The sequence below is a fragment of the Haliotis rubra genome, unplaced genomic scaffold (genome assembly GCF_003918875.1).
Source record: "Haliotis rubra isolate DU_JTF1 unplaced genomic scaffold, ASM391887v1 Scf10, whole genome shotgun sequence".
Classification (NCBI taxonomy): domain Eukaryota; kingdom Metazoa; phylum Mollusca; class Gastropoda; order Lepetellida; family Haliotidae; genus Haliotis; species Haliotis rubra.
In genome coordinates this window covers 335,389-479,567 of record NW_025764892.1, presented here as the reverse complement: position 1 = coordinate 479,567, position 144,179 = coordinate 335,389, and the positions used below count along the sequence as shown (strand labels likewise).

The following is a 144,179-nucleotide window of genomic DNA, read 5'->3' as shown; positions in this document are numbered from 1 at the left end:
ACGTTTTCTAATGATGATAGTTTCTTTAACAACTTTTTGGTGGAGTCCGGAAAATTTTCAAACGTAAGAAAGCTGCGCCAGTATTAGTAAATGATAAACATGTGTACCATTTATATTTATGTGGCAATTTTGTACCATTGCTAATTTGTGAATTCATCGGTCCGTTTCTGACCTAAACGGACTGTAACCGTTGATCCGATGTCTCGTTTCTGATTCTAACCAAAAATAATACTCCAGACTGTTTCCCTGGTCAGTTTTGGAGAGAACTGCACTAATCCAGTGCCACTGTAGTGGGGACGCTCTGCAACACCACTTCCGGTCTCTGGGTAAATATGGCTGCCAGATAGGGCTGGAAGGGGGAGATCTTGCGACAGGTACATGTCTAACTGAAATAAAGTTTCGATTTCGTCGGGTTTTTCTGTGCTGGAAAGTGCAGATACCCAGCGCAGATCGGAAAAAACCGTGTTGTTAATGTTAAAACAAAGCACAATATATATAACACGATGCCTCGTGTGTATATGTGCGTGGGGCGGTGGGAAGCCTAGTGGTTAAAGCGTTGGGCTCGTCAGCCGCCGAAGACCCGGGTTCGAGTCCTAACACTTGGGTACACAATGTGTGAAGCCCATTTCTGGTGTCCCCCACAGTGATGTTGCTGGAATATTGCTAAAAGCGGCGTAAAACCAAACTCAGTCAGCGTCAGTCAGTATATGTGTACGTGCGTGCTTCATGCCATTCATTCGATGGACAGACAGAGACAAATATTTATTCAGTATAAAGGCCACTGTTCCAAAATGTCATTAATCATATTGACATATATAAAATTCTGCTAGTTGTGTCAAAATCACATTATAAAACCATGAAAATGTAAAAAAATTACTTATTACTACTGTCAATAATTTGTTGGACCTTTTTAATTCTAAGGGAAATCTTCCGAACTGACTGAAGTATTGAGCTGATTATTATTAACAAATGTAGTATCAGAATTACATGTGGATATGCCCAGTATATTATGCCGTAATCCGATGATATTGTTCACAGATTAATAATATAATGTTCTTTCATCTCTCAATGTAATACTTCCCTTGTCTCTAAACAATACTGGCACAACCTATCTCCATACAATGTAGAGGAGTATCTTCCATTATTTACAGTTTATTCTAAAGTAACTACATCTAGAAATCTGGCTAAACAACCTTTAAACTGTAAATGGTAAGGGATGACGTAAGATGTGTTTCAACTTGTAAAAGAGAATTAAACTGTTTGTATAAAACAAAATGACAAAGCATCAACTTCTGTATATGCCATTCTGCTTACAAGCCATCAGCCAATCTCTGACAGAAGGCACAAAATAAACATCTCAACATAACCCACCTTCCCGGAGATACCCATACAAATCCAAATCTATATTTGAAGAGAGTATTCTTAATATGACTCAGCCCAAGTGATCTCTACCTCCCTGCATCTAATGATAATGTAAGCATCCTGTAACACTGATAAGGCAGGACGACGATTTGGTCCATATACAATAATTTACACCAATATTTTGACAGCCCCTATCATATATAAGATAACTGCAGAGGCATCCTGCCACACCTCGCCCAGAGCCATTACATTACAAGTATTCTTTTGTACCTTCAATATCATTTTACTAGTGTTGGGAATTGGTTGAAATATCACAATTGATGATTGCTTCATTACCAACGAAACAACTATCATCGAAAAATTGGTCAAGGTCATTTTCAGATTTTCCTATCCACGTCGCTACTGCATATGTATGTGCATGATGCAACTTGGTTACTTTAAAGTGTTGACTAATATATCATGGAACATAAACTTCCCGGAGTCTTCAAAAATATATTCAGTCATGGTTTTCAGTTGAGAAGTGAGTTTTCTAAGAATTAAACACGGTTTTCAGGCCTCGGATAACTTCTTTCACGATATAGTTCCATTGTCAGTATTTCAGCGACTGGGAAACAGTAGGTTCCAAAATCTGTTTCTGTCTTCATTTATGAGCAAATGTGATCGATTGCTTGGTCGTTTGGTCACTTCGACCAATCTTCGACTATTTCAACTATCGGAACACCACTCACTTTTACACATCTTTAATCTGAACACTTTCAATAGCGTTTTACAAAAAGGAAGTAACCCCATATTTCTGCTCCATTCCACAAAATTGGTTTCATTAACAGTATCAAATACTTTAAAAATATTTGCCATGATAATGAGCCAAAACTTATAATTCGATGGGCGGTTAAAGAATCCAAGGCTTAGTAACCCGCGTTCGAAACTGTATGTACCCGATGTGTTTTTCAGAAAAACAGAGCCGAAGGTAAGTTTATTTGGCTTTTAAGTTCAATTCTAGTGACATAATAAATATTTGAGCTGATAATTATTTGAGGCACAATTATGAAAGCAAATTGTACAAATAAAAATTATCATGATATTAATTTTGTGGGATTTATGCCAGTAAGCTTATTGTTGGGAATTACGGACGCGTTTTGACTCAGACCATAATACTAGTAACGAAAATGACATAATGATAATTTAAAATGTATTTCCAGCCAAGTCTCTACTGCTTCAAGATCCAAGGACGTAATGCGGATGATGTTTCGTGTAGATCAAAAGGGGACGATCTACCGGGATGTTTCTGCCATAGATGAGCATGGGAAACAATTCGTCGACAATTGTACCTGGAACCGATTTTGACTATTCTGGAAGCTGGGCCGTAACGGGGACGCCTGAAGGTGATGCAAGCTGCGAATACGCAGTTCTTCATTCCTGATTGTAGAGGAACCACAGTACAGTATGGGCATACGTCAAGGTCCTTGCATGACATACTAAAATGATGAAATACGTTCTACGTAATAAAATGATTCAAACAATTTACTTCCTTTACACTGTGTCGGAGCAACTATGCAAAGTAGTCATTCTTGATAACACTGCCAAACATGCTCTTTGATCGATCTTTACGATATGTTTTGATTTTGGGACAGATTAATGTTAATCAGACTCTAAACATCTCTTTGAACATTCGCCTAGATTTAGCATTATGTTTTATGACGGGCGCCACCGGTGGGGCGGGATACGCCTCACCTTTCGCGAACACCTGGTAGCATCACCATTTCATACCGATTCATAAACACATGCCTCACCGTCATCGTATCGCATGGTGACAATCACTGGATTGTCTGGTCCAGAATTGATTAAGCTATTAAACAACAATCAAAACAGCTGTAATAACTGGCTTGAAACCAATACATACTCATGATTTATGTCAGAATTATACAATCAATTTTGCTTTAGCAGATACTCTTAGGATGTGGAAAGGGTGTTGTCGCTCTTTTTCAACATTATTATAAAATGTTTCTACAAGCCACATTGTTTAGACCTGTGGTGTTTGGTTAATTGAAGCTATCATCTTTTATAGGGCATTGCGCCACACCTTGGTGCGCTTCTAAGCTGGTATTTTCTAACTGATGTCTTTTTGTTCCGCAGCATGTCAATATTCAGAAACAAATATGACTATTCGCTATTTTGTGTATGAGGATTCCTTTCATTCTTCAATTGATGTAATTTGTGCTGCGGCGAAGCAGATACTAGTTATCATGATAAATCAATTCTTCATTCATGTGGTCAACTACGAATATTCTCGAGGTACTCGTATTTGATCGCATCAGGGCGGATACAGCTTTTGAGAAGTGGGGGTGGGGGTGCACTTTCATTTTCACGAGAGAGCTTTCCAATGGTCATTTAATAAACTTTTAGGACAAAAAGGGGGATGCGCAGCTCTGTGCACGCGCGCAAACACACACGCACACACGCACACACACACGCACGCACACACACACACCTCTGGATCCGCCTACGCGCATCAAGCATCTGAAGTAAGGTATGAGCAAACACAGATTGTCACACATACACAAATAATACATGCGTTTATGTAGCTGTCGAGTGAGGTTCACTCATGGAAGTTCAGATTCAAGGAGTATCCAGGTACTTCATCTGCCTATGAATCCATGTTTGAGGTGAAGTGCGACTTCACTAAAGCCAGAACCTTGGAGAGTGATACCACCTCCAACACTGACAAGTACGTGTATAAGTATGAGATGAAAAGGGCAAAATACGAGGCCATCAAAACGTTTTCAGCCTAAAATACTTCTGATATGTGTGCATGATAAAATAACCGCATGATACTGAAGAAATAGAGATTGATACAGGATCAAGTGTGTGATATGACTTATTCGAAACGAGTGTGAAATTATGTATTGTCCAAGCGAGGGCGAGGGCAAAATGTTACTATAAGTTTGTACGAGTTTCGTGCAAGCTTATGACACACTTGCTCGAGTGTAATAATTTCTTTATTATCCATTTTATTCATGTACATTTGTGCAGTAAACACGGTAAGCAAAATTAATGATTTATCTTCATTGACGTCAGCGTTCAATTGTTTAATGACGTCACAGACGACGAAACACAGAAACAATTGTTCGCTTTTCAAACGTGTGATATGTGCACATGTGATATATATATATATGACACTGGTTATGTTTCGCCACACATGGGTAATAAAGGTTTATATCATTCACACGGGGTACTACTGAACCACGGGGCGTGTCACGCTTAGAAACAGCGTTAGAAAGACATATAGGTATATAGACCCTACCCTAAAACTATATAAAAGGAGGCGTGTCACGCTTAGAAACAGCGTTAGAAAGACATATAGGTATATAGACCTACCCTAATATATATAAAGGAGGCGTGTCACGCTTAGAAACAGCGTTAGAAAGACATATGGCAGGCATATAGACCCTCCTACCCTAGTAGTACTATATAAAAGGAAAGGGATGTAACGACGGAACCACCTTCTCGATCATCAGTTAGATTTCACCACGTAAAATATTTTTAAGGCCCCCGTCAGAGGCCTATACGGATAGAAAAGTTAGATAATTTCCTACAAAATGAGGTATAAATGGTCACAATCGGATCATTATTTCAAACGTTATACGCCACGACTCACCGAAAACAGCTACCTCCGCAATTCCAAGCCAAAATCATGGATCACCCAAGACAGCGAAAACTCACCTTTTAAATTCGTTTATTAATTCCAGCTAATGTTGACAGCACCTATGTGGGGCTAAATTCGATCGACAGGGGGCATTCCACGGGTCTGAAATTTTATTGCAAACATCTACAAATCTATTTCCTCGACAGTAAGCAGGCATTTTCTCCAAAACCATGGGTAATCATACTCACTTGTCGGCCATAGATGGCTCCTTGACATTCAAGTGACCTGAGCAGTAAATTGGTAAGAATAATTTTAGAGATTAAATATGTAAATATAATTTCCTAAATCAATATCGAATGCTTTTGTACAACCTCTAAATTATTCTTAACAATTTACTGTTCCGTACATCATCCAAAATAGAAGGAATATTGCAAAGTTCATATTTCGCGCCCATTAGCAAACAGTCAAAATACTACAGTATATTTTTTCTCCACCAATCGGATGGCCCAATTCAGTTTCTGCGGATCCGCGCAGATCACTCTGAATGTCAAGGCCATCTATGGCCGACAAGTGAGTAATGATTGCCCATGGTTTTGGAGAAAATGCCTGCTTACTGTCGAGGAAATGATTTTTAGATGATGCAATAAAATTTCAGAACTCCGTGGAATGCCCCCTGTCGATCGAATCTAGCCCCACACAGGTGCTGGGTCAACGTGGCTGGAATTAATAAACGAAATTTAAAGCAGTGAGTTTTCGCTGTCTTGGGTGATCACATGATTTTGGCTTGGAATTGCGGAGGTAGCTGTTTCTTTTCGGTGAGTCGGCGTATAACTTTGAAATAATGATCCGATTGTGACCATTTATAGCTCTCATTTTGTAGGGGAAATTATCTTTCTTATCCGGGTAGCCCTCGACGGGGCCTTCAAAAATAGTTTACGTGGTGAAATCCAACTTCTATTGAGTAGGGGATGGTTTCGTCGTTACATCCCTTTGCCTTTATATAGTACCAGGGTAGGGTCTATATTACCTATATGTCTTCTCTAACGCTGTTTCTAAGCGTGGCACGCCTATCGTGACTCGAACTGCTGTCAATCGCTCTTCAATGTGCTTTGCCGGGTGGCCTCCGTTGAGGACCAAGAACTTTATGACTGCTCTATACTCGAGCTAATCCGTTTCTGCCAGTTCCATATATGGGTACATGTGGATCAGATGTCATGTGACTGGAAACTAGTGACATCTGCATGTCAATATTACGTTTATGTAAATGATATAAACCATTCTTGAATATCATACAATTATTTTTTGTCGTGCACATATCAGAAGTATTTTAGTTCTTAGCCAAAAACATTTTGATAGCACCACGCACGCACGCACGCACGCACACACACACACACACACACACCTGGCGTCATTATTAAAGAAGGGTCAAGCTGTTGGTAACACTATTTCTTAAAAGTTGTAAAATCTTTTCGCGTGCAATATATACACCTGGATGTTTTACAAACTTTCTTAGCAGTATGGAAAACACATCAGGCCTTTGAAATGTCCTTATCAGCCGTCTCTTTAACGTCCGATACATTCTGTTACAATGGAACATTTTTTATTCAAATTGTCAATATGGAAATCTACCTGCCACTTAATGTCAACCATTTGCACGTGCAAGTCGCTCTATCCATGGAAAGTGGAGGACAATACACATGCATTGATGCTTTTTCACTGTCGTTCACTGTTCAGTTACCCGTTTGTAATCGCAGCTTAAAATGAGACCTTTTTTTACACTTGCTGACAGGGGTGAGGCTATAGGCCTTTTGGAATCTGGTCAAACTCAGCGGCAGGTTGCTGTCCGCTTTAATGTTAGTCAGAGTGCTATTGGTAGACTGTGGCAGAGATTTCAAGCCAATGGGTCCGTGGAATATGCACGTGGACCAGGTCGCCCCAGAGTCAGAACAGTCAGAGATGATGGGCAGAACATGATTAACAATGCGTTACGAAACAGATTCTTTAACGCAGCAGGTCTTCAGACAGAACACTTTTAGGTTAACAATGTAAGGATATCCAGGAGCACCGTTCGTTCGTTTAAGGGCAGCCGGACTCCGCTGTAGGCAACCTGCACTTCGTAAACCACTAACACCAACGTAAACAAGCAGGCGCGTTTGAGATGGAGAGAAGACATCATGACATCATGACCTGGAATCAACCTTAATGGTCCCGTGCGCTTCACAGATGAAAGCAGATTCAATAATTCCTTCCATGATGGTCGGCAGAGGATTTAATGTCGCAATGGAGAGCGAATCACAGATGCAATAACTGTGGCCACGCATAACCGATTGGTGGTGGGGTGGGGGATCATGGTTTGGGCAGGGATAACTCCTACCGGACGTACTCCACTGCACGTGGTCAACGGTAATCTTACCCGACCTGCGCGTCATCGGGACGAGTTTCTGCTCTACTATAGCAGTACCATTCCTGCAAGCTATGCATGGCTGATATGGTCGACCCTATATGTACTGCAGGACGAAAACGCTAGGCCAGAATTGTTACGCCTGCCGGACCTCAACCCAATTGAGCATGCCTGGGATAACTCGGTCGACGTGTGTATACACGTCACCCAGCACCAGTGGATCTCCCAGGACTCCGCAGAGCTCTAGTAGAGGAATGGAATGTGATTCCGCTAGCATTCTTTATGAACTTGATAAGGAGCATGAGAACAAGGTGCACCTGTGTCTTAGACGCGCGAGGAGGGTACACAAGATATTGACTCACATAGTGCTTCATGTTTGTCATTTTCATTTTGGGGGTTGGTGTACACAAGTGATGTTTGCCAGATTTTGTCTGTATGTAACGATGTCACGTTTGTCAACACATAAAACATTATGATGGCACGCTTAATTCTAGTATTTCTGAGAAACTTTTCGTTACATGTGCTATATATCATTTGACCCTTTATTAATGACGTCTAGTATACATACATTCATACATAATACATACATACATACATACATACATACATACATACATACACACATACATACATACATACATACATACATACATACATACATTCATACATACATACATACATACATACATACATACATACATACATACATACATACATACATACACACATACACACACATACATACATATATACATAGTACATACATACATGCATGCATACATACACACACATACACACACACATACACACACACACACACACACACACACACACACACACACACACACACATACATACATACATACATACATACATACATACATACATACATACATAGTACATACATGCAAATACATACATATACATGTTCTTGCTTTGACCAGGCCTGCCAACAAGTTTGCAACTCTTACTGAGAGCACGTTGTCTGTGAGTCTGGACATCATCGACCCCGCCAATAACCTCCCTGTAACCACAGCAACCTTGGGTCAGCAAGTCCGCCTCCAGCTGAAGCTGAACAACGTGGACGGTATGAACAGACATTCAGAGTTATGCAATTATGACGAAACATAGTAGCGTTAGAGAACGAAGCACTTCTATGTCAGTAATCCTCGCTCACTAAATTGTCACGCACTCCAACAAAGAGAATATGTATTTAATTTAACAGGTCTTGTTCATATTTACAGTATGTCAGTTTCAGTTTAAACCTTGTTGGTTTCAGATTTCGGCGTGAACGCCATCTCCCCATTCAACTGCTCTGTGGGGACACTGGACCATAGACACAACGTCGTCTTCACCGACGAACACGGGTACGTAGACACATGGTACAGCGCAGTGTGTTCACTCTGAATGTCTTTCATCCCTAATGAGTAACGTGAAGCTAAAGTAGAAACTGAGGTTAATAGATGTCAGGGGCGTACCAAAATAAAAAACAGCCCGGGCTTACACATGATTGTTGCTAAAAAGGTTGGGCAAGCCCTCAATACTATCTAAATATGAAGCTTTGTAACCTATTGGGCTTACACGAAAAAAATGGCATAATTTTATAGCATAACTGCACTTTCATAATGCATGTCGTCTATAATCCTAAAGTGCGCAGGCAGTGCGTCAATGGAAATGTATAAGAAGTATGTATTGTTTGTCAAATTTCCAATATTTTCTATATTTATATGTCTTTAATCTATAACTTTATGTTACCTTAGACACGATTCGGATTATCATTAATTGAGAAACATTCTATTAATATACTCTCCCAAAAAAGAAACGCATCATGAAAATAGCAATTTCATGTAGCAATGAATTGAAACGTGATTCATTTTACAAAAGGTTTTGCTCTGTTTATGAGTCCTATGGTGTTTATGTTTTGAAACATCACAACTAAACGCACCATCCGTAAAATACCCGTATTTAACAGCATGATTTTCAATTTCGGCGTGTAGTATCAATAGAATACACAATTCACATGCAATGCACGTGAAAGTTGGGGATCAGATAGTCTCATTATTCTCTTCCCACAGAGATTACTTGTCATATCTTCCTACAAACCTCTGTTCTAATACGGCCATATTTCCCAGTTCTCGTAAAATCCCCTAGCGGCAAAAAATCGCAACACGAATTATCTCCCTTCTGTATATCCAATCAGAACACGTGTAACATCGACTAATACACGCAAATATTAAATACAAATATCCCCTCTGCCGGGGACTTGTGTTGATGTGACACACAAGGCATTTAATGGCTAGCTTATCCGTTGTCAACGAGGGCGAGGGAGACGCCATTGAAGCGCTATTACATGACTTAGTTCTGTCTAGAAGAAACGTTTGCGCATCGCGCAGGGGAAGAGGTTCTAGTTTTCCCGAAGCATACGGAAATTACCGAGACCTTGCGAATGATCACTTTGAAACAACGTCGCTGATTGCACAACCAAATCTGATTGCAACCAATCACGAATCCTGAACACTCGCACCACGAAAGGGTTGCGGTATTAGAACAGAGGTTCGTTGGAAGATATGACAAGTAACCTCTGTGGAAGAGAATGATAGTCTCAATGAAGGGTATAAAAGGTTGATTGCTGTCTGTCGATTATTCACTGTATTTGGAATATTGTTGACGAACTCAAAATGCCACGTCTAAGTGAAGCCAACCGTCATATCGCCATTGGTTTGCTTGAAGCTGGCCAGTCTTAACGTGCAGTTGCCCGACGCATGAATGTTCACCAAAGCACCGTTTCACGGCTCTGGGAGAGATATCGCCGGCAGAATTCGGTAGCAGATGCCCCTCGTAGTGGGCGACCTCGAGCGACCACTGCGGCGCAGGATCGCTACATCCGGGTACATCACCTGCGTCATCGAACAGCTACGGCGACCAGTACCGCTCGAGAAATACCCGCCAGGAACAGGTTGAGAGGCTGGTTTACGTGCCAGAAGACCTTATTTTGGCCCTGTGCTTCGACAACAACAGCGTCGAAATCGAGTTCAATGGTGCACCAACGTTCAGGCCTGGAACCTACCAAACTGGCGTAGAATCTGGTTCAGTGATGAATCACGATTTCTATTGGAACGACTTCGATGGAAGAATGCGGGTGTACAGATGTCGACGTGAACGTTTCGCCGACGCTTGCGTTCCCCAGGTGGACAGATTCGGCTGGGGCAGTGTTATGATGTGGGAGCGATCACCTGCCGTAGGAGAAGTGATTTGATGATGATCCAGGGCAACCTGACAGCTCAACGGTACTGTGACGAAATCCTACGCCCACACCTCCTTCCAATCATTGATCGCCAGAGGGAGTTGTTTCAACAGGACAATGCCAGGCCCCACACAGCACGTCACACTAGAGACTTCCTCCAGAACCACAACATCAATGTGCTCCCCTGGCCCTCAAGATCACCGGACTTAAACCCGATCGAACATCTGTGGGATGCCCTGGACAGACGGGTGCGACGCCGTAACCCTCAGCCCCAGACACTTCAGCAACTCGCACAGGCACTACAGGCAGAGTGGGCTGCGATTGGGAACACGAGATTCTGAGACTTTCTCGTTCGATGCCGAGGCGATGCCGTGCAGTTCTGGATGCCCACCGTGGTCACACGAGGTATTGACTTCAGCGCCACCACACGTCTCCATGTGACACTCAGACTGACTTTCCTCGAGTTGGTGCCAAAGACGGATAAGTCTGCATTCCCAGTGTGCAATTTCGCTATATTTCATTGACTCATAAAGCCTACAAGATGTTTCAAAATAAACATAAAAATACAGTTGAAATTCCTATATGCGTTTCTTTTTTGGGAGAGTACATGTATTAGCACACCGCTAACTTGTAAGGTATATTCCCGCACGAGTTGCCAACGGCAACATACTAACGGCAATACATCTAGAAACGATGATTTGTACGATATTTTCCGAAGGACGTAGATCTAGGGGAAGTAACTCCTCTACAGAGAAACAGATAAAGCGCTGACTGTGGAGATCTTCCGATTCAGATCAAAACATGCAGTAAACTATGTTAAAACGAAACGAAGACGCTTATATCGAACTAAAGTGAATATCGAACTAAAGTGTACATCGATCTAGCTTTTTGGTCCCGATCACTTTTTGCATGTTTTAGTCGAAATGTGTAATAGGAGCTACGTTTATAACGAACTAAATTTACTTGTCCCATTGACTTCGTTATAACCGTAGTTGTATTTTGTATATTCTATAAGATGTCATATTACCTGTGCTATATTCTCGATATTCTGTACAGCTTGTGTACTGCTACATGTACTTATTCTCCTGTATATTGTACGTTATACTTTCCATATCGTGTTTTGTTTCATGAGGCAACCTACTTTAATGGGAACAGGGTTATGCAATTATGACGAAACTTAGTAGCGTTAGAGAACGAAGCACTTTCATGTCAGTAATCTTCGCTCGCTATCTTCCAACAAAAGGAGCCCGTGAAGATCCAGGTTAGAAATGATCTTCAGTAACCCATGCTTGTCGTAAGAGGCGAAAAACGGGATTGGGTGGTCAGGTTCGCTGACTTTGTTGACACATGTCATCGTATCCCCATTGCGGAGATCGATGCTCATGCTGTTGATCACTGGATTGTGTGGTCAAGAATTGATTATTTACAGATCGTCGCCATATAGCTGGAATATTGTTGAGTGCGTCGTAAAACTAAACTCACTCATTACTTTAACGGAAGCTGTTTCGGCGGATAATCGATACTTATTGAACATGTTGTCAACGTTCATTGAAGCTCTACAGCTGTACATTGTCTTTTTGTTTGTACTCTGATTTCTTGTACTCAGTATTTAGACTTTAATGTTCTGATTCATGAGAGGATTTATTGAAACTTTTGAGGGCCGGTGGGGTAGCCTAGTGGTTAAAGCGTTGGCTCGTCACGCCGAAGACCTGGGTTCGAATCCCCACATGGGTGCAATGTGTGAAGCCCATGTCTGGTGTCCCCCGCCGTGATGTTGCTGGAATATTGCTAAAAGCGGCGTAAAACCAAACTCAGTCAGTCAGTCAGTTAAACTTTTGACATGTCGAATCCAGATGTTCTCCTAGAGATGCCCAAATCATCTTCCTGAACAATGACGTCACTACATGGCGCAGCGAGATTTTCGAAACATTCGCCTTTTCCGGTTATAAAAAACTGTACTTCCGGTGCCAGTACCACGTGTGCTTCACAGAGGATCAGGATTACTGCAGGGATGTAAGTACAGCTGATATTTGAACTGAAATACGAGAGATTAATAATCGGGCATAATTAACTATATACGTAAACTTTTTTAATTTTGCATGTGTTTAGTTTAGTTCTTTCTGTCCGTGAAATTCTATCTCTTAATTGCCGTGGGTCATGTCACAAGCTTCCTGGGGCGGTGGGGTAGCCTAGTGGTTAAACCGTTGGCTTGCCACGCCGAAAACCCGGGTTCGGCTCCACACATGGGTACCCATTTTTAGTGTCCCCCGCCGTGATATTCCTGGAATATAGCTAAAAGCGGCGTAAAACCATACTTACTCACTCGCAAGCTACCTTTCAGGTTCGACTGGTTAAAGTAAATTCAGCTTTATAGAATCATATTCGAGCTTACAACAGCTGAGTGGTATTTGTATCTTCAACAGATGTGTCGTCTCTCCACGAGGAACTCGAGACATCTCCACCGGAGAAGTTTGAGTGCCAAGCACGAGGATGAAAAGATACAGGAAATGCTAGCAACTCTGGACATTGAGTCTCCATAATGACAATGGTGAACTTCATCATGACATCATTTCGATGTAATACATAGATGTCAACCAAACTGAAATAAATCAGATAGGTCAGAGCATAGTGTGTTATTTTAAAATCAGCTTTGATATTAGGGTACACCACATAGTTCAATACCGTGAAGTCGTGTCACAAGCTACCTGGGGCGGTGGGGTAGCCTAGTGGTAAAAGCGTTGGCTTGCCACGCCGAAGACCCGGGTTCGACTCCACACATGGGTACCCACTTTTAGTGTCCCCCGATGTGATATTGCTGGAATATAGCTAAAAGCGGCGTAAAACCATACTTACTCACTCGCAAGCTACCTTTCAGGTTCGACTGGTTAAAGTAAATTCAGCTTTATAGAATCATATTCGAGCTTACAACAGCTGAGTGGTATTTGTATCTTCAACAGATGTGTCGTCTCTCCACGAGGAACTCGAGACATCTCCACCGGAGAAGTTTGAGTGCCAAGCACGAGGATGAAAAGATACAGGAAATGCTAGCAACTCTGGACATTGAGTCTCCATAATGACAATGGTGAACCTCATCATGACATCATTTCGATGTAATACATAGATGTCAACCAAACTGAAATAAATCAGATAGGTCACAGCATAATGTGTTCTTTTAAAATCAGCTTTGATATTAGGGTACACCACATAGTTCATTACCGTGAAGTCGACTCCCTAAGGCGCGTAAAAACATAATAGCAAGGGGGCCTTCATGCACCACTGGCTGGTTACAATGGGATTAAAATCACAGGAAGCAGGCAAACCTGTAACTACAAATCAGCAGAAAAATATCTATCTAAACAAATGACATTACGTTTATATATACATGTATACCAGTGAACAGAGAATCGCGTTTAGTGTTTTCAGTTATTGAGTATGGTTGTGGGTAATATTCTGATGAAGTGGTTTTCATATAATTATTGGGGCGGTGGGGTAGCCTTATGGTTAAACCGTTCGCACTTCACGCCGAAGACCCGGTTTCGATTCCCCACATGGGTACAATGTTTGAAGCCCATTCTGGTGTTCCCCGTAGCGATATTGCTGGAATATTACAAAGAGCGGCGTAAAACCATACTCACTCATATTATTATGTGTGCCTTCCGTACTCTAAAGGATACACATTAGCATTGTTTTATATGTTATATTTTGCCACTGATTCTTCAAGCACCCACTTTGATAACCTATAAGCATTTGGTGTCAAACGGTCGATCGATCATTTTGCACGTGCAACGAGCCGAGGCGAGCCGACAGGAAGAGTTCAGAGGTTATGCTCAACCAGTACACCGATTCTTTATACAGAGCGATTTAGCAAGACTTGCATGTTGAAATGACTGATAACAGCAACGTGAGTGAGCGTTTTACTGTATGCCGCTGTGAATAGTACGTGTTGTAGGTATATCACTGCATGTCAGGCTGTCACTGTGACGCCATGATCTTGACGTGTTTGTTGTTGTTGTTGATGTTGTTGTTGATGTTGCCGTATTCAACAATTTGCCAGCCCTATGACGTCGTTCTTAATCGAGTCTGTATATTGGCGTTGTTTGTTTTTGGATTGTGCATGGAGCATACATGTTTGCAAGTTACATCTGCAACGCCAGGCATTGTTCATGAAAATCTTTGATTATGCTTTTCAACAAAACTACAAGCCATTGGATAAATAGAACACTTCTTGTGGCATACAGTTTTACAACAATCTGAAACGAAATTATTGTTTTCAAGAATCTTCACCGATTTTTTAAATCCTACATAGTGTTTCTTCTTCATAACCGAACTGCTGGAATATGTCAGCAATAGAGTGCATCCACTGTGTTGAAAACCCTTCAAAATGGTTTGTCTCTCATTAGCGTCTCTCTCCCTCCCTCTCTCCTCTCTCTCCCTCTCTCTCTCTGTGTCTGTCTCCTCTCTCTCTCTCTCTCTCTCTGTGTCTGTCTCCCTCCTCTCTCTCTCTCTTTCTCTCTCTCTCCTCTCCCTCTCTCTGTGTCTCTCTCTCTCCCTCTCTCCTCTCTCTCTCTCTCTCTCTCTCTCTCTCTCTGTCTCTCTCTCTCTCTCTCTCTCTCTCTCTCTCTCTCTCTCTCTCTCTCTCTCACACACACACACACACACACACACACATTATGTAGCAGTCATCAGGACCAGAAAGAGTCTTTGCCCACACATATAACACGCTGATTCATTGATCAATGTCTAATTAGTTAGAAAGGTAATCAAGATTGCGTTATCAAGAAACTCTAGCTGACATGTTCCGTCTCTGTGACAAGCAGGCTCTGTTTATTCCTACAATTATTCATTCCATTTGTGTCATAATAGAGACCGTCCTCTTGCGTAACAGAAGTACGTCCGGAGACACGGTGGACATGATAATGGCTTGCTGATTCCACCAATCACTGAACAAGGTGCTAATACATTACAATTTAAGTTTGGTAGGAGTCAGTGGAGGTAACATAAACACATTCTTTATAATAGCGGAGTGAAATCTTACAGTTACTGTTGTTTGCCATTTGCTGGCACACTCTATGGTTTTCATTTACGCATCAGATGCCAAGAATAAAAAGAGCCCAATCCTTTACCATACCTTCCAGCCATCTCATAATCTATAACACCGTATTTGTCCAATGGTACAACAAGTTACACTTGATTAACAATCTCATAACATGAACGCATTAAAAAGTGGTATTTCAATAATACCGAGATTTATAACTGCCTGTAGAAAGATTTATAAGCCAAATCACCTTGCTAAGTCATACAGGCGATCACTGAACCAATATTAATGCATTGTGACAGCCCAATCGTAGGCTTCACACGTCTGAAAGGAACCATGTAAAGAGAAAGCAAACATTCTCTTTGTCGACAGATTTGGTCTGTGAACCGAGGAAGCTGGATAGGATTGTTCGTAAAACATAGACAAGGTCAAGACTTTGTATTAACGACGTATATTTGAGTAATGGTATTACAGTGTGATTGACTTGCATGGCTTGTTGAAGGGGTTACATGGGTAACCAAACGTTCCAAACGAGGATGCATCTCCTCAAACCACTTACATTTCCATATTGATCTAAAAATCAATGAATTCGCCCCCAGAATTCGCCCCCACTCTTGTCGAGTACAAGCTTCGGAGAGCTTCACCTTGGCCACCATGGGATTAGTAGTGATACAGAATACGACCAGAGCAGTCATGCGATTAATCCCTGGCCACGATTGACACATATGCGGAAAAGAAAAGAAAAGCTTGGAGTTAGCATTGAGGCTTAGTGCTTAGTGTTGGTGGATTACAGATTATGGTATTAAGATCTAGAACTGGCTGAACGGAGGTGAATGATCACAGAGATAGTCACGAACATATCGACATGCGGTCACGGAGACGATTAATGTTTTAACTGTATGACACGCTCGCTGAAGGAGGGTCGATGGTCTTAAATGTTACTGTGTGGTTGATGGACTGATAAGTTTGTGACTTCTTGGCAGCGTGTGTTCTGGGAGAGACCATTTGCATTGTTGCTAGAGACTGGGATATCTATTGATTACTAAATGGGAGAACAAGGCAAGAACGATCGACATTCCTATAACATTAACAGAAAAGTCATGTTGAAGCAGAGGTCTATTGTCAGCAAACTCAGGATACTTTGGGTGTATGTGTACATGTTTTGAGCCGCAGGTTAAATATGACGAACAATCGGAACCGAGTGGATCATGGTCAGGTGAAACTATCCAACATATTTTCTGACACAAATCATGACGCTCGCTTTGAATCAATGCGAAGGAATACCCGTAGTGCTAGGGTTCTTCGACGCCATGAGGATCTACGAAAACAGTGCGAAAAGGAAGTACGGGCGTACGAACGATGGCAGAAATTGGCAGCCTCAGAGTTACGTCAGTTGCAGACCAGATATCTTGAAAACTCAGGAAATTCAAAAATCTCTCAGCTATCACCCGTCTAGTCAGCCGAAAGGCACAGTACCAATACCAACTCAAAGGGTGGTGTCGTCTGCGAACTCCGTCCCTCATTATGTTCGTTCAAGAGGCTCAATTATACCAGAACACCCTGACAGAGATGACCTGGATGTAGATCATGTGGACTCTCATATGAGTGGAGATCAGATGGACTCTCATCGCTCTCACATGAGAGGGGAACAGCTGGACTCTCACCGTTCTCACACGAGTGGGGATCAGATGGACTCTCATCGCTCTTACATGAGTGGGGAACAGCTCGACTCTCATCGTTCTCACATCAGTGGAGAACAGCTGGACTCTCATCGTTCTCAAGTGGGTATGGAATCAGACAGGCTACAGACTCCAAGAGATGATCTAAAGCTCCCATCTCCACGAATTGGATCCAGATCAGAAGGTATTAACATTGGTGCAATGGAATCGCTAATGATGTCTCTGTCAACAATACCAGACACGCCCAGACTCTCAGATCCGCGGCGACTACCTATTTCCAAACCTGTCACCTTCCCAAGTCCAGGTTCGACACCAAGGAGCGCCAGATCACCTGGTAGACTCTTCCCTAACGTCAGCGACGTAGGACAACGTGGTCGAACCTCTAGGAACAACACCGGAGTGAAAGTGACAGCAGAAATGGTGGAGCTTATAGATCTTCGCGATCCTAAAGGTTTCACGCGAGAGAATGGAACAGAAACGTACTCAAAAGGAAACAAAAAGGCTGTTACGTTCTTTGTCTGACAAAATGTTAGCAGATCTGGTGTGGAGATTCTAGCATTGTGTGTTTCACCTTGACAATTCTGATGTTTGAGTCAACGACAACGCTCTCTGTTGATACAGAAAAATATGGAGATACTGATTTCGCCATTGTGATGTGAGTTTTTGAATGCGAATATGTTCTTCTCTCTCTTCAGGGCCTTTTATCATTCGTATCCACACGTAACATTGTATGTATGGAGAGTTACATACAGTCTAATTGTCTTACCAATATATTTCCAGCTGCGTTTAATATGTTAGATTGAAACCCGATAACCCTGACTGTAGAAATTCTACTGGAATCGCCTGGATTGTCAATATACGTATTGTATAATTTGTCATGAGCACGGAGTAATTTGACTTTGTATGAAGCTAAAACAGTTCACTATGGTTCCAAGGTGAATCACGCACTTCACAATGTTTTCACACTCGACTCTGAACTTCAACTACACCCTAGTGAATAAACTATAAGTTAAAATATATCTGTGCAGTGTAAAAGCTTTGTTAATCGTACAGAATCTTCGTTCGTTATTTATTTGTTATCTCCTGTGACTGAAAGCCAAGAACAAATATGTAATAGTGAGCTGTCCGTCTTGCATTAATCTTAAATTTTCTTTATCCCCTCCAATACGTTTGACTTTGTGCAGTTAAAATTTCAAACATGGCCTATATGGCAGCCATATTAGAAATGTGTTTTGCCCATTTTAACTCATTAGTTTCCAAGAATGGTGGGGCAACCTAATGGTTAAAGCGTTCGCTTGTCAAGACTGTGGTCCTGGTTTATTCCCCACATGGTACAATGTGTTGAGTTCCGTGATCTTGCTGGAATATTGCTAAAAGCGATTTAAAACCATACTCAAGCACTCGCTCATTAATGTCTGATTGTACCTTCATGCATGTAGTATATGTAAGACATTAGGAATAACTTTTTATACGAAATGTTTATACTCGTACTTTGTTGACGTAATTACTTTGTCCTTCACACACTCACCCGCTTAATACATGTTGTGCTTTTTGGAGTTTTATTCCAGCAATATGGCGGTGTGCTGTTTGGATGTCTCTGAGACCAACTAAGATGAGTACACCATGTTTATGGTCCCGGCAATGGAACCTCTAAAGACTCCGAACCGATCTTAAATATGGCTGTCATATCCCAAATCAAATATACCACTATGGTGTGAGTGTGAGTTTTGGTAGTGACTTTGGTTTGACTGAAAGAGACAGTAATTTTACATGAGTGCATGTCATAAACAATGGGTGATGAGCCAACCTCGCTACCCCACCGAAGAACTTTCCGCTCGAGAAGTCACTTGGCTTTTCTGACATTAAGGGGCGGTGGTTAGATTAGTGGTTAAAGCGTTCGCTCGTCACACCAGAGACCCGGGTTCGATTCCCCACATGGGTGCAATGTGTGAATTCCAATTATGATGACGTACCCAAACGTTAAGCATTCACAGAAAATGCAAGCATACGACACAGTACTGTTATTGGTGCATCCATGCACAGCTATGCAACTGATGTTCATGGCGTGGATTCGCTTCATATTTTTCTTACTGTAGTCATTAAGTAGTGACAATGGGTGACAATAGCACAAACAACAAGCATGAGATGGCCTGGATCTCGGGTGGTTGTATCTAATGGGCGGTTAACCGGTTAACCCTGGAAGGAATCAGGTTCAACCCTTGTCGAACTTGCTGGAATTCGCTCGTCAGCGTTCGCTCGTGCCGAAGACCCGGGTTCGATTCCCCACATGGGTACATTATGTGATGCCCATTTTTGGTGTCCTCCGCGTGATATTGCTGGAATATTGCAAAAGGCAGCGTAAAACAATACTCACTCACTTACTCTTCTGACATTAATATTCACTATAATATATTCCAGAAAACGGTCAGACGGGCTACATTGCCTTACAATCTAAACCCAAGATAAAGACACATAATGTTTAGAATAATCCTGGCTATTATTTCTCTCCTGGAAAAGAAATCTTGACATCTAAGTTCAGGTTATATATGAACTCGGTTCGTCGTCTTCAATCAACTATAATTAGGACTAAAGTTTATGGAATACCTCACAACCGATTGATACAATGATGACTGACTGACTGAATTTAGTTTTACACCGCTTTTAGCAATATTCCAGCAACATTACGGCGAGGGACACCAGAAATGGGCTTCACACATTGTACCCATGTGGGGATTCGAACCCGGGTCTTCGGCGTGACGAGCCAACGCTTTAACCACTAGGCTACCCCATCGCTCCGATACAATGATGAGTGATACTTAGAGTAGGAACACCTACCAAATCAGTTTGACATTTTTTTTTACAAAAACGCTACGAATTGGTTTTGGAAAGATCTCCAATCACCCACGAGTCGCAATATTTCATTTGAGCTGGGTTTTACGCCGCTGTTCAAGCAAAATCACGTCAACTTCACCTGAAAAGGACCTTATACAATGTTCTCATGCATATTTGGAATAGAAGCCTTATGCTCGGCGTGAGCAAACACCTTTAACCATTAGGCTACCCAGTCGGCACATCGACCCATATAATTCTATACGCCTTGATTCTGGGTAGGCGATACCCTGTTGGGGTCTGTTTCTTGTTGATCCTGTCAACTGTATCCGAATGGAATTGTAATGTATTAGCACGCTCTCGGTTTTTCACAGACTGGTCGAATCAGCAAGCCATTATCATGTCCACCGTGTCTCCGGACGTACTTCTGTTACGCAGAGAACGGTCTCCATTGCCAGACAAATGGAATGAATAATTGTAGGAATAAACAGGGCCTGCTTGTCACAGAGGTGAAACGTGTCAGCCAGAGTTTCTTGATAACGCAATCTGTTCGACGTTTAGATATCAGTTACCTTTCTCCGAAGTAATTAGGTATTGGTCGTAATTATCGTGTTTTGTGTGGGCATTGACATTTTCTGGTACTTATGGCTGCTACACAATGTGTGTGTGTGTGTGTGTGTGTGTGTGTGTGTGTGTGAGAGAGAGAGAGAGAGAGAGAGAGGGAGAGAGAGAGAGAGAGAAGATGTATAATGTATGCATGTTTTGGAGGTGGATTTCAACACAGTTTATGAAGACAAACCATATTGGAGATGGGTTTCAACACAGTGGATGCACTCTGCTCTGCACATATTCCTGCTCGGTTATGAAGAAGAAACACTGTATTATATATCTATTCATTATATTGCCGGAAAAGTACGGGTTTTTAGGAGTCGCTTAAAGCAATATACCAGCAATATCACGGCTGGGGACCTCAGAAACGGGCTTCACACATTGTACCCATGGAGCTAATGCTTTTACTGACTGACTGACTGAGTATGGTTTTACGCCGTTTTTAGCAATATTCCAGCAATATCACGCCGGGGGACACCAGAAGTGGGCTTCACAAATTGTACCCATGTGGGGAATCGAACCCGGGCCTTCGGCGTGTGGAGCGAACGCTTTAACCACTTGGCTACCCCACCGCCCCGCGAATGCATTTAACTAGTTCTCTCAAGTCTCTCTCTCTGTCTCTCTCTATCTGACCTCTCTCTCCCTCTCTCCAACAATATCACGACAGAGACACCAGGAATTGGCTTCACACATTGTACCCATGTGGGGAATCGAACCCGGGTCTTCGGCGTGACGAGCGAATGCTTTAACCAGTGGCGACGCTATGATCGGGCCTCGGAATTCCAGACAAGTTCGACAAGGGTTGAAACCTGATTGCTACAATCGGGTAACTCTGTTAAAACATTACACGGGAAAAGTACGTTTGAAAGTATTCTGGTGGCAAATGAGCCCAAGTCTGATCTGAAGTATTTGACCAAATAGGTATATCTTCAGCAGTAACACAGTAAAGTACACAAACGACTTATAACTTGCCAGCGCGGTTACCATAAACTTTCAAAGAAAGAGGCTAAATCAGGGCGGGTCAGATCAAATGTAATATCGATCTTTAGGTGATTGCCAATATTGTCAGGTGTGTTTATGGGCAATTGAAAAGGTCACTTGATTTGCTTGAGCGTTCTAAAGCCTTTTGTGAGCAAACCTGTCCACCACCCAGCCCTTTATAAACAGTGTCAAGAGGCCCTTGCTTGAAGATATGTGCAATATGCAACCATCTGGCAGAGAGCGTATAGGGCGCGAGGTGGATGGATATGACTGGGCAATTTCAACACAAGTATACGCTGCTAAATATATGATAGGGGACAGGTGGTGGGACAGGACAACGTCGTCGTCGGAATACGTCAGCAAATGTACATGTAGCTGGTAGATCATATGACAGCTTGAAGACGGTGATAAGTTTTGTATGTACAGTCAGTTGACATGAATACAAGGATACGTAACTAATTGTATAGGTGACTGGCGATGGCATACGGTAACGGGTACGTACCTGTATGTGAAGGTGGCCGGTGATATTGCATGACATCTTGGACAAAGGGATACTAAAATGTACGTATAGTTGACTGGCCGAACCGTGGGGCCTGCGGATATGTCACTATTTCTACATAGGGCTGGTATTATGATTGGGCACCTGCATACGGATACGTATAAACTGTATGTGTGTGAGGAACACAAGGAACCTAACTGCTTATAAAGGTGACTATAGAGAGTGAGTGGGTTTAGTTTTACGCCGCTTTTCGCAAAATTCCAGCAATATCACGGCGATGTACACCAGAAATGAGCTTCACACATTGTACCCATGTGGGGAATCGAACCCGGGTCTTCGGTGTGACGAGCGAACGCTTTAACCACTTAGCTCCCCCATCGCCCCTATACAGGTGACAAACGGAGTGAATGAGTAAGCTTGTACGCCGCTTTTAGCAATAGTCCAGCAACATCACGGCGGGGGAAACCAGAACAACTTGAACATTGGGATATATAAGTATATGTATATATGTACAGATGAGTGGCGGTGGCTCTTAGTTGTATAAACAACGGAGCGTAAAGAAAATTTTCCATAAGTTTAGGCCATTAGTTAGAGACTTGCCTTATTTAGAAATAACCATTCGAATATTCCCGACCTTAATCTGTTCATAAGCCCGGATGTAATCACCTTTTACGTATGTTCACATTCTGTGTAAATGTACAAAAACAATAGCTCTAGTTTTGTTGAACAAAATGCATTTTATGAATCACAGCATATTTCGATCTACGAAACAGCACTTATCTGGAATATCAAAGGTGATAGGTGATTCCTTTTCTTTGTGTCGTATCGCAAATCTACAGACGATAACAGATCGTGTGTTAACTAACTCATAAGCATATATTACCGATCAATTAATTGTTCTGTCCTTTCTTGATTCTAGACCGCTACGAAATCAAATTCACTGCACTTGACAAGATTTCCTGTCGATATGTTCTGACACTTTTCTTTGTCTGTTCGACAACGTAATTAAACAACATCGTCAGGGGTCGATACAACAGTCAAATAGTCAGATCAAACCTCATGTCTTCCGTTTGGCCTTTCCGGTCTCGCCACCCTTAGCCTCCCCGGATTGTCCGAGGGTCGGCATCGTAAGTCTCCTCAATAGCGGTAACATGGCGGTGTTCCCCATACCCTCGGCCACAGTGTTCCTCCGTGTGTACAGCCTTCTGTTGGACCTGGCCACTTGTCCTTGACCTTGCGCTGGTACATCCAAGGGTTTTACTTGTCCTTGACCTTGAGATGGAACTTCCACGGGCTTCCCATCGTCTTTAAGGGATGTCTGTGGAGGCGATGACGACTTGCTCGGATTCACAATCATGATGCACGGCTCGCTGTTTCTTCTACCGGAAGTCCGTCTTACAGCAGGATCCGAGACTCGTCTTTCCTGAATCTGCCGCTGTGCTTCCTGTAGCTTGTTGAGACGATCGACCATGGACGTCTTCTCCCGCGCGAGTTCATATGTCGTGAGGTTCCGGTCTTTCTCAAACTGCTTGACGTCGCGGTCACGCTGCCAGGAGAGCTTCCGGTGGATGCTGTAGAAGTTGGTTCTCTTGGGCATGTTCCTCATCCGCTCAAACGTCACGTCATCCTCCATGGAATTTATCGGCTCTGCGTCAGTCGCCATTGTAGAGTATGTAAACCACAAGTCTTCAATCTTCAACGCCGATGACCAACTTTCAACTTTTCTGAACACAGCCCACACTCATCCCTGAGAAGTCCACTGTAACACGGCGCGGCTCCCAATACAGAACCTTTCAAACAGTACTAACAGCAGTACCTCCAGGTTCGATTAAGACTTTTAGAGCCCGATAGCACCTTCGTGTGTCCAAACTAATTCGACCCTCTCCTTACCCATTTATTCAACAAACACTGAAGTCTTTGTGCGAGATGGTCTGTTTACGCTGAGTACAAGCCACGTCTATACTGTACGGTGACTAGAGGCAAACGTTTGCTGTCATGTCACAAGACCAACACTGTTATTGATGGGCAGCAGACTGGGCAGCTTACCTAGTCCCTCCCCTGGAGTCTAGGCCTGCTCTAATGCTGAAATCTCCGTCTAATAATATGCCCCTTCAATGGATCACCATATCACTTTGACCCTTACCTGCCAGCTTAAAATAACTGAGGAGTTCCGCTGCCTTCCTTATCGCCAAGCCGATACGAGCTTGTCAGACTTGTGTAAGTGCTTATCATTGATTCATTAGCTTTCAATACCTGTATTACACGGAGACAATCATCCCAGCTATGTGTAACCGAATACTGATTAAATGTTGCCATTCCCGCCTGTTTCGGGCACGTCCGCCGAGGGACTTGTGGGATATCATACGGGGAGTTACACGTCATGGAAAGTAATTAGTTGGTGTAAATAACGTGATGGTTCCGAGTGTGTTGGGTCTTACCTTCTTTCAGAGACGTTGCAGTCACGGCATAATCAAAGATGGTGGAAGTGGAATTTGCAGACCGAACGTAGGGATTTGAACATGTGACGAGTGGCGGGTTGGCACATTATCCGCAAAACTACTTTTTTTTATCAATTTTAATTGTTCGGGATTTTAGCTGACAGTGTTAATTCCTTGACGTTGTAAAACAGAATATACACGGAATAAGGAGACATTATGCATGGATACACATGTTGTAATCAACGCGTTAGTTTGAACTAGGAACCATTAGCGTGAGATCCGTAGCACACTGGACTTGTGGCAACACGTTTTGATCAAACCGAACTACGTGTAAACTTTCTAGGTATGGACATCTAGTAGTCTGTTTCACAGTCCCTGAATCACGTTATTTATCCTTAAGCATAAACGTTTCTGCAATGCAAAAAACAGTAGTGAATCAAGTCTTAATTTCCTCAGGTTGAGTGAGATGAGTGTATTTTGACGCCGCTTTTAGCAATATTCCAGCAATATCGCGGCGTGGGACACCAGAAATGGGCTTCACACATTGTACCCATGTGGGGATTCGAGCCCTGGGCCCCGTTAATCAAAGCGATCGTAGCGCTACGACAGTCGTAACTCCCATAGTTTAACATAGACTTACGACTGTCGTAGCGCTACGATCGCTTTGAGGAACGGGTCCCTGGTCTTCAGCACAACGAGCGGAAGTTTTAACCATTTGGCTACCCCACCGCCCCAATCAGGTTGAAGATTTGTTGCCATCCATCGTGAAGATGCGGTATAGGATTGGTCTTCAGCAACTCAAGGTTGTCGTAAGAGGCGACTGATGGGGCCGGGTGGTCAGGCTCGCTTGACTTGGTTCACACATAGTATGCCAATTTGCCAGATCGATGCTCATGATGTTGAACAGTGGATTGTCGACTCGATTATTTACAGACTGCCACCATACAGCAGGAATATTGCTGGGGTGGCGTTAAACAACAAACAACAAACAAATACCCTTTGTTTCCATCACAATTACACATTTTCCGAGACTATAAGGGTTAGTCTAGCATCTCCAGATATTGTGGTATAACGAGTGCGCATTATTACATCCCGTGGCATTCTGTATGCCCATTGTCTACCATGACAATCATATATGGTTTAAATAGCGTGTTTGTGAGTGAGTTTAGTTTTACGCCGCACTCGTCAATATTCCAGCTATATGACAGGGGTCTGTAAATAATCGACTCTGGACCAGACAATTAAGTGATCAACAGCATGAGTATCGACCTACGCAACTGGGAAGCGATGACATGTGTCAACCAAGTCAGCGAGCCTGACCACCCGATCCGGCTAGTCGCCTCTTACGAGAAGAATGGGTTTATGGAGATCAATTCTAACCCGGATCCTCTAATCTAGTGTGTTTGTGATCAAGGAAGTATGGATTTTTGTGCACTCCAATATTTTATGCTATATTTGTAATATACATATTTGATCATTTTTTAAACTTTTTACGACAGATTTGACTTTGATCAGCCTCTTCCAAAACACTTCCGTCTTAAAATATGGATATGTATACTGAGATTGTTATACCATTTACTTAGACGTAAACGTTCATGCCCTAGGTGACCAGTATTGTGTCCAGAGTGAAACGCCCATCAAACGTGGAGTGGCATCGAATCTTACACTCAATAATTCATAAGTGAGATAAAATCCATTTTCAATTTTTCTTCAAATGTTTTGCTATTCAGTATATTTTATGGAATGTTTTTAAACGCATTATGTAAATGTACGTATTCTAGGAACAAAAGCATTAAAAAATACAAAATAATTTCTGACACTTCTAAATAAAGCAGGTTACATGTATAGGAAGAGTCGCCTGTAAAATGCCTCTTCTTCCTCAAAGATAATACAGAGAAAAGAGGTTGCTGGACCTGAGAATATATCAATACAACATGAATAAGTGAGTTTAGTTTTACGCCAGCTATATGGTGGAGGTCTGTAAATAATCGAGTCTGGACGAGACAATCCAGTGATCAACAGCATGAGCATCGATCTGCGCAATTGGGAACCGATGACATGTGTCAACCAATTCAGCGAGCCTGACCACCAGATCCCGTTAGTCGCCTTTTACGACAACCATAGTCGCCTTTTGTGGCAAGCATGGGTTGTTGAAGACCTATTCCATCCCGGATCTTCACGGGTACAACATGAATAAAGAAACACAAGCATCACTAATGGCCTACGCTGAGGTACAATGACAATCAGTCAACTCATGCCCTAAAGTTACCACATCCTCATGAGTCGACTCACTAACTGACTGACTGAGTTTGGTTTACGCCGCTTTTAGCAATATTCCAGCAACATCACGGCGGGGGACACCAGAAATGGCCTTCACACATTGTGCCCATGTGGGGATTCGAACCCGGGTCTTCGGCGTGACGAGCCAACGCTTTAACCACTAGGCTACCCCACCGCCCCCGAGTCGACTCACACGAATATGCATTGGGACAGGCGAAGCTAGTCTTCGCAGAAATCCTAGTGGGGCTTGTGTGACACATTACCCTTGTGATTGTGTAACACTTTGGCTACCAATATAGTCTGTACGATGTCCAAATGCATGGGGCATTCCTCAGATTCAGAGATAAGGAATACAGTTCAGTATTTGTCATATCAGGGCATGCTATCTTATATATGATACGTATAATATTGATAGGCATTGGTCGTAAAATATGCTGAAAGTGACAGCAATGGCGCTAATACATCAAGGATCATCAACCGGACGAATTTTGGATTTGTTCCTAAGCAGATCCTTGTGAAACAAGGGACGCAACTACGGAAGTGAATGACAATGCTTTAGACCCGATTGCCCTCTACACGCCTCAACGAGCAGACCAACACAGGCCTGTCTCTTCACCTCTGAAGAATTAGTCATTTATAAATAATTCCCACAACTCTGCGTCAGATTTTCAGCTATGCTAAATGTGTTTTACAAATTTTCGTTACATAATTACAAATTGTTGTAATATGGTTGAATACTGCCGATTCAATAGACGATTTTATCACACACCTTGCCTGGTTGTTATGTCAGTCCGCTGATAGGAACAGTTTGTGTGTTGTAGCGACCATGTTAAGTCTAAGCTAACAGCTAAGTCTCTGAAATGAACACATCTCACAGATTTAAAAAAAATAAAAATATATAAAATACAATAAAAACGAGCACAGAGACTTTGTTCCTTTTGAGAAATTGAAACTATGGTAATTTAGACTTGCCACATAATCTAGACTTGCATGAGCTGCATTGGGTATATGTGTTTCAGGGTCGGTATGACAGACTATTACCATGTCAGTCTTGATAGTTGAGGTCATCAGGTCTGGCTTGGTGGTAGTGATGTCAGATCTACCTTGATGCTAGTGGTGATCAAGTGCACTATGGTGGCTGTGGTGACTAGGTGTATATTGATGGTAATCGTGACTAGGTACACCTGGAGAGTAGAGGTGACTAGGTACACCTGGAGAGTAGTCACTTTGACTGGTATACTTGGAGCATAGTGACAACTAGGTACACCTGGCAGGTAGCGGTGACTAGGTACACCGGGAGAGTAGTCACTTTGACTGGTATACTTGGAGCATAGTGACAACTAGGTACACCTGGCAGGTAGCGGTGACTAGGTACACCTGGAGAGAAGTCACTTGGACTAATATACCTGGAGCGTAGTGGCAACTAGGTACACCTGGATGGTAGTGGTGACTAGGTACACCTCCAGGGTAGTCGTGACTAGGTAAACCCGGAGGTAGTGGTGACTAGGTACACCTCCAGGGTAGTCGTGACTAGGTAAACCCGGAGGTAGTGGTGACTAGGTACACTTGGATATTAGTGGTGACTAGGCACACCTGGAGAGTAGTGGTGATGAGGTACACCTGGAGTAGAGGTGATTAGGTATACCTGGATGGTGGTGGTGATTAGGTTCACCTGGCAGGTAGTGATGACTAGGTACACCTGGATCGTGGTGGTGACTAGGCACACGTGGCGAGTAGAGGTGATTAGGTATACCTGGATGGTAGTGGTGACCAGGAACACCTGGAAGGCAGTGATGACTAGGTACACCTGGAAGGTAGTGGTGACTAGGCATACGTGGCGAGTAGAAGTGATTAGGTACACCTGGATTGTGGTTATTAGGTACACCTGTGTTGTGGTGGTGACCAGGCCAAGCTACAGACTGTGCGACTACATGGAAGTGAGAACTGAAGAACACTGCTGAGCTTCTGCATGATGGAAAACAAAAGGAAATGCTGAAATGAATGATTCTTTGAAGTATTTATTGTAAAATATTCTATTACCAATAAAATTGTAACAATGGACGGATTTTGATTCTTTAATCATGCACGCTATGTATCCTTGGAATGTCACATGTGGCTTTGTCCACAGAAGCCTGCTTCAAAACACATAATATGATACACGTGGATGTTTACTTTGGTGAAAGACAAGAATGCATATACAATACTGACAGCACATTTGTTTCATAAATATATAGCTGGACACAAAAATATATCTTGCCACAGGCATACCTGTAACTAGTCATATATACAGTCATGTAACATTTCAAATTCAACAAAAACAGTAACAGATATAACAAGGCAGAAATGAAAAGCTTAGATAACGCTATAGATGGTAATAATATGTCACTTGGTGTGGGGCGGCTTTAGGGTAACAGAGATGTCACGCAAAAACTGACCAAGTCAGCAAGTCTGACCATCCCATATATTTAGTCAAGGCTCAGAATAAGATACTGGTGACATATTCCATCCTGGAATCCTCTTAGTGTTCAGTTGTGGGCGTATTTACGATTAATCACAGCGTTTAAAATTCCCGCCTGCCACCGTCCGGAACAAATATTTTTATCTCGGACGGTCAAATTTCAAAAGGAGCCTGTCCGATAGTCTGGTAGATGTTTTTTACCCCTAACAGTAAATATTTCATAATATCAGACAGGTTCTCTTGTCGTCAGTTTGAGGTGTTTAAGGTATTATGATAATTATGTTAAACTATTTACGATTGGACAGTTCATTTTACAATAACCAATCACAACACATGTACTTTCAGTTTACCTAAACTCGGTGCATTGCCTGTTAGTGCTATGTTGTTCTCTGCGATGCCTACAAACAGTAAAGTATTCAGAAACCTGATTTTTTTTTTTTCATTGTTGAAAACCGGACAGGCAAGTTTGTATCTGGACTGGTAATTTTTTAAAGTTACCAGACCGGCTGTCTGGCTTGGAATTTTGGCAGTTTTAAACACTGTTAATCACCAATACATGTAGTTTAGAACAGCCGTCTAAACTGTGTGTAACAATGTATATGACACAACTGTACATCACTTGTGTCACACATATTGTACAACTGACTGACTGACTGAGTTTGGTTTTACGCCGCTTTTAGCAGTATTCCAGCAACATCACGGCGGGGGACACCAGAAATGGGCTTCACACATTGTACCTATGTGGGGATTCGAACCCGGGTCTTCAGCGTGAGGAGCCAACGCTTTAACCATTAGGCTATCCCACCGCCCCCATATTGTACAAACCCCCATGGTGATGGTATTGATTGTACAGAACATAAAACATAGTAATTAACACAATCACAGAAAATGGAGCTTGGTTTTAACACCATTTTGAACATTACTTAAAAAGGTTAGGTACATCGTGGCGTGTTAATTGTGGGGTGAGAGCTTAAGTGATACATGTAATAGAAATGAACCACCTTGTGAAACCCTTGAGCATGGTATTATGCTAAAACACATAACACAATCAGGGCAACCAGAATTCGAACCAATGATCATAGGATGCTGGTGCAACAAAGGGATGCAACTCTGCAGGCCCTTTGAGGACTGGGCCACCTGTGCCCCAGACACAACCACATATCATCTGAGACAGTAAACATTTCACATAACAAGCTTGCCACAAACTCAGTAAGCATGGAAAATATATTTAAAGTAAACCATGTACAAATGGTTTTCCCTTGTGGAACTGACAAAGATGCTTTGTAGAATGCAAATATGTATCTCACAATGACACATGTGTATATTAATAACATAAATTGTATATTAGTGTAAATTCCAAATAAATATATCCTTCATACAAAAATAGTCTCTTTTCTTTCCTTTCATTCAACTGATACACACATCCATTATCTGTCAGGAGAATCAGTACAAGTTTACATGAACCCAGGTGTACAGATTTTCTCAGCAAATAGATTCTGATGCAAAATTATAGGGCGTTTGGCTCAAAAGAGGACCGATGAGGAGTGCAGAGAAAGGGACAGCCAGGTGTTAGAGAAGCATGTGCACAAGTGCCGACAAAGTTATTGATTCATTAACCTGTGCTGTGCCGTCTCCATCCTTTCTCGCACACCCGGCTGTCCCTTTCTGCACTCCTCCCTCGTAACAAATAGTGAACTGTTTCGATATTTTAATGATAGTTTGTTAAACAACTTTTTTATTTTTAGGACATAAATTCTGCAAACACCTCTCAGAGTTGGTCTGACGTTTTCATTATGATCAGTGTTTCATTGAGCATTTTATGTTTATAAGTTTTCGAGTTAGATTGCAATTCATCGGTCCGCTTTTGAGCCAAACGCACTATAGTCGGTTGTATCTGTCTTGATACTCCCTTGTCTATATAAAGGCCATGGAGGTTGTTCAAACCGACATAAGGATGCCTCTTTAATAGTACCGCCTCTTTAATAGTACGCCTGAAAGAATACTCCTATAACATAACGTGATACATATCAAGGTAATTTGTTTACTATACTATTTGTATCACGTGAAAACAGTGTGATATATTTATAATACAATGTTAATTTGTTGTTAAAGGTCACTCTCTGATCCGGAGTCTCGAACCAGATGATCCAGTGATTGACATCATGAGCATTCACCTATGCAATTTGTGTAGGATCACATGCATGAACCAAGTCAGTGAGTCAGTGGTCCTGTTGGTCGCCTCTTATTTTGCCGAAACTATTCCTGCTGAGTCCATCACTACATCAGGGAACAACAGCCAACACATTATACAACTTGTGGAGTTTCTGATCAACAGGCATTAAATATACATTGTGTGTCAATACACTGATATACATATGAATCATATCTTGATTGTACCATTTCAATATTTATCAATGTACACAGGATCATTCTTCTTAGGCTAATCACAGAACTGGGCCTAGATTTTCGAAGCTCTCTTTGTGCTAAGATAGTTGTAAGTGCTATACATTAACATTAACTTATGACTATCTTAGCGCTAAGAGAGCTTCGAAAATCTAGGTCCTGGCTTTGCAGGACATTATGCAGAGATGCCAAAGCCAAAGTGCTGCAAATAGTAGTTTCAAGGATCAAAATTAGTAGTTTGACCATAAAATATGTAGTCAACTAAATACTTAAAATCATGATGTATTCTGATCGAGATAATACGACACTAATCAAGAGTGAAGCTTTAATTTCACATACCTCCAACAGCAGGTTTCTAAATTATCAGCATTACATTTCTTCTTGTCGTCTCTTTTAAGCAAAAATGTATTTAATCTACGAAAAAATATGTTTTTGTCTATTCGAATTTTAATAAATTTTCTTCAAATTTCGTAGAATTTCTAGTGCCATCGTATTGGCATAGTATGAGGCTAAAATTCATAGCAACTACAATAAAATCATAGAAGTTGGCATCTCTGCATTATGTTATTGTGTTACATGACACACTGCTGGGTGTTAACTTTCTTATCTCATCCAACAGGCAGTCAGAAAATAATGTACCAGCAACAGCAAATTACAGATGATTATTTTGTTAGTTACCTAGTTGAACTAGTGAAAATAGCTTTACCTATATCAATACCTTGTGGATAAATACAGTTGATACAATGTAAGACAAGAGTGGAGAACTTGATAATGGCCTCTGAGTAGTCATAACAGTATTGCCAGAATCCTGACTACATTCGTGTCCACTTCAAGAATCTGACATACCAACACTTCGTCACTTTAGCACCTATGTGATAACTGTATCTCTGTGTCGTTGTTTGGAGGGGAAGCATCATTATCACATGATTGAGACTTAGCTTGGCGGCCATTGTCTAAATTAAGCTTGTCTTCAAAACATGACTTATACTTAGTGCACAGATGCATATTCAGAAAGAGATTAGATTCACAAAAAACAAATTTGTCACATCAAAATTTCACGGGTTTTGTACTCACAATGTTCTTCAATCATTAGTAAATACATAGGGTGTGGTAGGTATAACTAACTAATGCATCAAGACAGAGCCTGGTTCGAGTGAGAGAGAAAACAATGAGCACTCAAAGAGTGTTCAGAATCGAGCCTGAACCAGACAATTCAGTGATCTACGCTATTGGGATATGATGAAATGCGTAAACCAAGTCAGGGAGCCTGACCACCTGATCCTGTTAGTCGCCTCTTACGACAAGCATGGATTACTGAAGATAATTCTAACCCGGATCTTCACGGGTTAGTGTCCCAATACCCATGAAGTAATGACAACGAATCTGTAAAGTAGCAATAAGTAAGCACACTGTGCATGTCTGTTTACAACACAAGGACATCCAAATCAGTTCATAGACACTATGTTAAGTGTAGCATCAGTCAATAAATAGTACAACCCTCTCAACCTGCTAAACCTTCTTCAATTTGGCATCAGTCAGCAAACACGATGACCCTCTCAACCTGCTAAACCTTCTTCAATTTGGCATCAGTCAGCAAACACGATGACCCTCTCAACATGCCCAACCTTTTTCAATTTGGCATCAGTCAGCAAACACGATGACCCTTTCGACATGCCCAACCTTCATCAGTGTTGCACCAGTCAACGAACGGTACCTTCAATGTGAACTAAAACTACAACCGTATTCACTATTGTATCAGTGCTCCTCCAAGCATTGAAGCAATTTGGTCAATCTGTTCATCTCTCATGGATGCCTCTCTCCTCTGCCTGCTTGTCAAGTCATCCCCATCCTCATGGTAGGAGCCTGGTCGGTTCGGTGACGGGAGAATGGATTCTCTGTCAGACAAGTCATCTGCTGTTGGAATACTGATCTCCAGTGCCGGTACAGGAGACTTTGGTTCGGGGGAGGCAAGACTTGGTGCTGCCCCACCCTCCTCAGCAACAGAACTCAGCTCCTCCACCATTCTGTTGTTATCAGCACGAGGACTAGTCTGACCATTCAGATACGGTCTCTCTGGGCTTGTGATTCGGTCCTGTTGGGGACCTGGCTGGTGCGTGTAGGCCATGGTGGGACGTTGGGAACCACCAGGAACACGCAGCTGAGATGCAATCTGAATATACTCAGTCTCACCTTGTGTGTTACCAGACTTAATACTTGGGCCTGACCCACCAAGAGGAGATCGCATCAGCCCCTTGGCCACCATGGCCTTGCCAGCAGACTTTCCAGTTCGTGTGTCGCCTGCCTTGTGTTTGACACCAGGGGAGACAATGCTGAGATCTTTGACTGTAGTGCTGGGTGCATGAGACTGGACTGACACTCTCTTCCTCACATGCTCACTGGACTGACTGGCCCTTGACTCACTCCTGCTAGCACTGTGGGGATGTTTAGGCACGGACACGTTGCCGTCATCACTACGTTTACCCTCGATCCTCTTTGATCGATCCTTTTCACCAGAAACCTTCCTGTTGTCATCAGAGGTTTTCTTCTCTACTGCAGTCTGGAGAATTTCATCCACAGATATATTGTTCAACTTCTCATCTTCTTCTTTTGACCTTGGGTCAATGGAAATTACCTTGATGCGACTAAGTCGAGACTCTTTTGTATCCAAGCCATGTATTTGTGGTCGTTGGCGGTACTTCACCTGGTAGCCATCGGTTCGGGGCACCCATGGCCTACCAGAAGGGGAGTCTTCAGGAATCAGCTTTTCAAACACAACCGGTCGCGTTTCACAAAGGTTCTGAAGAAAAAGAGGACCATGATCAAAGACCAATATCAGCATTGTAAGCGCAAAAACATTTCAAATTGTTCTTTAGTCAAATAATATAAGTGATTATAGGTTTGCTGCCTAATTTCACATCACCATAACTAAGCCATTGCATCAACTATTCCATAAACTCAATGATATGATTAAGACAATACATCTTTATACTGGAGAACAGTGCCATCATATTATCACTTGTTTTGGAAGTGTCATCAGCATAATGTTTTGAAGAAACTTCTAAACTTTATTAACACTGGGTAGGCAGTGTATTTTTTAATTAAAAAGTGTTTTTATCTAAATATTCTGTCACATGTAAACAATATTTTGAAAATGATACCTCAATGACTGTATCCAAGAGACTTAAAAGGCATTTTTTGAAAAGGATAAATATGCCAGTCCCTAAGTAAAGAGCTACTGGAACGCCAACGTTCAGAAAGTCTGTACACTTACCGTCCTCTCTCTCTTGAGAGGAGGTGAGCGAGGAGAGAGGATCCTGACCCCATCCTTGTTTATCTGGTCTGTCCAGCTGAGCGGGATGATGGGGAGGGGCTTCTCCTCAGTCTCCTCTATCAGGTCTTCAATATCCTGGGTCATTCTGAAGGTCGAGTGCAACTGGTTATGCACAGTAACTATGAATATTCATTTTCCAGAAGTTTTTATACCAACACTAACCCACAGAATAATAAAATGAGGATTTTGTTTTGTTTATTATGTGATTTTGAACAAATGATCATAGATCATAAATGATGAAGTTATCTTCAAAGCATATGCAGCTGTGCAGAGTTATCTCCCTTCATCTTAAAGTTTGGCCACCACTGTGGTCTAAAGCACTGTCGGAAATAGAAAAAAAGAAGTTTTTAGACTGTTACTCTGTATCCCTAAAATTTACACAACTGCAACTGCAAAAGCATATGTTGAAATAACCCACATCGGCCTAACTGGGCTTTCAGTGGGATGAGTAATAGGATATCCAGAAAAGCATGTTTACTCGGAAAATCGGGCAAAACTTACGAATAAAAATAAAATATGAATAGCTGCTGAAAACAAAAGATCAGACTATAGATGGCAATTAGGTCGCTCAGCCAGGTATGACGACGGACCATTGAGTCACCTGGCATGAAATGCATGTGCTGCCCACAGGCACAAGGGGTCATCTCAAAGATATTTTATGTGTTTTCATGTGTATTTAATGTGTCTCCATTGATGAACACTGAGATTGTAGTTAGGCCGAACTTAGTTTAACAGATATTTCACACTTTCACATATTAACTACCTAAATTGTAGACATAAATGTGAAAAAAACCCAGTACTTTAGTAGATCCAGTATCTGCTCAGGGAGCAAAGGTCGGCTGTTCAGTCCCTGATCATATTATACCAAAAGATGTCAGCAAATGGTACTTCTTGTTCCTCTGCCTGGCAAAGGGATAAGACAAGGACTGGTGGCTCGGAAATCAATGTAATGTGCCTGAGATGGGTATCTGTGGTCCAGCACACTGTACTGCCAGCATCAATTAGGTTCCAACAGATACAAATACCAACATTCATAAAGTATAAAATGTGTACCCCACATCATGGAGAGATCAAAAACCCTATTGGACTTACGTTTGTGATATTTGTCAAGTTTACAAATGTTTAAGTGTATGAAAATTTTAACCATGCTTCAGTAGGCCTAGACTAATGATAGTTTCTGAAAATATAAATCTCTGAGAGAAACAAGTAGCTCCATTAATATTAAAAAGGAGCAAAAGTAGAAAGGGAGATTCAGACCTGAACTTGAACAATATCTAACTGGCTTCATTTAGTGTGTTTGAGTGAGTGAGTTGGGTTTTACGCCGCTTTTAGCAATATTCCAGCAACATCAATGCGGGGGACACCAGAAATGGGCTTCATACATTGTACCCATGCAGGGAATCGAACCCGCACCTTTGGCGTGACGAGCCAACACTTTAACCACTAGGCTACCCCACCACCAGCGCCCCTAGTGAGTTTGAATTATCGACTGTGCTGGCCAAACGGAAATAATATGGTTTAGGGACTGTGAGACAGAATACTGGCTCTCAGCATTTTATGACATCTTGCAAACTCTACCTCACTCATTCACAATTTACTTACATGTCCATGTTGAGATCAGCCATGAAATCAAACTCCTCTTCGTCTTTGACATCCTTTTCTGTATCTTTTTGTTCTTCCATTTTTTCTTTCTCTTTTATCTCTTCCTCTTTCTCTTCCTGCACAGTCTCAACTACTTCTTCCCTGGCCAATGCAGACTTCTTCCGAACCTTCAGGTCATTGGACTGAACCACGCCATTGATTCCGATGCGGAGTTTGTCTCCCCGTTGCAGTTGCTGAGCTACACGACTGCCGATGTTGCCATCTATGTTGTAGTATTCATCCTCACCTCGGTAGCCTGAAGGAGAACACTTTCGTGAGGACAAATTTCATCTTTCTGCAATCTAATACAGTCAAATCCCGATGAGTCGAATCTCTGGGGACCAAGTAATAAATTCGACTTATCGATGTATTCGAGACATAGGTATGTCTATGAGGGTAGAAAAAAAGATGTTCCAGTCCTAATTCCTCCGCTTAAGCATGTGTTTATCTAACGATTTCCCTATCACTAATAGGGGCACCTTATCAGTTCCAGTCTGATTAGCACAGACAGTGATTTCCGTAAAATCACTAATCTGCCTTTTGAACTCACCCGTCAAAGGCGGAAAGGTGAGAGCCGGGCAGGTTTGTTAATTGGATCAGTTTGCTACACCAATCAACTTCTCATTGACTGACTTCGGCTTATGTATACAAGATTGCTGTTGTTTGAATCTCATGGGACCAAAGTTTCTTCTCGAGTCATCGTGTGTTATGAGACGAATTTGTGTAACCGGAAATCAAATGATGACAACTATAACAGGGAATGGTCAGGACCGACAGGTACTTGGAGTTAAGCACAATATTCGAGACACTGGCATTCGACTCATCAGGATTTGACTGTACTTTCCTTGTTCAATATAAACAAACATTATTCATGCTTGTCAATTTAGAAATTGAGAATTTATTCAATATTTCAAAATATGGACATCTAAACACAAATCACAGTGACAAGCTACGTAATTTTAATATGTGTAGCCTTATGATTTACAAGAAGGGCGCACACTAATTTCTTATCTGTAACCAAAACATATTGAAGTCAGTTGTAACACATAAATAGAAATGTCATCTGAATAACTTTAGACATAACTAAACACAATAAACTAGTGACAACAATATGAATCAGCAGAATAATGTAACACAAGCCTACCCAGTCTATTATTAATGAGGAAATAGTAATCTGTTAGTGGGCACTCCCTGATATTTTTGACTGTTCATATAAACATAACTGAAACTTGTTTGCTTGATTAGCTAATAAAATGCCACAAAACCACTTGCAATTATTCCTGCTTATTTCAAATATTCACAAACTTAAAGATATGTTTATCTAATTACTAAATTACAAATAACATTGATTGCAGGAAGTTGAGGGTATCATGCTGTAAGTGCATACATCTGTGCATTTGGGCGACAAAGTCAACTATTGTCACGAATATAAAACTATAAAATATAAAATATAACTATCATCGATGTATGACTATCATCATAAGATGTATACTTATTAACGGTAGATCATTGTTCTTAATTTAATGAGGGGCTGCTTGATAATTTCCATGTGTATATTATAAGTAGTCATTGTATGTGATCTCTCATAGCACTATAAGGAACCAGAGGCAAATGGGTTACCTCCCTTACCCTATCACAATTTCTTATATCCAGAGTCATGGTGCCTCTTCCCTTTCATAGCATGCTAAGGAACCCAAGGCAACTGGATTACCTCCCTTACACTATCACAGTGTCTTACATTTCCCGTGTCATATGGTTGTGAGGGGAGATATAACAGATTCTGTCTTTTCAATTTAGAGGTTTGCAATCATTACTTTGGAACCTCATGCTTCAGTGTCCAGTTTAAAAAACTACAGCCTGGCATCTACATTATTTATGGCGCATATCTGTTCATGATGATGAATTCCTTCCTTCGGTCCCAAACTTAGGGCCAGTTCAAAAGTTTGACGTCAGATACAAATCCTAATTCCTTAAGACTCCTGAAAATTTGGACATCCGACAAAATCAACTTACCTAATTTGTCAATGTTTTATACAGAACCTAAACTTAACTGAGCTTAGTTTCATTCATATGTTGTTAGGGGTTTTACTGTTGCCAGGAACAGTGTTAAGCAGGGCAAAATCCCACTGTACTCACAAAAGAGGCCACTAAACTCCAGAATTCAGCAGCAATAGAGCATATTTTTAAGGGATGTAGCGTCAGGCCTCAAAAATGGGGGAATTCAGTTATTTATCCTACTACTGAACCAGTCCCTCACTTTGCAGGTTTACTTGCCAGTCCGATATCAACTAAGTTTGGACCCAACAATCCAGTGATTGACATCATGCGCAATGACCCACACAACCGCCACTTACTAGCAAAGGCGTCGACTACTCCTTTATCTGAGCCTCCTGGAGCTCCACCGAACGTGAGCCAGGCATCCAGGGAGGTGGGTACAGACTCCGCCTTCTTCTGTCCGCGGATGAACTGACCCTGGTTCAGGTTGTTGTTCTCTGGCAGCCAGTGTTGGTGGATCTGCTCTGTAATCTCGCGCTGTGAGCGACTCGTCTCCAGGAGGTCCCGGGTCTACTTTTACGACCATGTAACAGTCAGTCGCAGGCTTTGCACTTTTGATTTGACCTGAGCAGAAGTGAAATTGATAGATAATGCAGTGAAAATTGTGAAATGAATCTAGATAAAATTTCAAGTCTGGTTCATTGAGGTATCTGAGTTTATTTATCACTCAAAACATTAGTTTTACGCCACTTTTATATAATTTATAATATTCCAGCAACATCACGGCAGGGAACACCAGAAATAGGCTTTCAGAAATGAAAAAGATTAAAAAGTGAAGTCAAATGTTTTCTATAATTCACATAAACAACAAAGAGTGCTAAGAAAACAGGTGTTAAATTATCACATATCTGAGTTGACTATATCATCAAAAGCTGAATGACGGTTTACCAGTTGTCTTTGGACGTTTTGCTGACTTTACAGTTTTCCTCTTTGCTGACTGTGGTTTTGTTGACTGTGACAATGAGCTGACCGGCCTTCCATTGACCTCAACTGTAGCATACAAAAACAGCTGCGATCATTGTCCAAAAAAATAAATATATCTTCACTGAGTTCAAGTCAATATTTAACATAAACCTTAATTTTACTACGGTTTATACTTAATAACTACATTATTTGCAGTGAGTCCTGAACAAAGTGATACAGTAGGTAGTTGTTTACAGCCTTGGAAAGCACCCAAAGTACTGGTAGTACTCATAAGTTTTACTCCAAAATTACATATTTTCCTTATCCTGACTCATGCTCTTTTGCTTGTGGCATCCCTGAATGAACGGAGGTGGGAATATCTAATACTTTGGATTTTTAATAATTAGTGATTTGAACTGTGATGATTGTAATAACCCTATGGGAACTTCATAAAGGCACTGAACTGATGAATTCCTGCTGCTAACTTATCAGCTGCCATATAAAGGTTATTACCATGTAACTATTATGATAAAGTATATATAACATTAATGCAATGCTTAAGACTAATAGACTTAAGCTTGTTAATATGCTTAGTATAAACTCCTTAGAGTTTGTTAGCTAAAATACTTTAAGATATAACATGGTACTAAGCTTAAGATATGATTAAACTTAAGCTAATTATATAATAGCAAACTCTTTAGAGTTTGTTGGTTAATATACTTATATGATATAGATACAATGCTGAGCTTAGATATGAATAAGCTTTAGCTACATATATAATAAGCAAAACTCTGTAGAGTTTGTTAGCTAATATATTTTTATAATATGAGTATAAGTACTTTATTGGCAAGCTATAATTAGCAAGCTACATATATAATAGCCAAACTCTGTAGAGTTTGTTAGCTAATATATTTTATAATATGAGTATAGTACTGTGCTTAAGCTTATAATTAACAAGCTACATATATAATAGCCAAACTCTGTAGAGTTTGTTGGCTAATACTATATTTATATAATATTAGTATAATTACTGAGCTTAAGATATAATTAACTTCAAGCTACATATATATAGCAAAACTCTGTAGGGTTTTTGTTAGCTAATATATTTTTACAATATGAGGTATAGTAGTGTGCTTAAGATATAATTAACTTAAGCTACATATATAATAGCAAAACTCCGTAGAGTTTGTTAGCTAATATATTTTACAATATGAGTATAGTAGTGTGCTTAAGATATAATGAACTTAAGCTACATATATAATTAGCCAAAAACTCTGTAGAGTTTATTAGCTAATATGTTTATAGTGTAACCATAGTACTAAGCTTAAGATAAGATTAGACTTAAGCTAAAGTATATAGCAAAATAAAGCTCCTTAGAGTTTATTAACTAATATACTTTTATGTTAAAAACATGAGTACTGAGCTTAAGTTATGATGAAACTTAAGCTATATATATATAATAACAAAACTCCGTCGAGAGTTTTGTTAGCTAATACTTTATAATGTAAACATACTGCTTAAGATATGATGAAACTTAAGCTAATTGTATGTGAAAACAACCCCTTTAGAGTTTGTTAGCTATGATATAAACCTAGTATTGAGCTTATGAAGGAAAACTTAAGCTACATATATAATAGCAAGAACTCCGTAGGAGTTTGTTAGCTAATACATGTTATAATGTAACCATAAAGCTTAAAATATGATGAAACTTAAAGAAAATATATAATAGCAAAACCCTCTTTTAGAGTTTTGATAGCTAATATACCTATATGATATAAACATAGTACTGCTTTAAGATATGAATAAGCTTAAGTTACATATATAATAGCTAAAACTCTGTAGAGTTTGTTAGCTAATACATGTTATAATATAACCATGTGCTTAGAAATATGATGATACTTAAGCCAAATAGCAAAAACTCTTTAGAGTTTGTTAGCTAATCTACTTATATGATATAAACATAGTACTAAGCTTAAGATATGAATAAGCTTAAGCTACCTATATAATAGCAAAACTCCTTAGAGTTTGTTAGTAAATATATTTTAATAATATGAGTATAGTACTATGCTTAGATTATATAGTAGCTTAAGTTACCTATATAATAGTAAAACTCCGTAGAGTTTGTTAGCTTAATTAACTTAAGCTATGTATAAAATAACCAAAACTCTGTAGAGTTTGTTAGCTAATACATTTATCAATGTAACCATAGTATTACTCTTAAGATATGAATAACTTAAGGTAGGTAATATATATAATAACAAACTCTGTAGAGTTGTTAACTTATATATTGTATGATGTAATAATCATAGTACTGTGATGATAAAAGGAACTTAAGTAAATTATACATGGCATGAAGCTATTTAGTATTGTTATAAGATAAGTAAAATCTGTTAGATTGACTTATCTTCTCCGAGGAACTGTCAGCTGTTGTCTGCGAGGACCATGGGATCGAAGTGGTGTATACCTGAGAGGCGTCCTGGTGGTGATATCTCTCAGATAATGGTTTGCAACCACCATATCGGTTTCAGAAATAAACCCTCCATTATTTCAATCACATTTTGTGTAGAACAATTGTAGAAGTTAGGCTATAATATCATGAGTATTAAAGCTCATGGAGGGTGGAATAGGTCCATCCATGTATGCGTGGTATGACAGTTCTGATCCAAATGGAGATATAGTACATGAGACTTCACTCTGGCGTAAGTTGATGATAGAGGAAATAATCTGTTGCATTTTTTCCTCCTGTTTGGTTTTGGTGGAGATAAATTTACAGTGCTCTTGCTGGCCAACTTGGATAGAATCATCATACGTGTATCATGGGGTCCAAGTATGTCATCCAGGCGTGTTCATAAACCTCACTTGTGAGGTGTTGGAACACTATATTCATATCCCCAGGTTGGGTGAAATTTCCGTTTTATTCTCCAAACAGAAGTTTAGTAGGTTTACTAACCATCTAGTTGTGTTAATGCGGCTGATGAAATTCAGCTGTAGTCTGAAGCGCTGTGGATTTAGATCCCCACTTGTATCTTCGTCTAGGTAATTAGCTCTGCGAAGTCCTTGGACGATGTAGGTGCACAACCAGGTGTGTCTGTCCCTCGTTGAACTTTATGTAAAAATCGCCTGACTGCCGATCCCTCGTCTTAACTTGACAGGGGAGGTCTCTAACTTGAAGAAGGCAGTCTAATCATGAATGTTCAGGTTAACTGGACTGTAATGAGGCTTGCTCGTTCACTGATATATAGTTGTCACTTGTGGCGTAAGTCTTGAACTGTGAATTGAGATCGACCTCTGTGTAGGTCGATTTGTCCCTCTCGGTCCAATCAGAACAAGGCATTTTGATTCTGTATAATACCCGCGGCTGTGATGTCACGGTGTAGCGGGGAAAAAACCCACCTTGAATAAATTCTTGTCGTGCGTTGATATTAGCATAAGCGTTGGGTCTTCACCGTAGCTTCCGAAGTTATCCGAGTGACCACGTGTTTCGAGGGTTAATGGTATTGTCGCTGCGAAACCTCCGGCCTTGAAATATCTGCAGCGCTCTGTAATTTTATGCTGGGTAGGTTATTTTCCTGGTTATTCGTGAAAGTAATTTCAGTTTTGAATATAATTCCGACTTCCATATATATAAGGGTATAAACAACTTGCAAGTTGTGAGCTTGTAGACTGTATACATGAATGTATCGTCATAATTGTAGAATTAACGTTGAACTTGTTGTACATATTTCTTCTCAGAAACTTTGGCGATTAAGAGTTATACTTTCGCTGTAACAAGGCTGCTGTTCAATTTGATATTGAATTGTCTGCAGATATGCGTAATGGTCGCATGTAGATAATCATTATCGTCGTCGGGGATTGTATATTAGCAATTTATCACCGAATAGTTGATTTCTGTGAAGATCTATGAAATGTCGTTGACTAATAATACAGCGGCGTTCTGTGTTGTAAATAGCCTGAGCAATTATCTTGGCGTAGGCTTATAGGCGGCATCTGGCATACAGTTGATAATCAACTTATCGGCGTCTTGAACGAACTGACGAGTAGCTATATATGGCCGAGTGGCTAGTATATGGAAACCTTGGAGGAGACTTCCTCGGTGAGCGCCGGAGACTTCGCGAAGTTCTCGAAGTATCCTTCTAGATCTTCTGGGTGAAGTAGACTTGGAGCCACTTAGCCTTTCAGCGACCATCGCGAAAGGTGTCGAGTCAAAACCCGATTAGTATATATATATATATATAAATATATATATGAGCTTGCTTCGTGAACAGCCTCTGTGTTTAACAGGATGTGGGATCGTGGCGCTTGCCTAAGTAGGGCCGCATGGATCATCTTATCATATTCAGAAGTGGAGTATTCTGAAGTCTGGTGATAAGTGTCTAATTGATCGTTCTAGATCTATTTAGGCCAGCGAACATCACGCCTCGCCATGGATTCAACAGAACCAATATAACGATTGTAGTTCTTATACTTGATATCGATGATCAACTTGTCTATGGGTTGATCTTCGGAGACTTGTGAGGGAAGCGTTGATAGTTTCGTGAAGCTCTTGTATAGTCCCTCGATGTCCTTCTAGATGATGATGATCTGGATTCAGGTGTCCTTCATGCGCATGCCTTAGCGGCTTCCTCTGGCGTCCGGTCGGGGAGGCGGCGATATGACCTTCAGCTTCCGTCGTGATGTCTGATGGTCCGAGTCCACATCTAGGGATGAAACGCATAAGGGTGATGATCTATCCTGCCTCGAAGTCCGCGAAGGCTGTATCTAGGTTCTTTCCGCCTTCGCGAAGGCTGTACATCTAGGTCCTTTCCGCCTTGGCTGAAAGCCTTGAAGGCTGTACATCTAGGTCCTTCGTCAAGGTGGTCCATTGACTTCCTTCAGCGAAGGTGACATCGTCCTGGCTGCTGCTCGTTACGCCGGGGGTGCCTCTGGGGTGCTGTTCACGTTGGAGCCTTAGCGAAAACTTCGGACCCTGCTACCGCAGATATAGTGGTCCTCCATGATGTTCATAATTGTATGGCATCATGTCTTCTGGGATGGTTCTGCGACGAGTCGTCGGTGCTTTATCTGGCGGTGTTAATGGAGGGGTCCACCGGAAAATCGTCCGACATCAGTGTAGAGGCATCAGGCTGCATGGTGATCTCTGCTGATGTCGTTGTAACTAATCACCGGTCGTTTCTTGTGAAATGCGTCGGGGATGATGATCAGCTGATCGCCGTAGAGGTCCAGGTCATCGGCTGGAACAATCTCGGTTGAGAAAGTCCTAGTAGACCGTTGATTTTCCCTCAGAGGTCAGCGCTGCCCTGGGTGTCGCGGCGTCTGCGTTGAGTGTTGGTAATGATGGGACCCTCAGGGCGATCATCAGCATATCTGCGTTGGTACATCAGGCTGCATGCTGATCTGAGCCGACATCGGTCAATCTTTGATGTACATCTGGTATGATGACCCGGCTGATCATCAAACAGGCCCAAACTGCGATAGAGAGCGGTCGGCTGTTGAGATGTGGTAGAAAAACCCTCTAGTCTTCTGCTGCGGCGATGGGATGTCTGGGGAAGCAGGATGCTTCTTGGAGATGGCCGGACTCGTCCCACACCTCTCCACCACTCTAAGCGGAACACCACCACGGGAGGAAGTCGGCCAACAGCAGTAGACTGGCGAGGGGTTCGGTGTATCAGTCATACTAGAGTCTGCATCGCAGCGACCTATCTGCTGTGGCGTGCCAAGCGCCAAAGTAAATATTAATAAAAGGTAGAATTGGATAAATTAGTACGCAACTGCAATGAATATAATAAACATGGCCGTACATCATATTAAAGGCGGATCAGCAGCAGCATAAAAGCGTAATCTGCAATAGTACAGAATTTTCATCAGCGTAATCCACTGAAACAAACCACGGCGTCCCGTGAATAAACTGTAGAAAAGCGACTAAATATCAATATATAATCGTTGAAGGATACTAGCTAAACCTCTATAGATGTCTATCACGAGGGTAACTAACTAAATATATTTCAAAGGATATAGTGTGTCGGGAGACACAGGCGCTCTCACGTCCAGCTCACTGGGCGAAGAAGGAGAGAGTGAGGCACATGGGTAGAGGTGGCGCCCTCGTTCCCGAGCTTGTGGAAAGGAGGTAACTCGTGGTGAATACTAATTAGTGATTTTAAATTGAAGGGAGCTTCAATTAGGGAGATACAAGTGTTCCACTATGTTCGCAAGAAGAAGAAGACAAGCAAAAAGAGCATGAGTCAGGATAAGGAAAAATAATAGGGATCTGAATCCATGATCAGCAGATTCTGACACTACAAAGGTAGACAACTTTTGAGAGAGAATGGAGGCCATCTATATCGTTCAGCCACCTGTGCCCAGTATCATAGGTATAAGCCTAAAAGCAATCTGAGAAATTCTATGAGGATGAATTTTGCAATGTATTTTATACAACTATCGCCAAAAATATTGACAGCTCTTACTATTAATCTTCTGAAGTTTGTGACAGTTTTCATCTGTTGAGTACCGAGATGACTTTGCCTCCTTGGTGGAGCTGAGACGATGTTGCGAGCTTTATTGTACAGGTTGTGTATGTAGCGATGTTGCTCGGTGATGATGTCAGTTGTGGATCTGGCACGGTAGGTGCGAGTGCCAGTCAGGTCGACATCCACGGTCCGACATGACAACACAGGCTGCGCAGGTCGGTATCGGTGTTTACTCTCAATGTCCCCTAGGGGGCGCTTCTGCAAGAGAAGAAGAAAACAAGTTGTAAATGACATTAGTTTCAAGCACCTGCCCTTAAATGTACAATTACCATTTTGTAAATGGAACAATACAAACTTACAATTCGGCAAATAATTCAACAGGTCAGCATTTTTACAATCATTACCATTCTGACTACTAGACTATATCTCTCTTAGTAAAATAATAGCTTTAGATACTATCCTTTCCGACTATGGCATCAAACTTCATTTTCGTAATTTTACTGGGTATGTTTTCACTGAACCAAGGGTAGATGGGGTGAAACATGTGCACAGGTGATTGCTATGTGTGGCTCAGTTTATGAGACAAATACACAAGGTAAATTATCTCTCCATAATACAATGCCTAGAACACACAAAAAATACAACTGAAAAAGTGAAACATCACTTCTAGTGATGGCAAATTTCTAATCCTTACTGACAAAGTCGTTTTTGCTTGTCCATTAACATGAAACAATATGATGTCAATTTTTTACACTCAGAAGAAAGTTTGATGAAAGCGTAACCTTTAAAGAAGTCGACCCCTTTCTACAGAATGCTTTTTCTGGTCCTCAAACTCCAGACTGATCAACAGTTGTAATGTAATAACAATCAATAACTGGGTGGTTAGCAGGATTTCACACATCAATTAAAGATGTAATTTTTTAAGTAAAATTGATATTTTATACTTATCCTGACTCATGATCTTTTGCTTATCTCCCTTTCCCTTTCGAATGGTAGTGGAACACTTGAATCCCTTGAAGTTCCCAAACCAGGGTGTATAAATACACTCACCCACGAGTTACCTCCCTTGCCCTTTCCCGCGCAAACGTGTCTATACTTGTCTCTCCTTATTTCCAGCCCATGCACTTTTATACACATATTTTTACAGAAATGTATACAAAATTGAAATGTCCAAACAGTCCACATATTTTATGAGTGAGTGAGTGAGTTAAGATTTAAAGTCACATCGGCAATATTTCAGCCATATCGTGACTAACATATTTTATGAAACATGCTGAATGTAATATGAGGCATTCACTCATTTTCCTTCCACATATCATTATGACTTGCATATAGCATGTGAGCCAAGTCTCGGGTGTTTCATTCCCGAACTACAACACTGTGTCAGAGCATCGTGAAAATGTTCCCGTACAAATGAGTCAAATTTGCAAGAAAACACTAAATCACAATGCATATATATTTCTTTTGCCTGTTATAACATTGAATGACCTAAGTGGGCAACGTGTAGTTTTTACTGTTGGCCGTGGCCGTAGCAGCTAATCCCACTAAGACAACAGTTTATCTGGCTGGTGAGTTGTCCCGGGACCACTTGACCCTCGTGTCATCCTGTTCAAATCATGACTTCCTGTATCACGGAAGTCTGCTGCATATATACTGCAATGCTACTCCGGTTCAACATTTTTATCACCTCGCACTAATTCCTCCTCCAGTTATATTCGTCTATAAAGTGAGATTCTGATTTTGTCCCTTCTTTTTATCAACTCTGTCAAAGTGCACACTGAAGAAACCAACGACTTTTCCCTGCCGCCGCTTGTTTGAGATTTTTAGACTACAGCGCGAAGAGGCAACAAATGTTATATTTGGGATTACACTTTCTCAGATAAAGTACAGATTCTAGTACTTTTGATGGGTTCAGTCGAATCCCAGATGGGACTCAACCCAACATTGAAAGTACATGCACTAGAAACACCTCACTCACCAATTATCTGGCTATATGATGGCAGTTTGTAAGTAATAGACTGACTGACTGACTGAGTTTTATTTTACGCCGCTTTTAGCAATATTCCAGCAATATCACGGCGGGGGACACCAGAAATGGGCTTCACACGCTGTACCCATGTGGGGATTCGAACCCGGGTCTTCGGCGTGACGAGACAACGCTTTAACCACTAGACTACCCCACCGCCCCGTAAGTAACAGAACCTAAATCAGAAACTCCAGTGACTGACAGCATGAGCATCAATCTACACACTTGGGATACGACGTCCATCAACCAAGTAAGCAAGCCTCATCACCCAATCCTGTTGCTGGCTCTAACAACAAGCATGGGCTGACCTCTACCTTCATGGGTGTACAGTCTTCAACATTATCATTAATCAACATGAAAACATTATTACTGTTGAAAGAAGCTTGCTCCAAATTTGTGATTGTAATAGTCATGAAAATGGATCAAGAGTTTAGTGACGGTTCCCTGAAATGTGATAACTGGAAATATAAAAGTGACATAGTACATGCAGTATGTTCATTTCAACAATTATAGTTGTGTTACACAGGTGTTACAAATAAACATTTTGTGTGAAGCGTGTCAATCATTTTCACACAAGCTGTTTTGGGAGCCAAAAATATTTGAACTCAGCAGACTCTCTCCCTGACAGATATTCTGGAATTGTTGTGAAGACAAAAAACTGACCAAGAGCTAACATAGCACCACATACTTGTGGAAGGTCATAGGCAAGCCTGTCCATGGCCCCACAAATCTCTGAGTGCTGTGCCAGTTAGGCAACACAAAGCTATGATCATGGTTCAAATCCTGGTTGCCCATATTAGGTTTCCAGGTTTTTCAACACCATAACCTTGCTTGTGTTTTTCACCAGTGTGGTAACTTACCTGCGTCAACTCGACCTTCCACCTACGTCAAGATTACATGCACAATCACAATGTAAAGGAAATAATGGTAAAACCAGTACCAGCCAACTCACTCACTCACTCACTCTATAAACTCGGTCATTTGCTAATCTGATACACAGCCACATACCCATCTTCTGCTCATTTTGGGTTCCAAGTCCACGTACGGCAACTACAGTCAACAGTCGGCATTACACGCAATATGCAGTGCCTCAGAAACTGAACCTTACGTTGCCTTTAATTATTAGCTGCCAGGGCTCACGCTTTTTGAATAAAAGTCTTTGTACGTTTTCACTAGAACCCAAGTCAATACTGATTCTACTTGTCCACACTCAATGGCCTGATTCCACAATGGCCTGTATCATTTAGTGACAGCTCACCTCAACACCTCTGCATTCATAATGACACCTATATACATATACGGGCTTAAATCCCCCATGTCTGGCCATGTACAATGATACCTACATCAATGGCAGGTGATCGGGGATTTGAGTAGCCAGGCCTGTTCATGCCAATAAACAGCCTGTAACTTTTGTCCCTGAATGAATGTAGACAATATCAACTGGTGGAAGCTTATCCTTTATGGCTGAATGATCTAAAAATGTAGTGTGGTTCTCACTTTGAAATTCTCTCTAATCTACTAGCCCCAGACTTGTAAACAGTGGCGAGGACAAGTCAGTGATTGTAGTCTTCAATGAACAGCAGGGCGGGGTCTGGGGGTGCACACCCCTCTTTCTCCCGATTTTCTTTTCCCCTGAGGAGCATTTCCCCCCTAATCTTTGGATTTCATGATTTATGCGCACCCACTCCCCCACCCCACCTTCTCCAACATCCTGGATCAGCCCCTGATCAGTAGTTTTTGAGGTCTATAATGCTGAAGCTATTCCCAACACTTCCAATTCTTCTACAAACTGGAACTGAATAAAAATGTCAGAAGTAAACGTATTTGTCCTACTCAAGGATTATTAGCTAACACCTCTGAGGTAATCAGGTTTCTACTAGTCCAGCAGGACTTCTCTTAAAAAAAACTGTAGTACAATATTTGCATGACGTCAAACTGTAATGACGTCACTGCCTTGGTAACCGACGTCAGGATGCATGTCAGTTGTCATCGCCTCGTACAGCCTCCTACAGTAAACTCCATAGCACCCCCGTTTCTTGGTTTGCAGTTGCTTCATTCGGCTAACTTCACTGGTGGAAATATTGCGTTTATGTTTTTCGACGGATATAATGTAACAGTTCGACTCACAATTAAACAGCGACACGGTAACGTTCGCAATGTTTACATTCCCGCAATGCATTTAAGTTGTAGAATGAATGAATTCACGTGTTTGTTATGAATGAAAAAATAGTTACGTCAGTATGTGACCTAATTGAGAGGTCATCGGTTATCCAATCAAATCGTTAGAATCTCAGGTCAAGTCGTTACGACACAGGTCAACGCGATACTACACTCATGTGACAATCCAGTGATCAACATCATGACCATTGATCTACGCAAATTGAGATACAATGACACGTGTCATCCAAGTCTGACCACCCAATCCCATTAGTCGCCTCTTACGGCAAGCTGGGGTTGCAGTAGACCACTGTTCTTACCCGGATCTTCACAAGCACAACACTACACAAGACTTTTTGAGCCATGTTTCATGATACCTGAAGTAAGCCACAAGTTCCTTTGACAAGTTCCTTTGATATTAAATGTATTGTATCGACATGCTGATCCAGTTTAACAGTGACCGTGTATCTGCATCTCTTAAGATATATTTGGGTTAAATGACACCAATTCTGAAAGGGTATGACGATGAAATGAAAAACACTGGAAACACAGACAATAAAATGTTGTTCTACACATAAAAAAACATTCTCAGCACTACAGACAGGAAACAGACTATCAGGAATGGGTTTCAGTACCACAGCAGGCTCATGTTTGTCCTGATGGGAGTTTCTGTGTAAAACTCAACGAGGTCTTGAGTAGGACCAGAAACTTGGAAATCAAGGTGGACCACACACTGCACCAGTGAGGATTGGGCATTCTGCATTACATTACATATGCTTTGTTGTTATAGATCCCTGACAATGGAGTTAGAGCAGAGAATGAAAATCTCAAATGAGTGTCTTCCATGATAAAAATATGAAGAGGTTGATAACAGTTTTAATTTGAATATTAACTGGGTTTGATGTGGATATTTTTACTTTTAGCAACATCTCTTGATATATTTGAGCAAAGAGTGAGTGAGTGAGTGAGTGAGTGAGTGAGTCTAGAGCTTTTAGCAATATTCCAGCAACATCACAGCTGGGGACATCAGAAATGGGCTTCACACATTGTACCCATGTGGGGGGAATCAAACCCGGGTCTTTAACCACTAGGCTACCCACTGCCCTTGAGCAAAGACTGACTGACTGACTGAGTTTGGTTTTACGCCGCTTTTAGCAATATTCCAGCAACATCACGGCAGGGGACACCAGAAATGGGCTTAGCACATTGTACCCATGTGGGGATTCGAACCCGGTTCTTCGGGGTGACGAGCCAACGCTTTAACCATTAGGCTACCCCATCGCCCCCCTTGAGCAAAGAAGATGCAAGGGTGACATGCTATACGAATCATCCAAAATCATTCTTTCAACTTTGTAAGTGTTTGAAGAGAAGTAACCAATATCTTGAGTCAAGAAAATTACAGCTGACAAAAGCCTCAGTAGAAGAGAGATCAATGATGTCATTTAATTGTGACATCATGAAAGCAGAAGACATCACAATGGTCTGCAGAGTGTTGTGATAAAGAAATATTTCAGGATATATTCGTGGATATTCACCAAGGAGATCTCACCCAAACAATATTTCCTGTGGAATAATAAAATAGCTTCATCAGAATAAACAAAAAGCATGATGAGATGAAATATTGTTTTAAGTACATTTCCAATGCACAAGGACCAAGAACCTGACCTAACTGTGGCCATATGCCCGTAGATGGATTTAGATTAAATTGATAAGGGTTATAATTAGTACAGCACTCATTAAGGTAAAAATACCTCACTTAAAGAGATAGGGACCTGATACAATGGTGAGTGAGTGAGTGAGTGAGTTTAGTTTTACACCACTTTTAGCAATATTCCAGCAACACTACAGGGGATGCCAGAGTAGGCTTCATACATTGTACCCATGTGGGGAATCGAACTCGGGTCTTCAGTATGATGAGTGAATGCTTTAACCACTAGGCTACCCCACCGCCGATACAAGGCAATATTCATCAAGATCAGCAGACAAAATGAATAGTCAAGGGACATTATGTTCAGTAACAGCCAACACAAGCTGTAGTTCATTGAAGTCTGAGTCTAATTAAATTTCAACAAGTCTTCTCAGATCAGCTCACACACGTCCATAAACCGAGGGTAAAATCTACTGAAAATATCGCCAAAATGCAGTTATGGCTTGTAAATTAAACATTTTTGGCATAGACTTTAAGTTGACATGACTGAGTCACAAATGATTTGATTAGAGTGTCTTACATGCAATACCTGTCCTTATTGAATCCTTGAAATACACCAGATACTGTTTCCGTTAAAGTCAGCAGAAGTATGTAACCTATCTGGCTCAGTCTTCGTACAGTGTTCTATACCTGCATGCAAACACAACAGTGTCCTCAACTTTATACCGGCCTCCTCACAACTAACCATGTTTCTGTCAGCACCCCACGCTGACAGGTGCCCCCTACCCCCTGGGTCTGCTCCTCACAACACTGGGTAACCCTACTCATCTGGTAATCTCACACTGCAGATATGGCCAATTGCCTCCATTCACCTCGTATCACACTCCCAGAAACACACAGTTAAGAGAATATGCGTCCTGTTCAATCTCGTCTGGCAGGCCTGCCACGGAATATACAATATTTATACAACTCACAAAAGCTATTGTAATGACATGTGGATATTCTTGGATTTCAATGTCTTTAATGTGAATCAGTTAAATAGTTTGTCAACATGGGAAAGGTGTGGGTATTGCTGGGGTATTTTGTTGGGCTGATACCAGATAATACCAGGTATTATCAGCTATCTCTCAATGAGTCTCGATGGCTGGCGGAAACAGATAATTGTTAACTCTTAGTTGTCATGGTTACATCACAGATACGATACAGATTATCTGCTGAAGTATTACCTATATCAATGCTACCAACATTAAATCCTTGTCTAATTTTTAAATATTTAATTTTATCTCACTATGAGAGCACACTATCTCACATTTCCATATTTATCCAAACGCTCTTACTGGCTTCAAGTGTTAACTCTTTTCTTCTGCTTGATAAAACACATAACACATGATAATCACATGACATTTCTGTGTGTGTGTATATATATATATATACATATATGCCTCCTAATTTTGTGAGAATCAAATCCTAATACATACTGTGGCCTAGTTCATATGGGCCACATTTTATGAGTGATTGAGTGACTGACTGACAGACTGAGTTTGGTTTGACGCCGCTGTTAGCAATATTCCAGCAACATCACGGCGGGGGACACCAGAAATGGGCTTCACACATTGTACCAATGTGGGGATTCTAACCCGGGTCTTCGGCGTGACGAGCCAACACTTTAACCACTAGGCTACCCCACCGCCCCGAGTGAGTGAGTGAGTGAGTGAGTGAGTGAGTGAGTGAGTGAGTGAGTGAGTGAGTGAGTGAGTGAGTGAGTGAGTGAGTGAGTGAGTGAGTGAGTGAGTGAGTGAGTGAGTGAGTGAGTGAGTGAGTGAGTGATAGGTACACTTTATGATGGTTCTACATCACTTTTGGCAAAATTCCAGCAATAGCATTGCGGAGAACACTCGAAATTGGCTTCTTACAATCTCCCCAAGAGATAGAAATCCAAACCAGGTCATCAATGTATTCAGGTTTTATAGTGCTTGTCCCCTGGGATACCATGCTGCAGTTTACCATGGCTGCCCCACTCAGACACAGTGTACTGACTCTCAGCCAAACAGTCCTTGTTTTATCTCCAAAATGCTGTGAACCAGGCAGGTCACCCATATAGGGAAATGAACCCAACCTCTGGCTTGATGAGTGAACAACAACAGAGAATGACAGAATAGTTTGAACAAGCAAATAATACCCAGGAACTGAGAATGAAACAGTAGTTCATTATCAAAACTACCAAAGTGAGATACACTTAACATGTGTCAACATTTGGATTATGTCTATACAAAAGTTAAATGATAAACACAAATGATAAGTGATGAGTTACACTCTATGGGAAATATTTGAGAATTTTAACCAAACAGTGAGTGAGTGAGTGAGTGAGTGAGTGAGTGAGTGAGTGAGTGAGTGAGTGAGTGAGTGAGTGAGTGAGTGAGTGAGTGAGTGAGTGAGTGAGTGAGTGAGTGAGTGAGTGAGTGAGTGAGTGAGTGAGTGAGTGAGTGAGTGAGTGAGTGAGTGAGTGAGTGAGTGAGTATGGCTTTACACCACTTTTAGCAATAATCCAGCAACATCATGGCAGGGGAATACCAGAAATGGGCTTCACACGTACCCATGTGGGGAATTGAACCCTCGTCTTCAGTGTGACGAATGGATGCTTTAACCATTAGGCTACCCCACTGCCCCTTTAATTAACCAGGGTGCCTTTGTACAAAACAACCATAGTGCTACGTCTGTTGCAAGTCTATGTTAAGTTAGATTGGAGTTACGATCACCCTAGGGCTTGGATCGCATTGTACATCAGCACCCAGGTTTTCGTACAATTATCATGAATAATTTAGATGTTGCTGCATAGTGTTACACAGGAATGTTTAGATAGCTGATATGGACATAAAAATCATAAAAGAGAAATGTCAGTATAAACCATGAATAAATCAGTTGTTGCTGCCTAGTGTTACATAGGAAGTCTAGATTGGTGAAATAGACTTACAAATCATAAAACAGAAATGTCAGTATAAACCATGAATAAATCAGTTGTTGCTGCCTAGTGTTACATAGGGAAGTCTAGATTGGTGAAATAGACTTACAAATCATAAAACAGAAATGTCAGTATAAACCATGAATAAATCAGTTGTTGCTGCCTAGTGTTACATAGGGAAGTCTAGATTGGTGAAATAGACTTATAAATCATAAAACAGAAATGTCAGTATAAACCATGAATAGTTCAGTTGTTGCTGCCTAGTGTTACATAGGGAAGTCTAGATTGGTGAAATAGACTTACAAATCATAAGAGATATGAACACATAAACAGCATAGGTGAAAAGATTATCATAGTAAGAGATTACACAGATGCAAATGTTAGTCTATTTGTGTAAGGGAGTCAAATTGAATTTGAGATGTCATTTGCTAACAGTGGAGGCTGAGATAGGCTGGGGTAACAGATATCTCTGTGGGCTTCCCCTCAGGGGAGTTGTGGAATGATGCTATTGTGTTCCGGTTCCCGGTTCCCGATGCCAGAGCTGTCAGTATTCAGTGTCTACACAGCTACACAAACCAAGACACACCTTCACCAGGAAACTGGCATGTTGCCATAGTAATAGAGATCTTCAGGCACCAATTTATTGGTTTGGGTGGAGGTAACAAACCTTGCAATGAATACTTTTTTCTGTGTTTACGTCTGGAGAAGACTTTGGCGCTACCAAAGTGTTAATATCTTGAAACGGCATAAATAGTTACAAGGTTTTTGTTTCAGGTAAACCCAAAGATGTGGTTAAACTGTTGGATGTAAACTTTAGTTAGGGTTTGAAAGTGTATGAATGCTGACACACAGGTATGTATGTCTGTATATGCATAATTGATATAATCGGTTGTGATCAAAATAAACATACTTTTCCTTGAAGTCTGAGTAATCTTTCTTTATTTTAAAATAATTTTTAATAAACAACTGAAACATGTATTTTTCCTGTTTTATTTCCAACTTTTCTTTAAATTTAATGTAAAAATATTATTTACATGTGCATGGCATGGTGTTCAAGGCATTTGAAACAATCTCCTGAAATGAAAACCATACGTTCCACCATTAAGGTTCAACTCTTGAATGGGGAAAATAACAAGGCTGCAAAAACTTGATAAACATGAAAAACATTATTGTATTGTAGTCATGGGCTGATGGCCTACACTATTTCCACAATAAATAATTGAAAGAATTGATAAAGATGCAAGGGAAAGTCTAATAGAAACAAAAACGAAGTGAAAGAACCCAATTGTTCCACTTTACATTGGACAGATTGGCTACAGTAATGTGAAAGAATCAGTGTCCTTTAACTTCTCTTTAGAAACATATATATATATATCATAGTGTGCCCAGGGAAATATAATCCATCCCTTCCTCAGCTAGCACATGGAAGAGATTGAGGAGTGTCTATGATAAATATCTCATTGTCACCTCTCGGTGCATAAATCAAGGAGACTCAGGGAGGCAATGATCTCCAGTTCTGTACATGTCCTGACAATGCGAGACAGATGAAGAACTTGACCCACTGGCATTCCATCTTACCTGGGACTGTTTCTGTAGCACGTTGTGTGCATGCCAGTCAGCGTAATCAAACGCCATCAAGCACCGAGTCGTCATGATGAAGCTGACACGCTGTCACAGACGCTGCTGCTCAAGTACGAGAGGTCGGGCAGCGCATCGCTCACATCACACACGAGCCTGAAAGAAAAAGACGGCATTAATAAAACATGGGTGATGTGTACGCCTGGCTAGACTGTGTTCGTGTTGCGGGATGTTTTCAGTGCACATGTCCTTGATACTATAATATTACATAAACATCCTCACTTCGGATGTTATAATGGAATTACAAATGCTGCTTTTGATGCGCAAAACTGCTTCACTTCAGAGATACTATTAGCATAATTAGCTGAAGAATATTGATTACAAGTTCCATCAGAACAAAAAGATAGATAATAATTTGTGTAAATATTTGGTAAAGTGAATTTATAACATATGTCTATGATGATGCTCAATTATTGCCACATTTAATGCCGTTAATTTACCTTAAGGAGAAAACAAACTTGATTAACCATATCCTTTCATGTAATGAAAATAATACACTAAAAGAATTAATTTATCCCACATCTTTTCACTGGCATTATAATATACAATGTAGTGTCAATGGCACAATGTACGCTCATCAGTGGAACATTCCAATAAGAGAACAGGTTTGTACATAAAAATATGTTTAAAATTATGCTTAGATCTGATTTTGTACATGACATGCAGGGGGAGTCACTTATTTTGTACATGTTACGGGGACGGGGGGTGTCACTCACATTGTACATGCTTCTCCATGAACATCATCATCAACCCCCATAGCCATAAATTATAAACAGTCCCCTAGTGATATCACCTATATGTTTCACTATTTTTCCAAACTACCTTTCAGGGAAATCCGTGATAACATTAATTAACATGTGTGTGCCAGATAGCTGGGAACCAAACTCTTTGACCATGTTGACCCACCAATAATGAAACTTCAACATAACAAAGTTGACTTCATCCACTTATCTGAAGCTTGAGTCTTATAAAAGTCTGTTTGGTCTAGTAACAAAAGTCCATTTACATCACTATAACCTTCTTGGATTGGCATTTTAGAAGTTGAGGAGATGAAGAATGAGGACAATTTTCTTTACGGATATTCTTTGTTCTGTATAGGCGACGTTTCGACATTCATTCTAATGACAACGCTTGACAACGACAATAGAATCTATGTTGAAACGTCACCTATACAGAACAAAGAAGTTGTATATCCCTAAAAAAAATTGTCTACATTCTTCATCACTAAAATCTACTGAAAACTATATATATTCACACTAGTTATCTCAGAAGTGTTCGTCACAGATTGATTGAATTTTCGGATGCTGACTAGATAGGTTCGGGTCCTTCATTTCAAGATAACATCCCAAAATCTATGAATTGGTAATTGGTAATTGATTTATTCAATAAAGGGGCCACAGGCCCATTATACAGTTAAATGAGTCATATCATGAAAGTGGAAAATCTGGAGCGCCATAGCACTGTACAAGATACATCAATAAACATACACTTAATGGGTTGTAAAGTTTTGTTAAGGTAATTGTTACGTTGTTTGAATGCAAGCAACAAAAACTTCGCTAAACGATTTAAAATACCTGAATCGTGTGATGTGCAAAGTAATACCAGTTTATCATAAGAAGGTTGAGTACAATAGAACTCAGGCAAAATTGTATGTCTGAGATTCTAGTAAAAAGGACATTCCAAACACATGTGATATTCTGTCTCAATTACAGGTATAACACAAAATGGACATAATCTAGAATTTCTTGTCAGACAATATTTTCTTCCAGACTCTATCATTAACTGATGGCCTGAACAGCGAAATATACTAAGAGCCTTACGATAAGCTGGTACATCCAGACAAGTTAAATACACCTCTCTCTCAAAAGAAAGTTTAATGTCACAATATAAATTCAGTTTAGGATAAGAATGAATACGTGTAAACCAAGTTTGTGTATCTATATCAATACATCTATTTCTAAAGGTTCCTATAAAAGATGAAAGGTCTAAGTCTAGTTGGTTTTTCCATACATATCCAAAACCATACTTGTCTAATAGCTGTTTTACTTGTAACGCCCAACAAGGTATTCCAATTTCTGCTAGTCTATATTGATAAAGATAAGCATTTGATAAAATTATATTGTCATTCTGTTGAGTCAACCATATCCAAAAACTGATAATTCTTACAAATTGATTTACTTTCACTGAATAACGACCTAATTCACCACGAGCTAAAATATTTGGAACACCTCTTGGAAGATGCAATATTTACTTTAAGAATTTATCATGTACATTAAGAATATCTTGAGAAGGATGGAAACCCCAAATTTCCGTAGCATACATCAATATAGGTAATATCATCACATCGAACAGTTTTAATAGCACATCTTAAATGGCAAATTAGTAAACATATGGATTCCACTTTTTAAAGAAAACAAAGTTTTCAAAGCTTGCTGCGACAAAATCTTTTGGGTTACAAACCAGCTTCCAGATGATTACAAATGAATACCAAGATATTTATAAGTGGGTACAATGTCAAGAGGTGAACCATCTAAACTGAAACGTTCATATTTGCGAAGTCGTCCGGCCTTCCTGAACACAATTATCTTACTTTTGTCAGTGTTTATTTTAAGTTTCCATCTATTACAATATAAAAGTAGTTTATCTAGACGTTTCTGTAACCCGTTGACAGTCATATCGAATAGAGCGATATCATCCGCAAAAAGCAAAATAAACAACTCTATGACACCTAAGTTGACACATCGCTGACCATCTGAACCCATGAAATCGACAATATCGTTAATAAAAAAAGAAAACAGAAAGGGAGACAACTGGCAGCCTTGGCGAACACCTGATGAACACTCAAAGAATGGAGTACTAGTATACCCATCATTAAGAGAAATACAAGCTTTGACATCTTCATACATATTCTTTAGAATCCTAAATATTCTACCTTTAACGTTCCCTGTCCAAAGTTTGAACAAGAGGCTATCTCGACACACCGAGTCGAATGCTGACTTTAAGTCTATAAATGCACAGTAAAAACGGGATTTGTGTAATAAAAGATATTTTTCAATCAAGACATTTATAATATATATGTTATCACTTGTACGAAAACCCTTCCGAAATCCAGCTTGTTCAGGTGATAGGAACTGTTCTTCCGATGCCCAATCATTTAACCTTCTACACAATATTTTGGAAAAAATCTTACCAGAAACCTCTAATAGAGATATAGGTCTGTAGTTAGTAGGATCCGCTGCACTACCCTTTTTGTAAACTGGAATAATTACTCCCAAAGTCCATTCTTTCGGGTAAAATCTAGGTTATTGTATACATTAATCGTTTCATGTATAAGACGATCAGTTAATGTCTTTACAAAGTTCTCTACATAATCATAAAAATCCTCCTCATCAGGTGTTTGATATGTACTACTAAACAGAGTTTTAAAATGAGTGGTCCATACTTGAGTCTCAATTGTGGTGTTCAAACGTGGGCGTTTGTTTCTGACAATATTCCAAAAACTTCGCATGTTCTTATTTAAGATGGCACTCGATAGTTTATGGCTAAATGCATCAAACGATTGTGTCGCTTTAATTGCACATAATTGTTTAGTATGAATAGTATGATCACAAGTTCGAATCCATCAACTCCATCCCTCTGGGTTGGTCCCCACCCCTTAAAACACCATCACTCTTCCTCTTAAACCAAGCGGGCATGCTATGTTACAACTGAGTGAGTGAGTGAGTGAGTTAGTGAGTGAGTGAGTGTGTGAGCGATTTCAGTTTTACACCACACTCAGCAATATTCCAGCTATATAGCGGGGGTCTGTAAATAATCGAGTCTGGACCAAACAATCCAGTGATCAACAGCATGAACATTGATTTATGCAATTGGGATACGATGTGTCAACCAAGCCAGCGAGCCTGACCACCCGATCCCGTTAGACGCCTGTTACGACAAGCATGGGCTACTGAAGATCAATTCTTACAACTCAAATAGTGTTCAAAATAGTGAAGAACAAATGTCAAGTTAGCAAAACAGATATGGAACACAACAGGCCATCAACTCAGCCATTGTTATTTCTATGAAGGCTATTGCAGGTTATTTCTGTGCATTTATAATCCCACAAACGTGTCTCTCAAGTTTAATCACTTTATTCTAACACTGCAAGTTTTTCTCCAGTCATAGCGACACAGGTGTTGTTGTAATACAGGTATTACTAGATTATCAGCACACCCCGCAATTTACCCTGCCTGTCTGAAACATAATATTCTTGTTGAACAGGACTACTTCCACATACATACATATGCCTGGTAGTTGTGGATCCACTTCCACAGCTTACTGACCCAGCTATGGATTAGTCTAGCAGTTGCTGAACTTCATATATAATTCATGTTAATCACCTTAAGGAAAGGCCTCACCATAGAAACGTGTATATTCTTCTGACCTATCCTGGACCTCTCTTCCTCTGCAGGTCTTGTCATTTATCATGTTTCCACACAAACTATCAAATATATCAAGTCACTGATGGAAATCCTAGCGCCATGGTTCATCAACTCCTAGGTTACGGTTCCTGGCAGTCAGGCTGTGATCGAGTAATTGGTTCACAAACAAAACCCTCTGACATCAGAGTTGTGATCAGCTTATGATATGAATGACTAATACTTGGTGGTATTTGTGCTCAAGGAACAGCAATAACAAACACTGTCTCAGCTGGGTGCCTCCACCTGGAGAATTCTGTATGTCGATCCGAAGTCCTTTGAAATTCATAGTTAAAGTATATGCATGCCATCATGAGAAAGAATAACATGAGAGCATTTCATCATGGAAGTTTCAAGAAGCTGATAAGCATAAAATTATAGTGTGGATATATATGTCTTCATTATTGAAGTATCAGGTTTATATTTTATATCTGCTTCTGTACACAGTGAACCTATGAGTATGGTCAAACATCTTAACAAAGCAACAAAACATACATACATACATACAAACACACACATAGATACATACACACACACACTCGTAAGTACACACATACATACACACTTGAAAGTACACAGACATACAAACACACTCGAAAGTACACACAGACATACACACATACGCACGCATGGACAGATACATAGGGATAGAGAAGGAAGAGGAGAGTAGTGGGGGGGAAGGGGAAGGAGATGGGGAATATATATGTGTACATACATTCAAGTATCAGGGAAGTAATGGTTTCAGTTATAAGTGAGGGGAAGGAAGTGTTGTCGCTGCGCGGTAGAGGTTACAGGGGGGAGGGGAAGGGCCGAGAGAGAGGAAATATGTGCATCAATATATGTATTATCATGGTTATGCAAGAAGAATAGGAATAATACTGGGTGTATGTGTTGTAGGACTTGATTAGACAATTCTGACCTGTATGGTATACATATTCTGTGCATATTGGACTGATTACATTTCATATAAATGCCTGAATGAAACATACTTGGGTGATTGCACTGCAATTTTGTGTAATATAATCTCTACTGCTGTTTAATGTAGTATTTTAATGACTTTTAATGAGAACTAATGTCTCATAGGCCCCCAAGGCAGGGTCCTGTCAACCCAATGAAACGGCGTGAGTGAGTTTAGTTTTACGTCGCTTTTAGCAATATTCCAGCAATATCACCAGAAATGGGCTTTACACACTCTACCCTTGATGGGAATCGACCCAGGTCTTCGGTGTGATGATCAAATGTTTTAACTGTTAGGCTACCCCACCGCCCCTCCACTGAAATGTAACTCGAGGAGCCTAAAACTCTATCCGAACAGCATGTGACATCATCATAAATTAATATTCTTATTTTTTAATTTCGGCACAGGGAGTTACACTCTTACATCATATTTTTATATTCTGTGTCAATATCAAAACCAAGTTAAACACAGCGTTTATGTTTAAACACTTAATTTCACTTGTGACCTCCATTGACTTCCAGCGCTGCTTGCCTTCACCAAGACTCAGTTCAAGTGCACGCTGGTAGTGTGTAAACCTCTTAATGCCGTCAGTGACAGTCAAAATAGCTTTAAGAGATTACAAAACCAGGTGAGGCTCTGGGCGAGAGTTATGATCCGATTCCAATATACAAGCCAGCAGTTGGCTCTCCTTCTGGTGTCACATATCACCGACCAGAGAGTTTTCCCCACCAGGAGTCAAGGCAACAGATTACGACCTGTCTCTTATCTAGGCTTCTATTCACAGTTCTGCAATATAGTTTGCACTCAGAACAGGTCAGAAATACTCAGGAGTTGAAAAACAGTTAACATTGCCTGTGGTTACAGATAAGTTTACAAAGGTACCTGTCAGCTTCTAGGAAATGGGGAGAATAATGATGATTTATTGCTCTACTAGGCCAGTTCCACATTTACAGAATCAATTCTAGCACCAGTGCCGGTGCCAGATTGGAAAACTTGTCATACTCGCATGTATAACCCAGAATTGCGAAATACAGTTTAGTCAAAATCTAGGAATGTGTTACACAGGAATTTATTGTTTGTGCCAAGTTTGTGTAGTGTTTTATCTCACTACACACATTACTGTCTATGTAGCTGGAACATTGTAAGTCATCACTTAAATGTTCCATGTCAACAAGACTGAAACAGGGTTGTCGTAACTCTTGAAGAATTCCTAATCAGTATATTGATTTCCTGACCTTTTATACCATTGTCATCCAATATTTAAGTCTCTGTAATTTTATGGGCGGTGGGGTAGCCGTCATGCTGAAGACCCGGGTTCGATTCCCCACATGGGTACAATGTGTGAAGCCCATTTCTGGTGTACCCCGTTGATGTTGCTGGAATATTGCTAAAAGCGACGTAAAACCAAACTCACTCACTCACTCACTCTCCACCAAAGAACAGCATGTAGGTATTTCCCTCTCGGTTCATATCAAACCAACAGACATGGAAGATGGTATTTGTTGACATCCTCCCTGGTGCTCGGCAAAAAGGGGATAAAACAAGAGTTGAGTAGAAAATGTATTCCTGAATATAACATATGTTATGAGGATTGGTCGTCTTAAGAGTCGGTGTAGTGTACCTGACTGGGGGATCCATGTTAACACAGGTTAATATTGCTACATCGCAGCTGGTATTGTTAGTACAGGTAACTTTTATTGTCATGTTGCACCCAGTGCAGTTAACTTTGATTGCCATGGTTGCACCCAGTGCAGGTAACTGTGATTGCCATGGATGCACTCAGTGCAGGTAACTTTTGATTGTCATGGTTGCACCTAGTGCAGGTAACTTTTATTGTCATGGTTGCACCTAGTGTGGGTAATGTGTACTGTCATGTTGCACACAGTGCATGTAACTTTTTACTGTTATGGTTGCACCTAGTGCAGGTAACTTCTATTGTCATGGTTGCACCCAGTGCAGGTAACGTTATTATCATGGTTCCACCTAGTTCATGTTACCTTTATTGTCATGTTGCATACAGTGCAGTTTTATTGGCATAAATATCATGTATTAAATTAGTCTTCTCCTGTAATGTGTCTCAGGTGAATCAATTATAGGAAGTACAAAATGAAAAAAGGTCTCTTTTCATACTCAATGCCATTTTGAAGGTGGTCAAATGTAAAATGGTGTTATATTTGGGATTACACTTTCTGAGTAAAGTACTGATTCCAGTAATTTTTTAGGTTGTGTCCCATCTGGGATCCAAACCCACACTCTGAGGCACATATTTGCCAGCACACAAAATCAGCCATCTAACCCACTCAGCCAGCACGGCTTCCACAAAAATGAACAAAAAATCGGACAACTGGTAGTCAAGATCATGTACTTTGTGTACCCTTCTGACAAGAGTCAATTGGCAGGGCTCCCCAGGGGTGGAAATAACCCATTGCCCGACGTCCCAGTCCAGTGTTTTTTCTGTCGGGCTAGAAAATTTGTATGTCACGCTGTACCGGTGTCCAGTTGACCTTCCAATGTTAATTATGTTGTTTATTTAAATAATCAACAAGAAATTGGTCGGTATGGTGGAAGAATTATCAGGGCAAGTGATTTTACATGTGCCACTGTACCGGAGTACACTAGCAAGTTTAAAGTTATTTCCACCCCTGCTCCCACGGCCGAAAGCTATGAAGACACAATGCCATTTAGAAAGTGGTCAAGTGTAAGTGTAATCCCAAATATAACATATGTCAGTGTCGGAAAGATAGCCCGTCCCAACGTCCGAGACGGGTGAATTTTGTGGAGGACAGGTTAAAAAAATATCTAGTCCTTCCTCATGTCGGGTCAATTTTAGCAAACCAATGGAATATATATAATGATTATAACCTTTTTGAATATTTACTGCCGAAGGTGTTTTATTTATATTTGGAGGACAGGCTAGATTTTGGCAGGACTGGTAAAACATTTGACCTGCCAGTCCTGTGGACAGGCTAGATTTTCTACATCTTTCCTACACTGCATATGTTAGTCTGTTTTCATGCTCATATATTAGTTACGTGGACCACCTACTGTATACATACTCTTGTGACACTTCATAGCAGATGAGAGCTCACTGTGTAAAACGTCACTCTTAAAGGTTTGCTGATAGCACTCAAGCGGCAAAGAAATTAAATTTATGAAGTAAAATGTCAGTCAAAAAGCAACCATCTGTCCAAACATTCCTTAATGACATGCAGTAGTGTGAGCAGTACTGGAGACAGTAGAGTTGGCCATAAATATCATTCTCAGTCTGCTGATAAGGTTTGGTTGGTTTGTTGTTTAACACCGCCCTCATCAATCAATATTCCAGCTATGTCTGCACATACAGGAGAATCAGTACACAGGATAGAACAGATTAACAGCAAAACAAGTATCAAACATTAAGTAAATCAGCTATAATATCTCATAATACATAAATATAAATTTTGTGAAATGTTTGAAAGTATTACAGACATACAGTAAATGTGGGTCGATATTAATGTTTCATTAGACATTTTAGATTTGGATTAAACAGATTTTTTGTTTAATTAATCAAAATATTATATTAAAATATTATTCATGTGTATCTATAGTCATGTACAACATTTTATGATAAAAAAATGTCAAGATTTTAATTTATTTTCAAAATTTCAAGCATGTACATTTAGGATTGATTTTACTTACTGAGACTAATACAGAAAATCATAAAGGTACACTGTAGCTGACAACTTCTTAATTAATTCACGTTAGATATACAAATAAGTTTATGTCACTAAACAACACCACCAAAAGTATGAGTAATATGTCGCCCATTACATAGCTGTAAGGTATTTTTTAAAAGGAAAAAACACTGAAAAATTTACACAGCCTGATATACAACTTTAAGATGATAAAATATTACATATTTCGTCATAATATTCTTAATATTTAACTATCTTGTTAAGATCTAAAGGCAAACTACTAGTAATTTGAACAGAACAAAAGTCTGGTCACGACATGCTAACTGCTTTCTGCACGTATGTATTTCTATGGACGGATCAAGAAAAGTTTGCAAACTTTAACTCGTGTGACTTCTTTCACATTGTCAACGTGTAATTAATGACATACACTTGTCCCTACCTGTCTACGCACTCCCCGTGTTGATCCAGGTAAAAAGGTCTGTTAATTGTTATAACAATTAAATTTCGGTGGCTAAAACAGTAGTTCAATTTCTGTCTGCTCGGCCATGAAAGTGACCAGCTATAAGTGACATGTGACCTTGTTGTCAACAACAACAAATGACCCGGCTTCCGTGTGATCAAGTGGAAGGCGCCAGATACGATTTCTGACAGCTAGCAATATCATTGACAGCGCAACGCTCCGCCAGTCGACCTTCCACCGCATCTTTAGATTACACTATCCAAATACAAAAAAGCATATGATGCCTCTTCTTGTTTTGGAAAACAGACGCGCTTCTGTATAGCTTTCGAAAGATCCAATGACGAAGTCTGCCAAGCACCTGCTCATGTCTTAAAATAGCACGATTCACAGCGAGACCAATTTCACTGCTACTTGTTAGACAACTAGTTCCATTTGACAAAATATCGTATGGTCTTGAAGTGATACGAAGAAATCTATGATTTGATAGAAAAACTTGTTTTTAAATGTTATCGAAAACAGAGACATATAGAATATTACATTAAGTGCAGACCCTACATGTCATCGTTTAATATTAGTTTAAGCGTTTCGAATAATGATTCAAGAGAGATAATAACGTTATACAATAGTACATTGTATCGAATAAATGCAATGTAAAGTGAATTATTTTCAAAACATTTTTAGCTATTCGTGATGTGTAATATTTGAACATTATATAAATATATTTTATTATAAAACCCTTTAAGTCTTATCTTCTGCTTAACATATCTTTCAAATGTTCTTAAACATGATCCCTTGCACTGACAACAATTAAGATCACACACACAATGATGATGTTGATATTTCTGAACGCATTATAAGTTACAGAGTGTGACTGTGTACCTGTACCACCGTGTACCCTGTACCACTGTTATTGTCATTGTCATCTAACCAAGCATTCATCTTCATCGTCTTCTTCCAGGCAGCATAGAAACATAAATTATGTTCATTTTTCTTACATTATATATACAAAGAAAACACTTCAAAATGGAAATAAGTAAACGATAATTTACTCCACAGATAACAGTACGTGCATGTGAGTATTTGGCAACACCACGACGGCATTTGAGGGAGTATTGTTTTACGCCACTTTTAGCAATAATCCAGCAATATCACCAGAAATGTGCTTCTCATATTGTACTCATTTGGGGAATCGAACCCGGACATCGGCGTAACGAGCGAAAGCTTTACACACTAGGCTACCTCCCCTTCCCCGCATCCATTGATATGTTGATAGGGTTTGGGTAAGACACGTTTTTAAATGAATAGTTTAATTGTTCAGAAATGTGCCCCAAAACATAGATGGTTTAAGCATTTAAATATGAATAGTTTGTTGACTTTGTTCACAGTGTTAAATAACCCTGAGTAGTTTGTTACGTGGAAAATAACCGAAAATGACAAATATGTGTCAGTGATAGAAATAAATATATTGTTTGATGGTTTTCCATAAGTAAATAGTTTGTTGGTGGGATATCGCTGGGGAAATGATGCATTGTTCCAAGCGAAAACATTAACTGAGGGGCAAAAGAAAACACATGTATATAACAAATGATGTTGATCGAAGAACCGTGAGAGTGTCTGAAAGAAATTTCTTCAGCCACTAGTATTCAGTATGCATTATTCACTCATCATGCTACAAAAGGAAAATGAAGACACATGCTACTACAAATGTACAAGGAAATGCAATACAAACAAATTTATCAATGACAAATCCACGAACTCACACTCACAAAATATAAAAGCTTGATATCCATAAATTAGTCAGTATTGTACTTCCCTATTTCTATTATGCCATTCAAATAAGTTACAGGAATATGGGCAATAACAATAATGTACTATTAAAAAATGTACATTGATTAAGCTTTTGTTGATATTCATAAAATATAGACATATTTTCATCAGACGCCTTTAGAGACAAAATAAAATAGAACTAGTTTTTCCATGGTAGTATTTCTAAAAATTCCCCTGCTGAGAACGAGGCTGCATAAACATACCATCACAAGAACATTCCCGCCGGAAGAAGATTTTTGGACTAGGAAATCTGTGGTCGTGTAACATCAATCGCATGGAAAACAACATTTGTAAGCTTAATTTGAATGTCATCTTTCTGAAAACCCCAGGACCATAAATCTAAAGCTGTCAGTCAGAAAGAATTTCGCATTTTAGAAGTGGGATGTACATGACATCTTCGAGAACTCATCATGGCCTCCCCCGCCAACTCAACTTCGCTGCCTGATTCGGATTATGGGGCTGCTACTGGCGACCCTGGCAGTTTGGGGGAGGAGGATGGCGATTTCCAGGGCCCTCACAATTGGAGGCAACGTCTGAAACCCGTTAAAAGTAGAAGTAAAGATGGAGAAGACGAGGCGACTGAAGAGGATCTCAACCCCACCAGCCCTTCAGAGAGGTAGGAAAGATTGCCCAAATCCATCTTGTCTTAGATCTATTTTTAGCGCGGCACCTAATCTGATTTTCTATAGAACTGTCAGAAGATGGCGCCGATGCCAGAGGAGCACGTTGCATCCACTGTCATTATTGATCGCAACTGAAGAAATTGTCTCCGTCCATTGTCATCGCAGTCATGGTGGACACTGTTGTCTCTTTAAATCATGCAAGCCCACGCGTATTGACAGAGGCATGTTGTTTGTTTTACTGCATAGCAGTTCAAAAATGACAGTCTCTATGTACATGGTTCATACATGCTGTTACTTACAGCAAGACTAATATTGCTGAACCAGTCAGAAGTTCACGTACAGCCAACTTCTTGATTAACAGTAAATTTATGAATGATAAGCAATTACCATAGTAAATGATTATTTATGAAAATGTATACATTTAAGTGCATTTGTGCTGATTTGAAAATATAGGGTATATAGTATTTTAGTTACCATCGTTGTAGGGATAAGATCACTTTGTGAAAGTTCAACATGAATAATAATATGTGTAAGCATTGTGTATGAAACATTTGCAGGTGTGCACAGTTTTAATGCATGTTCCTGCTGATACGCAGAGGTTACCACGCAAGTGTGTTTTATGATTTTCTATATTAGGATTGAATGATTTATGTTTTGTGAGCCTCTGCTTTATTATAACATGTTAGTCTTATAATATTTTATTGGTTCAGTGATTTGTCTATCAGACAATAACACTAAGCCTAAGGGACATAGTTCAATCTGAAACATGTTTGTTGAGAAAGTAGCATTACTACATAGAGACAAACTAACAATTCCCCGCACATAATCTGGTTGTTCAAATTCCAAAATTTACTTTACCCTTAAATTTCCATTTTTGTGTTTTGTGTTTCCCTGCTTGTATTTTGCAATTTTTATCGTTGTTTTCAGTACCTATTCTTCTTATGGTTGAGACATTTTAATAAACTGAAAGTACAATTTATTTTCAAAGGACCTGATATATCTTCTTAGTTTAAACTTAACACCCCTGATTTTTTTCCTTGCTCACGGGCAGCTATATAATATTTTCCCACCTGCCTGGCACTTTATGTTCAGGGGTGGGGCAAAGAGGGCAAACTAATTAACACACCTGAATATTTGATCTACTTGCTGTTTGAGGCTGTCCATCAGCTTGAGTATCTGCCCTTTATCAGAGGGAAGCTACTCTAGGCTGTGAGACACTTTTGCTGTCTGCCTCATCACATGGCACCATGCTATGAAGTCAGATGTCTACTCGGTAACAAAATATAACAAAGTAACAATCTTAACAGATTTCACTCAAATTCAAGGGTTCTGAATCAATGAATGGGGGAAAATCTCCAAGCTGCAGAGGCCTACAAACACAATACTGATGCTGCTGGTCGTTAAATTGATTTGCAAATATGTACCCAAAACATGTGAAGAGACTCAGCTTCATGCTTGTTAGACTGATTGTTCAGGATCTTAGAGTAATATTTCTGTGGAACTTTCTTTTCATTTTTTCTCAAAGTTACTTTGACTACCCAATACAAAAGTAGAATACATTGCTTTGACGTTCAGGAAATGTAATTTTTCTAAAATATTTTAGTGTCACTATTTGTCAAAATTTCTCCTTTTACAGGCTTTTTGACTACTGGCTGTCATATATGTTATATTTAGGATTATACTTGAAAACAAAAATAGAACATATATTACATTTGCCCTTTTTCTGAAAGGCACTGTGTATTAATGGTAGTCAGTGCCAAAACATTTCAGTATACAAGGCTGAACCTGGCCCTTGACATGTTCCATGGATCTTTGCGTTAATGTACACAGGCTTTGTAAGCAGAGCTTACGGGACTGGAGACTGAAAGACATCTTGTTAGACTTACTCTATTGAATAGTATAGTAGCTTACCCATTCAACACAACTGTAAACCGGCCAAGACGTCCTTAGTCCCCAGAGGCCACAGGTTAGAAAAACGGCTCAGTCGTAGACACATCAAAACGACATATGTTTTTAGGAACCTACCTGTCACATGACTCATGTTTTGAATCCATTACTTTTAACAATGTCAGAAAACACACATTATATTTCAGTTCACTGATGTTTATCAAGACACATAAAATTATTAACAATTTTCTGTAATGACTTCTTTAATTGGCATTCTAGAAGTTGGGTAGATGAAGAATGAGGACTATTTTTATGGATATACAATTTCTTTATTCTGTATAGGCGATGTTTCGACATCGATTCAATTGTCACCACTTGCTTGACAACGGCATTAAAATCTATATCGAAACATTGCCTATATAGAATAAAGAAGTATATATCCATAAAAATAGTCCTCATTCTTCAATTTTTTTCTTGTGTTACTGAAAAACAAATTTCTCGTACAGAACCATAATTTTGTTATGAATAAAATACAATATGAATTCTTTTCCTGCGATCGTGTAATGTCAGTCAAATGACATCTCAGCTTCTGTAAGTTAGTGTAACCTGATCTTTTTGCTCAGACACAATGTTTAATATGTTTAATGCAAAAATATATGCATGAGACATATTTGTCACAGGTCACAATCTAGTACAAAACGTCCTCAGTGTTCCATATTGTAAATATACCGGTAGGTAAGGATTTCCTGCTTAAAACACCCAGAATAACAGGATTTAACCAAAACATTTTTAGATTAATTTTCCTATTGCATAAATGTGAAAATAAAAAAGAAATTGCGTAGTGGATATCATGATATCTTTCAAATGGCAAAAATAGCTGCAGTTTTCACTTCCTCTTTGGTTCATATGGCCATAAGCAATGATAAGGAATATAATATATTTATCTTGCCTCACACATAAATGTCGTTTTCATTGATTGGCTGAGGAGATAACTCTTCTATTATGTTCAATGTACCCCACTTACAAGCGAATAAGTAACATTTTCCATGTACCCTCGCTGGGAATGCACGAACTCATTTGGTACTTTATCAAAATTGAACTTATATAAGTTGTTGTATTATTTGAATAATATCAAGATAACTTTCATGATTTCAACAGTGAGACATGTAGTAGCTGTGATGTTTACAAGCTGATATTGTCCTTGATAAATGAGGCTTCATCGATCTTGTCAGATTCTCTCGGAGGCCGTCATAGCAGTGAAAGAGTAATGGTCACAGACTCATGGTATAAGAAAAGTTGAACAGCAGCTGATTGAATAAACATGATAAACATTATGAAGTATGTTAAGAAATGATTATTTTGAAAAATAATGGTGTTATCATGGTATCTGTTCATTTCATTTGCATCATGGATACTTCAAGTTGATGTATATTGTCAGGTAGGACTAACGTTGGACTTACTTTCAGATTTAACATTTTCTATTTGGGTTTGCTCTGTCTCAGGTGAAGTACAGATTCTAGTACTTGTTTGTGTTTAGTCCCATCCAGGATTTGAACCAACTCTCTCAGAGTGAGGCACTAAATCGCCAGCACACAAAGTCGGCGATCTAACCCACTCAGCCACCACAGCTTCCACAACAATGGAAGTTTGACAATTGGTAGTCAAGATTGTGCACTTTGTTTACCCCACCGACAACTGGAAGGGCTCCCATTGCTGAAAGCTGTGAATACACATAAATACAATGCCATTTAGAAAGTGGTCATATCACATATCTCATGTTTGGGATTACGCTTTCTGAGTAAAGTACGGATTCTAGTACCTTATTTTAACGTTGAGTCCCATCTGAGATTAGAACCCACATTTCAACCCACAAAGTCTAAAGTCACACACATCTATCCCACACAGACACCATTTAAGTGTTCAATCTGTTTACTGAACATCTTGTATGTTCATAACTCTTTTTCAAATGAGGTAGAACTGATGATTTTGGAAGTATACTGTCAATGTAAGATTATGTTTACTGCAGTGATAGCAATTATGGCAAAGTTTCATAAGCTCGTGGTTAAAGAAAATATTTACCTAGCTATAATTTGGCGCATGCGGCAACAGTTTTTTACCTTCTCGTAGCTCATCCGTCTAACTGCCGTCAGCTGTTCAAACAAATCCATGCACAGGTAAAACTTTGTGAAATAAATAATTGTTGACAAAACAGTTTCCAGATAGCCTAAACCTGAACCTGTTGGACATTGAGTGGAAAGCTGATATTTATTTGTCTCATTGAATAGTTGTGTTTTTCAATTTACTTTAGAAACTGATGTGATAATTTACTAATAGCAAGTCAATCCATGGGATGTATTGGAAATACACTAATCTTTGGTCATGTGGTCCATTTGTTATAAATATTGTGGGTCTGTTGTACAGATCCTGACACAAACATATCAATGCAGCCCGAAAATGTATGTCAAGTCTAGATTACCAGTTTCTGAAAATGAAGAAAGTCTGTAGGCTCTTTTTCATTGTATCTTATTTTAATTTTAAACTTCCAAAGTTCAGAGACAAGATGTTAGTCTTGTCAAATTACTATGATTTGTTTGCCCTAAATCTTGATACGATACAAAGTCGTAGCATAAGTTTATTGACTAACCTTTTTCATTTTCCAATACATGTAGGTCAACAATTTGATTAAATAAATAGAAAATCTGTTCAACACATATATTAAACAGTTAAGATCAATATTAAATTAACATGATTACTAATGAATTTTCATAAAAATAAGGAATAAATAATAGGCTATCGCTAGTATCAGTAATACCCAGTATCAGGGTTCGTTAACCACACTTCAACTTTTTCCTTCTTCATAAAAAATTGCATCCCAATTTTGTAGATCGATGTTCATGCTGTTGATCCCTGGATTGCCTGGTCCAGATCTGAATATTTACAGACCGCCACCATATAGCTGGAATATTGCTGAGTGCGGCGTAAAACTAAACTCACTCACTCACTTCTTCGTAAAAAATGAAAGAATTCATTTGAAAGTCAGTATGTTGGGCCACAGCAACAAAAATCGGAAGAAATAGACCAATTGCTATCGACTTTTCAGAACTTACAGGTTTCCTCATAATACTGATAGGCATCATACTGTCATTCGTAACACAACTTCATGTCCGGAGTTGAGAGTACTCATGTCAATAACAGCTGGCTTCAGGAAAAGAAGGTAGTGCAGATTTTGTAACAATCAAAGCCAACTTGTTTTGGAGTTTTGCACCTGAAAGTGAAAACAAATTCATAATGCATTTTAGATTTATGTATAAATGTTCACGAGTGTGCCAACACGATCTGCTTCTACTTTACAATGTACCTAGCAATTTGTTAGTGTGCTAGTGGGCACAAGGACGTGGCCTAGAATGAACATTGACATAGAAATTAAATTATTACATTATTTGAATAGAAGTACCTTGTAATGATATTTTGAGAACATGCTCGAGTTAAAGTTGATGTATGCAAGCAGCTCTTGGAAAATGTCAGCAGTATGTGAATGTGCTGTATGATTCACTGAAAATGAATGTGGATACATAACCTGACAAAGGTGACCTAAATATCAAAAGAATCAATAAAACGGAAAAGGGAACATGTCTAAATTTCTGCTGCTCCTTATACAGTGCACTCTGTCCAACTCGGACTCTGTCTTTCTCGGATTGCTGTATAACCGGACTGCTTCAAGAAAACATTTTGTGTTTGCGAAAGGCTCAGTTCTCGTCGTTTATTGATATTTGTCACATCTACATATATAGCCGTTCTATTCTGATTTCCGCTTCGAAGTCGACACATAGATCTTGAGTTCAACGTTTGAGTTCAACTGCATGATTTTCAATATCCTTTCGACAAAGTGTTTATTAATCCATTTCATGTAATATGTGTTTCATGCACAATTGTATGTTCGTCAAAGGGTGATAACTGCATTAAAATCTGTGTACCTCGGACTGCTGTCTAATTAGGACTTTTAGTCGGTCCCAAGCCGGTCTGAATTAGACAGAGTGCACTGTAAATTTAGCTCATGGTGAAATGACATTAAAAAATGAGACCTAAGGATAGATGCACAATATTTTTGTTGGCACACATACACAAAAATTCCAATAGGCACATCTGAACATCATTTTTAGATGCTTGAACACTTTTTGCATTTCTATCCCTGGACTATGACTATGTGGTTGTAGTGCACTGATAAGAAATTCAGCAAGTGATTATTCTGGGTATTCTGGAAACAGTCTGTTTTCCTTCACAAACCAGCAAGTCTTAAAAATACACCTGAGGGCACCACAGAACACAAACTTGTTTTATACAGAAAACTTTGGCTTAAGAACACATGGCTTTGGCATCACAGACACACTATGTATGTGACAGAAACATTGTAACAAATCTCACAGAAGTGGTTCACAGAAACATTTTAACACAAGTCTCACAGAAGTGGTTTGATGACATGGTTACCAATGTCAACTTGAATGTTAAATTTAAACAGTAAATGTGAAATCCACTTAAATAGAGGATATTTTATCAGTGCCCATGTCATACTATGTTTACTACACGAGTGCCTAAATGTTGGTATTTCCCAAGCAAGAGCGAGGGATATACCGATATTTACTAGGCACGAATGTCGTAAACATAGTATGATATGAGCACAAATATAATATGCTGTTTATTACCGAAGTCTCAAATTGAGGTAAATAAACCAAAATCTACTTTCAAACACAGGCAGGCTACCCGCCTTCGCCGCATGTAGAAAGTGATATTTTGCCCTAGGACATCATATGATAAATATGAACCCCTATATTTTCGCCCTATAGGTAATAAATACATATATCTTGATGTATACATGTACAGCAATGTAAATATTTATGAGTAGAAGTAAACAGTGACAATCTCAGCGGTTTGAACCAGATTAATCTTTAAGATATTATATAACAACCTCAGAGTGCTTATCATTTTAATGTTTCACTAAGTACTTTGCCTTAACATGTTTAACTTTCAGGGTACTGTCTTGGGTCAATGGGTCAGGTGCTGGTTTGGTTTCTATTTATTAATACTTTATCCCTATCCTAACAAAGTTTGAATATATTAAGCCACGTTGTCTCTGATGTCAATACAAGAACATGTCAAAAGATGGTGAGATCAAGTGAAATTGGATTTCATGGTGCATTTAGGATTATCACACCTATGTACGCATACATGTGTGTATGAATCATGATGAATGGCTGCATGTACCATGTGTACTCGTCCGGACTTACGCTGGTTTTGTGGTGCTGGCCCACTGCCTGTGTTCAACATATGCCCTACTCAACCATATGACTTCGAGCCCATCAGTCTTTATTTTATCTCCTTAAAGCTAGGGCTGGCTAAATAGATTGATTATCGAAAATATCCTCAGTGGGAAGAATTAGCAATGATTATTGATACGAAAATTGTGTCATTGATAATATCTTTCATGAACTATTTGGTAAAGTTTCAATTAATGCACAAAATATGGTCTGCTTATAACTTATGTTCAACACACTAGGTTATTTTGTTTGTAGTTCAAGCTTAAACTTCTCACAACTCAACGTTGACACTGTTTGCATTTTTGCTCAAAGTTACACCTACAATATTATTGATGATCAATCGTTATAAATTTAACAATTATCATTCTCTGTGATCCATATCGATAGTAAGGCTACCTAAATCTGGGCACCACGCAGGGTAATACTAAGTACCATCTTATGTTGCAACCAGGCTAGCTATTCTCGAAACGTTTGTAGCCCTACGAACTTGTTACCCCACTCTTAACACATTGGCTACGATCAAAGTTAAGAATTCTTAGGGCTACGAACTTTGCGAGAAGAAGGGCCCTGGAGATCGAACCACTAAACTGCTTCTCTCTATCATCTAGAACTCTTGGACAGATACAGTTCAGGAAGAACTGGTGACATTTCTTTGTGGACTACACGTTTTTGTAAATCTAACCATAATCTGATATAAACTTGATCAGCAATCTATAGTTATTAGAGATACATAGAGTAGGGACCTTTGACGATATTTAAGCTGTCTCACCATTAAAATACGAGGAAAACTGAATCACATATGCAAAAATGTAAGCCAGTGCTTACAAGAATCTTAATATTGGGGTACAATACATGCCATCAAAACTTCACAGTATAATGAAACATGCTAAATTGGTAAGGCTATGTTTAATATCCATATTCAAAGTTTCAGACATCATGATAAATATACAGTTAAATTATTCAAGTATTTCAAGTGAAAATTGGGTGTATAACTGAGGCAGGAATGGTGAAAGTTCCAGTTGCAGATCTTCGTTAAGAAGGCATCTTCACAGAAAATGCTCTTCATCCCCTATTTCTGTAGTTCTGCAGCAGCCAGTCTGTTTTGAGTCTACTGGCCCTAGTTGGTTATTATACCCGTGAAGATCTGGCTTAGAATTATTTTTCAGCAACCCATGCTTGTTTGAAGAGGCGTCTAATGGGATCAGGTGGTAAGGCTCACTGACCTGGTTGACACAATGTCATTGCATCCCAATAAAGTAGATAGTTGCTCATGTTATTGATCACTGGATTGTGTGGTTAACTCAATTATTTACAGACCCCCGCCATATAGCTGGAATATTGCTGAGTGTAGGCTGTGCAACAACCAAACAAAAACAAACAGTTCTTAGTATCATTTTCAGTTGCTTGTACTGTTATCATATTGACTGTTATTAGCTGAGCATAGTTGACCGAAGAGATTTCTATTTGGCTTTGGAGAAGTGCTTTATGACTGTTATGAGTACATATTCTTGCTGTGATCTTAAGGTGTCTTCCTATCTCAATTTTTAAGTTATGCCTAAAAAAATGTTGTGATTCCGATTACCCGACCGACACTTGAATTCTGGTACCGACCCTATTTTATTTAAGCGGAATGAATAAAATAAGCTTTCAGATACCATTGTTTTTTCCCAGCACCGATAGACATCGGTCATTCTGATAGAGAAAGTCGATATGATGGCCGCAAGCTTGATTGAATAAACAATTACACGTTGATAAATGTGTTATTAGTTTGTACTTTACTACTATAAAAGATAAAAAATAAATTCCTACCTACCTACCCTAAATTTTGAAGAGGTGTAGTCGAACCACAACATTTTTTTTATTTGACCTTATCAACATATGATTTCAGTTAATCATATATATGTTACTTGAAGCTGGGACAGAAGTATTGTGGTGTTTGGATCATGGTAGTGACAAGAGACTGAACCCGTTAAAGTGTGATTGACAGGATCACTTCATAAATTTTGTCACCATGGCCACTCCCAAAGGAAATGAATTCTTTTCAACCTACCAGGATGGATGATATCTACAATCTACCATCCCTTTGAAATACTTACAAGCCATGAGTTGGCATTCATTAAATGTAGATGTTAAACTTGTGAAAAGAGCAGACGACACTCCTTCTATTAATAGAACCAGATTGCAATGAGGATGTTCTACTTGTATGTAGATGAGTAGACTAAGTCTGTAAATATATACCGAGGTATATAACTTTGATAGTTACACAAAATCCCATTTAAATTGAAAAGGAGTCCCAGTGAGATAGGCTCGCCTGAGTTACAGTACCTGAACCACATTATTATCCCTACTGCCTTGCCCTCCCTGCAATGCTAAAGCCCTAAATGAAGCAAGTCTAGATTTCTCTCAACTCACTAGGGCTCCTTTTCAATTTAAAAGGGTTTATTTGTTGCTATCATAATTATATATATTCAGGGACTAAGCGTTAGTCTATGAGATGAGCCTATGAACCTGAGGAAATTTAGACTTGCTTGATTTCAGGCATTAGCACTGCAGGGAGGGCTAGGCAGTAGGAACATAATGTGGTTCAGGGACTTTGAGAAAGTCTAGCTGATGAGGAGCTGACCCAGAGAGATCAGTAGATAGGCAGGCAATATCAGGGTCAAGGTAGTCCATACACTCAGAGCTGATGTGACCTGGCGGGTTTTCTGGGGCTGCATTTAAACAGGCCCATCCTTCATAGAGGATCTCCTTACAGTCAACATGGAGTTCCCTGGGCAAATTTCTGAATTTTAGCGACAGGTAGAGTTGTCTAGGTGTTCTCGTCTGATCAGTAGGAACAGGTAGAGTTGTGAAGGTGTTCAGTCTGTCAGTGGACTTAGCACCTTCTTGCCAGAACCTGTCAATACAATAGTCTCTCCACATTCCTGTTTGACAAGTTTGTCGTATTGAATTACTCATCATTGTGGTTTGCATTTGAATGGAGACACGATTTTTGCTGATACAGAAATGTAGAGTGGTTGGACTGCATTGATGAAATATGTTTTTTAACCTGAACACTTTCAATTTGTTTTGATGTCTGTCAGGAGAGTGTGTTGTGATTCATCTTGGCAGAACACTGATGAATATTATGTGCCATCAGATCTTTGGGACTGGTATACCGAGATGTGTTAGTGATTTACAATGTATTGCCAATTATCCTGAACAATGCTGATGAGTCCAGACGTATCATAGCTTTAACAATTTAATACATGTTGCAACCTGGTCCCTACAGTGTCCTTTACTAAACTGAATGTAGATCATGATGACGAAAAATGTCGAATTGGTTGAACAATTTAATTAACTACGCTTTTGATAGGGATGTGTTACAAAAATAGTTACATACAAAACGTTTTCTGAAATATGTAGTGTGTGGCTGTTTCATAGTGTATGATATGAAAATGATCTAATTATCCCTATCAAAAGCTGGTGGTGAACATGGTAAATATGCTTATGACTCGTAAAGATCCTGTAAGAATTGGTCTTGGATTGGTGCATATCCTCGTATCCCAACTGCAGTCCCAAATCATTCATGCTTTTGTTGTCACAATCACTGGATTGTGTGGACTTGGCTCAATTATTTACAGATCTTCAACAACGAACAAACACAAAGTAAACCTTAGGGTGCGGAAATTGGAAAGAATGTTATTGACAATCTCAGTGAAAAGGGAGGTGAGATTCCTGAGAAAGGAGCGGCAATATGGGCAGAAAGTAGAGTGTAATCATAATGGGAAATATATTGCTTCTTTCTGTTTTGAAACATTGTCAACAATTTGGCTTTTTACTGACTTAATTAGTATCGTCACTTTTTTTACAAGAGTTATCAATGGATAAAGGTTCACTTTTCTGTCCTGTGATGGGATGTTTGACACATTTTGAAGGGTTTGGGTGATACTGATAGAAGACATAAAAATCCATTTAGTCAATCAAACTGTTTTATGATTACTAAATGTTTTTGAAAATTACAAAACTAATACTGGACCCTGATAGTTCACAGGGATTGGGATAGATAACTTTGACAATGGGCCATTTTCAGGATTATTAGCCTTTTTCTGAAATTAGAATGGGCCACTGCCCTTGTATAATATTTACTTCAAAATTTTAATGGGCCATTTTTTATTCTAATGTGCAAAATGGCCCATGGCTCCCTGCCTATCCCAATCCCTGAGTTCAGAGATATCCAATCATGCCTCAGTTTGGAGATCTCTGTTTTCCAAGCTTGGGAAGTTTGTAACTGGATCGAAAGAATACTTCAGTCACACTTAACTTGAATTTCGCACTCAAGATGTTTTCTATATTAACCATGTTTACAAGTGCATTGTTTCACATTTCATGAAAATGACATTTTATCTCTGTGTTCCTGGTATTTAATTTATACATCTGAAGGTGATAATGTAGAGTCTGTGCCATTTAGGGTCTATAATTACTTGGGCGGTGGGGTAGCCTAGTGGTTAAAGCATTATCTTGTCACATCAAAGACCCGGGTTCGATTCCCCACATGGGTACAATGTGTGAAGCCCATTTCTGGTGTCCCCCACTGTGATATTGCTGTAATATTGCTAAAAGCGGCGTAAAACTAAACTCACTCACTCTATAATTACTGCTCCTCCGATCACGCTAATAACCTACCTGGGATGTTGTGATCCTTTGATCAGCTGTAGACCAATTACCTAATGTTTTCCCAGCAAGTGCTTCAGTAGTTGAGAACCGTTTCGAACATGCTGAAAAAAAATGTCAGAATCCACATGATTACTGTCTGGTTGTAATTCATGATTTGTAAATTTTTTCAGCATTTTAAGGAAAATCTGTTTCATTTAATATGCGAGTGATGAAGAGGGAATGTGAGAAGATGAAGAGGAAGACATGTAGCATGTAAATAAATAACCCAGCATGCTCGCTGTGATGTTAAATGATGGAACAGTTTGGCCCAATTAATGGTGTCTAATGAGTGGAAAATTACCCAGTTTTGGCTGAAACTACCCTTCCAGTTTGAGTACATTTGATTTATGCCAGCAGTTGGGCTAGACCCATGAATTACCAGACTCTAAACCTGCTAAGAGAGCTAAATATTAGTCATTAATCATAATAAGAGCTCTAAAAGAAAGTTAAAAAGAATAATTAGGGTCATTAAACTTGTCATCCTTGATCGTAAACAGGGTAATTCTCTGTAATCGTGCACATAACAAAATTCTTGAAACATAAACATATATGAAGAGTGGTCTATACGCCATCCAATAGTCTCTACTGGTAAAGAATGGTGTAAAGAGAGTGGTTACATGAGCTTCTTAGCCACACTCCAAGTATTACTTGATAATGGTGTTCGCATGAGACTGGGGGCGGTGTGGTAGCCTAATGGTTAAAGCGTTCGCTCATCACGCCGAAGGCCCGGGTTCTATTCCCCACATGGGCACAATGTGTAAAGCCCATTTCTGGAGTCCCCCGCCGTAATATTGCTGAAATATTGCTAAAAGCGGTGTAATAAAGAAGTTGTACTAGTAACTTCTACCATATATCATATCCCTACTCTGGATTAATTAGTATGTTAAAACACACTCAAGTAATTTATCAATGTTTCTATTTTTTCTTAAAAGCTTCAGTTAAGGTTGACACCTGCTCATGTTGAATGTATGATTCTGCACTAGACATAATTTGCATATTTGTAGTCTGTTCTTGAATTTAATATACAATTATAGACTGGTTATGAGGTCAATATTGCTTTTTGAGGGTCAATAAAAACAGGTATTGACCGAATCACCAGTCCATAATTGTTTTATTATGTAATTACCGAAAAAAGGCTTCTAAAAACCCAAACATGTCCATTTAGCCAAAAAAGTAACTTTATTTTCGCTACAAACCAATAACGTTATGTCAACAATACTGTGACATGTAAACAATAGAATGACGTCATAGCTTGACGTCAAAATCTATTTTTAGTAACTCGAGTCAATATGACTTTTGGTCGGACCTGGGTTAGAGTCAATATGCTTTTCTGTTGACGCTCACGTGGACGCCTCTAGACCAATCAGGTAGCCGGAAAAATATGCTTACATAATAATGTGCATGATCCCTATGTACTTGACCTCTGCCTTGTGCGGCTGTCATTATCAGTCCTAATTTTGTTTCAGTATTTTGAAAGATGAGAAAAAGCCACCCATCCTGGCCAAGGAAGAACGACTGGATGATGGGCGGATCAGAGAGCGACTCAAGTCCATGCCGGCCTGGAAGAAAGATCTGCTGGAAAAGAAGAAAACAAGACCTTCGGTAAGACAGCAGTCTTTTCCCTCCCCTTTCCATGGTTTAGTTAGGACTTAGAACTGATATATTATCATGTTTGTTTGATATTTATTGTGTATATGATGACAGTAAACTTCATTTAAAACATTAGGCTAATGTGTTCAGTACCAAATGAAGATTCAGCATCAAATGCTCCCAAAAACGTAAAATCTTACTTTATACTTGTATCTGTAAATGGTCAAATCTGATTTAGGATCAAGTGATTGGCATCATGATCAAACCACACAAAGGGGACACAATAGCATGAAATGGAACAAGTCAGTGACCACCAAATCATACCATCGTAACAGATTTATGTCTAGTTTTATATTTGAATCAGTATGTTTAGATGGAGCTCATTTCTTGTACCTGTTCATCGTGGTCAGATTTCTAAACAAATGCTAGTATGCAGTTTGGCATCTGTGTATTGAAAGATTTGTCTCCATGTTGACTGTAAGCTTGTTTTTCTGTCCACAGTACACGCGACACAGCAACGGATCAGCAGCATCTGTGGCTCCATCACAGGTGAGCAGGGGAGCCGAGCTAAACACAAAACCTTTATGATCCTTAAGTCTATCTGAAAACACTGGTGGCTGCTTAGAATGAAATACACCCTTGAAGGTCCAGGTTAGAATGAACCTTCACTTCGGTAACTCATGCTTGTCGTAAGAGGCAACTAACGGGATCTGGTGGTCGGGCTCGCTGACTTGGTTGACACATGTCATCGGTTCCCAATTGCACAGATCGATGCTCACGCTGTTGATCACTGGATTGTCTGGTCCAGACTCGATTATTTAAAACTAAACTCACTCACTCACTAGAATTAGATGCAGTTTATAGTGATGTCTACTTGCATAAACATTTATTTCAGTATATTTTACTCTATTTAAGCGATCCATAAACTAAACTAACTTGACCTAATTACATTTCCTAGACTGGCATGAGAATAAATCTCATGCAGGAATTGCTGTATATACTAACAAGATTAAACCATGAATCGAACATATTATTATTGATAATTAACATGATGAATAAGTTGGAAACAAATCTATCTTTTATAATTACTTGTTGACCTTGGGTGTGAGTGAAGCCATGTTGTACCATTCACTGACATCGACTTATTACTGCGTTATGTCTCCAGATTCCCCTAAGCATATCAAGTGGATTAAAGAGAAGAAACACGAACCCCGGAGCAGAGTCTGCCTTCACGCAGCAAGTTGTCAACTCACAGCCGATTCTCTCTGGGGTTCCTCGCAAGAAAGTCTCACCTTCCAATTCCGTGAGTAACATTTTGCAGTTTATATTGTAGAGACCTGCAGATCAAAAGGCATATAATAAAACACAGATATGATATATTTACTTTGAGGGTAGTGGATGATTTATTGATGTGTTGGCATTTGAAAGAAACTACATGTCAAACGAAGGTTCAAATACCATCAGGGATATTGAAGACTTGTATGATCCCATTGCACAATTCAATTCAAGTTCAACACTGTTAATATTTATTGAAATATTGTTGAGGAAGGTACAACCTTTTCAATTTTGACTGATTGATAATCGTTTTGTACTCTCAAGACTGATCAATTGACAATGATCAACAATGACTTCATTAATGAAATGAATTTATTGGATAATAAATGTACATCTTAAGTATGGCATCAGCATCTCAGGAAATCAACATCATTGTTTCAGTTTCGTCAACCCACACCGGGTCAACCAGTCTCAGGTCGGCGTAACCTATCCAACCCTCTAATCGACCCAGCCCCCAATAGTGAGCTGTCCAAGAAACGTATCGAGCGGGTGCAGCGCGTTCGGCTCTACCTGCTCCAACAAATGGGCCCAAATTCCTTCCTCATCGGCGGGGACTCACCAGACCACAAGTTCCGTGTTATTATCGGACCGCAGGTAAACCACTTTGGCGCAGTGATGACTTAGCATAACATCACTTCCACAGGCAAATTTGCATATCATGTGAGCGGACGTTTCTCTTGATTGTAAACAAATGCACATATTCGTAAATCAAAAGCCTTATGCAAGCTTTTCGGTGCACTCCTCATATTGTTTTGAATTGTCATATAGATATTCATCTAAAACTGCAAAAGTAAAGTTTATGACAATACATATGTATACATCAAAATGACTGCATCACTTGCTCTCCGTCGGGCTTCAATGACAGCATGTGGAACCGCATAACCTATGTAAACAAAGGATCACTATGCAAATCGAAATAGTATTACACGTTTTTGGATATTTCCTCAGTGACAGTAAACCATTCTACCAAAGAAGTTTAAGTAAATGTGCAGTCAAAAATAAAAGAAATATATATACAATATATTGAATGGACTGTGCAAGATGTGCTGGTCGCATGGAACTTTAGGTAGGAGAGTGAAGCTACTTTCTACATTTCTACAGGGATCTCACCCAGAGATATGAACGTGTATTTTTGCCAGCTGTTTGAGTGTCATATTATCTCCTCCCTGATTTCCTGGAAACATCTTGTGTCTTGTATGACTAGACTTGTAGCTAGGGCTGGCTATTGATATAAGTCATAGAAATCAATAATTGTTAAACTTAATATTGATCGATTATCGATAAATATTTGAGAAGTAAATGTTAGCAAAATTGTAAAGAAGAATTCCAAAAGAACTCAACCTATTTCACATCAGTGGTGAATGGTGATACATGTATTCATGTATTACTATTATAAACAGTGTCCTGAACATACTTTAGAAGCAGTCTTTGAATACAGACATAACTTTCTGTATTATGGATGTAATTGAAAATTAATTTTCGTCTCAATAGTTTAAGCATGATACTATTGAAAACAATTTTCATATCGATAGTCATTGATATTTTTTTCCCATCAACGATATTTTCAATTATCGATCATTTTAGCCAGCCCTAATCCCTGCGCTATCTTCAGTGTGTTGTTAGCTGTCCCACCATGTTATCCAGTGTGTTACAGTAGTTTCTTACTGTTCCCAGACCTGCAGCTGTGGACGTCACCCCCACTGTGTCCACGTGCTGTTCGTCATGCTGAGGGTGTTCCAAGTCCGACACAACGACAACTGCCTCTGGAGCAAGACACTTAAAAACTATGAAGTAAGTAGAAGCTCCCTGATGACGTACACACTCAGTATATATACTTCCGTGTTACCCTCACAGGGGTGGAAATAACTTTAAAACATAATGAACATTGGAAAGTCAACTGGACATCGGTACAGTGTGATATACAAATCTGCTTGCCTGACAGAAAAAAACACTGGACTGGGGCGTCGGGCAATGGGTTATTTCCACCCCAGCCTCATCAGATTGCATCGGGAAATGTCAGTATACAAAGTTAAAAGACTGAAATAGAAAATTTCAAATTGTCCACAATGTGATAATTGTTCCAATATCTACGGTGTTGCAAGGGCACCTAATCTGAAATCCCAGATAAATCCCTTGTTACAAGTGATTGACAGTCAAGAGACTACAGGGGTGGGAATAACTTTAAAGTTGCTAGTGTACACCGGTACAGTGGCACATGTAACATCACTTGCCCTGATAATTTTTCTTCTATACTGGCCGATTTTCTTGTTGATTTTTTAAATGAACAACATAATTAACATTGCAAAGTCAACTGGACATTGGTACAGCGTGATATACAATTTTGCTTGCCCGACTGGAAAAAACACTGGACTCGGACGTCGGGCAATGGGTTATTTCCACCCCTGGACTAATTGAGTAGCTACACCCTTACTATGCTTGTCATACTTTATACAGCTACTGTTTAATATTGGGCTTTAAGGCATGTTATGTTAATACAATGCCTAAATATTAGTATATCTATGGTAAACTTGGCCCTGGTATCTTTGTGTGCTTTAAGAACAGGCTTTGTCCCAACTACTGGCAAACAAGGATAAGTAGAGCACTGACCTGCCAATGGGCATCATCCTCGATAATCTCACACATGGGCATCATCCCGCGATAATCTCCAGGGTATACATTACAATCACTCTCCACTATACCCCGGATGCATCCACGGCTTGGTCCTATGATTATATTACCTCCCTTTGCTGGCTCCGCATTCTCACAGTAGCCAATCAGCTATGCCGCTGTTACATCCGAACTTGCCAGTGTCAACAAAGATAGCAGTCGCAGTCGCGAAGGTTTGTTGGCAGTGCCACTCAGATTTTTGAAGAAATAATACAGACAAATTGACAAATCTGAAACTTTTAAAAAATATATAAAAGAACTCCTCCTACCTCTTTCAAAGTATCTCTGCATCAATTGTGTTGCCAAGTTTAAAAGGTTAGATAATTTAAGAAGCGAATGTGAGTTGTGATTGGTTCTCTCAACTTGCAACGTAGACACCTGATTGGATAAAAAGCCAGCCAAGGGAGGTAATAAAATCATCGGGCCAAGCCGTGGATGCATCCAGGGTATAGTGGAGAGTGATAGTAACGTATACCCTGGAGATTATCGAGGATGACATGGGCATATGCATCATTTAAACTTGCCTAGATTTATCTCCCCTGAACAATCTTGTCTTTGGCAATCTTCAGACATACTCTTACACTTCAGGTGGAAAATTTATTTCGAATCTACCATGACCGACGGTCATCCCGTATACACAGTCGTCGACTGGAAAAAGAGAGAAAGAAAGAAACAGCGCAACAACAAGAAGACACTGTCAACAATTCAGCTGAAAACACCAGTCTGCCCTCAGAGAGTGACACGGGGTGAGCTGCCTTCAATTATTTCTTGCCTTGACACCTGCTCCACCGATCAGGCTTTAATATGGCTTTATCTATCCAATGATGCTAATACTCCTTTATGATCATCATTGATTGATTGGCTTATGTTTCCAAGCAAGGATTTGAAAATGAAATGGTGATGAAGCTTTCTGACAGTTTAAATATAATTTTTAACTTACCTTACCTCATGGTAATGTGCATATTACCTTTGCTCATCCGATACAAAGATTGGAAACATAATTGATAAGTATCCTTGTTGAATGCTATCATGAAACTAGTGACATGTCAATCTCGTCCGGCGAGCAGAAGCACGCCCCCCAATCCTGGTCATGTGACAATGAGAACACGTCACTTTATCCTTTATCGCACTGCGAGTTGGACGTGTATCGAAGTGTATAGGATATTTCTGATTTAGTTACTTACTGTATTCTTTGTGTTTTGCTACGTTAAGGTTTTCCTATTGTATCCTTCAACGATGATACAATAAAAAAATTCTACTCTCTGTTGGCTGTTTTTTCTTACTGTCCGGTCTTCGCGGTGTGTTGTTTGCTTTGTTTTTGCCTCGCATAGTTCTTCCAGATCGACACATCACTAGTTTCATGATAGCATTCAACCAGGATACTTATCGATCACGTTTCCAATCTTTGTATCGGACGAGCAAAGGTAATATGCATATTACCATGAGGTAAGGTAAGTATTTAAATGTCTAAAATATTTAGATTTTAATAATTATACTTGCTAAAACAAACTTTTTTATGTTTTACGTAAAGTTTTCTTAAAGAATGACTTACCTCATGATCCTCCTTGCCCCACTTAGCTGTAGCTGATCAGCATTGGGTTGGAAATGAATGTTAATGAAGATTCAGTATTGGCTATGACCCGATACTCTCAGTGCTGATGACTGGTGACTATATTGTTGGGATCTTGGTATCAGTTTCTGTTTCTAATTCCACACTGAATTAAATTTAACACATGACTTCCTCAGTTTCCTTGCTGATGAGAATTAAAGTTTGCTTCCTACTGATATCAGCAATGTCGTCATGCTGAGGTGAAACAGACATGAGATGTGAAACAATACTTGCTGTTATCAGGAAATGTTAGTGAGTGAAGAGTTGTCTCCCCTGACTGACTCACCTCTCAGTAATAGATCTTACATTTCCAAAATGATTGAGTCATCGTGTGACAGGGATGACCATCCTAGGACAGATATGTCATTTGTGTAACTGCTTAGAATGTGGCCATTGTAAGAACAAGGGTATGTATTATATATGAGATGCTTTCTGTGTCTGACCTCTGTTTTGGGTCTCTCTTCAAGTGTGTGACAACAGCAGTATGTATGTGAGTGAGTGAGTGAGTTTAGTTTTACTCTGCTTTTAGCAATATTCCAGCAATATCACAGCGGAGGACACCAGAAATGGGCTTCACACATTGTACCCATCTGGGGAATCGAACCTGGGTCTTCAGTGTGACGAAGGAAAGCTTGAACCACTAGGCTACCCCATTATGTATGTGTGTATGATTTCTGTCTATGATCTCCATGTGTGATCTTGATTGTCTATGATTACAGAAGTGTGTATGTGTGCTTGGTGTCCATGTCCTTTACTGTTTATGATTTCTATGTATGATCTCTGTGTATGATTTCTATGCATGATCTCTGTGTATGATATCCGTGTTTGATCATGCCAGTCTGTGATTACAGCAGTATCTATGTGTGTGTCATCTCTGTTTTTGATCATGTGGTCTGTGGTTGCAGCAGTATGCGGGAAGAGGAGGACACATGCCCCATCTGTCTCCTCGAAATGCTGGAGGGAGAGAGTCTACTGAAGTGTGAGAACGGCTGTCACAACCGTCTCCACCATCACTGTATAGCCATATGTAAGTGTCTCCACAACTCCGGTGACCTGGGACCCATTTCACAAAGCAATCGTAGCACTACGACTTTCTTACCTCTATGTTAAAGTATAGGAGTTATGACTGTCGTAGTGTTTATCATCAGCCCTGGGCAATAAATATACAACAGAATAGAATTATATTTTTACTTATCCTGACTCATGATCTTTTGCTTATCTCCCTTTCCCTTTCGAATGGTAGTGGAACACTTGAATCCCTTGAAGTTCCCGAACCAGACGTATAAATACACTCACCCACGAGTTACCTCCCTTTGCCCTTTCCCGCGTAAACCAGTCAGGTGACCTGCCTTACTTGTCACTCTTCAAGGCATTCAAGTGTTCCACTACCATTCGAAAGGGAAAGGGAGATAAGCAGAAGATTATGAGTCAGGATAAGTATAAAAATATCAATTTTACTTTAAAAATTACATTGTTATGTACAGGTTTTCTAGTAGACTTAAGGTTTCAATATTGGAAATTTACATAAACATTAATTAATTATGATTTTGATGTACAGTTTTCAATGTCATGATGGGCTTGTTAATTTCACGACCATAACAATTCTTAAAACATTATTCACCTACTTTAGCAACTATTGCAATTATTGATTATTGCAGAAATAAGCATGATATGTTTAAGCTTATAGCATGTGTGTATGTCTTGCAGGGTTCGAGGAGTGTAGGAGACAGAATGAACCTCTCATCTGCCCCCTGTGCCGAGCCCAGTGGAAGACAATGACAGTCGAAATAAAGAAGTAAGATTTCCTAGTGTTCTGCTTGAAACTTGTCATTATATGTGATCTATACTGCCTAACCTAAATTAAACCTGGCTGTTTTCCTGTTTGGGCGTTTGAGAGACTTTTGATGGAAGTCATTAAAGTTTTAACTTCGGTGTTACTCAGCTTGTATGCAGGGATGGCATTCCTACAGTGTTATGACTCTGACAATCACAAGTTAGATTTTCTAGATAATTGCTTCAAAGGCATTTAGCTGGAATGCAGTATGTTTTGAAATCCTTCATGTGTGATATATGACAATATATTTAGTTATATGTTCAATATAGTTAGTTGTAAACACCTAGTTTTACTTATCCTGACTTATACTTTGGCCTTTAGTAAAAATGGACCGACTGGTCATGTTAGGACATGTGCGTGGGATGAGCATCACAGTAGGTGAGATGTTTTTCTGTTCTCGGGGAGCATAACACATAGTATCCACTGTATCTTGGGCAGACGGGTTAAAAAATCCCATCGCCCGACGCCCGGGACAAGTCAGTTTTCATTTCGGGCAAGCAAATAATGGTATCTTACTTGTCCGTGGCTACTAGATAATTTCCAGTTATGGTTTGAAACTGCAAATAAACTTTGATTTAATTTCATATCTGCTCAAAATGTAGCTATTAAATTTCTCAATGATAATAAAGTAGAGTTATCTTTCTTTGCTATTTGTCACTTTTCAATAAATAGTCCAGTAAACATTAACATCAAATACCATGTTGATTTCTTCTTTCATAATTACATCATCATAATTATGTCATAAAATCAGGGCAAGTGGAAAATTAGTCAGGACAAGTTACTTTCTTAAAGTCACTTGCCCTGTGGCAAGAGGCTTTTTAAAAAAAAATTGAACCCCTGGCAGAGAGAAAAACAAGCAATTGGTTTGAGTCAGGATAAGTATGAAATAATGTTTACTCTAAAAATACATTTCTACAGAATATATGGATGGGATGTCATCTCTGTATGTATGAACTTGTATTTGTATTGGTTATTAAAGCATTAAACATAGAGTTACTTATAAGTGAATTTTGTGGTTCCCCAGCACTCCAGCAGACTCTGACCCCCCTGATGCACCCCCCAACACCCGTGCCCCTTCCCCCCAGGCTGTACAGGAGAGTGAACTGCGCCTCCCCCATGCTGAACCCATTCCTAGAGACAACCTACCCACAGCAGAGCCTTGGATACAGGTATGTGGAATATGAGCAAGAATATCAAAATACTTTCAGTGTCATTTGCTTTTACCTCCCACATGAACCTGGCATGCTAAGATATGACTGGAATACTGTTGAGAGTAGTGGTAAGCCAAACTCACTCACTCACTCACTCACTCACTCACTCGACTACAACAGACTCGCTGACAGTTATCTTCATTCTCTTGGAGTTATGACAAATTTTTAACATTATCCAGATGTAGATGTGTGGAAAAGTAAGAAAGCAAGTTATATTCCCAGTTTTTCCTTATTTTTGTATCAGTTTACATGGACAGTAATAGTTGCCAATCGTACAGTTTTCATGCACAGACATTCTTTTATTGCCGTGGCCTGACTGTTTCTATTTTGCAATTCAGGTTCTTGGAGAAGATCTTGTCTCATGCTTGTTTTCTCGGGAACTGGTCTATTCGAGAGACTGGTCTGAAGCATCTAAGCAAGGAAGTCATCGCAACACTACTTCGTGGGATGGGTGAGGGACGTTCAGGCGTGCTTATCTCCCCTGACCGCCAGGCCACGACCCAGCAGATGCTGGACACCTGCTCCAAGGTTCTGGCCTTCATGTGTGGGGATCCCGTCTACAGAGTCTTTGTGGCCAGCTTGGTGAGGAAATACACAGCCAGAGATGCCAACCTCTATGATTTTATCTTAGTCGCTACGAATTTTAGCCTCAAACTATGCCAATACGATTGCACTAGAATTTCTACGAAATTGAAGAAAAGTCATTAAAATTCGGATATATAGCCAGAAACATATGTTTTTGTCGATTAAATACATTTTCGAACTTCAGACTTTTCTTTCCTTCCATTCATCAAATTTAATGACATATTTGAACTGGAATCATTGCAAGTAACAAACCTAATTTAGCGAAATTGTATATCAGAAATCTGAAGCTGATTTCAATACCTTTGCGATTTGACCCACTTATTGTGTACCTGCGGAAAAATGATGATCCTATTTGAATGATTTAACCAAGTGACCGTTCCTTCCATTTGATTATACGAAACGGGTATGTGAAATTAAAGCTTCACTCTTGATTAGTGTCATATTATTTTTCTCAGAATCCATCATGATGATAAGTATTTAGTTGACTACTAATTGTGGTCCAACTACTAATTTGATCCTTGAAACTACTATTTGCAACACTTTCGGGTTGGAATCACTGCGCAGCGTGTTATCGTGTGCTTTATGTTTTTGAGTTAAGGTTCTGTTGTGGTTGTAGAGTGTGGTGTGGAGCAGTGTTGGTCCTTGACATCATGGAGTGTTTCTTAGAGTTGCCTTCTTTGGGTGTCCCAGGATCTGCTGATCTTGGATAAGATTTATTATCTACATCGAGCAAAGGTCCCATGTAATGATAACCTGTCTATGACTTGCTTATAATAAATTAGGCTCTTTAATAATTCTTTGGTTAACCCCTTTTTATTATATAATAAATGTGGGAAATTTAGCATGAAAGGTACAGGATCATTGTAATAATCCTAATGTTATGAATTAAGATTGAGGGTGTTTCTTGAAATAATACCACTTTAATTTGGAACCTGTGATACATGTTGAGTTTCTAATCTACAGAGAGCTATGCGCACCATGTTATCATACACGCCATGCCGAGACAAACAACAACAGCAGCGTTTACAAAATCTCCTGCGGCCAATTGTAGATGCCATTGTCATCAAGTGTACAGATGGAACCAAGTAAGTGCTGATCTAGGACAGTAATGATGTTACAGGCTGTTGATATGTTGCAGTCAACTTCCCTATGATACTAATATATCAACAGGAAAGTGAAAAATGACAATAGTGTGCCTGATAGTATGAATAGCAATCGATAGTTGCAATAACTGGACTTACAGTGAAACCCTGCTTTTTTTTATACCAGATTTCCAGATTGAGTGAGTTGAGTTTTATGCCGCTTTTAGCAATATTCCAGCAATATCATGGCGGGGGACACCAGAAATGAGCTTCACACATTGTACTCATGTGGGGAATCAAACCTGGGTCTTCGGCGAGACAAGTGACAGCTTTAACCACTAGGCTACCTCACCGCCCCCCAGATATCCAGAAACCTTGCTTACTGGACAATATGTATGTGAAACAAAATACTTACTACATAAAATGAGTCATTTATCCAGGGACAGGGATAAATGAAGGGAAGAATGAGTTCAGTGTAAAATATGCACTAAATATCAAGTCCCACTTACGAGTCAGCTACCACACTAGATGATGTTGTTTTTACAATTCATCACTACACATCCCACCTCAAAGGGAAGGTAACAGACGAGATTCACATATCCAGAAATATATTCATCGAGACAATACGCAAGAAAACGCAAATGTCTGGATAAGTGAGGTTCAACTGTTTTATAAATAATTCAAATTTTATACTAGTTTCATACATCAGGGTAAAGGCTGCTGTGTTATAAGCTTTGTGGGTAATATGTAAGGTGTGTGATGGATTTTGGTTGGATAGATGGGGGACAAGATTGTGAAATGTGTGTTTGTGTTGCAGACGAACGAGTCAGCTGTCTGTGTCCACGCTGGTGGAGCTGGCCAAGGGTCAGTGCGGGGAGTTGGCTGTAGGCAGAGAAATCCTGAACCCAGGTAACAACATGTGTAGCAGATCTCCAGGGTGGTTAGACTCTAGTCAGCTGGCCAAGGGTCAGTGCGGGGAGGTGGCTGTAGGCAGAGAGATCCTGAACCCAGGTAACAACATGTGTAGCAGATCTCCAGGGTGGTTAGACTCTAGTCAGCTGGCCAAGGGTCAGTGCAGGGAGTTGGCTGTAGGCAGAGAGATCCTGAACCCAGGTAACAACATGTGTAGCAGATCTCCAGGGTGGTTAGACTCTAGTCAGCTGGCCAAGGGTCAGTGCAGGGAGTTGGCTGTAGGCAGAGAGATCCTGAACCCAGGTAACAACATGTGTAGCAGATCTCCAGGGTTGTTACACACTTGTCAGCTGGCCAAGGGTCAGTGCGGGGAGTTGGCTGTAGGCAGAGAGATCCTGAACCCAGGTAACAACGTGTGTAGCAGATCTCCAGGGTGGTTAGACTCTAGTCAGCTGGCCAAGGGTCAGTGCAGGGAGTTGGCTGTAGGCAGAGAGATCCTGAACCCAGGTAACAACATGTGTAGCAGATCTCCAGGGTGGTTAGACTCTAGTCAGCTGGTCAGAGACTAGTAACAATCTGTACTGTCTGGTTGTTTTATCCCAAAATTATGTCCATGACTTTGAAATGAGCAGTGGTCTGCTTGGATATGACAATAGTGTCTGTACCTGGTCCTCATTTACAAAGGTGTATAGGTGACCACTTGTCTGTGATGTTGCATGTCTGCAAATAATTGCAGCAGCAGTCACACTGTGAGAAATTTACGCTGGTCCTGTGGACCCTGACAAGTAAAAATTCATCAGGACCACTAAATGATAAGTTTGCAATGGTCCTGTTGGCCAGTGAATTTTTTTAAAAAAATTTAAAAGATGATAAAAGTTCAAATGAATGCAATGTTATTGATAGTTAAGTAAATCTACAAATGTTATTTTGGACCAGTGAAGTACAGGGCATACTGTCATTGGATGATTCTTCTATATTTCTATTCTTGACACAGACGTGATCGTGGATTTTACTAAATACCTTTCAGTTTTACTTAAGTTTGTAGTGATTATACTAAAACTTATGTGTTCGTCAAAACCTGATTTTAGTTCTCCTTCACTCACTCATGAGGCCAGTATCCTTGATTGCAATATTATTTATCCTTAGCTCACTTCACAGACTCTTTAATCTTTATATGTGCCTTGAGGTCAGTCACGTAAAGTCGACTATATATATCACAAAGTCAGATATATTTCTGTCTATAAAGAACTTGGTTCTATTGCCCAAGAAAAGTTATGCATTATATATCAAGAACAGGGTTCTGGGGTTCATAGCATTTAGATTTATTAATCAAATTTCAGTACTGGATTGTCTATTGTGAAAATGATTCTTTCTACCGAAAACGAGCTTATCTAACTGTCAGCAGTATCTTTGACAGGTCCCAAAGGCCTGGATGGTCTCAACTATGTGCTCAAGTGTGTAACAGAAGAATACAGCGTGGACAGCGTGCAATGGCAATGGCTGCTAGGGAGACTCTACATCATCGAGAGAAGCTCCTGGAGGAGTTCCCTCAAGACTTCCTCCCAAGAGAGATAGAGGGCGCTTCGGATGCCAGTCCCGACACCAGCGTCCCTGATGAGGCGGGGGCATCAGCTGCTGAAGGTGTGCGACAGACTGACACTTCGCTCAGACTCCTCTCTGTTGCCAGGTTCTCTGTGAAGGCTGTTTGTAATGCTCATGTTCGTATTTCTCGTATGGCCCGCAGGGTGTTCCTGTTGACGGCTAAACTCGGTGCTCATCTTCACTCCATTGTTACTGAGCTGGAGGATCTCCTCTCAGACATCGACTCAACTTCTGTGATATCCGTGAAACGAAAATTAGCAAGAATAATCAACGATTTTCAATTGTCTGAAAAGATTGTACAAGAATTGCAACATGGCTCAAAGAAACATTTCCATGCGGATGTTGATTCCCCCCTTGGTTCCCCCAACGAATCTCCCGTCTCCACCCCCCAGGTGCCCCTCCCCTGCCACGTATTGCTCTGAAAGCCAGAGTGAGACCGGTGCCAAATCAGTCCCCTCATGTCCGCCCAACACACCCACCCACAACCGCTCAAGGAGAAAGAAAAGATCCATACCCCGCCGAATTACTAGAGACTCGGTACTATTGGCTAAATCACAGCATGCAAAGCTTCAGGATGAAGGTGAAGATTCCCATGATGCTCAAACAACTAACAATGCAGCAAAGTCGGATGCAGTTCCTCTAATCTGTGTTACATCATCCACAAGTAACCAGAAACCTGTAGAACCACAAAAGCCAGAAGCAGACGACAGTCTCCTTGCACAGAAAGACTCATTAAGCAACACTGTGGCTGACTTCGATGAGCACATCTCACTATGTGATGAGGAAGGAGCTACCCACAACTCTTGCATTCACCGTTCGGTCCCAGGGTGTTGTAGCACATCCCCTGGGGAGGAGGAAGCCATTCCAGTGGGGTCAGCAGCAGCTCCCAACACCCCTGAGCATGCTCCCCACTTCCACACTGCCGATCAGGAAACAATGAGTAGTGATGACCTCCTGGACATCAACGGAACATCATCTCCAGACACGCCCAGTGAGATGCCAGTGTCGTTCAAGTCAGAAGTCGCCGAATCTCCCAAGACCTCACCTAGCCATACTGCTGATCAAGGTAAGGGTTCTTTTGCAGTCACATATATCAGTTCGTTAGGTTTAAGCTTGAATTGGGGTGGTGGGGTAGCCTAGTGGTTCAAGCTGTTCGCTCGTCATGCTGAAGACCCGAGTTCGATTCCCCAATTGGGTACAGTTTGTGAAGCCCATTTCTGGTGTCCCCCGCTGTGATATTGCTGGAATATTGCTAAAAGCGGCGTAAAACCACTCTCAGTTAGTCAGTTAAGCTTGAATCACTCAATGTGTATGAATTTCATGACAGTGAAATTTGACCATGATGCATGCATCAACCACTCCACATAATTTGTACCGATAAACCCTTGACCTAATGTCTTTTGCAGACATTGACATATTTTGTACACCAGTTTAATTAATTGTCTTAATTAATATGAATATTATTCATTAGCTATTTCAATGAATGTTCCTCCAGAGTCAGGGTTGAACATCCTGAATATATAGGCAAGCTGATTAGCTGCACTTTGCTCCTGAAAGATTTAATAATTGCGATCATATTTACATTTTCATGGAACCTTCACCTAATAGTTACGTATTTAATTATAACAAAGTCAACTTTTTGTTGTTGTAGGTAGGAATGAAATGAATCTGTTGTACCTTCATTTAGGGCTGCAACGATTCACCCAGACCTTGATTCGATTTTCGATATTGGACCCTTGATTCCATCATTTTCGATTCGATTCTTCATACAAGTAAAAACATCAGATTTCATTTACCTATCAGTCGGCTTTTTAATCATGAAATCCATTGTCAACTTGGCGATGTCTACTAACAACAATTGTCATTTTATAATAAGCCCGGCATCAACCAATCACGTTTCGCCGTATTTCAGCGCTCCAAACTGCTTGAGTTGTAGTCAAGATTACATTGTGGCTGTGTGGAAATAATTTGAATAGGTATTCAAATATCGAATCGAAATAGTGATAATGCTTATCGAAAATTGAAAGTATGGTGTCAGATTTGATTTTCGATGAATTGAACCTAATCGTTGCAGCCCTAACTTCATTGTTTTCTCCCCTAGCACTGAGGCACACACATACCCACCATGATGACAAGTGTTCATGCAAGGAGGAGGTGGAGAGGGAGGAGGCGGAGGCACTGGCTCGCGCTATGGCCGTGTCGGAGAGGCAGGATCCATGCCCTGTAGTCCCAGGGCTCACACCCACAGCTAGAGAGGAGGTCCTCACAATACGGATACAACCAGAGGTAAGGGATTACATACACTCAAATAGTAAGAAGCTATTTCACATTTCAACTTGTTCACAGTTTTAAACAAATGCTGTCACCTAAAGCAATGATAATGTAAATTACCAATACCAGAGAATCACAATTGTTCCTTAGGACAAAGGCAGTTATCTTACCTTCATGTAAAAAAATATAATTTCGTTGGTCAATGACACTTTAACAAATTTCCTTGTCACCCCTCCTAGGAGGGTGACAGCTGGAAAAAATATTACCCACTGCCATGGTAACCGCCGAGAAGCTTTATCGCTAAGAATCATATGACATGATAATATGACGCATGCAGTGCCCGGAGTTCAAAAACTGTTTGATTAGCTGTTTTTGAGTTCACTATGTAGACATATATATCACCGACTTTCTCTGCTTTATTTCAACTATTTTATGCATTGAATCGTTTACACACTCAACTTAAACATAAATAACCATTTTTATAGCAGTTCTAAGCTTGTCAGAATATATTTCACTAATTTTAAAAATCCAGTCGAGAGGCAGACGCCATTTTGTTTACATGTCATATAGTCGGTAGCGATCTTCCCAATAAAATAAGATGATATTTTGTACATTTAACTTGGCGGTAAGATAAATACGTTGTATGCTTCTCCCTCAGGTAATACGGTCTGATGTACGTCTCTTTGTAGCAGTGTTATTCCTCTCCTACCAGCTCGGGTAACACTGCTTCAAAGAGGCGTACATCAGACGGTATTACCTTCGAGAGAAGGATACAACTTTAGTAACACCCAAGTCAGCAATCCTGACCACCTGACCCAATGAATCACCTCTTACTACAAACATCGGAGCTCAAGACCAGTTCTAAGTATTGATAACATTGTCTGTGTTCAGGATGGGAGCAGTACCAGCACGGAGTCCGATCAGCCGTCTATCTACTACGAGAACATTCACTGGGTGAAGGGGCCACTGCTAGGGACGGGAGCCTACAGCACCTGCTACCAGGCGCGCGATGTACGCACAGGGGTGCTCATGGCAGTCAAACAGGTCAGTTCACCCTGTACACACTGGCTACAGGCTCGTTTTGAGAACTAAAGAGGTATGAAAGACATAATTACTTGTTATTTTGGACATTGTATATGAAACAAATGTCCAGCCACGTTGTTCAAATATGCGATTGACTGACTTGCGTCTAAGGCAATGTTTCCAGATCATGACGATGAAGCGAATAAACCACAGCAATGTGACGCCAAAACCTTCAGATCAATAAAAGCACCTTACAATCTACCTGTATCAAAAGTATGCCAGAAGAAACATCACCACAGCAATGTGAGGCTAAAACCTTCAAATCAATAAAAAGCACCACACGATCTACGTGTATCAAAAGTATCCCAGAAGAAATATCTTGAGATATGAAATTGGACCTAATTCTTTTCTTGGGAACTTGAGCAAATGTTATTTGAGGAGAAAAGGTGGTGGTTGATCCAAACATTTCTGAATGTCTTTTTATTGCGTGTAGATTTCGTTCTGCCGGAACAGCCCGATGGAACAGGAGAAGGTGATTCAGGCAATAGCGGAGGAGGTGCAGATGATGGCCAGGTTGGCCCACCCCAACGTTGTCCGCATCTTCGGCGCCACCAAACAGGGATGCCACTTCAACATGTTCGTGGAGTGGATGCCAGGTATGGTGGTACTGTGTAATACCAGCTGTTTATTAAACACAAGGCATTAACACGGGTCCGTCAGTATCCAGAACCAACTTTCCGTGAAAGTGTTTAAAGGGGAGCAGATCTACTGCGATTAATGATACAAATCTGCTCCTGGATATTTTCTCTTTCACTTGCCTCGGTACTTAATTATTATGTAATGCTTATATTTGAAGGAATATCAATATCGTTTTGCAGACCTGTAATAAGATCTATAATCCATACTTGTCAATTTATGTTTATGTGAAAAGAATGTATATGAATCTTGAGAAAGTGTCCAAGTAAAAAACATGATCGATGACAAATGAGACTGATCATTCTAACTGTCAATGACTGTAGCTTGGTTGGGTTATGTGTATCTGTGACTTGTCATTGTGTTATTGTCCTTGTGTTCAGATTAAAATGCTTACAGGGTTCAGTCCCTTTGTTTGAATTTTGCCAATGCAGATTTTGAACAACAAAATCTTGAGTAAGTAACAGGTTATGATGCTGTTGTGTGTTTTGTACAGGCGGATCTCTGACCTATCTCCTCGGTAGATACGGGTCTTTCTCAGACGAGGTGATAGCAAACTACACCAGGCAGATCCTTCAGGGTCTCGCTTATCTCCATGACAATGGCATTCTTCATCGTGATCTCAAAGGTAAGGCAGGATTGGCAACCGAATTTGAGTTGTTTCCATCATGTCATTGCTGAAAATATCAAAATGTAAATTAAGTGCTATTTTTTGTGTCAAGGGGGGGGACATCTCAGGCAGTTATTCTAAATGACCATTGCAGCTTCAACAACTGAAATATTCACCACCCTCAAGTTACTTCCCTTTCACTAGATTATCTTGTAAATTACCTCCCTTTCTTTGTTACAGGAGCTAACTTGCTGGTGGACAGTACAGGGCAGCGGTTGAGGATAGGAGACTTCGGAGCAGCAGCACGGTTAGCATCTCAAGCTACGGGTGCAGGAGAGTTTCAGGGTCAGTTGCTCGGCACGATCGCCTTCATGGCACCAGAGGTGAGAGAGTGAGGTGTAACGTTGAGAGGCGTTGCCATCTAGTAGTATTTCAGTTGTTGGTTAGCTAAGGGAGGTAACTCTGGTTACTGTAATCAATATGCCAATTGTTCACAATATTATAACATGTACTTTTATACCATTGACATTACGGCAATGAGCACATCATTCCGGTCTAGAATTGGTGTATGATAGTCATAAGGGGTACGCAGGTGAACCAGGAGGTCTGGCTTGGTGACATGGTTGATTGGGTGTCATCGATTGCAGGACACAATGTCAATTTCTGGATTGTCTGTTCAAGACTTAATTGTTTAATTCTGTTATCAGTGGAACACAAGTCCTCTCGACCACAGTATCAGTACCAGTAGTTTTGACTATAATTACATGAAGCAGGAACTTTTTATGAACCAGTTTGGAATCTCTATTGACATTTGGGACTTGGGGTAATATATCGGCCTGAGCAGGTCAAGCTAAATGCCTGATAGTTCATGTTGACAATGCTGTGTTGTCTGTTTAAGGTGTTGCGAGGCGAGAACTATGGCCGTGCCTGTGATGTGTGGAGCGTTGGCTGTTGCATGATCGAAATGGCCACCACCAAACCTCCCTGGAACGCTCCTGATGTATCAAATCATCTAGCTCTTATATTCAAGGTAGTCCTTGCAGCTGATTCTTCAGATAATACCAAGGGCAATGTTTTGGCAAGTAATGCCAATGAGACTTGTTCATTTTCCCTTTGGTGTCCCTTGTCATGATGGCAGAGGGCAAAGGGCAGGATAATCCCATTCTCTCTCATTTAGAGCTGCTGCAGTGTATCTATTGAACGGCGTTGTCCATACCATGGAAATGGTTTTGCTATGACATGTGCCCATTAAAAGAGTATTTTATAGTTAGGTCCAGTGTTGGTGGATGAAAGCATTTCATTTAACAGGGAATTCAGCATGAAAATGAGAAGTGTGTTCTGGTCCATTTAATAAGGTAATGATTATATAGCACTTTGAGTATGCCTCTGTGTGTTATAGAAATTTAGCATAATTTGAAAGGTGATGATGATGTGCTCCCCTGAACCAAAGTTTCAAGGAAGATTCATCAATTAGGTCACATTTATGAAATAAAATGAACTTAATAATTTTCTCAGCTTATGCTTAATTTCCACTTCTTTGTCCTCATAGATTGCATCATCTGTTGAATCTCCTCCAATTCCCGAGAACTTGTCCCCAGCAGTGAGAGACCTGATGCTGCGATGTCTGGAGCAGAGCTCTGAGTTCCGCCCCAACGCCAGGGAGCTGCTGATGCACCCTCTCTTCACCCAGTACAAGAAGTCCTGACTGCCTTCTGTGCCAAGTCTAATGACGGCCTCCATTATGATGCCTATATTCATGTCTACATGACATTCTCGTGCCATAACTTGTTACAGTGTCTTGTGATGTTGTCCCCTGATAACTATCAGGAGTGTCATTGTCAGATCGTCATGTCATGTCAGTGACTTATCACAAGGTCATGCTGTACTGAGCGATGGTGTATTCATGACATGGTCATGCAATGTTTGCTGCATGACGCTGTCATGAGAAGTGTCAGTGTCTGCATGACACGCTGACCTCTTGTTCAGGGATTGACGACTTTCTACTGTTGCAGGGCATTCAATGAGATAACTTTGTATATTTGAGGGGGATAAATACCAAATTTCATGACTAAGATCCATAATTAGGACATACTTATGAGTGATGATACTTTGACTGTGATGCAGGTAGCTTCAGCATTGTATATGAATGCAACCAGCAGCCTCCAACACTGGTAATACTACACAATGAATTTCGTACATCACCATCTACAATGCTGCAGCAAGAGAATTGATGGACTGGTTTTGGTCTGTGTATTAGGTCACAGTCAAAGTGTCACAAGCTCTGATAGTAAGCCTGGTTAGGGTCTTACATCATCTGATCTGTGATGGCGTAAATGTAAAACCACTGCCGGACAGTGGTCATCTGTATATGGAGAATTTATCATGGATATAAATTTATAAAGCGGTGTACATGATGCAACTTAGTGCACCCACAGGCTGGGCTGCACCGCATGTACATTGGAGACAAGCACCTGCTGTCGTTGAGACAACACAGGGCTGTTCACACACATCTGCACCCACAGGCTGGGATGCACAGTGTGACGTTAAGGACATGCGCCTGTTGTCACAGGGACAAAACAGGGCTGTTCACACATATTATCATGATCATTGATCAGCAACCCAAAACGGGTACGTTAACCAAGAAATGGCATAATGCTTTGCCACGACCGAAAGGTTCTTGATGCAGCATGTTCCGACAGCTAAGAACTGTCATGGGACGTCTTAACAAGAACTTTTGCACCTATGCCGCTAAGTAAGTTATTTAACTGACTTTCAAGCTGCAAAAGTGAATTTCGATTGGGAGAAGATATCTTCTCCTGCGACTTTTATCCAGGCCTCCTAAGGGAAAGCTACGGATCACTCACCATATTGCTGACTGTATTACTGAAGCCTTTATGAAGTTGCTACAGACTACATACCTAAACACTTGAAACAAGTGCCAAACCTGTGTGTGGGATATGTCCAGTGTGATAGATTACGTGGTCAGTTCGGGGACAAGTCAATAATGAAGTAACAAAGCATTATGTGTCTACTGTTCCACCTCATACCATTGGTGTTTCTAGCTTTACAAGCAGAGAACATTTGTCTCTTATACAAAAGCTGAGAACTTTAATCTTACCTAAGAATATGTGTTTATCTGACAGCATTGATGTCTGTAGCTAAACATCACTGGGAAGTATCAATGAAATAAACCAGTATATAAACATTGACACTAGTATTTGCCAACGGTTGTAGCACATTAATCTGTAGAAATGACTATTAGTATATTTCATAGATTTTAAAAGTGTTGCAGTATTTTAAGATGCAAAAAATACATATCTCATGTTTATAAATGAATTATCTATTACGAAGATTATTATGAAATCTAACAAACTTTTAATATATATTTTATGGAGATAAGTATGTATATTTATATATCTATATTTACTATAGTATAGTATAGGCTGGAACATCAATGTAGCTAGTCACAATAGTTTTATAGCTCCTGAACAGTCTCAGTGCCTACCATTACTGAAGGCACGATTGAATCTGTGCCTTGAACAACTATTTTTTATATCTTTATACAATGGCGCCTAAATGCAGACTCTCCCATAGGAGTATCATGAATGCAAATTGCAAGTGATTGTCGCATAATTTCCCAATTGTGTGTTCAAATTCACCTTGTATTTTACCAGTAGTGTTCAAGTAAGACAGCTTACCAAAGTTTTGTGGTGGGTTTGGTAATCTTTGGAAACATTCAGTCTGCATTTATGGAATATTTTCTCAAAGACTGCAACATTTTGTGGTAAGCCTGCATGGGTCGTTGTCTTAATAATGCATAATGACCGTTTACCTATGTTGTACTTTACACCCGATCTGTTCAATTGTTCACAATGGTTTTTTCCTGAAATGGTTACTCTGGATGTCTGTCTCTCCTCTGCTGCCTTGTGCACTTATGATAGCAGTGTATATAAATCACATCATTTCTCTCCACTAGCAGGTGCTCTCAATACTTACTATGCAGGGCTGGCCTTACAACCTTCTACAGGACAAGTCACTAGAAGTGAGAGATGTACATTTGTCCTGGCCTGAAGGAGGGTGAAAGGGCAGACTCACTTACTATTCCATCTAGAAATGATTCCATGTATGTATCAGGGGTTTTATACTATAGCGAGGCAGCAGTGCCAGGGGGCTAAGTGTTTCCTTTGGGAGTAACGTCTGTGTGCATGTGTGAGAGCATGTGAGAAGAGGTGTGTACGTGTTCTATGTAGTGATGTCTTCATTGTGTACTTGTACTAGGTGGCTGCTGGTACAATGGTCAAGATGGTCGGTAAATATCATAATTAACTTGAAGTCTTATCGTAACTAGTCTTACCGTAACTTCAACTTTGTTTACAACTGATCAATGAAACATTTGTTCTTTCTGTTCAGTAATGAGAAGAAAGTAGGGCTAGAATGCACTTTACCGGGCGCAGCCCTCGCTGCTTACTGCGGGGCAATTATCACGCTATAGCCCTACCACACTGTCTCGCTATATCACGGTAATTGCTCCGTCTCCCTTCACTTGCATCTTTAGAGTCAAACAACCCTTTACGATCCTTAAGTTTAGGGTTAGGGTATGGCACCCTTCACGATCCTTAGGGTTAAAGGTAAATCCAGAGGGGGGAAACTCCTCCTTCCTTTCAATAAAATCAACAGCAACATTGGCCAAGTCAAGTTGTTTTGACTTGTGAATCATGTGCAATCAATCCCGTTTTTGTTTTCAAAATTAGTTTTCCAAATCTGCTACCCATATATTCTAGGTCATCAAATTTGGAAGTTGTTAGTGGATAGCCATTGCTGTCATGTTTTTGGATTTAATTTGTAATGTTTCTGTATTGTTGAAAGAAGCTGGCTATAATTAATCACCAGGTGTTCTTAGAAAGATTATAGACATTCTATATATGCTGATAGTTTATCCTATACCTGTCTAAAACATCAACATGTATTCCATGTTTTACTGACGGAATTCTGATTCTTCAAAATGCATATCCAACTGTTTCTATAGGTCAGTTCCTGTTGACCGGCAGCCATCAGGTCTGTGACTGTAACTGCCTTTCTAAAAGGTGTCAATGTGTGTGTGCTTGTGCCTTTTTAGCTAAAGACAATGTGATGTAGTTTTCTCACTTTTATACCAAGGCAATCAGAATCAAGGTGCCCCTTGTCAGGTGATGTCAGGATTTCAATGTGGCCAGTAGAGTACACACTATGGGTGTTATATGTTCAGATGTGATATATATAATATCTCCCTAGGAACGTTGTGCTCCTATATGATTCTTTAACTGATCATTGGTCTTAAAATCCTGACATTTCCATGACATGGGATGAAGACCTTACAAGATTTGTACTTAATGAAGACCATCTAAACATTTATGGTCAACCATTTGATATGGCCTTTGTAACCGCGGCGATTAATGTGACATGGTATCATTGTGTTTGTCACAGTAAATTGATTGCCAAGTACCAAACAATTTCAACCACAGAACATATATCAGGGCGCCAAAAAGTGGAAATATCAAGCTATTTCTGCTCTTGACAAGATGTTGGTTGACCCAGGTGTCAGGTCAAGGTCACAATCTAGCTCTCTGAATGAGGTCAGTGGGGCTTATCTGGCCATTGATAAGATGAATGACGAAACATATTTGCCGAGAGTTGCTTACTTGTGTGAACATTAACACAATGGGACTCCATGATCAGAGGTGACCTTTTGACCTTGATGATCTCCACAAGTGTGTCGTGTGAGAAACTATATATCTCAAAAGTGCTACAATCATATCAGAGGATTTTTTTTTTTACTGTGTTGAATGTAGTTTGGCTGCAAGTTTTTATTTTCGGTTTTTAGATGGTTGTGATTGTTAAAGTCTGAGTTTTATATAGTGGCAGTTTTGATTTATTTTGACTGAAATTCATATCAGTAATTTGCTATCACATTTGAACATGCCTTTGCCTTTATGATGAAATTTTACAACTTCATAATTGATGTCAGCAATAAAAGCATCAAACAGAACAGTGTCTTATCGTTGTCATTATCATCCTGGTTTAAAAACTAGGGCATAGGTGGGGTCATCACGTCTGTCCATCCTGACATTGCAGTTTCCATAGAATTTCTTACTCAATGTTTCTTTTTGAAACTTCTTTACAGATCAGTCTTTTGGCCAATTGGTGCCTTTTGATGATTTGGGGTATTTGTTTTTGTATCATGACAAATTGGACTAATATGAAAAACATTTCCGGAACATAACACTGGAACCTTTTAACAAGTTTTGAACATGCCATGCAGATCAGACTAGTTATTTACTCAATCAACAGACGGTATCCAATGGCAATGCAAGTACCCTAAAGACACATACAGATTGCATCTCTGTAGGATCACATGAGAAACAGGATGCTACTATTTAGTCATCTGCTGTCGAAGAACAGATCTCAGCATTCTTCAGTTTAGATACTTCATGCACTTATGAGTGGCAATTCTTTCCTTACATGAACGTTTTGACTAAAACCTAGTTACTCAAATTCCTGTTTAACAGTTGTGTGACTTGACTATCTTGCCAAGTGTCGACATCAAACTCTGCACTCCAATATTCAGGGTCGGATACAGCTTTTTTGAGAAAGGGGGTTGCACAATTCATCTTCACCTGTTTTCACAAGAGTTTCAACGGTCATTTAATAAACTTTCAGCACTTTCTACTGGTCTCATTAAAATGAGATGTTAGTACTCATTCATGCAACACAAAGATATGTCAGGCTGACTGAGTTTGGTTTTACGCCGCTTTAAGCAATATTCCAGCAACACCACAAATGGGCTTCAAACAATGTACCCATGTGGGGATTCGAACCCGGGTCTTCGGCGTGACGAGCCAACGCTTTAACCACTAGGCTACCCCACCGCCCCAGATATGTCAGAAAGACCAGATGTGAGACTGGTGAAACTGGATTTTTCCTGAAGTATCAGGAAAGTTTAGAATAATATAACTATGTACTTGACATGGCAGTCTTCTGCTTTTCGATTACATCAGTCAAGATGATCGATGCTGAAGGTGTTTTGTTATGAACAAAACTGTGAGAGATTACACAACAGTCTTCTATTTCCAAAATTTATTCATCTGACAGTTAAGGAAGTGCCATTAACAATAACAACATATCTGGGGACAGAATGAACGAGTGTCTTCAAATAAATAACTCGATATCAAGTGACAAAATATGATATGACAGCAGTTATCTCCCCTGTGCCATGGTCAAATGTATGATGAATGATGAAACTGCTACTACACAATCAGGCAAGTATCGATGATCTTGGCAGGAAACCGAAGTGATCATGATGACAATGTTCCCAATATGACAGCACTATTGACATGTCCCCTGCATGATGTTGTTGTGCCCTTCATCCACTTGCAGTGACTAGGTGTAGTCCTCCTCCAAGTCATGTCCTCAGTTGACCTTGGAGAAGTAGTTCTGGCTTCCCTTGGGGTCGGGTTTCATGGTGTCTGCACCGGGCTTCCATCCAGCGGGGCAAACTACAACCAACATGGTATGTTAAGTCCAATACACAGTCTCCAGTATGCTTCATTATGCTCTAGTGTACAATTAGTGATTAAGATATGAGCTGAGAGATTTTGTGGAATATCTATGCCAAGTTGATGAACTTGGTACATTCTGTGACTTTTTACCATATATTTATGAGGGGACTTGGAATGCCAATCATAATAAGTAATTCCAAACTGCATGTCTTTAGGTAATGCATAAAGGTAATTTATGTGCATAATGTTTGGGAAATAAGTTGTGCATAATGTTCATGGAAAACATCACACAAAATTGTCTCTTGTCCAGATAACACAAAGACATATTCAAGTTCTTATGACATCTGTCACTGTGGACTTATCCACAAATATTGAGAACACTATGGGCCGCTTTGGAACACTATACCAAAGGCAACTAAGCCAATCAGAATGAAGCAAATAATGCTCAGTGAGAATTCCTGAATCAATTTCATCTGTGTTTGTGACCCTTTGGAAACTGATGGGATGACCTAGTCATGGTTGTGTAGCAGGGAAGTACTACTTCAGACTGGTCACCTATCCCACTCTCATTTCATCTGCGTGTATCCAGCTTCAGGCACTAGGTACATATTTTTCTCCAGGGTAGTGGACGAGTGCCCAAAATTAAGCATGAAATGTCAAATTGCAAGGAGTCATCTCACCTTCTCCATGCTTGTCAGTGAACTGGAATGCTTGAACCAGTCTGAGGGTCTCGTCCACAGAGCGTCCGACAGGGAGGTCGTTGATGGTCATCTGACGCAGGTTGCCCTTGTCGTCAATGATGAAAAGTCCTCTGTTAAAAACACAGACAGACAGTTGATGGCAAAGCAGAAGCTAGGATAATGACGGCATTGTGTATTCAAGCATTGGATACTGGAGACTAGCACAATCCCTGAAAGGTATGTTTAAGGCTAGATGTAAATAGTTTTATTGGGGAATATCCATGTCTCTTTATTTCCTGAGGTTTGAGACTGAGTGAGTGTTGAGAAGTGAGTGAGTGAGTGAGTTGTTTACGCCACTTTTAGCAATAAGTGGATAAGTATGGACTGTGAGAGCTGAGAATGAGATGAATATACGCTGACAGAGCTGGGAAGGTGAAGAGGGATGGAACTGGAATGGAATGTTATTATCTTGTAAGAAGATGCACTGGGTTCAGGAGAGAACATGCTGTCCCAGAATCACCACAAAATACTGGCTGGGGATTACAAGTCAGCACTACTCGATATCTTCCTGGCAATGACTACACAACAGAGTCATGTAAATGAAGTACCGGAGATATTGTTTTAGTTAGAGTGACAGATTGATGTGGGAATCAGTATTACATTTAACAATGCTTCTAGCATTTCCTTCAGTCTATAAATCTAAATAAAACTGCTCAAGATCAGAGTGAGGATTGTCTTAACCAGCTGGATGCTGGAGTGTAAATGATACCCACCTGAATGCAACTCCTTCATCTTCCTTCAGACAGCCATATTTGAGGGAAATCTCCATGGTCTTGTCAGCAAGGAGGGGGATCTTCATGTTGCCAAGACCACCCTGCTTCCGTGGGGTGTTGATCCTGGAATTACACCACCATTTTGTGTGATTTAGGTTCATTAACACCACTTAGAATATATATGTTATAACAACTTAATATAAGAGGAAATTAAGACCAAACTTTCCCTTGCTGAAGTGGTCCAAGGTTGTGCAAGCCAGATACAGTATTTTGTCTTCGTTAACTTAATAACATTACTTGGAACCATGTTACCTTGCAGTAATGCCAGATGTTATCATCTTTCTATCAGAAAACTGTGAGGAGTCTTAGTATGCTTGATGTGACTCTGGTGCTACAAGAACCATGTGAAGAATGCTTGATGTAACCATGGTTCCAGCAGGACCCTGTGAGGAGTCTTAGTATGCTTGATGTGACTCTGGTGCTACAAGAACCATGTGAAGAATGCTTGATGTAACCATGGTTCCAGCTGGACCCTGTGAGGAGTCTTCCCAAGTTTGAAGTAAATATGGTGCTACAATGGTTCTACAAGAACCCTGTGAGAATGGAGGAGTTTGTCTTGAGGAGTCTTACCATGCTAGATCAGTTTGCTACAAGACCTCTGTGAGGTGTGTTACCATGGTTGCTACAAGACACCAGAAGGCATTGATCAGTTTGCTACAAGAACCCTGTGAGGAGTGTTACCATGCTAGACATGATCAGTTTGCTACAAGAACCCTGTGAGGAGTCTTACCATGCTAGACGTGATCAGTTTGCTACAAGACCTCTGTGAGGTGTGTTACCATGCTAGACGTGATCAGTTTGCTACAAGATCTCTGTGAGGTGTGTTACCATGCTAGACGTGATCAGTTTGCTACAAGAACTCTGTGAGGAGTGTTACCATGCTAGACGTGATCAGTTTGCTACAAGAACCCTGTGAGGTGTCTTACCATGCTAGATGTGAGTACACGCTGTCTGTGGAGCATCCAAGGACCTCACAGTTGATGTTGCGGAATTCTTCAGACCGATCGCTGAATGCAATAATTTCTGTTGGGCAGACGAACGTGCTGGAATAAAAAGAACACCACTGTCAACATTTTCACTAAATCTACATGATAGTAACTATACAAACACATGAAAGGAACTTTGAAATAAAGCTGCCCCAATTTCTCTGAAATATTGTGGGTAGGTGAACGTGACTAACATAGAACGACCCGACTCATTTACAAAAATATAGTTAACTATCAAGTACATCATATGTGTGACAGAATCAAGAAGAAAGTGTACACACTATGGGAAGCAAATTTTGCAACAAATTCGAGGACTGTTTTTCTACTTTCTTTTTGGGGCGGTGGGGTAGCCTAGTGGTTAAAGCGTTGGCTCGTCACGCCGAAGACCCGGGTTCGAATCCCCACATGGGTACAATGTGTGAAGCCCATTTCCGGTGCCCCCCGCCGTGATGTTGCTGGAATATTGCTAAAAGCGGCGTAAAACCAAACTTAGTCAGTAGTAGTCTACTTTCTTTTTCCAGTCCTTAAACTGAACAGTTTGATAATGGATTTAATATATAACCATTATGTTGCCATTTTACACAGCATTTACTCCAAACACTACAAATTCTGTTTCTGATCACTGCCAGTTGTTTTCATTACTGTGCAGCACTGGTCCCAGGATCATGAAAGTGATCTGAGAAAGAAAAACATTTCCTAGACTACGATATTTGCAAACATCAAGCTTCATAATCCCCATCTGTGACAAAATTTGGTCTTAAAGTCTAAATCTAAAGGATAAGACAAAACATGGACTTCTGTCATTTTGATAATCCCACAGTCTGATGTCTTTGAGGGGTACTTCTAGTATGGGATTTACCTGTGGACCCTCCAAATCACTAACAGTCAAAATGAGGGTTATCATGGTTATAACAAGGTGAGTGAGTGAGTGAGTTATTATTTAACGTCACATCGGCAATATTGCAGCCATATTGTGGCGAAAACATATTTGACATTGAAATGGAATATATGTATATTATAAAAACCTGTCGACGAAGGACAGTAAAACAACTAGAATATCACAATTAGAATTAAAACTAGCGTGGAAAGTTAAAACTAATAGCACTATGTGGACAATACATTATAAAAACAGGCTATAGATCGCCAACAACTGAAGGTAGATCACCATACTAGGAACCATGGGGACTTGCATTACTTTTGCTACCTGCATGGAGCCTAGCTGGATTTACACCATCACTTCAGCCGCTGGCGATTTTAGGATAATTTAGCCGAAATTTAAAAGAACAAAAATACTACGTATAAAAACTTGGTACATGAAAATTTTACTTTAAAAGTTTTTGGGACTTACGGGTTATAACAAGGACCACACAACCTTCATGATACATTCTAAACACAGACTGTATACTTGCATCAAATCTACCACTACTAAATGAATATAAGAATGAATCTGTCAATACTGAAAAGGGCAAATTTCCGGCAAGACACTTGACCTCCTGCTACCTCATACAGATACTAATTATATAGTTAAGTTGATGCCGCTTCTAAAATGTTTCCATGATCTGCTCTGTATTCATACTATTCAAACACCTGATGCAGTCCCTCTTCAATAGCTGCATCGTCCCCTATACACAAACATCCACTGGGACAGCATAACTGGAGCCAACATTCCCTTATCCAGAATATCATAATAAACAAAGCTTCACTTCAGCATAATTGAAATAAATGTCCCTAGGCCCAAGTGCATACATGGATGTTCACATAATAAAGTGCCTTATTAGGCACTAAAGTAACTAGTTTTATTACGCAAAACAATGTGAAAATTCAAATGTACTTTTACTGAGCAAACAAACCCACAGAATAAACAGATTCCAGAGTGTATTTCTGAAACATTCTTTTGGTGGAACACACTTATTCCCTAGGACAATTCTAAACACTCTATTAGTGTCTTTGGCATATCTGAAAAAACCTGTAATCCTAAGTTCTATCCTGGAAATACAACCTTAACATTGGGTTGGATGTGAGGTAATCTGGACGTACAGGACATAACAGTGACTCAAGCTGCCAATATAGGACCATCTGTCACAGGTGCATATTAAACACTCACAGTGACTAGTGTTGGGAATTGGTTGAAATCTCACAATTGATGATTGCTTCATTACCAACGAACAATCATCGAAAGAACTTGGTTAGTGTCATTTTTCAGATTTTCCTATCCAGGTTGTTATTGCAGAAAAGTATAACATGATGCAACTTGTTACATTAAAGTGATGACTAATATATCATGAACATAAACTTCCTGGTGTCTTAGAGAAATATTCAGTCATAACTTTTCAGCTAGTGAAGTGAGTTTTCTAAGAATTAAACATGTTTTCAGGCCCTGACAACTTGTAAGGTATGTTCCATTGTCAAGTATTTCAAAGACTAAAATAGTAGTTCCAAAATCGTTTCTGTTCGATTATGAGAAAATGTGATCGATTGCTTGGTCGTTTGGTCACTGCGACCAATCTTCGATTATTTCAATTAATCGGGAACACCACTAATAGTGACTGCCTTCATGATCAAATGTGTCACAGACTGTACACATTAACATGAGAACAGTATTACTGTATAAGGTAGTATATATACAGATGGTATCTATATCACAAACATTCAGTGTAATGCTTCGTACCATGTGGTGTTTCAATTAGAGGAGGTATCAAATCCATGTTTCAGTCAACCGTTCATACTAGTTTTATTATTTTTTTATGTCTCGGTTGGCCTGTACATAATCAATTCGTCAGGGCATGATGACATGCAGACTGCAGTGACCTAAGTCACAAACCCAGCCAGACATCAGGGCTGGTAACTTCAAAATGTTACCAGCCCAAAATGGATTTAACCAGACCAAATATGGTGAATTTACTAAGATGTATGGAACATCTAAATTTTTTACCATACCATTGGGCTGGCTAGCTGTAAATTTAGACTGTCTGTCAGAAATTTAGACTGTCTTGGGCGGTCGGACAGGGGTTATTTCCTACACTGCCCTCGATCTTGTATACAGTGAGTGAGTGACTTTAGTCTTACACCACATTAACAATATTCCTGCAATATTATGACGGGGGGACACCAGATATGGGCTTCACACATTGTACCCATGTGGGGAATCGAACCTGGGACTTCGGTGTGACGAGCGAACACTTTAACCACTAGGCTACCCCACCACCCCTCATCTTGTATACAACACGAATAGGTTTCTAGGAACCTATTCTAATCTGGAATTTCCATATATTTTCTTACACAGTGGTTTTGCTCAGTCACTTATCCTAATCCCTGTGATATACACATATTTAACTCATGAAGATCTGGGTTAGAATCTTCAGCAACCCATGCTTGTAAGAGGTGACTAATTGGATGGGGCGGTCAGGTTGACTGACTTGGTTGACACATGTCATATTATTCCAGTTGCGTAGACAGATGTTCATGATGTTGATCACTGGATTGTCTGGTCCAGACTTCGATTATTTACAGACTGCTGTCAGATAGCTGGAATATTGCTGAGTGCGGCGTTAAACAACAAACAAACAATCAAAGAAACAAGCCTGTAGATACACATGAATTTAATTGTGACAAAACATTTAGAAAGACAACGAAATATGTTTGACATTCACAGCCATGCTTTTGACTACCCATGAAGGTCCGGGTTAGAATATTGATCTTCAGTAACCCATGCTTGTTGTAAGAGGCGACTAACGGGATCAGGTGGTCAGGCTCGCTGACTTGGTTGACACATCTCATTGGTTCTCAATTGCGCAGATCGATGGTCATGCTGTTGATCACTGGATTGTCTGGTCCAGACACGATTATTTACAGACTGCCATCATATAGCTGGAATATTGCTGAGTGTGGCGTAAAACTAAACTCACACAATCAGAGCTCCAGATAAGAATTAGCTCATGTGGGTACTGTACCCACTGTATTTTTTTGGAGTGGGTATTATGAATGTTGAGTGGGTATTTCATTTTCCGTTACCTACAGCTTTCAAATATGTGCGTATTTTGGTCATTTTACTCACCTAAGTATTATGTCATTGAGTAAGTTTACTAAGCAGGTATGTTCTGCCTTATGTCATACCTAATCAAAACCAACTTAAATATAATGGAAATTATTTTTTAAAAAATCACTCATCCTATACTGACAGTACAACACTAGTCTTATACTATCAGTACAACTTGATAGCAATCGATGTCTTTTTCATTACGCAAGCAATTTTTATAAATATATTCCTTACGCATTTGTTTTAAACTCTTTGAGTATGTAACATTTTAAATGCGTAATTGGTATGCAACAATTATTTTTCAATGCGTAATTGGAAATTTTCTATGCATATTTCATCCCGGATACGCAGTTTATCTGGGCCTCTGCACACTCATTATACTTTTGACCACAACATTCAGGTTTATTGATATACAGGCTACACCGAGCTGGCTAGCTCACATACCATGTTGAAAGATCTCACCAATACTGCCTTTATGTCATCATATGATCAATTGATATCATAATGAGAAGCAGTACAATTGGTTAAGCAAGCATGCACAATACCTACATGCATGCACAATACAATACAGTTTCAAATATTGACAATATCAACAACAATCCCCCTGAAGCAGATGTGCAGCAATTTTTTTATTGCCAGTAATGCATAACACCAGCTGTATGTTGTGAGCGATGTGTCTTTGTCACATGTTCAAGCCATATTTGTTACCACCATCTCAGCTACATCCGCTACACAGTGGCCTGTGAATAATCTGGACAGACAAACCAGTGACTGATAACATGAGCATTGATCCAAACTGCCAATCCATAAGAGTGAGTGAGTGAGTATGGTTTTACACCGTTTCTAGCAATATTCCAGCAACATCACGGCGGGGGACACCAGAAATGGGCTTCACACATTGTACCCATGTGAGGAATCGTACCCGGGTCTTCGGCGTGACGAGAGGACGCTTTAACCACTAGGCTACCCCACCGCCCCTAATCCATAAGACAACCATAATCCATTAAGTCCCATCATATGAAATAGGGAACAATTCTAACATGAAAGAATCAGATGGTCAATAACTTTTTTGAGCAGTATACACTGTCCCATTCCCAGAGATGGTCTCACCTGATATCGACACTGTTAACTGCTTCCTGTTAAAATATGCTAGTCTGGCAACATTTTGCAATTCAATATCACAGTGAGCTAAATATTCACATCTCAATCTAAGCAAAAGAATTGAGTACTGATATTCATAATTTCACATTGTTTACAGAAGACCCACACATGGCTGGCACTGTAGATACCTGATCGTCCTGTGACCAGCTGCCAGAGCCCAGATCCTTACCATGAATATGTATGTGTCATGGTCTGCTTCATTAGTACAGTAGAGGGAATGTACAGATCACCTGCTGATAATCTGTACCTTGCCACAGTTGGACTGAAACATGGCCTGTGTGGATGTCAAGAATATATATACTGACTGACTGACTGACTGACTGAGTGAGTTTGGTTTTACGAGTGAGTTTGCTTATAGCAATATTCCAGCAACATCACGGTGGGGAACACCAGAAATGGGCTTCACACATTGTACCCATGTGGGGATTCGAACCCGGGTCTTCGGCGTGACGAGCCAACGCTTTAACCACTAGGCTACCCCACCGCCCCGAATATATATACAATAGTGACACTAACTACTAGGGCTGTTATGATTCACTAGCACATTTGGTGAATCAAACCATAGGCCTTCATGAATTCAATTTCAAGGAGTATTTTTACTGAATTTGTGTGTTATCAAACCAAGGTATGCAAAATGGAATACCAAGTCAGGCAGGTTGATAGTCAATACTCGTATATAAAAAAATATAAATTTTGACAGTAATGTGGTCAGTGGTCATTGTTGAGATCAATTATCACTGCCGATATGGTAAAAACATATCCAAGAATATATTCTGTTGTTCTTGTGAATATAATGAATAATACATCAGTTACTGACTCATTGTTCACGGTAATGCAAACACCTGTTTGTTTCATGCAAATAAATCTACATTTTATGCATAATATTTTCTACCTGCGTGTTCTGCACACAACTGGGTAGTTACATTTCTAAATTACTTCCTTAATTCTCATGATACTGAAATGTAACATCGTCCTATCTGACATGGTGATGTTACCGAATTCCCCAGGTATATATATAGCGACCTCGCTAGATGGCATGCAAACCTCTGAGCCGTATACGTCATGAATTCATACCTTATCTAGTTATTTGCTGTTCGAAGATTTTCGAGTCACTTGTTGTGTGCCACACCTCCCCAAATTCTTTATGAAACTGTAAAACTCATTGAATGTGTGAAAGTTAAGTAGATCCTTCTTCAAAATAATGATGATGATTTATCGACATGTGAACCGATGGTTTGTGAAACACAACAGGTAACCGAAAAACATATTTTCCCCCAAGGACACAACAAAATAAAAGTTTCTCTCAGCTAATTTGACTTGGGAATGATGATAAAATGCTCTGATATGCAAGGAAATTTGACAATTTTACGGAGTGACCTCGCCACTTCATGGCTCAGTCATGCATGCATGCACATGCAAGAATCCAAGGGCTATGCGTTTAAAGAACGCAAAGCGTTTTTTCCAACCACAACCACTGTGACTTGTTATTGTATTCTTTAGCCAATATTCATGATATATACATATTTATGAGTACATCCAGTAAAAGACCGCTTTATGGTATGCCCGGTAAAAGGATTGTCAATCGTGGTTGCAGAAATTCACATGAATCAACAGTAGCCTACATAGTTATTCTGCGTATTTTCAGACAAACATAATTCCCAGCATATTTTACAGAGCCTGACATACAACTGCAGGCATGGTTTGTCAGTGTGGTACTGACCTCAGTATGGCGGTATATGCTGCATAGTCAGCTACATCAGGAACAAGTTCAGGAATATATCTTTCAATACTTTTCCTAATAGGAAGCCTGTACTAGAAATAACTTAGAATTTCGTCCTTTAACTGTCAGATATCCTCTTGTGACGAGAAGTACCAAGTATCGAATCTGCTTCCTGTTTAAATTAACACATGGCAAATGTAATTCCCCTGAGAAATAACAAGGAAATCCCCCTACAACTCCCCGCCTTACGACGCATGTCACAGGAAGACCGATATCATCAGGAAAATATGGACATTTTTGTAACTTATTACATATTTGCAAATCTTCTTTTACTGTATTGCTATGCATCTACATTTAACGCAATTATGATATCTGTATTTTCTTATGCTGTATAGATACAGTCTTAATCTGGAGAAATAAGTGAATGAGTATTGTTTTACGCCAATTTTAACAATATTAATAATAATGATAAATTGCATTTATATTGCGCTATTTTCCATCCGTTGCGGTTGCTCAAAGCGCAGGTATCAAGGATAGTACTTGGAGAAGAGATGGGTTTTAAGTTTGGACTTGAAGACAGCTAAAGATGGGGAGGTTTGATATCAAAAGGAAGACAGTTCCAGAGAGAAGGAGCACAGAATGAGAATGATCTCTGGCCGAAGGATATTCTAGTAACATCAAATGCAAGGGACACCAGAAATGGATTTGACACACTGTACCCATGTGAGGAATCAACCCTGGGTCTTCCGCCTAATGAGCGAACACTTAACCACTACACTACCCAACCATAAAAATGTCAAGTATGATTCAGGATAATAAATGTACATGTGATCAAATACCAGGACGGTCACACCAGGAAAATAGCACAATCAGCTGCTAACCAGTTCATGTATCCCGATATTACCATAATCAGTAACAGGATCAGTTCAACACATGCTTCATCATCGTGACTGGATCATCAACACATCAGGCATATACACCAACTCAATGAACAGAGGTACAGATAAGCTGCAGATCTGCATAAATTTATGTGAAACTATTTATGTGAAAACTCAATTCCTATTAAGTCTATTGCATACAAGTACGCTTGAATTTTTGTAAATACTCAATAAATTTGACCTTACATGCGTACACACAAAAAATTCAAATCTTAGCTTGCGTACTGGTGAATTAGTTTCTGTCACCAAACCTACCAGAATTTGAAGTAAGCAGACGCATGTGCTACAGATGGAGGTTACTGAGGATAGATAAAAACCTGAGGTTCTATTTCAGCACATGAACTTGGCAACTTGCAGTTTTCCTCATCCTTTCTCATATTACAGATCAAGTATAAATAACACGTAAACCAACAGTTAAACTTTATTATACATGTATTTTTACAGTTAATGGAAAATGGCAAAATACCCAATTGAGTTTGAGTGAGGTGGGTACAATTTATTTGGTTACTCAAAGGAAAATTAGGATACCCAATTGATATGAACATAAGTGAGTACATAACTCAATGACCCAAAAAGTTATCTGTAGCTCTGAATGAAGGTCAAAGCCTGGAAGATGGACACTTGACCCATATTGACAAAGTCGAAGCATCCTGGAGGTCACCTGCATCCTGTGATGAATGTACCTGATATAACATGTGGTGGAGCGTGTGTGTGATGTGAGGGTATAATGTTTCATGTCCATAAATCGGAAGGTTACAGTTCAATCATTAATTAAATACTGTAGACAGTTCGTATTGGAAAACGTGCCACTTACTGATTAATGAGCAGTATGCTTCAAATATGTGTCAGAAGAAAATGGGCTACCTGTCAGAAATATTCAGTACCTGCAAATCCATATTTCTATTATCATAGAATACAGCGTAAAGTCAATAATCAGTTTATTTTGATGTTTGTTTGGCTTGGACAATAGAGCCCGTAAGTAGATCACGGTACTTCGCGAGACCTAAGTTGTTTAGTTCTTCCAGTGACAATCAATGTTTCACACCTTTTTTAACTGGTCTCATGGTTGTCAGATAGCAGTAAGGAATCGATAATCCTTGCAGGAATAACAAATTTCCCGATCTAACGATCCCCAAATTAACCAACTATTACGACTGTCAACAGCTGTGACAGCCAAGCATGGCTGTACACTTGGTCCGGTCTGGTAAAGTTATAGTTGGCGGACGTGCAGTTTGGAACCAGAACTGGTTCTTGAATATACGTTTGTAACCGGAAATCTGGTACCAGAAGTAAGCTGGGCCCCGCCTCACATATCGCAAGTTGGCATGTGCAAAGAGAGCCAGCAAACAGCTTAGTATCGGAAGTAGCCCTTTGCGAGACTTACAAGCCCTGTCCAATCTATTGTCCAAACATTTACCAATAATACCAGTTATTAATTTGTCCAGCACTGATCACTCTTTTGGTACTGCCATCAGCATTTCAATGCTGTAACCAAGGTAACCTGGGGTTGTATTTCTGTAAAGGGTTTTCTGTACATTACAGTGACTATCCTGGTATAACACTCATCACTAATGTCGGAATCCACTTTCTACAAGAAACAAGAAGTGTTGTGCAATCTGGTTAATTAATGGTCACATCTCTGTAACCATGGTTACAATATGGTTGCCACAGTGACAATTTGAACTTGAAGTTTATATTGAAAATTTGAATGTATAAGAATTGAGACACATACCGTAAGTTTTCAGATTAAATCAAAGGAGTATATATCTATTTATCTTCACTCACACATGAATGTCAGGTTCAGATTGGCTGGGATTCTAGTATTTTCAATGTACCATGCTAAATACATGTAAGGTATCTTCCTCACATTCCCTGCTAGAATTGCCGAACAATGGCATTACATTTGCAACATAAGAGGAATATTTTAACAAGAAATAATGATACATGCTAATCGGTGTACTATATGCTAAGCTTCTTATCGTAATACAATACTGTATTGCCTTATCGTTACACCATTAAGAACTAGGTGTGTGATAAGATAATGACAAAATGTGTTGTATCATCTAAGACGGACAACATAAGATATCAGTTGCGACACTGGTGACACTGAATCCTGCATGTGACTGTGTGCAACGGATTATATTGAATTACTGTCACAAGGTGTTAGAAGTCAACAGTCACAGTGTTACTGATCTCTTTTAAACACTGTGCTACTAACTAGTACTTATTGTGGCTGCAGGTTAGCCTAGTGGTCAGTGTGTCAGCTTGTCACATCCAAGGCCCAGGTTCGATTCCCCACATGGGTACAATGTATTAGTGGTGTTCCGATTAATTGAAATAATCGAAGATTGGTTGAAGTGACCAAACGACCAAGCAATCGATCACATTTTCTCATAATCGAACAGTGTTTTAGTGTTTGAAATACTTGACCATGGAACATATCTTCGAAGTTGTCAGGGCCTGAAAACTTGTTTAATTCTTAGAAAACTCACTTCACTAACTGAAAAGTCATGACTGAATATTTCTTGAAGACTCCAGAAAGTTTATGTTCATGATATATTACTCAGCACTTTAAAGTAGCAAGTTGCATCATGTTATACGTATCTGCAATAACAACCTTGGTAGGCTAACCAATTTTTTTCGATGATTGTTCGTTGGTAATGAAGCAATCATCAATTGTGAGATTTCAACCACTTCCCAACACTACAATGTATGAAGCCTCTTTCTGGTGTTCATCGCCGTGATGTTGCTGGAATATTGCTAAAAGCAGCGTAAAACTTTACTCACTCACAACTCGTGCTTAATTTGTATATCGAGTCTATATCATATTTTGCTTTGGGCATTCAAAATGTAACTTCATTTGATCCTTAATGGGTACTGAAAAGCTCTGATTCTGACTACAATTCTTTTCCTGAACTTCCAAGATTCTTCTTTCTTGTATCTGTTCATGTGGTGCATGAGTGAGTGAGTGAGCGAATGAGTGTAGTTTTACGCCGCTTTTAGCAATATTCCAGCAACATCACGGCGATGAACACCAGAAATGGCTTCACACATTGTACCCATGTGGGGAATTGAACCCGGGTCTTCGGCGTGACGAGCAAACCCTTTAACCACTAGACTACCCCACCACCCCATGTGCTGCATCAAACAACGTGATGTATCTATAGGCATAACATTGATGTTTACATTACAATTAGCAACACATTGTTTACACTTGTTTACTGCAGTGAAGTTAATGTGCATGATGTCAGTGTTTTACCAGAACATGTGCAAGGGAAAACTAAGATGCGAGCTAAAACGAATTAAGAGAATTTTCACTTGATTGTAATCAAATTGGTTTAAAAAAGAAGTCATACATACTTGCATACCAGCACAGAGGCCCAGATAAGCTGTGTATCCGGGTAAAATACACATAGAATGACATTGAAAAATAATTGTTGCGTACCAATTACGCATTTAAAATGTTAGATACGCAAAAAGTTTATAAAATGCGTACGGAATATATTTATAAAAATAGCTTGCATAATGAAAAAGACATCGATTCCTATCAAGTTGTACTGTTAGTATAGGACAAGTGTTGTAATGTCAGTATAGGATGAGTGATTTTTTATGAAATAATTTCCATTATATTTAAGTTGGTTTTGATTAGGTATGACATAAGGCAGAACATACCTGCTTAGTAAACTTACTCAATGACATAATACTTAGGTGAGTAAAATGACTGAAATACGCACATATTTGAAAGCAGTGGGTAATGGAAAATGAAATACCCACTCAACATTCATAATACCCACTACAAAAAAATACAGTGGGTACAGTACCCACATGAGCTAAATCTTATCTGGAGCTCTGCCAGCAAATCAAAATTAACCGAGAAATAGTGATAATATTTGTGTATCTTGTGCAGATACACAGGTTATCTCCATACTGTTTCTACCCTGAGACTGACTCCAGGACATTCCACGTCCATACACACAAAACTCCATTGTGCAACAGTTACCAATATTCATTTTCAAAAGTTAAGACACCTTTAACAATATTTCTCTCTCTTTGTAGTTACACTGAAAACAGTAACCAGGCTTTAGGCCAGACCAATTGTATTTCTTGTTTTACAGAGCCTCCGGTCATATTTTTTCAAAATTGAAAATTAATTTTCCCCGCTCAAAAAATAAAATCCTCATGTTTTTATTGGCCAAAAATGTAAACTTACAACAACAACAAAATTTGATTGTTTTTGGCCCCATATAAACTTAATAAATTGCCCAAAAATAAAATACTTTTAGTATTTAAAAGGAAAACGATTTTGACTACTGAGGACAAAAATCCGTAAAACAAAAAATAAAATTGATCTGGCCTTACCTTGACTTACAAAAGTCCAGGGGACCCCCATCAATACATTTTATGGGTCCTTGCTGGTAATGTGAGGTCCCTGTAAAGTACTGAAATGGTGTAGTGTATACTTTCAGATAATGACTTCAGAGAGTGGAATGAGTCAGTGATCATGTAGACAGTGGTGATGGCTGATGGGTGAAATTTACACAACACTGATAACTACTCTTGAAGTGCTGTAGGTATATTTGAGCGCCTCCTTGGATGCAGTATTTAGGGTTTTCTGCATCCATTTTCTAATTTTCTGTGTACTGGACTCACACTTGTACGTCATGTAAAAAACCTGGTAACAATGAAAGCAGCCTACATCGCAAGTCAGCATATCTGTGTGCAGGAATGATCAGTTTATTCAGACATGGGTCAATGCAGACCGGCGTGCAGTCTGTCCACATTAGGGATCAGCACCAAGAGTAGTATTTTCCTGACAATCACCATGTCAAAGAATAATCAGATGGTTTCTTGATGATGAAAGTCATCAATAAAGTGCTGTAGTCCAGCTTTTGATGTCACTGCTGTTCCAGTTAAGCATTTCAATGAGGCTTCTCTAGACAGATTAGTGAAGCGTTTATTGATTCTTGCAAATGATGTTTTCTGGCAGAGAGAGTTAACACTGATTATCCATTGGTCAATAGTGATCATGTTATGTGTCAATATCGAAGCCACCATCAGTCACACGACCAAACATTTTCAGGTGAGCTTTCTATTGTTAAGTCCTGTTTTACAACGATGTGAAGGAACCAGAGAAATTCACAGATTTTTAATTCATTAAAGATCACTTAATCCAGGTGTGAGGTGAAATGCGCCAGGCAGGAACCAACAAGTACCATATTTTAACGTCTTTTGGTATGACGCAGCCAAGGGTCGAACCCGCAACCTTCTGCTCTCTGGGCTAACGCTCTAACCACTACACCACACGGAGGCGGTCCAATTCATCCACAACAAAATAACCTGTATATATGTAACTAGTAATGGAAATAAGGTAATGGAACTCACTATGGCAGTTAGACTCGTTCAGTGTTGATAGTGGAAACTTTCTTTGAAAACATGGTTCATGTATGGAAGAACAAGTAATGACCAGATGTGTTGATGTTTTGATCATTGCAACAAATCCTAACAACAAATATGAATAACATAACTTCGCCAGTTGAGAACAGAATTGATTTTTGTGATGTACTTTCCATTTCGTTGTATCAGTAGATGGCAACTCCAAAGCAAACAAAATTTTCCACGAACAAGGGAAATATAAATTCCAAAGCCTAAAAGTTTAAATGTAAATACAAACTTAAAGAATAAACTCAGTGATGAGTGAGTGAGTGAGTTTGGTTTTATGCTGCTTTTAGCAATATTCCAGCAATATCACTGTGGGCGACAGCCAGAAAATGTCTTCACACATTGTACCCATGTAGGGAATCGAACCGGGCCTTCGGCATGATAACCGAACGCTTTAACAACTTGGCTACCCCACTGCCCCAACTGAGTGATGACAAGGTCGGAGCTGAAGTTAAATCATACATGTAACATAATTGTATCATAAAACCATTCTCCTCTTTACATATAACCAGTGTCAAAACTACCAGACGAACTGTGTGTAAAAAACCAAGGGCGCTAAAATTAAGAAACTCTCTTAACCATGTTGTATAATGTACAGCATGTGGGAAAAAAGCCCTCAACAACTACCAATACTGAGTGAGTGAGTGAGGCTTTAACCACTAGGCTACCCCACTGCCCCTACCAATAAGGAAAAATCAGCTCAGTGTAGCTAATTGGGTAAAAAGAAGACTTGCAGCTCGGGCCTTATACGTGCATCAACATTACAATACCATTCTCCATCAATATTTTATGATATACGACACACTAACAAGATATACACTGCCATAGCATATAAATTATTTATAACATCCTTTTTGTGAATAATTATTCTACTCCATGCTTTGGGTGCAGACTAAGGCAACATTCTATCTGCGTGACTCACAGTAAGCTGTCTATTTTCACGACATATACTCACAAGTCTAGAGGGTAGAAAAACAGAACCACATATTTTCCTCTGTAGTCTGAGAGTTTGACATCTTTAAAGTCACCATTGACGACAGCCTTTGCATTGAATTCAGGGGCTGGTTTGGTCAGTTGGAGGCTTCCGACTTGTGCCATGGTGATCTGAAACAAATGAGTATATGTGTAACGGATGATAGCGACTGAAAGTGTGTTTTAGTGTGTTTTTGTTTTTCCACAACTCATTCAAGAATATTCCAGGTATTGACAGCACGCTGTCAATGTTAGTCAGAACCAACCAATCCAGTGATTGATAATATGAGGAATGGTCCACACAATTAGGGTAGAATGACATGCCACAAACTGTTTGAGAGGCATTCGAGAAGTTGCAAGTAATAGCAATCACAAGTCTTTATGGATGAAAACTTAAAAAGAATCTACAGTCAGACCGCGTTGGTCCGGTCCCCAATTATCTGATTCCCGCACTATCCAAACAGACTCAAGCCGTAACCAATTTTGTTTACTATGTAAACACATCAGTTGTTGATTCATTAATCCGATGTTTCAGTCTCCGAACATCAATTGGTAACAGATAAGCTAATTGTACTTGTTTTTGCCTCATTAGTCCGGCTGTACATACAGCGGCCATATTGCTTAACAATAGCGGGGCTCAATATCGGTAAACTTCAATGGCAATTAATACATTGCAAGTTGATAAAGTCATGAGTTTTAATAATTAACAGGTCACGCTTTGTGTCATTCTCTTCCCACAGAGGTTACTTGTCATATCTTCCTACGTAACCTCTGTTCTAATACGGCCATATTTCTCGGTTCTCGTAAAATCCCTTAGCGGCAAAAGATCGCAACACGAATGATCTCCCTTCTTTCTATCCAATCAGAACACGTGTTACATCAACTTAGATTCAATTTGACTAACACAAGCAAATGTGGGGCCACAAATATCCCCCATCTGCCGGGGAATTGTGTTGATGTTACACACAAGACGTTTAATGGCTAGCTTGTCCGTTGTCAACGAGGGCGATGGAGACTCCACTGATCCGCCATAACATGACTGAGTTCTGTCTAGAAGAAACGTTTGCGCATCGCGCAGGGGAAGAGGTTTAGTTTTCTCGAAGCATACGGAAATTACCGAGGCCTTGCGAATGATCACTTTTGAAACAACGTCGCTGATTGCACAACTAAATCTGATTGCCTCCAATCACGAGTCTTGAACGCTCACACCATGAAAGGGCCGTATTAGAACAGAGGTTACGTGGGAAGAGAATGGCTTTGTGTTAGTTTGAGCAAAACCTGTCATAGTTGTTTTTTTATATAAATACACCCCATGTCAAAGTAAGATCAGCTGCATTTGACACCTGTCAATCACAATGGCAAGTCCCGCATCTAAGCGTAAGATCTATGAAATTACTGCCGCAATGTGAATTTATTTTGTGCAATGAATTTTGATGTCTTATTATTTAAATATCCAAGTTGTTATGTGTAATAAAGTCGGTTGATACATGTTTACGTTCTTTTGTCTCTATCAGTCAAGTGAGAGAGAACTAAAGCTACTGTAGTGTGGTGTACTGGACGAATTTCAGTAAAACGAATGTTTCACTATCCGAACATTTTGTATGAAAAACGTCACTGTTCGGTTTAACGAGGCCTCACCATGTCCCGAAACGTCGTCACTATTACAATAAAGAAGTTGATCATCCATAAAGACTGGTCATTCCTGACATGTCATCAACCAGATCATTAAGCTGGATCATGGGGATCCACTTGCACAAAGCGGTCTTAGAGCTAAAGGTAATCGTAACTCCCATACCTTGACACTTGCTTACAATTGTCATTGCGCTCAGATTGCTTTTTGCAAGTAGACCCTGATCCCTTACGTTGCCTCTAATGGCCAGTGTAGGTTGCTAGATGTCTTTTCCAAACAGGGATTCACCATAGGTAAAACAAAACCCCGTAAGAAACGAAAACAAATACATCTACACAAGTTTTTGTAACATAACTTATTATTCCAAAACCAGAGTGAGTGAGTTTAGTTTTACGCAATATTCCAGATATATGGCGGCAGTCTGTGTAAATAATTGAGTCTGGACCAGACAATCCAGTGATCATCAGCATGAGCATCGATCTGCGCTATTGGGATACGATGACATGTGTCAACCAAGTCAGCGAGCCTGACCACCCGATCCCGTTAGTCGCCTCTTACGACAGGCAAGGGTTGCTGTAGATCAACTGTACCCGGATCTTCATGGGCATGTTGCTCAGGATTTCAGGCAGCCGTTGCTCAGGATTTCAGGCAGCCGTGAAACAGTTGAAATATTGCTGATCAATGCAACAGGGATACGATGCCATGTGACAACCAAGTCAGCGAGCCTGACCACCCGATCCCGTTAGTCGCCTCTTACGACAAGCATGGGTTACTGAAGATCAATTCTAACTGGGGATAGATATTGCCCTGATTCCCATATTGCGATATATTGCAATAATTTAAGAGATATTGCAATATATATTGTGATATATTGAATGTAGGGTTTCATTCCAAGCGCATACATTAAAACTTCATAATAGCTCTCTGTGCGCAACATTATCTTTTTAGTTGCTGTAACACCATACTTTAGGCTCCCAGTCCTCATTGTGCATGGCTGTATGCCAATGCCTTACAGATAAATAAAATGATATAGAACCTTAATGTGAAATGTTTACTTGAGGTATTGCAACAAAGGTTTGAACATAATGATAGAAATAGTATAACATACGTTTCATGGTCAGTGCTTCAACAGAATGCACTCCAATGCAGCTTGTAGTTACTATTACTGTATGTCAGTGATTAATTCAAATTCAACTCCAATATAAACATATAAACATGTGTTAACATAAACTATTGCAACATGAAACAAAAACAATATTTAGGTGAACTACTTGAACTTAAAGGTCACATGCAACACTTTTTAATGAAAAAACAAAAACAAACATAATTAAAACACAATTAGCATTTATTCATGACTTATAATATACATTGCTGTTTATGAAAAAACAAATAAACAAAATTATAAGCGTGCAATCGCTAGTAAATCAAAGTGCAATATTGATATAAATTAAATTTTTGTACTTGGGTTTACTTCTCCTCAATAATCAGAAGCACCGGGATACTTGAGACGCTGTACATGCCTCTCCATAAAAATCATCACCCCCCCAAGCCATAAATTATGAGCGGTCCCTTAATTCCTCCAAAATGTCACATATGAAACCATTCAAACTCACAAAATGTAACGCATTTGGTAGAATATTTGGCTCTTTCTGAGCCACTTATAAAGATACTCCCACTTGTAAAATGTTACATGATACTAACAGAAATAAAAGTATATTTGGCACTTTTAGAGCTTTGCTATTGTTTTGCATTTTTTTTTGCTTTGGAAATCAAGGGCAGATAATGCAAAGGGAGCTAACTCTGGATGACCCAATATATTGCTGAATCTGAACCATATCGCGATAATCGTATCGCGACATGCTGTACTGGTATATACCGGTTTACCGGTAATATTGCACAGCCCTAATTCTAACCCGAGTCTCCAACACCAGAAATATTCTAATCCTTCAATCACTTGCAATAAACATAACAAACACACTTTTACATTAAAAGTCTTGACAGGTGCCTTTAAATGTTTAAATCTGTATTAAACATTTTTAAATCACCAAATACCTGAAAACCCTTGTTCAACATATATTACTCAGACAGACTGCACCCAGGGCTGTGAGCTATTAACAAGCAACTGCCCTGGGAAGAAGTATCTACGCATGTTGACCTATCCTTCATGCATGTCAATATATCTGTTTGGACACTTTGTCTATTTGTTGGCAATTATCCCGAGAGTAGTGAGACAATGAATTGCTTTCTCCACATGGATTCCAATAGTTTGGAAGCACTGATCCAATACCAAGGTCGGGGCAGTTTTCTCTTCCCTCCACTCTACCACTCAAAGAGAAATGAAAACACTTTATTAAACATATAATAGAGATATATAGACAGTCTGCCTACCTTGACTGATCAAAAGCATTGTGACTGAGATTGTCAGACCTTTAACTCACTTGCTGTTGATGTATTATTCTTTATATTCCGTGAAATAATAACAGAATCTATTTTCTGGCATGTTTTGACCATGTTGACCGAGTTAATTTATCATGACAATGACCAGTGACCACATTAATGTCAACGAGTGTTACTTATCATCCTGCCTGGCTCGGATAAATTTCATTTTGCATACCTCGTCTTGATGAATAACACTCAAACTTAAAGAAATTAGGAATATTCAGTTCTAGTAAGGGGCAGTTTTGGGGGGGTGAAGGGGTGGTTTTTGTTGTGGGGGTGTGTGATGATGATAATGATTTTGAGGGTGGGGGGGATCATTATGTTCTGGGAGGCAGGGGAGGGTCATTTGTACACACGCACTCGGGGGTCAGCAATTTTGTACTTAGAAATATTTAAAAATTATGCTTAAAAACTATGGGAAGGGGGTGGGGGTGATATTGTACAGGACATGCAGGTCGTGGTCACTTTACTTTGTACATAAATACGTGTGTGTGTGTGTGTGTGTGTGTGTGTGTGTGTGTGTGTCATTCACACTGTACATGCTTCTCTCCATGAAAATCATCATCACCCCCCCTAGCCATAAATTATGAACGGTCCCTAATCACGAATAACAAATTGAATTCATGAAGAGATGCGGGTCAATTCACCAAATACACAAATGAATCGTAACAGCCCTACTAGCCACCCTAGCACAATATACCAATTTTGAACATAAATGAAATCACAATCCCTGTATATTTGAATCCATCCTCATACATTTTCCCAGTAGTAGGAGGGAAATAAAGCTAGACATTCACTGAAAAAACAAGCAAGAAAATATACAGAATAACCATGGAGACACATGTGAACATGACTAAGGAGAAATACACTGACAAATACCGGCAAATCTCACTTCCCCTGAAAGGTTTTCCTGAACATTGCCAACAATTTGAACCCAATATCTATCACAGCTTCATAAAATAATAACTTGATTGTACAATGGTGCATCCGATTACCAGCATTATCTTAAACTGTCCGTCTAACAATCTGTCATAGCTGTATTCAAGAAAATAAACTTTGAGGTTCCTTGCAATTAAAACATGTTAAAATCTTTCAAACCAGGATTAAAGAAAATAAACTTTGTAGTTTTGCCCATTAACTCTGCAGCTGAAAAGTATGAACCACACAAACATGACAAGAATGTGTCTTTATTTCCACTCAGACATAACACAGATGTCCTATCTCATGAAGTCCATTATTCAAATTGATAATTTTATCTTCCACCAAAACCAACAAGAGTATAACATAGGATGTCCTTTGTCTATGTAGCTGGGTGGTCAAGATATAATCAGCAGTAAGCATCAGATAGATATGTTTGGTATTTCCCATGTAACCATGTGATAACTGCCAGGTTGCCATGGTCACAGATGTATGTACCTGACATATACTATTCCCAAATGGTTTGGTAATATTATTGCATGACAGATTAATTAATTAAAATATTATTTAACATATATAACTACCATTGTTTAATAGTATATAATCAGGCCTGGGCCTCCTTTCACAAAGCACTATGGTGATCGTAAGTCCCTAAGGTAACCTTAGTGCAAAGTTAACGAATGGGAGTTAAGGTTAACCTTAGTAAAGGTTGCTTTATGAAAGGAGCCCCTGGGTGCCGTTGTACAGAGCAATTTTAGCACTAAGATTACCGTTACTCCCATACCTCAACATAAACTTAAGGTAGTCTTAGGCTCTTAGCGCTAAGGTTGTTTTGTACAACGGCACCCTGATCATTAAACAATTCACATGTCTTACCAAAGGCATTTTTATTATAGCCCTTTAAGACAGCTGCTGATAATAACCTAGCAGTGATTGCTGGGTACAAATAGCTAGGCTGTCTCACAGTACCTGAACCACATTATTTTCCCTACTGCCTAGCCCTCCCTGCAATGTTAAAGCCCTAAATGAAGCAAGTCTAGATTTCCTCAGGTTCTGAATATCCTGTCTCCCTGGGGATCCTTTTCAATTTAAATGGATGATTTGTTACTATCAAAATTACATACATTCAGAGACTAAGCGTCAGTTTAACAAATATAATAATAATAATAATAGTCTAACAAATAGCATAACCCCATGTGAAATAATTAACTCTAAGATTCAGAAATATGTTAGTGAAATCCCCTCAAAAACTCATGTTTCAGATCACCACTCACTGTTTCACTTGCAACAAATAATGTTTTGTCACAACCTGAAACATTCATCAAGAGATCCATCCTTAACCCTGTTGGCTGTTTCCAAAGGTCCTAAATGCAATTTAGCAGTCTCTGGCTGGCAGACTAGCATGAATTTCGATGGGTTAAAACCGTAACCAGTACCTCCCACTGGACACTGTCTGCTCAGCTGTCCACACCATTTTACAATCATAGGTCACAGATGTGCTCTCAAAACCACTCATACTACAACCAAAACGGGTGAGGAATGACATCATCTCACACATTTTTAAGAAAACGTGACAAACATCGAAAAAGTATTGGTATTTGTTAACAAGGAGTAACCTTTAATGAGAATGTAAAGTTATTTGTATTCATTCTTCTTTTTGAAAGTCCCAGACAGAATCAGAAATTGCAGATTATAAATCACTTACCAATTAAAACCAGCAGAGTAAACACTGCAGCATTTGATTTCAAAATCCACAATATCACTTATGGCTCTTGTAAATATTTACAATTTGTTCTTACAAATCTATTATTAGATACATTCTCCTGTTCCAACAGACAGTGTTCGGATTGAGGTAAACATGAGACCAGAATGACTGTGGACTGGCACAGCATACAATGCACACAACATTCAAAGACACACAGCTAATAGGCTAGTCTGTCTCACAGTCCCTCAACCACATTATTTTGCCTACTGCCAAGCCCTATTTGTAGTGCTAAAGCCCTAAATAAAGCAAGCTGAATCTCTGGACTCCCTGGGGCTTCTTTTCAAATAAAAGGGGCTTGTTTGTTTACTGTCAAAATTATATATATTCAGAGACTAAGCATTAGTGTACCCATTTGGCGTGAGTCTCACGCTTTATTAACGAATGTCACGTTCTCACGCCTCCAAATAATAATCTCACGCATATCTGGAAGCCAAAAATAATTTCAAAATTAATACGCATTTTCGTTCGTTTTTGCGTAAAGTTGAACATTGAAAGAACGCCTGAATGAACGAAGTACTAAAACAATGTTTATGCGAATGATTCGGCTTATTATTATTTATTAGCATGCATCTTTTAGTGTCAAAATAATGCCACCAGAAGGCTCCAAATGCTCCTGAAAATCACTAAACTTCATTTTTGGGTGGGGCTTCGTCCCCCCACCAGGGCATCGCCCTCGACATGACCTGGACCCTGGCTTATTTTTTTCAGTCTCACTCTAAACCATCTTAAGGGGTTGACAGCTCTGACAACGTAAATCATCCATAGGCATGGCAAAATTACCAAACAATGTCCTTACCAAATCAATCATGATACGACAATCCTCTTACCGTTACTGCACTAATTAATACATCATTTTACAAGGGAGGCACAAATGCAGGTCAAGCGGATTAATCTGTTAGATTATCTTGTAAATTATTTAAAACCACATGCTTCCTATGCCATAGTCTGTCTGACAGTACCTGAACCACATTATTTTCCCTACAGCCTAGCCCTGCATAGCTAAATCCCCAAATGAAGCAAGTCTAGATTTCCTCAGGTACTGAATCTCTGGTCTGGGACTCATTTTCAAATTAAATGGGTTTAATCGTAACAATCAAAATTATATATTGAGAGACTAAGCATTAGTCTACCAACACCATACCTGTCCTGTCTGCCCAGGGCTACAGATAATTTTTCAACATCATGAGTAAGTACTCCTTATGTTTTCAATATAGGAGTACTGGATAAACTTAAGAGTACATTTTGAGTACTGAATGGAATTTAATGGCGTATCAGTAATCTTGTGTTTCGTGTCATATATGCACCACAACATTACTACTCTTGTGTAAACAGGTCAATAAACAATAAAACAACACTCTTTCAGATAAATACGTCTCTAAATGATTCCAAGACCGTACACCATTGCTGTGGTGCGTATCTGCTACGTTTTCTAAATTATTTCCTACCGTATCGTGCATATTTTTTATCCGTACATACGCCGATACGGCCCTTATCTGGAGCCCTGCTGCCCAATATTGATCCTTCCGTCACGTTTTTTGCCAATTACCTGTCTTCTACTGCATGAGGTACTGAGACTAAACCTGTCTATCAAGAAGACCTAGTCACATCGTGACAAGTGATATTGACCAGTGTTCTGATTTCTTTGTCATAATACCCTCAAGTTGTGGCTGTTCAGGTCCTGCAAACAGTGTCCATGGGTTCTCATCCACAGAACACGATTATCGTGATTCCTTCTCAAAGTCCTACAATACATACGTGTGAGAGATGAGTAAACAAACTTGTCTCCAACACCATGAAATGTGTACATACACCAACATTGAATCAGGCCATCATATGGTACTTATTACATTTACATCCACATTTTCTAAAAAATATTAAGCATTAGTAAATATTTTAATCAAATGAACTTTTGAAAACACCTGTGTATGTTAACTCTGAAAGTGTTTTGCACAAGGCTTTAGCAATATTCCAGCAACATGCATGAGTGACACCAGAAATACAATATTTGTCATAATATTATCCACACTGAGGATACAATATTTGTCGTAATATTACACTGAGGACTGTGACTATGTCCCTTCTACTGCTTTTCATACTGATTTATGTGGATTGGGTGGTCTGAGAAGTGACTTGGCAGAGTGGGTGTGATCATGGCTAATGGTGTCGGCCCGCATTGCTTATACTTTTAATCACTGGTTCTTCAGTCACCAAGATGTGATAATATACGGGCACTACATAATATACACATAATGATTATAGCTGAAACATTCCTCAATAAAGTTGTAACAATATGCCTCTCCTGTGTGATACACATTGCGACAGTTGCCATGGTAATCTTAACACTATTTGAGTGAAATTCTCCTTGTTGACATTGATTTGAACTGTTTCAGCTGCATGACTGGTTAACATAGGCGTGTTCTAACATATTCAGTCCGCCGATGTATTGCTTTAAGAATTTCAGTAGAAGAGTGTACATGGAGCAGTTATCACGTTGGGTCACTGTTTGAAAACTGATACCAAATTAAATCATTATGAACAATACATCAATAGACATATTGCTAATATTGTCAGGCTTCATTTGATTGAAAATGTGTTAGCGACACCCTATTTCTAACTGCACCTTGAACATGTTGAAACAAGAGTCATCAGAAGATGACATATCCCCCCCGGACCCCACATATTTGAAAGAACAAATCATCTGGCAGTTACTTAAAGTCCAGCTTGCTGTCTTTTTTAGATTAAGTTCAAATGGTTTCCATGGAAACCAAGAAAAATGAAAAGGAAAAAATGTGTAAATAGCAAGAGGCACCACTTTAGGTTCTGTTTGATATATCTACCAATTATTGTTGAAAAATATTGAACGTTTTTTTAGTTATGCTCCGGAAACAAAATGATTACAGACGGACGGACAGACGGACGAGCCGTCGACTATATCCCCCCACATTACATGCTGGGGGGATAACAAGAGAACACACAAAATTGTGTTTAAGCATCGCACCAGATATTCACACACCTGGACCTTTTTCCATTAAGTTCACAATTCAAAGAGTTCAGTTCATACAATCTTTTTCAGTACTTTCAAAATATTACTTAAATTTCATGTTTGGAGGAAGAAGTAACACTCCTCACATGTACAGATTTTTCTAAGCCTTAGGCAAATAGATTAACAGACTACCGGTAATTAGTTGCTGTGACATATCCTGATTTGTTCAGACAATGTGATAATTTAGAAACAATCTACTAGACGAGCTACAAATCTGTGTTGGCTTTGAGGTATATAACAAAAGGTTAGAAATATTTCTACAGAAATCTTTAATGAACAGTAAGTCGCAAAAATAGCCCAAACTGAATTCTGCTTAATACTGTCAATACTGGCATCACAATTTCAAAATCATGCCGAATGGACATTTCATCAAAGACATACTTTTCATGCAGAATTAAAACTAATATTAGCATGACTAGTTAGTAACATTAGCATGACTAGTCAGTAATATTAGCATGACTAGTCAGTAATATTAGCATGACTAGTTAGTAATATTAGCATGACTAGTCAGTAATGTTAGCATATTAGCATGACTAGTCAGTAATATTAGCATGACTAGTCAGTAATATTAGCATGACTAGTTAGTAACATTAGCATGACTAGTCAGTAATATTAGCATGACTAGTCAGTAATATTAGCATGACTAGTCAGTAATATTAGCATGACTAGTCAGTAAGGCTGTAACTAGAACTGTAGCCTGCCCTTCATAAAAGTTCAGTAATATTAGAATATTTACGATTTTTTTGATTGAACCCTTGTGTACTTTTGGAAAGTGGAACATGTCACTTGCATGAGTCATATCACTAATGTCGACTTAACTATTACATACTATTTTGAGAAAGATCACTTTTAGCCATGATCAAAATATGGCGTTCCATATTTTTACAATATTGTAGCATTGAAGTTAGTTGTAGCATGACTAGTTTGTAATAGTAGCATGACTAGTTAGTAACATTAGCATGACTAGTTAGTAATATTAGCATGACTAGTCAGTAATTAGCATGACTAGTCAGTAATATTAGCATGACTAGTCAGTAATATTAGCATGACTAGTAATAACATATTCTGGTACAACAATGCATTGTGATCTGTCGCTGTAGGCACCACTGTTAAAAAGATTCCATCATCTGACTCAGCAACATGTGGGACTCATACAAGTCTATCAACATTAATTGCCACAGATAAGGACTCAATTTCACCAACAAACATTTAATGAAAGCTGTTTCCCCCAGTATGATAACAACGAATGACTATGCCAGGAAGGAGATAGAAGACCTACTCAATTTTGTGGGCCTGTGTATCATGTGGTGTATAAGGCTAACAATGTTATCATTAAAACCAATTTATTATAAAACCAAATGTTATCAAGGAGCCCTGTATATAGGGAAACTTTCAAAGTGAAATAATCTGGACTAGTAAATGGATACCATGGTTTTACGGGATGTACTAACTAGTTCCAATAGAAAATGGTTGTTGGAAAAACTACTGCATTCTGAGGGATGAACAGAAACGTTCACTCTGAATGTGAATCAAGAGTGAACCAAGAGAGTTATGGGTGTCTGTTATGTCATCCACGAGTGATGACCACTGTCCACATGACCACTGATTCAATTTAAACTCTGAAGTAGTAATCTAAATGAACAATGCACTACATAACTTCAATACTTTACAGGGCACTCATTCTGCTTGCAAAGAACCTTAAAATTAGCAATTTGGAGTCCTCTTGACCCCCATTGTCAAGGTCAAACTCTGGGATACCCTTACTATCAGGCAGTTTACTTGTGGCTATAGCCTTTTTCAACTACTAATGATCAACTCACCATTTCAGGTAACGAAGAGATGTCAAAACTTTCACCAGTCGTTGATTTCAACACACCAGACACTCCTGAATCCTCCCTGTCAAGTGGCTCGGTGACTTTTTCATAAGATTTAAGAAAACGTAAATACCGACGATACATTCTAGAGTGGCATGCTTTTACATTCCAAGTACCATCTTCTATTTTGGTTGCTGTGACAACACCAATGCTGAACGCTAATGGATCTGTGTGCTAATCAATGAGTGAATGGAACCCCAGCAAGAAGCTTCCCATCCAATGGTCACATGTTACCGTCTTTCACTACTGATGTATTTACTGCCGGCCTCCATTAACCATCCAAGTGTTGAACGTCTCACACCCGACAACAAAACAAATATCACAGGTGTACAACCATGTGTATACACTTCACTGTCATCGTGAGGCAACATCGTCCTTACTGATTGACACAAACATGCAATCAGCCCAAGTCTTGATACACAAGACTGCCAAGGTCTTTTGTTTGTAGACTGAAAGGTTTTAGGTATAAAAACATGGTCTCTTGTTTTCATTTCCCATATTAATCATTTAATATGGCCTTTTACATGTTTTTCTGGTTCTTTCAGAGTAGGTTTGATGAAATCATTTTTGCATGATGCAATCTTCTTACTTTCTAGTCTGTTGACAATGGGTGGGTTAGCCTAGTAGGTAAAGCACTTGCTCATCACACGACAACTGGGGTTTGATTCTGACCATGGGAACAATGGGTGTTTACAACTTTACACCATGATAAAAGCTGTATAAAACCATACTCACTCACCCAAATCTGCAGAAAATCAACATTAACATCTAGAATATTATTAGCTGAGCTTACTATTTCTGCTATACAGACTAAATGTCTAAAGCTGGCCAAAAAGATGATAAAGCTCTAACACAAACTAGGAACAAGTATTGTCACAATATCATCAGGGTTGTCAGGTCACTTGTTTTGCAAATGATAAAGCTAGTCACAATTTGATACAACAGGATAATACGGTTTCTATAAAATATATGTAAGGCAACATATGAAACAATACACTTCAATGATCATGATTATGAAGGATATTACTTTTGGAGCCAACTGAAACATATTGGGTAGATTCAAGGCAATATTTAAACAGCTTCTTCCTCTATCTCTTCTACATCCATGCAGGAAAACATTCTGCCACACTTACAATACTGTATGTTGTAAAGGTAACTTTATCAGATAAAGGTGACAAAATATCATTCAAATATTAAAAATGTCAGTATTGTACATCAGTGGATAATCTACTGATTTTATCCTTGTATTATGCCATTATATTGCATAGCATCAAACATTCAGTAAACACTGTCACACATGCTAAATAAGTCTGTGCTGAAAACTTTGAGGCTACTAACGCCAAAGTAGCTCTTAGTAACATTTTCAGTTGATTTTCATCTTCTGATATTTTTGAGCTTGATAGACCAGGCAGATTTGTCTGACACGGGTTTCAGAATAATGGCTAGAGTCCTACACTGGAACCCTTACTGTCAAGGTCTGTCACATCTTCAACCTCAGACCAAGAGACTCACACTGTCATACAACTGAAACATCTCCACTCTCAGTAAGCAGCATTCAATGGGTTAATGCTGTAGCCCATCCAGTTCTGGAATAAGTCCCGAGATGTAGGTTGAGAGGTCACTCAGGTCTGGTCAGGTCATGTCATATATAACAGTAAAGCTGCCATGCCATCTAGGTTGTAGATACTGGCATTCATCCACCCAGTGACACAGCAATTTGGAAGAAAGAAAACCTCACCTGGGTACAACTTTGGTTTACTCACAGGAATGCGATAACAAAATAGTTGGCTACAAATATAATAATTGGCAAGATCAGAAATATCATGTATGGGAAAATATCTAAAGGATACTCAAAACAAAGCTCTTTGAGCATGCACATGGGATGGACTATAGCGCTGCGCTATATAAATACCCAAATAATAATAATAATACTGATGATGAAATATAGTTATAATCTACACACACAAAACACAAACTTGCGTCTATATTCATGGGTCGCTTCTAAATTATGTTCAGAACACTGTTTTTGTCAGTAATCCCTGCACAAATGTATCACCATTCACAAGTTGGGCTGGCTATCGATAGATATCACAGAGATCAATAATGGTTAACTAAATATTGACAGCAATATTCCAGCAATATCACAGCAGGGGACAACAGAAATGAGCTTCGCACATCACACACGTGGGGAATCGAACCCAGGTCTACAGTACGACCACCGCACGCTTTGACCATTAGGATAACCCACCGCCCTATTTTTGGTCCAATGCTTGAACACATTACAAGGAAAATGAAAACATTTTATCCTATTTCCTTTTCAAAATCTTTATAATGCTCTATAAATGCATGATATATAAGTGGTCTTTTTATTATTATCTCTTGGCTTATGTCTCTATGTATCATTCACAACAGAAAGAAATTGTTTCAGATAGCATCCCTAAATCATATGCAGAGAACATTCTGTTCCGACGCCAATGGATACCTGACAATATTTATTTTTAGGTTTAAGAGTGAACTGTGTGATATATTGGTGTCATTATCCACAAATACTGTGTATGTCAACTGTATGAAATGAATTTCATTGATCAATGGGTATAAAACAAAGATTGGCAGTCTATATTGAACATGGACGTAATTATGAACCATTTGTTTAGATCTTGTATACATAGCATTGATTGCAAGCAAGTGATATTTATCTGCTTGATTGTGGAATATTTTACCAACGTCACTCAATGCAACACTGATGAAGCTGATTTTTGTGCAGTGTTGTCAGTGGAACTCTGCACCTTGAATGACTTCCCCTAGGAATACTGCACAAAATACACTGGTAATAACCGCAGCCTAATACAAACTTAACTGTAGCAATGAGTGAGTGTGTGAGTTTAGTTTTATGTCGCGCTCAGCAATATTCCAGCTATATGGCGGCGGTCTGAAAATAATCGAGTCTGGACAAGACAATCCAGGGATCAACAGCATGAACTTCGATCTGAGCAATTGGGAACCAATGACATGTGTCAATCAAGCCAGCAAGCCTGACCACCTGATCCTGTTAGTCGCCTCATACGATAAGCATGGGTTACTGAAGGTTCATTCTAACCCGGACCTTAAAGCTTGTGTAGCATGACATGAACACAATGCAGTGATCCACATGAGTAACTGCACGCTTCGGTCCCAAGGTTTCTGATTTCAGACTTTGAAGCACAGTCAAAACAAAAAACATTCTATCAATAGCTTGTTCTGTGATTAATGGCCCAGTACTTCTATGATATACAACACAGGCTTATTTATCTGTCTCACTGTCCCAGACCAACAGTATTTTCCCTTCCGCTCAGCCATTTCTGCAGGTCTAGATTTCCTCCTGAATCTCCCATTTCACAGGACTGCTTTTAATTGAAAATGAGTCATTTATTTCTATCAAAATTACATATATTCAGAGACTAAGCACCAGGCAAGGGCTTTGTAAATGACTGCCCTAAAACTGAGGCATCGACCATGACCTTGTCCGAGAGTAGTAACCTGAAATAAACTCTTCACCTTTATCATGTCAGTAATACTTTTAGCTAATAAAAGCTGAGGGTAACTCAATTAATGATCATTTCACAGAAACTTTACCATGACAAAACAAAGACTACTTAAGGATGCTTTGTATTCTGATAACATGTGTACGGGGCATGTTCAGTGACACTGAGCATAACAACTATACAAATTATCCAGTCAACACTCACTTGGACATTTGTTTATAGGTAATAAATATCATATGTCTTCGTCCCTCTTCAGATAGGGTGTAGGTTTAAGTGCTTCTTTTAGCACAACTTCAGTGAATGGCTTCTTGTACTTGCATGGGAATCAAACCCAGCCATATGTGATACGTAACTACACTGACAACTAGGCTACCTAGACTAACGCTTAGTCACGGAATACATAGAATTTTAAAAGAAACTAACAGTTCCTTTTAAATTGAAATGGAGCCCTTGTGAGATGGGATATTGAGGAAATCTAGACTTGCTTCATTTAGCATGTTTAGGACTTAAGTATTGCAGACATCGTTAGGCAGAAGGAAAAGTAATGCAGTTCAGGGACTGTGAGACAGACTACAGCCCGTTTGGGTTCAAATGAGAATGATAAATGACTAATAACTCGAAATAGGGATAACTGCACAAAACATAATTAAGACATATGTTCCTGAAACCTGTACCCAACAGGTGGAACACCCACAGGAACACCGCTGTCACGCACTTAAGGTGCAACTCAGCACAACCAGGCAGTGTTCACGAATAGTGTTTCAAAGTAACGAGACATTGGGTCCTGTAAGTTTCAGATGTCTGTCTGACCCATTGAAAATTCACAGGACCCATAGAATAGAATTAAATAAACATTTCAGATTTAACATTTCTCATAATTGGCATTGAAATTATTAACAAACATAAGATTTATAAACAGCAAACAAGTGTCATATGTCACATATAACAACTTCAGTCAAAGTCACTAAATATAAAGTCACAAAGAAATATACAGCCAGACACTGGGGCCGGCGGGATGTAGACTTCTATCAGACTGTTGGCGAATCTGCCGGATTTGTCAGAGGGTCAGACGCTATTTGTGAACACTGAGCCAGGTGAGATGAACCCTACTTGTCAGGGAAACAGCCGGCAATGTTCCACCACCCGTTTGTCACCCCTTGGTGTGATGTGTGAAAATAGCACCATATTACATGATGGTTTCTAAACAACTTTTTCCATGATCCACCAAAAAACGTCAGATTTCAGACCTGTAGGGTACAGAGGTTTCAGGAGTCAGGACCATGTGTCTTATTCACGTTTTGTCCACTTATCCCTATTTCGAGTTATTTAATATTTCATCGTTCTCATTTGAACCCAAAAGGACTGTACTGGACTAACCTGCCTTCAGGTTGAGACCTGGCCTCGATTTCTCGAAACAAACTTAAGTTTTTACTCAAATTTGAAACTGAGTTGGACAATTTGAAACAGCTGAATTTGTAACTCAACTGCATTTTTAAAATAAAAAAGCCCAAACAACTTCAGTAATGTATCCACCAAACTCAAATTGTGTACTGTGTTTGAGTTCAACATTGATTTCAGTCCATTCTGGGAAATGCATTTTCCTCCTTTTTCTCAAATTTGAGTAAAAAATCTAACTTTAGTCAAAACTCAGACTTAAGTTTGTTTAGAGAAATCGGGGCCTGGTTACACAAACCCCAGACACCATGCATAACTAGCATGCCTGGAGTAGCCTGTTACTATTCATGCTATTCACTAGCCTGTTGAATTATTATCTTGAATTAATGATAGCCTTATATAGCTATCACGCCTCACACAGGTAGATTTGCCACTCCTGTATCCACAATACACAGATATTATCCTCATCACCGTTCAGCAACTCTACAGATAACAATTTCTGGGAAAATCCTGTTTTAGAATTTTATCTCACTTTACATAAGCACCTCGCTCAGTATAAATGATAGGTGAGGGGGTAGCCTAGTGTTTAAATCATTTGTTCGTTACTCCCTAGGTCAGGGTTTGATTCCTCACATGGGTACAACATGTGAAGCTCATTTAACATGTGAAACTCATTTAACATGTGAAACTCATTTAATATGTGAAGCTCATTTCACATGTTCCCGGACGTGATTTCACTGGAATACTGCTAAAGCCTGTATATATGAAGTCTATACTAGTATATCCCATATAGGCCTGACTACAAGTAATTAGCATGGAATGTAAAAGTTATCTTTCAATAAGTCAAAAGACATTAGGTAACATGAATATCTACAGCCTGAACCCTAATTACTCAATGTGAGTGTCTGAATGTTTTTTGCTCCTCAATCAGCAATATCGCTGTGCATATAAATACCGGTAATCAAATCTTGGCAACACAAGAGAGTGAGTGAGTTGGGTTTTACGCCACTTTTAGCAATATTCCACTTTCCAGCAATATCACGGTGAGGGACACCAGAAATGGCCTCAACACATTGTACCCATGTAGGGAATCAAACCCGGCCCTTCAGCGTGACGAGAGAATGCTTTAACCACGAGGCTACCCCACCGCCCCTTGGCCAGACGCACCAGTAGGTCAATGATACCTATATCACAAACAATACACTTTGTCGGATATTGTAGCAACAATGGAGCATGATGCCTCACACACTTAAGACTGTTGCATATTCAATAATTTGACCAGTCAGTGAAATATTGAAACAACATTGGAATCTAACCTTCTTGCAAGTAGCCTCATTCACTAGTAAGACTAGCTGTTGTAATATGCTATTGAATTATTTAGATCATTCAAAAGTTCAATCAAAAATTTCACCAGTCCGATTTGAAACTATTGAATAATTCATATAGGCAAAGCACTAAAACAGCCCATTCAGTTGAATATTAACAGCTATTCAGTTGAATACTAGTATTAAACGAAATCCATATTTCTATAAATTCTTTTACAGCTAAGTATCATTTCACATTATACAAAAAATACTGAAAAAATATTGGCAGTCAATTCACATAATCCATGCTCCCCGAAATTAAACAGAAGTTCTCATATTTAATATTATTATCTGATCATTGATATGGCTTGGTCAAAATATAAATATCACAACAAAAAACACACTTAAAACACATGAAATAGTCAGACACAAACACACAACAGTTGACTGATCTGGTTTTATGGAGAAAGCTGTTGCAGCCAAAATTATCTAACATTACAACCATGATAAGCAGAAATAAAGTATGTTACTACACACAGAGATAACAGGCACTTCAGTTCTAACTTAGTCTGATAGTGATGACCAGTTTGGGGTCAAGTAATCGTCCTTACCTTCAGGAAGGAGGTGTGAACCTGTGGCTGGTGTGATTGTCAATGTAGAAATGACACAGGTGAAGTTGCCAGTCACATTTAAGACCTACACAGACACCTGATATCAGCACGCGAGTAGCATGTGCTTCTCATCAGTTTAAAGTGGGAGGGGTCCTTCCCGTGACAAACCAGCCAGGATTTATAGCATCCTTCTTACAGTCTCCATCATCCACACACCCACATCCTAGTGGTAGAACCTTCCATATATCACCAAAAGCTATGGCCTCCTGTTTCTAGAACAATGGGACGGTTTCATAATATGCATCACCTGGGACTAAGGTAAAGGTGTTTGGGCCACATGGTGGAGCATCCTGGTTCTACATCCTATTGCTGTGCTAGGAAAGGATCTGTATGCACCACTACTTAGAAAACAAACAGTTCAGGAACAGGATTTTCACAGGGGACAGAGCAGGATATTACCAGGGACAATGTTTTCTTTTATAATTATACATTTGATGAGTATTTAGGAACTGGTCTACTGTCATCTATCCCCACCCCAAATAAATGAATAGTCAGTGAAAAGAAGACATATTCAGTGCCACATTAAAACTTCCTTGCAATCTAAACTTTCTGAATAAAAAAGGTATTGGCAAACAAGGCAACACAAATTTATTTTAGTAAAGATGTAAAGAAAGGAGGCCTGATATTGATTGTCTCTTCGCCAACGTTAATTGAGCTGAGCCACTTTGTTTAGCGATTGGCTATTGGCTACAGTAATTAATTGTATAGATTATCCTCACCAATTACTCAGCAATCTGCTGGAGGACATGCCAGTTCAATTCAGTCTCGTACTCGTAGTAATTAAAATCATGTATGTAATTGATTATGCTAACAAATGCGAAAAAATGTAAAACAAATAAATGTTTTACAATACAAGTGCCATTTTTCTGCCTCACTAACACCAATGACAGGCAATGTCACAAAACACACAGTGATTTATTTCCTGATCGATTGTCACAATAATCAGCCAGCGCACATGTTCAATCCGCGCACCTGCCGGTGAAAATGACAATGCAGTCTTCTATACCATGTACTGGTAGCGTGACAGCCGACATGTGATGGGGAAATCTACTGTTACAAAGGCCGCTAACTTCGAATGGCCGGTAGAAAGATACATTAGTATAAAGTGAATACTTTATCTTTAGAGAGCAATGTGTAAATCGGAGATTCTATTTATGTTGATTCCATTTCACGACCGGGATGACATGACCCTCTGAGAAATAAGATTGTACTCACCAAATTATCAAAGAAGAGCGAGAGTTGCCGGTTTGCGTTAGATGGCTGGTAATGCTTCGGGTCACGTGACAGTCTGCCATGTGCGTTTATTCAGCCGAGGTTTCAGTTACCTCCCTTGTTTGTACTAGGTTGTGTGTCTGAATACAGGAATAATACTGAAGTGTACTTTCCAAGTTATTTCAAAGACCCAGACCTTTCAATCAGCCATTGTATGCTACATCGAGTCTAACATATCTTACACGGAAAACGGAAAATAGCCTCACCTTCGGTGACCTTTTACCGATGTGGTTTATGTAACTTGTCCATGAATTTGCATCACTCAATGGACTTACCTCAAAACAGCACTGTTAATTTAAACAATGGAGATTCGTTTGTGGATTACTTATTGATCAAGATGTTAAGGCGAAAAACTGAAATATTCGTTTCAAAAGAAGTTAACAGGATATGAGACTAGCATTGTACACATAAACAATCGCTTACATCTAAAATACACAATCATTT

The 144,179-nt window shown here is 39.6% G+C and overlaps 4 protein-coding genes and 1 long non-coding RNA gene across 8 annotated transcripts; 2 read left to right on the top strand and 3 right to left on the bottom strand.

Moving 5' to 3' along the window:
* Window positions 1–3,948: 3,948 nt before the first annotated feature.
* Window positions 3,949–13,274, top strand: LOC124266174. The gene is made up of 5 exons (XM_046700981.1): window positions 3,949–4,087; window positions 8,351–8,493; window positions 8,686–8,773; window positions 12,504–12,663; window positions 13,074–13,274. Exons 1-5 carry the CDS (start codon window positions 4,017–4,019, stop codon window positions 13,188–13,190), a joined length of 579 nt encoding a protein of 192 aa, XP_046556937.1. The 5' UTR covers window positions 3,949–4,016; the 3' UTR covers window positions 13,191–13,274.
* Window positions 13,275–33,134: 19,860 nt separating this feature from the next.
* LOC124265888 lies at window positions 33,135–66,575 on the bottom strand. The gene is given in 10 exon segments (XM_046700741.1): window positions 33,135–34,658; window positions 35,133–35,277; window positions 36,795–37,089; window positions 39,188–39,398; window positions 39,439–39,452; window positions 39,777–39,878; window positions 46,253–46,307; window positions 46,310–46,513; window positions 56,624–56,779; window positions 66,215–66,575. Coding segments are annotated over 9 exon segments (2,151 nt in total). The 5' UTR covers window positions 56,699–56,779; window positions 66,215–66,575; the 3' UTR covers window positions 33,135–33,608.
* A 1,670-nt stretch (window positions 66,576–68,245) lies between these two features.
* Window positions 68,246–105,628, top strand: LOC124290482 (mitogen-activated protein kinase kinase kinase 1-like). The gene is given in 24 exon segments (XM_046727226.1): window positions 68,246–68,678; window positions 82,046–82,181; window positions 82,671–82,718; window positions 83,335–83,472; window positions 83,886–84,098; window positions 85,179–85,295; window positions 86,760–86,917; window positions 88,686–88,807; window positions 89,488–89,575; window positions 90,639–90,783; window positions 91,164–91,202; window positions 91,204–91,407; window positions 92,374–92,495; window positions 93,310–93,401; window positions 94,822–94,934; window positions 94,937–95,392; window positions 95,394–96,072; window positions 97,108–97,292; window positions 98,169–98,321; window positions 98,794–98,956; window positions 99,490–99,621; window positions 99,844–99,986; window positions 100,502–100,633; window positions 101,153–105,628. Coding segments are annotated over 24 exon segments (4,140 nt in total). The 5' UTR covers window positions 68,246–68,472; the 3' UTR covers window positions 101,309–105,628.
* LOC124290810 lies at window positions 77,891–97,825 on the bottom strand. Its single transcript, XR_006902045.1, has 3 exons — window positions 97,680–97,825; window positions 79,214–79,224; window positions 77,891–77,902 (listed from the first exon to the last, which is right to left on the bottom strand). It is a non-coding gene; the product is annotated as an uncharacterized LOC124290810 (long non-coding RNA).
* A 1,073-nt stretch (window positions 105,629–106,701) lies between the features above and the next one.
* Window positions 106,702–143,815, bottom strand: LOC124290557 (peroxiredoxin-2-like). 4 transcript variants are annotated; one of them, XM_046727417.1, is made up of 6 exons: window positions 143,679–143,815; window positions 123,887–124,035; window positions 109,578–109,694; window positions 108,592–108,714; window positions 107,819–107,949; window positions 106,702–107,135 (listed from the first exon to the last, which is right to left on the bottom strand). In XM_046727417.1, exons 2-6 carry the CDS (start codon window positions 124,027–124,029, stop codon window positions 107,050–107,052), a joined length of 600 nt encoding a protein of 199 aa, XP_046583373.1. In that variant the 5' UTR covers window positions 124,030–124,035; window positions 143,679–143,815; the 3' UTR covers window positions 106,702–107,049. The 4 variants fall into 4 exon arrangements, with proteins under 4 accessions (XP_046583373.1, XP_046583519.1, XP_046583448.1 ...); XM_046727563.1 differs by lacking the exon at window positions 143,679–143,815 and adding an exon at window positions 143,190–143,211; XM_046727492.1 differs by lacking the exon at window positions 143,679–143,815 and adding an exon at window positions 142,404–142,551.
* Between the last annotated feature and the right edge of the window lie 364 nt (window positions 143,816–144,179).

Bases quoted from the DNA above. Each gene is read 5' to 3' on its own strand.
- LOC124266174 (XM_046700981.1), top strand. From the start codon at position 4,017: ATGTTTGAGGTGAAGTGCGACTTCACTAAAGCCAGAACCTTGGAGAGT. The intron at 8,494-8,685 runs GTATGAACAGAC...TGTTGGTTTCAG, and splicing joins GAAGCTGAACAACGTGGACG to ATTTCGGCGTGAACGCCATC. The intron at 8,774-12,503 runs GTACGTAGACAC...TGTCGAATCCAG, and splicing joins GTCTTCACCGACGAACACGG to ATGTTCTCCTAGAGATGCCC.
- LOC124290557 (XM_046727338.1), bottom strand. From the start codon at position 135,656: ATGTATCGTCGGTATTTACGTTTTCTTAAATCTTATGAAAAAGTCACC. The intron at 124,036-135,518 runs GTGAGTTGATCA...CATTTGTTTCAG, and splicing joins TCTCTTCGTTACCTGAAATG to ATCACCATGGCACAAGTCGG. The intron at 107,136-107,818 runs GTGAGATGACTC...TGTTGGTTGTAG, and splicing joins CACTGACAAGCATGGAGAAG to TTTGCCCCGCTGGATGGAAG.